The sequence below is a fragment of the Bombina bombina genome, unplaced genomic scaffold (assembly GCF_027579735.1).
Source record: "Bombina bombina isolate aBomBom1 unplaced genomic scaffold, aBomBom1.pri scaffold_723, whole genome shotgun sequence".
NCBI lineage: Eukaryota > Metazoa > Chordata > Amphibia > Anura > Bombinatoridae > Bombina > Bombina bombina.
In genome coordinates this window covers 12,926-157,104 of record NW_026512169.1, presented here as the reverse complement: position 1 = coordinate 157,104, position 144,179 = coordinate 12,926, and the positions used below count along the sequence as shown (strand labels likewise).

At 43.7% G+C, this 144,179-nt stretch overlaps 2 protein-coding genes across 4 annotated transcripts in view; one reads left to right on the top strand and one right to left on the bottom strand.

Moving 5' to 3' along the window:
- Positions 1-46,011, top strand: part of RSPH6A (radial spoke head 6 homolog A) — a gene marked incomplete at its 5' end in the record, with an annotated part of 96,940 nt that extends 50,929 nt beyond the window's left edge. Inside the window, 2 exons of the mRNA XM_053696860.1 lie at positions 9,535-9,652; positions 45,724-46,011. Coding sequence (XP_053552835.1) covers positions 9,535-9,652; positions 45,724-45,955 — 350 coding nt within the window. The remainder of the gene's footprint in view (positions 1-9,534; positions 9,653-45,723) is intronic.
- A 12,296-nt stretch (positions 46,012-58,307) lies between these two features.
- Positions 58,308-136,101, bottom strand: SYMPK (symplekin scaffold protein). 3 transcript variants are annotated; one of them, XM_053696862.1, is made up of 27 exons: positions 136,062-136,101; positions 130,751-130,827; positions 130,457-130,522; positions 129,050-129,103; positions 128,895-128,968; positions 128,086-128,212; positions 105,754-106,003; positions 105,497-105,667; positions 105,165-105,407; positions 104,834-104,979; positions 102,362-102,512; positions 101,897-102,113; positions 101,592-101,742; positions 87,056-87,282; positions 86,902-86,983; positions 86,620-86,733; positions 86,362-86,509; positions 86,087-86,247; positions 85,734-85,842; positions 85,276-85,376; positions 85,108-85,198; positions 68,780-68,881; positions 68,500-68,687; positions 59,309-59,485; positions 59,062-59,142; positions 58,814-58,981; positions 58,308-58,499 (listed from the first exon to the last, which is right to left on the bottom strand). In XM_053696862.1, the coding sequence occupies exons 2-27, from the start codon at positions 130,823-130,825 to the stop codon at positions 58,383-58,385; spliced, it is 3,591 nt and encodes a 1,196-aa protein (XP_053552837.1). In that variant the 5' UTR covers positions 130,826-130,827; positions 136,062-136,101; the 3' UTR covers positions 58,308-58,382. The 3 variants fall into 3 exon arrangements, with proteins under 3 accessions (XP_053552837.1, XP_053552838.1, XP_053552836.1); XM_053696863.1 differs by lacking the exon at positions 136,062-136,101 and adding an exon at positions 135,186-135,402 and having other exon boundaries at positions 85,120-85,198; XM_053696861.1 differs by lacking the exon at positions 136,062-136,101 and adding an exon at positions 135,186-135,401.
- Positions 136,102-144,179: the final 8,078 nt, after the last annotated feature.

The following is a 144,179-nucleotide window of genomic DNA, read 5'->3' as shown; positions in this document are numbered from 1 at the left end:
TATTAATATACTTTTTACCTCTGTGATTGTATCTAAGCCTCTGCAGACTGCACCTTAACTCAGTTATATTAATATACTTTTTACCTCTGTGATTACCTTGTATCTAAACCTCTGCAGACTGCTCCTTATCTGTTATATTAATATACTTTTTACCTCTGTGATTACCCTGTATCTAAGCCTCTGCAGACTGCTCCTTATCTCAGTTATATTAATATACTTTTTACCTCTGTGATTACTGTGTATCTAAGCCTCTGCAGACTGCTCCTTATCTCAGTTATATTAATATACTTTTTACCTCTGTGATTACCCTGTATCTAAGCTTCTGCAGACTGCTCCTTATCTCAGTTATATTAATATACTTTTTACCTCTGTGATTACCTTGTATCTAAACCTCTGCAGACTGCTCCTTATCTGTTATATTAATATACTTTTTACCTCTGTGATTACCTTGTATCTAAACCTCTGCAGACTGCTCCTTATCTGTTATATTAATATACTTTTTACCTCTGTGATTACCTTGTATCTAAACCTCTGCAGACTGCTCCTTATCTCAGTTATATTAATATACTTTTTACCTCTGTGATTACCTTGTATCTAAGCCTCTGCCGACTGCTCCTTATCTCAGTTATATTAATATACTTTTTACCAATGTGATTACCTTGTATCTAAGAGAAAAGGACTTATGGCAGACAGTCCCCAAGGTCGAGGGAGCAGTTTCTACTCTAAACAAACGCACTACTATTCCTATCGAAGATAGTTGTGCTTTCAAAGATCCTATGGATAAAAAATTGGAAGGTTTGCTTAAAAAGATTTTTGTACAGCAAGGTTACCTTCTACAACCAATTTCATGCATTGTTCCTGTCACTACGGCAGCGTGGTTCTGGTTCGAGGAACAAGAAAAGTCGCTCAGTAGAGAAACTCCATATGAGGAGGACAGAGTTCACGCACTTAAATTGGCTAACTCTTTTATTTTAGATGCCGCTTTGCAATTAGCAAAATTAGCGGCGAAAAATTCAGGGTTTGCTATTGTGGCGCGCAGAGCGTTTTGGCTAAAGTCTTGGTCAGCGGATGTGTCATCCAAGACAAAATTACTTAACATTCCTTTCAAAGGTAAAACTTTATTTGGACCTGATTTGAAAGAGATTATTTCAGACATCACTGGGGGAAAGGGCCACGCCCTTCCACAGGATAGGTCTTTTAAGGCTAAAAATAAGCCTAATTTTCGTCCCTTTCGCAGAAATGGACCAGCCTCTAATTCTGCATCCTCTAAGCAAGAGGGTAATGCCTCACAACCCAAACCAGCCTGGAAACCAATGCAAGGCTGGAACAAAGGTAAGCAGGCCAAGAAACCTGCCACTGCTAACAAGACAGCATGAAGGAGTAGCCCCCGATCCGGGACCGGATCTGGTGGGGGGCAGACTCTCTCTCTTTGCTCAGGCTTGGGCAAGAGATGTTCAGGATCCTTGGGCGCTAGAAATAGTTTCTCAAGGTTATCTCCTGGAATTCAAGGAACTACCCCCAAGGGGAAGGTTCCACAAGTCTCACTTATCCTCAAACCAAATAAAGAGACAGGCATTCTTACATTGTGTAGAAGACCTGTTAAAGATGGGAGTGATACACCCAGTTCCAATAAAGGAACAAGGAATGGGATTTTATTCCAATCTGTTTGTAGTTCTCAAAAAACAGGGAACGTTCAGACCAATTTTGGATTTGAAGATCCTAAACAAATTTCTCAGGGTACCATCGTTCAAAATGGAAACTATTCGAACGATTCTACCCACCATCCAGGAAAGTCAATTTATGACTACCGTGGATCTAAAGGATGCGTACCTACATATTCCTATCCACAAAGAACATCATCAGTTCCTAAGGTTCGCTTTTCTGGACAAACATTACCAGTTTGTGGCTCTTCCATTCGGATTAGCCACTGCTCCAAGGATTTTCACAAAGGTGCTAGGGTCCCTTCTAGCGGTTCTAAGACCAAGGGGCATTGCAGTAGTACCTTACTTGGACGACATTCTAATACAAGCATCGTCCCTGTCAAAGGCAAAGGCTCATACGGACATCGTTCTAGCCTTTCTCACATCTCACGGATGGAAGGTGAACAAAGAAAAGAGTTCTCTGTCCCCGTCAACAAGAGTTCCCTTCTTGGGAACAATAATAGATTCCTTAGAAATGAGGATTTTTCTGACAGAGGTCAGAAAATCAAAACTTCTAAGCTCTTGTCAAGTGCTTCATTCTGTTCCTCGTCCTTCCATAGCGCAGTGCATGGAAGTAATAGGATTGATGGTTGCAACAATGGACATAGTTCCTTTTGCACGAATTCATCTAAGACCATTACGACTGTGCATGCTCAAACAGTGGAATGGGGATTATACAGACTTGTCTCCAATGATTCAAGTAGATCAAAAGACCAGAGATTCACTCCGTTGGTGGCTGACCCTGGACCATCTGTCCCAGGGAATGAGCTTCCGCAGGCCAGAGTGGGTCATTGTCACGACCGACGCCAGTCTAGTGGGCTGGGGTGCGGTCTGGGAATCCCTGAAAGCTCAGGGTCTATGGTCTCGGGAAGAGTCTCTTCTCCCGATAAACATTCTGGAACTGAGAGCGATATTCAATGCTCTCAGAGCTTGGCCTCAACTAGCAAAGGCCAAATTCATAAGGTTCCAATCAGACAACATGACGACTGTTGCTTATATCAATCATCAAGGGGGAACAAAGAGTTCCCTGGCGATGAAAGAAGTGACCAAAATAATTCAATGGGCGGAGGATCACTCCTGCCACTTGTCTGCGATCCACATCCCAGGAGTGGAAAATTGGGAAGCGGATTTTCTGAGTCGTCAGACATTTCATCCGGGGGAGTGGGAACTCCATCCGGAAATCTTTGCCCAAATAACTCAATTATGGGGCATTCCAGACATGGATCTGATGGCGTCTCGTCAGAACTTCAAGGTTCCTTGCTACGGGTCCAGATCCAGGGATCCCAAGGCGACTCTAGTAGATGCACTAGTAGCACCTTGGACTTTCAACCTAGCTTACGTATTCCCACCGTTTCCTCTCATTCCCAGGCTGGTAGCCAGGATCAATCAGGAGAGGGCCTCTGTGATCTTGATAGCTCCTGCGTGGCCACGCAGGACTTGGTATGCAGACCTGGTGAATATGTCATCGGCTCCACCATGGAAGCTACCTTTGAGACAGGACCTTCTTGTTCAAGGTCCATTCGAACACCCAAATCTGGTCTCCCTCCAACTGACGGCTTGGAGATTGAACGCTTGATTCTATCAAAGCGTGGGTTTTCAGATTCGGTGATAGATACTCTGGTTCAGGCCAGAAAACCTGTAACTAGAAAAATTTACCATAAAATATGGAAAAAATTATATCTGTTGGTGTGAATCCAAAGGATTCCCATGGAATAAGATAAAAATTCCTAAGATTCTCTCCTTTCTTCAAGAAGGTTTGGAGAAAGGATTATCTGCAAGTTCCCTAAAGGGACAGATCTCTGTTTTATCTGTCTTACTACACAAAAGACTGGCAGCTGTGCCAGATGTTCAAGCATTTGTTCAGGCTCTGGTTAGGATCAAGCCTGTTTACAGACCTTTGACTCCTCCCTGGAGTCTAAATCTAGTTCTTTCAGTTCTTCAAGGGGTTCCGTTTGAACCCTTACATTCCATAGATATTAAGTTACTATCCTGGAAAGTTTTGTTTTTGGTTGCAATTTCTTCTGCTAGAAGAGTTTCAGAGTTATCTGCTCTGCAGTGTTCTCCTCCTTATCTGGTGTTCCATGCAGATAAGGTGGTTTTGCGTACTAAACCTGGTTTTCTTCCGAAAGTTGTTTCTAACAAAAACATTAACCAGGAGATAGTTGTGTCTTCTTTGTGTCCAAATCCAGTTTCAAAGAAGGAACGTTTGTTACACAATTTGGACGTTGTCCGTGCTCTAAAGTTCTATTTAGAGGCTACTAAAGATTTCAGACAAACATCTTCCTTGTTTGTTGTTTATTCTGGTAAAAGGAGAGGTCAAAAAGCGACTTCTACCTCTCTTTCCTTTTGGCTTAAAAGCATCATCCGATTGGCTTATGAGACTGCCGGACGGCAGCCTCCTGAAAGAATCACAGCTCACTCCACTAGGGCTGTGGCTTCCACATGGGCCTTCAAGAACGAGGCTTCTGTTGACCAGATATGTAAGGCAGCGACTTGGTCTTCACTGCACACTTTTGCCAAATTTTACAAATTTGATACTTTTGCTTCTTCGGAGGCTATTTTTGGGAGAAAGGTTTTGCAAGCTGTGGTTCCTTCCGTTTAGGTGACCTGATTTGCTCCCTCCCTTCATCCGTGTCCTAAAGCTTTGGTATTGGTTCCCACAAGTAAGGATGACGCCGTGGACCGGACACACCAATGTTGGAGAAAACAGAATTTATGCTTACCTGATAAATTACTTTCTCCAACGGTGTGTCCGGTCCACGGCCCGCCCTGGTTTTTTAATCAGGTCTGATGAATTATTTTCTCTAACTACAGTCACCACGGTATCATATGGTTTCTCCTATATATATTTCCTCCTGTCCGTCGGTCGAATGACTGGGGTGGGCGGAGCCTAGGAGGGATCATGTGACCAGCTTTGCTGGGACTCTTTGCCATTTCCTGTTGGGGAAGAGAATATCCCACAAGTAAGGATGACGCCGTGGACCGGACACACCGTTGGAGAAAGTAATTTATCAGGTAAGCATAAATTCTGTTTTTACCTCTGTGATTGTATCTAAGCCTCTGCAGACTGCCCTCTTATCTCAGTTCTTGTGACAGACTTGCATTTTAGCCAATCAGTGCTGACTATTAGGTAACTCTACGGGCGTGAGGACATTATCTATATGACACACATGAACTAACGCCCTGTAGTTGTGAAAAACTGTCAAATGCATTCAGATAACAGGCAGTCTTCAAGGGCTAAGAAATTAGCTTACGAGCCTACCTTGGTTTAGCTTTCAACAAAGAATACCAAAAGAATAATTCAAACTTGATTATAAAAGTAAATTGGAAAGTTGTTTAAAATGACTGCCCTATCTGAATCATGAAAGTTTATTTTTGTCTAGACTGCCCCTTTAAGTGGGTTAGTCATTTTTTCCTGTGGGCTAGTAGCTTTTAACCCCTGACTAGCAAACTATAGTGATAAATGACGGGCTTGTGGGTGACTGATAAATGACTGGCTTGTGGGTGACTGATAAATGACGGGCTTGTGGGTGACTGATAAAGGACTGGCTTGTGGGTGACTGATAAATGACGGGCTTGTGGGTGACTGATAAATGACTGGCTTGTGGGTGACTGATAAATGACAGGTTTGTGGGTGACTGATAAATGACGGGCTTGTGGGTGACTGATAAAGGACTGGCTTGTGGGTGACTGATAAATGACTGGCTTGTGGGTGACTGATAAATGACTGGCTTGTGGGTGACTGATAAATGAGGGGCTTGTGGGTGACTGATAAATGACTGGCTTGTGGGTGACTGATAAATGACAGGTTTGTGGGTGACTGATAAATGACGGGCTTGTGGGTGACTGATAAAGGACTGGCTTGTGGGTGACTGATAAATGACTGGCTTGTGGGTGACTGATAAATGACTGGCTTGTGGGTGACTGATAAATGACGGGCTTGTGGGTGACTGATAAATGACTGGCTTTTGGGTGACTGATAAATGACTGGCTTGTGGATGACTGGTAAATGACTGGCTTGTGGGTGACTGATAAATGACTGGCTTGTGGGTGACTGATAAATGACTGGCTTGTGGGTGACTGATAAATGACGGGCTTGTGGGTGACTGATAAATGACGGGCTTGTGGGTGACTGATAAATGACTGGCTTGTGGGTGACTGATAAATGACTGGCTTGTGGGTGACTGATAAATGACTGGCTTGTGGATGACTGGTAAATGACTGGCTTGTGGGTGACTGATAAATGACGGGCTTGTGGGTGACTGATAAATGACTGGCTTGTGGGTGACTGATAAATGACGGGCTTGTGGGTGACTGATAAAGGACTGGCTTGTGGGTGACTGATAAATGACTGGCTTGTGGGTGACTGGTAAATGACTGGCTTGTGGGTGACTGATAAATGACTGGCTTGTGGGCGACTGATAAATGACTGGCTTGTGGGCGACTGGTAAATGACTGGCTTGTGGGTGACTGATAAATGACGGGCTTGTGGGTGACTGATAAATGACTGGCTTGTGGGTGATTGATAAATGACGGGCTTGTGGGTGACTGATAAAGGACTGGCTTGTGGGTGACTGATAAATGACTGGCTTGTGGGTGACTGATAAATGATTGGCTTGTGGGTGACTGATAAATGACTGGCTTGTGGGTGACTGATAAATGACGGGCTTGTGGGTGACTGATAAATGACGGGCTTGTGGGTGACTGATAAATGACAGGCTTGTGGGTGACTGATAAATGACGGGCTTGTGGGTGACTGATAAATGACTGGCTTGTGGGTGACTGATAAATGACGGGCTTGTGGGTGACTGATAAATGACTGGCTTGTGGGTGACTGATAAATGACGGGCTTGTGGGTGACTGATAAATGACGGGCTTGTGGGTGACTGATAAATGACTGGCTTGTGGGTGACTGATAAATGACTGGCTTGTGGGTGACTGATAAATGACGGGTTGTGGGTGACTGATAAATGACTGGCTTGTGGGTGACTGGTAAATGACTGGCTTGTGGGTGACTGATAAATGACGGGCTTGTGGGTGACTGATAAATGACTGGCTTGTGGGTGACTGATAAATGACGGGCTTGTGGGTGACTGATAAATGACGGGCTTGTGGGTGACTGATAAATGACTGGCTTGTGGGTGACTGATAAATGACTGGCTTGTGGGTGACTGATAAATGACTGGCTTGTGGGTGACTGATAAATGACTGGCTTGTGGGTGACTGATAAATGACGGGCTTGTGGGTGACTGATAAATGACTGGCTTGTGGGTGACTGATAAATGACGGGTTTGTGGGTGACTGTTAAATGACGGGCTTGTGGGTGACTGATAAATGACGGGCTTGTGTGTGACTGATAAATGACTGGCTTGTGGGTGACTGATAAATGATTGGCTTGTGGGTGACTGATAAATGACTGGCTTGTGGGTGACTGATAAATGACGGGCTTGTGGGTGACTGATAAATGACAGGCTTGTGGGTGACTGATAAATGACGGGCTTGTGGGTGACTGATAAATGACTGGCTTGTGGGTGACTGATAAATGATTGGCTTGTGGGTGACTGATAAATGACGGGCTTGTGGGTGACTGATAAAGGACTGGCTTGTGGGTGACTGATAAATGACTGGCTTGTGGGTGACTGATAAATGACAGGCTTGTGGGTGACTGATAAATGACAGGCTTGTGGGTGACTGATAAATGACGGGCTTGTGGGTGACTGATAAATGACGAGCTTGTGGGTGACTGATAAATGACGGGCTTGTGGGTGACTGATAAATGACGGGCTTGTGGGTGACTGATAAATGACGGGCTTGTGGGTGACTGATAAGTGACGGGCTTGTGGGTGACTGATAAATGACTGGCTTGTGGGTGACTGATAAATGACTGGCTTGTGGGTGACTGATAAATGACGGGCTTGTGGGTGACTGATAAATGACAGGCTTGTGGGTGACTGATAAATGACTGGCTTGTGGGTGACTGATAAATGACAGGCTTGTGGGTGACTGATAAATGACGGGCTTGTGGGTGACTGATAAATGACGGGCTTGTGGGTGACTGATAAATGACTGGCTTGTGGGTGACTGATAAATGAGGGGCTTGTGGGTGACTGATAAATGACGGGCTTGTGGGTGACTGATAAATGAGGGGCTTGTGGGTGACTGATAAATGACGGACTTGTGGGTGACTGATAAATGACTGGCTTGTGGGTGACTGATAAATGACGGGCTTGTGGGTGATTGATAAATGACGGGCTTGTGGGTGACTGATAAATGAGGGGCTTGTGGGTGACTGGTAAATGACTGGCTTGTGGGTGACTGATAAATGACTGGCTTGTGGGTGACTGATAAATGACGGGCTTGTGGGTGATTGATAAATGACAGGCTTGTGGGTGACTGATAAATGAGGGGCTTGTGGGTGACTGGTAAATGACTGGCTTGTGGGTGACTGATAAATGACTGGCTTGTGGGTGACTGATAAATGACGGGCTTGTGGGTGACTGATAAATGACTGGCTTGTGGGTGACTGATAAATGACTGGCTTGTGGGTGACTGATAAATGACGGGCTTGTGGGTGACTGATAAATGACGGGCTTGTGGGTGACTGATAAATGACTGGCTTGTGGGTGACTGATAAATGACTGGCTTGTGGGTGACTGATAAATGACGGGCTTGTGGGTGACTGATAAATGACGGGCTTGTGGGTGACTGATAAATGACTGGCTTGTGGGTGACTGATAAATGACGGGCTTGTGGGTGACTGATAAATGACAAGCTTGTGGGTTGCAAAAAGAAAGCTAAATATCACAATGTTTTATATATATTAAAGGGACAGGAAACCCCGACATTTTCTTTCATGATTTCTATAGAACATACAATTTTAATCAGCTTTCTAAGCATCACATTTGCATCATTCTCTTGTTATCCTTTGCTGAAGGAACAGCCCTGCTTTACTGGGAGCTAGATGAACACATCAAGTTAGCCAATCACAAGAGACAACTGTGTGCAGGCAGCAATCAGCAGCTAGCTCCCACTAGTGTAGGATATGTGCGTATTCATTTTTCAACAAGCGATACCAAGAGAATGAAGCACGTTTTAAAATAGAAGTGAATTTAAGTGTCTTATGATGAGATGCTCTATATGAATTAAGTTTAATTCTGACTTTCCAATCCCTTTAAGGTTGCATTAAGCTCAGATAGTGGTAAAAGTAAAGGGACAGTATAACTCATTTAGCTATATTTTGTCATTTGAAATAGCTGTTTTCTTTTTAATGACACAATGAGTCCACGGATCATCGTAATTACTGTTTTTGCCTGTTGTTTCCTCACCTATACTGAAAATAAATGTTATTACTAAAGTACTGGGTATAGAAAAGTTTTTAAACAAATAGGTGATAAAGAGATCACACTCCCAGTGGGGTGGGAGAAAGAGGTACTAAAATGCCAATTTTAAATTAAAAATATGGCTCTTTGTGTATACAGTCAGATATAATATGAAGGCTGAGTATAGATAGATAAATAAATAGATAGATAAATAAGATCATAAAGTCTGCTTTCTCTGTAAGCTCAGCCCATTTAATTGTATTGAGATTTAAATTAGAAGAAAATAAATATTTCATATAAAAAAAAACCTTAAGAAGAAATTTCATGTACATTTTATACTAACAATTTAACTGTTCACTTCTCCTTTACCATAACTAACAAATCTTCTACAATAAAACGATATTTCTATCGATATTAATAAAAACGTAATCATTGATAAAGTCAGTGAATATTAATAATAAGTCGTTTATTCACTAAAATAAGATGTTTTACATGAAAGATCTCTCTTTCTGCAGATATTGACCAGACACCTCCTTGGACAGCGTCTCTCTCTTCCCGTCTCATCCCACAGTACGCTCTGGCTGTTCTACGCTCTAATCTGTGGCCAGGAGCTTACGCCGTCGCCAGCTCAAAGTAAATCCCTAGGGACCAACCGTTACCTCCTACAGCCAATTAGACTGTTGCTCTCACACATATTGATACAGTGTAACCAATCAGGGTGAATCTTCAGGTCACACCCATTCCCGCTATCTCCATTGTACACCACTGGGATATCCTTATTGGCTGAGGACCTTGTCTGTTATCAGCTTGTTATGACACTGCCGGGGAATGTTCCATTCAGTAGCAGAGGGCAGGGGTGTCCATAAAGTCAGGATTTAAAGTAAACTTCATAGGATTAGATCACTGCTTTTCACGCCTGTCCTCAGCCTCCCTAACAGACCAGATTGTGAGGATATCTGGAGCACAGGTGAAACAATCATCTGATTAGTAAACATAGTTATTTTTACCTCCTCTCACCCAAGGTAATCGTGAAAACCTGGCCTGTTAGGAAAGCTTGAGGTTAGGTTTGAAGACCAGTGGATTAGATTGATATGCTACAATGAATTGCTGTAGAAAGGGGAACGTATATATCCCAAATCTTAAACCACACTGCCCCTCTCATGGGATATTTATTATAGTATAACTTGTGGAACCCTCACAGATATTGCCGGCAGAAAAGAACCATAAGCCTGACAAGTCTGCCTATATTTCCTATAAAGTGTAAGCTTAATTAGTATGTAGGATAGTCTTATGCTTATCCCAGGTATTACTTAGTATGTAGGATAGCCTTATGTTTATCCCAGGCATTAATTAGTATGTAGTATAGCCTTATGCTTATCCCAGGTATTAATTAGTATGTATGATAGCCTTATGCTTATCCCAGGTATTAATTAGTATGTAGGATAGCCTTATGCTTATCCCAGGTATTAATTAGTATGTATGATAGCCTTATGCTTATCCCAGGTATTAATTAGTATGTAGGATAGCCTTATGCTTATCGCAGGTATTAATTAGTATGTAGGATAGCCTTATGCTTATCCCAGGTATTAATTAGTATGTAGGATAGTCTTATGCTTATCCCAGGTATTAATTACTATGTAGGATAGCCTTATGCTTATCCCAGGTATTAATTAGTATGTATGATAGCCTTATGCTTATCCCAGGTATTAATTAGTATGTAGGATAGCCTTATGCTTATCCCAGGTATTAATTAGTATGTAGGATAGCCGTATGCTTATCCCAGGTATTAATTAGTATGTAGGATAGCCGAATGTGTATCTCAGGGATTAATTACTATGTAGGATAGTCTTATGTGTATCCCAGGTATTAATTAGTATGTAGGATAGCCATATGCTTATCCCAGACATTAATTAGTATGTAGGATAGCCTTATGCTTATCCCAGGCATTAATTAGTATGTAGGATAGCCTTATGTTTATCTCAGGCATTAATTAGTACATAGGATAGCCTTATGCTTATCCCAGGCATTAATTAGTATGTAGGATAGCCTTATGCTTATCTCACAAATTAATTAGTATGTAGGATTGCCTTATGCTTATCTCACAAATTAATTAGTATGTAGGATAGCCTTATGCTTATACCAGGCATTAATTAGTATGAAGGCTAGCCTTATGCTTATACCAGACAGTAATTAGTATGTAGGATAGCCTTATGCTTATCCCAGGCATTAGTACATGGGATAGCCTTATGCTTACCCCAGGCATTAATTAGTATGTAGGATAGCCTTATGCTTATCCCAGGCATTAATTAGTATGTAGGATAACCTTATGCTTATCCCAGGCATTATTTAGTATGTAGACAGCCTTATGCTTATTCCAGGCATTAATTAGTAAGTAGGATAGTCTTATGCTTATCCCAGGCATTAATTAGTAAGTAGGACAGCCTTATGCTTATCCCAGGCATTAATTAGTAAGTAGGATAGTCTTATGCTTATCCCAGGCATTATTAGTAAGTAGGATACTCTTATGCTTATACCAGGCATTAATTAGTATGTAGGATAGTCTTATGCTTATCCTAGGCATTATTAGTAAGTAGGATACTCTTATGCTTATCCCAGGTTTTAATTAGTATGTAGGATAGCCTTATGCTTATCCCAGGTATTAATTAGTATGTAGGATAGCCGAATGTGTATCTCAGGGATTAATTAGCATGTAGGATAGTCTTATGTTTATTCCAGGTATTAATTAGTATGTAGGACAGTCTTATGTGTATCCCAGGTATTAATTAGTATGTAGGATAGTCTTATGTTTATCCCAGGTATTAATTAGTATGTAGGATAGTCTTATGTGTATCCCAGGTATTAATTAGTATGTAGGATAGCCGTATGCTTATCCCAGGCATTAATTAGTATGTAGGATAGCCTTATGCTTATCCCAGGTATTAATTAGTATGTGCGATAGCCTTTTGCTTATCCCAGGTATTAATTAGTATGTAGGATAGCCTTATGCTTATCCCAGGCATTAATTAGTATGTAGGATAGCCTTATGCTTATCCCAGGCATTAATTAGTATGTAGGATAGCCTTATGCTTATCCCAGGCATTAATTAGTATGTAGGATAGTCTTATGCTTATCCCAGGTATTAATTAGTATGTAGAATAGCCTTATGCTTATCCCAGGCATTAACTAGTATGTAGGATAGCCGTATGCTTATCCCAGTCATTAATTAGTATGTAGGATAGCCGTATGCTTATCACAGGAATTAATTAGTATGTAGGATAGCCTTATGCTTATCTCACAAATTAATTAGTATGTAGGATTGCCTTATGCTTATCTCACAAATTAATTAGTATGTAGGATAGCCTTATGCTTATACCAGGCATTTATTAGTATGTAGGATAGCCTTATGCTTAGCCCAGGCATTAAATAGTATGTAGGATAGCCTTATGCTTATCTCACAAATTAATTAGTATGTAGGATTGCCTTATGCTTATCTCACAAATTAATTAGTATGTAGGATAGCCTTATGCTTATACCAGGCATTAATTAGTATGTAGGCTAGCCTTATGCTTATACCAGGCAGTAATTAGTATGTAGGATAGCCTTATGCTTATCCCAGGCATTAGTACATAGGATAGCCTTATGCTTACCCCAGGCATTAATTAGTATGTAGGATAGCCTTATGCTTATCCCAGGCATTAATTAGTATGTAGACAGCCTTATGCTTATACCAGGCAGTAATTAGTATGTAGGCTAGCCTTATGCTTATACCAGGCAGTAATTAGTATGTAGGATAGCCTTATGCTTATCCCAGGCATTAATTAGTATGTAGGATAGCCTTATGCTTTTCCCAGGCATTAATTAGTATGTAGACAGCCTTATGCTTATACCAGGCAGTAATTAGTATGTAGGATAGTCTTATGCTTATCCCAGGCATTAATTAGTAAGTAGGATAGTTTTATGCTTATCCCATGCATTAATTAGTAAGTAGGATAGTCTTATGCTTATCCCAGGCATTAATTATTAAGTAGGACAGCCTTATGCTTATCCCAGGCATTAATTAGTAAGTAGGATAGTCTTATGCTTATACCAGGCATTAATTAGTATGTAGGATAGTCTTATGCTTATCCCAGGCATTAATTAGTAAGTAGGATACTCTTATGCTTATCCCAGGTATTAATTAGTATGTAGGATAGCCTTATGCTTATCCCAGGCATTAATTAGTATGTAGGATAGTCTTATGCTTATCCCAGGCATTAATTAGTATGTAGGATAGCCTTATGCTTATCCCAGGTATTAATTAGTATGTAGGATAGCCTTATGCTTATCCCATTCATTAATTAGTATGTAGGATAGCCGTATGCTTATCACAGGAATTAATTAGTATGTAGGATAGCCTTATGCTTATCTCACAAATTAATTAGTATGTAGGATTGCCTTATGCTTATCTCACAAATTAATTAGTATGTAGGATAGCCTTATGCTTATACCAGGCATTTATTAGTATGTAGGATAGCCTTATGCTTAGCCCAGGCATTAAATAGTATGTAGGATAGCCTTATGCTTATCTCACAAATTAATTAGTATGTAGGATTGCCTTATGCTTATCTCACAAATTAATTAGTATGTAGGATAGCCTTATGATTATACCAGGCATTAATTAGTATGTAGGCTAGCCTTATGCTTATACCAGGCAGTAATTAGTATGTAGGATAGCCTTATGCTTATCCCAGGCATTAGTACATAGGATAGCCTTATGCTTACCCCAGGCATTAATTAGTATGTAGGATAGCCTTATGCTTATCCCAGGCATTAATTAGTATGTAGACAGCCTTATGCTTATACCAGGCAGTAATTAGTATGTAGGCTAGCCTTATGCTTATACCAAGCAGTAATTAGTATGTAGGATAGCCTTATGCTTATCCCAGCCATTAATTAGTATGTAGGATAGCCTTATGCTTATCCCAGGCATTAATTAGTATGTAGGATAGCCTTATGCTTTTCCCAGGCATTAATTAGTATGTAGACAGCCTTATGCTTATACCAGGCAGTAATTAGTATGTAGGATAGTCTTATGCTTATCCCAGGCATTAATTAGTAAGTAGGATAGTTTTATGCTTATCCCATGCATTAATTAGTAAGTAGGATATTCTTATGCTTATCCCAGGCATTAATTAGTAAGTAGGACAGCCTTATGCTTATCCCAGGCATTAATTAGTAAGTAGGATAGTCTTATGCTTATACCAGGCATTAATTAGTATGTAGGATAGTCTTATGCTTGTCCCAGGCATTAATTAGTAAGTAGGATACTCTTATGCTTATCCCAGGTATTAATTAGTATGTAGGATAGCCTTATGCTTATCCCAGGTATTAATTAGTATGTAGGATAGCCTTATGCTTATCCCAGGTATTAATTAGTATGTAGGATAGCCGAATGTGTATCTCAGGGATTAATTAGCATGTAGGATAGTCTTATGTTTATCCCAGGTATTAATTAGTATGTAGGACAGTCTTATGTGTATCCCAGGTATTAATTAGTATGTAGGATAGTCTTATGTTTATCCCAGGTATTAATTAGTATGTAGGATAGCCGTATGCTTATCCCAGACATTAATTTGTATGTAGGATAGCCTTATGCTTATCCCAGGCATTAATTAGTATGTAGGATAGCCGTATGCTTATCCCAGGCATTAATTAGTATGTAGGATAGCCTTATGCTTATCCCAGGCATTAATTAGTATGTAGCATCGTCTTATGCTTATCCCAGGTATTAATTAGTATGTAGGATAGCCTTATGCTTATCCCAGGTATTAATTAGTATGTAGGATAGCCTTATGCTTATCCCAGGCATTAATTAGTATGTAGGATAGCCTTATGCTTATCCCAGGCATTAATTAGTATGTAAGATAGTCTTATGCTTATCCCAGGCATTAATTAGTATGTAGGATAGCCTTATGCTTATCTCACAAATTAATTAGTATGTAGGATTGCCTTATGCTTATCTCACAAATTAATTAGTATGTAGGATAGCCTTATGCTTATACCAGGCATTTATTAGTATGTAGGATAGCCTTATGCTTATCCCAGGCATTACTTAGTATGTAGGATAGCCTTATGCTTATCCCAGGCATTAATTAGTATGTAGTGTAGTCTTATGCTTATCCCAGGCATTAATTAGTAAGTAGGATACTCTTATGCTTATCCCAGGCATTAATTAGTATGTAGGATAGCCTTATGCTTATCCCAGGCATTAATTAGTATGTAGTATAGTCTTATGCTTATCCCAGGCAATAATTAGTATGTAGGATAGCCTTATGCTTATCCCAGGCATTAATTAGTATGTAGGATAGCCTTATGCTTATCCCAGGCATTATTTAGTATGTAGGATAGCCTTATGTGTATCCCAGGCATTAATTAGTATGTAGGATAGCCTTATGCTTATCCCAGGCATTAATTAGTATGTAGGATAGCCTTATGATTATCCCAGGCATTAATTAGTATGTAGGATAGCCTTATGCTTATCCCAGGCATTAATTAGTACATAGGATAGCCATATGCTTATCCCAGGCATTAATTAGTAAGTAGGATAGTTTTATGCTTATCCCATGCATTAATTAGTAAGTAGGATAGTCTTATGCTTATCCCAGGCATTAATTAGTAAGTAGGACAGCCTTATGCTTATCCCAGGCATTAATTAGTAAGTAGGATAGTCTTATGCTTATACCAGGCATTAATTAGTATGTAGGATAGTCTTATGCTTATCCCAGGCATTAATTAGTAAGTAGGATACTCTTATGCTTATCCCAGGTATTAATTAGTATGTAGGATAGCCTTATGCTTATCCCAGGTATTAATTAGTATGTAGGATAGCCTTATGCTTATCCCAGGTATTAATTAGTATGTAGGATAGCCGAATGTGTATCTCAGGGATTAATTAGCATGTAGGATAGTCTTATGTTTATCCCAGGTATTAATTAGTATGTAGGACAGTCTTATGTGTATCCCAGGTATTAATTAGTATGTAGGATAGTCTTATGTTTATCCCAGGTATTAATTAGTATGTAGGATAGTCTTATGTTTATCCCAGGTATTAATTAGTATGTAGGATAGCCGTATGCTTATCCCAGACATTAATTAGTATGTAGGATAGCCTTATGCTTATCCCAGGCATTAATTAGTATGTAGGATAGCCGTATGCTTATCCCAGGCATTAATTAGTATGTAGGATAGCCTTATGCTTATCCCAGGCATTAATTAGTATGTAGCATCGTCTTATGCTTATCCCAGGTATTAATTAGTATGTAGGATAGCCTTATGCTTATCCCAGGTATTAATTAGTATGTAGGATAGCCTTATGCTTATCCCAGGCATTAATTAGTATGTAGGATAGCCTTATGCTTATCCCAGGCATTAATTAGTATGTAGGATAGTCTTATGCTTATCCCAGGCATTAATTAGTATGTAGGATAGCCTTATGCTTATCTCACAAATTAATTAGTATGTAGGATTGCCTTATGCTTATCTCACAAATTAATTAGTATGTAGGATAGCCTTATGCTTATACCAGGCATTTATTAGTATGTAGGATAGCCTTATGCTTATCCCAGGCATTACTTAGTATGTAGGATAGCCTTATGCTTATCCCAGTCATTAATTAGTATGTAGTGTAGTCTTATGCTTATCCCAGGCATTAATTAGTAAGTAGGATACTCTTATGCTTATCCCAGGCATTAATTAGTATGTAGGATAGCCTTATGCTTATCCCAGGCATTAATTAGTATGTAGACAGCCTTATGCTTATACCAGGCATTAATTAGTATGTAGGATAGCCTTATGCTTATCCCAGGCATTAATTAGTATGTAGTATAGTCTTATGCTTATCCCAGGCAATAATTAGTACGTAGGATAGCCTTATGCTTATCCCAGGCATTAATTAGTATGTAGGATAGCCTTATGCTTATCCCATGCATTATTTAGTATGTAGGATAGCCTTATGTGTATCCCAGGCATTAATTAGTATGTAGGATAGCCTTATGCTTATCCCAGGCATTAATTAGTATGTAGGATAGCCTTATGATTATCCCAGGCATTAATTAGTATGTAGGATAGCCTTATGCTTATCCCAGGCATTAATTAGAACATAGGATAGCCATATGCTTATCCCAGGCATTAATTAGTATGTAGGATAGTCTTATGTTTATCCCAGGCAGTAATTAGTATGTAGGATATCCTTATGCTTATCCCAGGCATTAATTAGTATGTAGGATAGCCTTATGCTTATCCCAGGCATTAATTAGTATGTAGGATAGTCTTATGCTTATCCCAGGCATTAATTAATATGTAGGATAGCCGTATGCTTATCACAGGAATTAATTAGTATGTAGGATAGCCTTATGCTTATCTCACAAATTAATTAGTATGTAGGATTGCCTTATGCTTATCTCACAAATTAATTAGTATGTAGGATAGCCTTATGCTTATACCAGGCATTTATTAGTATGTAGGATAGCCTTATGCTTATCCCAGGCATTACTTAGTATGTAGGATAGCCTTATGCTTATCCCAGGCATTAATTAGTATGTAGTGTAGTCTTATGCTTATCCCAGGCATTAATTAGTAAGTAGGATACTCTTATGCTTATCCCAGGCATTAATTAGTATGTAGGATAGCCTTATGCTTATCCCAGGCATTAATTAGTATGTAGGATAGCCTTATGCTTATCCCAGGCATTAATTAGTATGTAGGATAGCCTTATGTGTATCCCAGGCATTAATTAGTATGTAGGATAGCCTTATGCTTATCCCAGGCATTAATTAGTACGTAGGATAGCCTTATGCTTATCCCAGGCATTAATTAGTATGTAGTGTAGTCTTATGCTTATCCCAGGCATTAATTAGTAAGTAGGATACTCTTATGCTTATCCCAGGCATTAATTAGTATGTAGGATAGCCTTATGCTTATCCCAGGCATTAATTAGTATGTAGTATAGTCTTATGCTTATCCCAGGCAATAATTAGTATGTAGGATAGCCTTATGCTTATCCCAGGCATTAATTAGTATGTAGGATAGCCTTATGCTTATCCCAGGCATTATTTAGTATGTAGGATAGCCTTATGTGTATCCCAGGCATTAATTAGTATGTAGGATAGCCTTATGCTTATCCCAGGCATTAATTAGTATGTAGGATAGCCTTATGATTATCCCAGGCATTAATTAGTATGTAGGATAGCCTTATGCTTATCCCAGGCATTAATTAGTACATAGGATAGCCATATGCTTATCCCAGGCATTAATTAGTAAGTAGGATAGTTTTATGCTTATCCCATGCATTAATTAGTAAGTAGGATAGTCTTATGCTTATCCCAGGCATTAATTAGTAAGTAGGACAGCCTTATGCTTATCCCAGGCATTAATTAGTAAGTAGGATAGTTTTATGCTTATACCAGGCATTAATTAGTATGTAGGATAGTCTTATGCTTATCCCAGGCATTAATTAGTAAGTAGGATACTCTTATGCTTATCCCAGGTATTAATTAGTATGTAGGATAGCCTTATGCTTATCCCAGGTATTAATTAGTATGTAGGATAGCCTTATGCTTATCCCAGGTATTACTTAGTATGTAGGATAGCCTTATGCTTATCCCAGTCATTAATTAGTATGTAGTGTAGTCTTATGCTTATCCCAGGCATTAATTAGTATGTAGTATAGTCTTATGTATATCCCAGGTATTAATTAGTATGTAGGATAGTCTTATGTTTATCCCAGGTATTAATTAGTATGTAGGATAGTCTTATGTTTATCCCAGGTATTAATTAGTATGTAGGATAGCCGTATGCTTATCCCAGACATTAATTAGTATGTAGGATAGCCTTATGCTTATCCCAGGCATTAATTAGTATGTAGGATAGTCTTATGCTTATCCTAGGCATTATTAGTAAGTAGGATACTCTTATGCTTATCCCAGGTTTTAATTAGTATGTAGGATAGCCTTATGCTTATCCCAGGTATTAATTAGTATGTAGGATAGCCGAATGTGTATCTCAGGGATTAATTAGCATGTAGGATAGTCTTATGTTTATCCCAGGTATTAATTAGTATGTAGGACAGTCTTATGTGTATCCCAGGTATTAATTAGTATGTAGGATAGTCTTATGTTTATCCCAGGTATTAATTAGTATGTAGGATAGTCTTATGTGTATCCCAGGTATTAATTAGTATGTAGGATAGCCGTATGCTTATCCCAGGCATTAATTAGTATGTAGGATAGCCTTATGCTTATCCCAGGTATTAATTAGTATGTGCGATAGCCTTATGCTTATCCCAGGTATTAATTAGTATGTAGGATAGCCTTATGCTTATCCCAGGCATTAATTAGTATGTAGGATAGCCTTATGCTTATCCCAGGCATTAATTAGTATGTAGGATAGCCTTATGCTTATCCCAGGCATTAATTAGTATGTAGGATAGTCTTATGCTTATCCCAGGTATTAATTAGTATGTAGGATAGCCTTATGCTTATCCCAGGCATTAACTAGTATGTAGGATAGCCGTATGCTTATCCCAGTCATTAATTAGTATGTAGGATAGCCGTATGCTTATCACAGGAATTAATTAGTATGTAGGATAGCCTTATGCTTATCTCACAAATTAATTAGTATGTAGGATTGCCTTATGCTTATCTCTCAAATTAATTAGTATGTAGGATAGCCTTATGCTTATACCAGGCATTTATTAGTATGTAGGATAGCCTTATGCTTAGCCCAGGCATTAAATAGTATGTAGGATAGCCTTATGCTTATCTCACAAATAAATTAGTATGTAGGATTGCCTTATGCTTATCTCACAAATTAATTAGTATGTAGGATAGCCTTATGCTTATACCAGGCATTAATTAGTATGTAGGCTAGCCTTATGCTTATACCAGGCAGTAATTAGTATGTAGGATAGCCTTATGCTTATCCCAGGCATTAGTACATAGGATAGCCTTATGCTTACCCCAGGCATTAATTAGTATGTAGGATAGCCTTATGCTTATCCCAGGCATTAATTAGTATGTAGACAGCCTTATGCTTATACCAGGCAGTAATTAGTATGTAGGCTAGCCTTATGCTTATACCAGGCAGTAATTAGTATGTAGGATAGCCTTATGCTTATCCCAGGCATTAATTAGTATGTAGGATAGCCTTATGCTTTTCCCAGGCATTAATTAGTATGTAGACAGCCTTATGCTTATACCAGGCAGTAATTAGTATGTAGGATAGTCTTATGCTTATCCCAGGCATTAATTAATAAGTAGGATAGTCTTATGCTTATCCCAGGCATTAATTATTAAGTAGGACAGCCTTATGCTTATCCCAGGCATTAATTAGTAAGTAGGATAGTCTTATGCTTATACCAGGCATTAATTAGTATGTAGGATAGTCTTATGCTTATCCCAGGCATTAATTAGTAAGTAGGATACTCTTATGCTTATCCCAGGTATTAATTAGTATGTAGGATAGCCTTATGCTTATCCCAGGCATTAATTAGTATGTAGGATAGTCTTATGCTTATCCCAGGCATTAATTAGTATGTAGGATAGCCTTATGCTTATCCCAGGTATTAATTAGTATGTAGGATAGCCTTATGCTTATCCCATTCATTAATTAGTATGTAGGATAGCCGTATGCTTATCCCAGGTATTAATTAGTATGTAGGATAGCCTTATGCTTATCCCAGGTATTAATTAGTATGTAGGATAGCTTTATGCTTATCCCAGGTATTAATTAGTATGTAGGATAGCCGAATGTGTATCTCAGGGATTAATTAGCATGTAGGATAGTCTTATGTTTATCCCAGGTATTAATTAGTATGTAGGACAGTCTTATGTGTATCCCAGGTATTAATTAGTATGTAGGATAGTCTTATGTTTATCCCAGGTATTAATTAGTATGTAGGATAGTCTTATGTTTATCCCAGGTATTAATTAGTATGTAGGATAGCCGTATGCTTATCCCAGACATTAATTAGTATGTAGGATAGCCTTATGCTTATCCCAGGCATTAATTAGTATGTAGGATAGCCGTATGCTTATCCCAGGCATTAATTAGTATGTAGGATAGCCTTATGCTTATCCCAGGCATTAATTAGTATGTAGCATCGTCTTATGCTTATCCCAGGTATTAATTAGTATGTAGGATAGCCTTATGCTTATCCCAGGTATTAATTAGTATGTAGGATAGCCTTATGCTTATCCCAGGCATTAATTAGTATGTAGGATAGCCTTATGCTTATCCCAGGCATTAATTAGTATGTAGGATAGTCTTATGCTTATCCCAGGCATTAATTAGTATGTAGGATAGCCGTATGCTTATCTCACAAATTAATTAGTATGTAGGATTGCCTTATGCTTATCTCACAAATTAATTAGTATGTAGGATAGCCTTATGCTTATACCAGGCATTTATTAGTATGTAGGATAGCCTTATGCTTATCCCAGGCATTACTTAGTATGTAGGATAGCCTTATGCTTATCCCAGTCATTAATTAGTATGTAGTGTAGTCTTATGCTTATCCCAGGCATTAATTAGTAAGTAGGATACTCTTATGCTTATCCCAGGCATTAATTAGTATGTAGGATAGCCTTATGCTTATCCCAGGCATTAATTAGTATGTAGACAGCCTTATGCTTATACCAGGCATTAATTAGTATGTAGGATAGCCTTATGCTTATTTCAGGCATTAATTAGTATGTAGTATAGTCTTATGCTTATCCCAGGCAATAATTAGTACGTAGGATAGCCTTATGCTTATCCCAGGCATTAATTAGTATGTAGGATAGCCTTATGCTTATCCCATGCATTATTTAGTATGTAGGATAGCCTTATGTGTATCCCAGGCATTAATTAGTATGTAGGATAGCCTTATGCTTATCCCAGGCATTAATTAGTATGTAGGATAGCCTTATGATTATCCCAGGCATTAATTAGTATGTAGGATAGCCTTATGCTTATCCCAGGCATTAATTAGAACATATGATAGCCATATGCTTATCCCAGGCATTAATTAGTATGTAGGATAGTCTTATGTTTATCCCAGGCAGTAATTAGTATGTAGGATATCCTTATGCTTATCCCAGGCATTAATTAGTATGTAGGATAGCCTTATGCTTATCCCAGGCATTAATTAGTATGTAGGATAGTCTTATGCTTATCCCAGGCATTAATTAGTATGTAGGATAGCCGTATGCTTATCACAGGAATTAATTAGTATGTAGGATAGCCTTATGCTTATCTCACAAATTAATTAGTATGTAGGATTGCCTTATGCTTATCTCACAAATTAATTAGTATGTAGGATAGCCTTATGCTTATACCAGGCATTTATTAGTATGTAGGATAGCCTTATGCTTATCCCAGGCATTACTTAGTATGTAGGATAGCCTTATGCTTATCCCAGGCATTAATTAGTATGTAGTGTAGTCTTATGCTTATCCCAGGCATTAATTAGTAAGTAGGATACTCTTATGCTTATCCCAGGCATTAATTAGTATGTAGGATAGCCTTATGCTTATCCCAGGCATTAATTAGTATGTAGGATAGCCTTATGCTTATCCCAGGCATTAATTAGTATGTAGGATAGCCTTATGTGTATCCCAGGCATTAATTAGTATGTAGGATAGCCTTATGCTTATCCCAGGCATTAATTAGTACGTAGGATAGCCTTATGCTTATCCCAGGCATTAATTAGTACGTAGGATAGCCTTATGCTTATCCGAGGCAGAACATAGTATGTAGGATAGCCTTATGCTTATCTCAGGTATTAATTAGTATGTAGTATAGCCTTATGCTTATCCCAGGCATTAATTAGTTTGTAGGATAGCCTTATGCTTATCCCAAGCATTAATTAGTATGAAGGATAGTCTTATGCTTATCACAGGCATTAATTAGTATGTAGGATAGCCGTATGCTTATCACAGGAATTAATTAGTATGTAGGATAGCCTTATGCTTATCTCACAAATTAATTAGTATGTAGGATTGCCTTATGCTTATCTCACAAATTAATTAGTATGTAGGATAGCCTTATGCTTATACCAGGCATTTATTAGTATGTAGGATAGCCTTATGCTTATCCCAGGCATTACTTAGTATGTAGGATAGCCTTATGCTTATCCCAGGCATTAATTAGTATGTAGTGTAGTCTTATGCTTATCCCAGGCATTAATTAGTAAGTAGGATACTCTTATGCTTATCCCAGGCATTAATTAGTATGTAGGATAGCCTTATGCTTATCCCAGGCATTAATTAGTATGTAGGATAGCCTTATGCTTATCCCAGGCATTAATTAGTATGTAGGATAGCCTTATGTGTATCCCAGGCATTAATTAGTATGTAGGATAGCCTTATGCTTATCCCAGGCATTAATTAGTACGTAGGATAGCCTTATGCTTATCCCAGGCATTAATTAGTACGTAGGATAGCCTTATGCTTATCCGAGGCAGAACATAGTATGTAGGATAGCCTTATGCTTATCTCAGGTATTAATTAGTATGTAGTATAGCCTTATGCTTATCCCAGGCATTAATTAGTTTGTAGGATAGCCTTATGCTTATCCCAAGCATTAATTAGTATGAAGGATAGTCTTATGCTTATCACAGGCAGTAATTAGTATGTAGGATAGTCTTATGCTTATCACAGGCATTAATTAGTATGTAGGATAGCCTTATGCTTATCTCAGGCATTAATTAGTATGTAGGATAGCCTTATGCTTATCACAGGCAGTAATTAGTATGTAGGATAGCCTTATGCTTATCTCAGGCATTAATTAGTATGTAGGATAGCCTTATGCTTATCCCAGGCATCAATTATTATGTAGGATAGCCTTATGCTTATCTCAGGCATTAGTATGTAGGATAGCCTTATGCTTAACTCAGGCATTAGTATGTAGGATAGCCTTATGCTTATCCCAGGCATTAATTAGTATGTAGGATAGCCTCATGTTTATCCCAGGCATTAATTAGTATGTATGATTGCCTTATGCTTATCTCACAAATTAATTAGTATGTAGGATAGCCTTATGCTTATACCAGGCATTTATTAGTATGTAGGATAGCCTTATGCTTATCCTAGGCATTACTTAGTATGTAGGATAGCCTTATGCTTATCCCAGGCATTAATTAGTATGTAGTGTAGTCTTATGCTTATCCCAGGCATTAATTAGTAAGTAGGATACTCTTATGCTTATCCCAGGCATTAATTAGTATGTAGGATAGCCTTATGCTTATCCCAGGCATTAATTAGTATGTAGACAGCCCTTATGCTTATACCAGGCATTAATTAGTATGTAGGATAGCCTTATGCTTATCCCAGGCATTAATTAGTATGTAGTATAGTCTTATGCTTATCCCAGGCAATAATTAGTATGTAGGATAGCCTTATGCTTATCCCAGGCATTAATTAGTATGTAGGATAGCCTTATGTGTATCCCAGGCATTAATTAGTATGTAGGATAGCCTTATGCTTATCCCAGGCATTAATTAGTATGTAGGATAGCCTTATGATTATCCAGGCATTAATTAGTATGTAGGATAGCCTTATGCTTATCCCAGGCATTAATTAGTACATAGGATAGCCATATGCTTATCCCAGGCATTAATTAGTAAGTAGGATAGTTTTATGCTTATCCCATGCATTAATTAGTAAGTAGGATAGTCTTATGCTTATCCCAGGCATTAATTAGTAAGTAGGACAGCCTTATGCTTATCCCAGGCATTAATTAGTAAGTAGGATAGTCTTATGCTTATACCAGGCATTAATTAGTATGTAGGATAGTCTTATGCTTATCCCAGGCATTAATTAGTAAGTAGGATAGTCTTATGCTTATCCCAGGTATTAATTAGTATGTAGGATAGCCTTATGCTTATCCCAGGTATTAATTAGTATGTAGGATAGCCTTATGCTTATCCCAGGTATTAATTAGTATGTAGGATAGCCGAATGTGTATCTCAGGGATTAATTAGCATGTAGGATAGTCTTATGTTTATCCCAGGTATTAATTAGTATGTAGGACAGTCTTATGTGTATCCCAGGTATTAATTAGTATGTAGGATAGTCTTATGTTTATCCCAGGTATTAATTAGTATGTAGGATAGTCTTATGTGTATCGCAGGTATTAATTAGTATGTAGGATAGCCGTATGCTTATCCCAGACATTAATTAGTATGTAGGATAGCCTTATGCTTATCCCAGGCATTAATTAGTATGTAGGATAGCCGTATGCTTATCCCAGGCATTAATTAGTATGTAGGATAGCCTTATGCTTATCCCAGGCATTAATTAGTATGTAGCATCGTCTTATGCTTATCCCAGGTATTAATTAGTATGTAGGATAGCCTTATGCTTATCCCAGGTATTAATTAGTATGTAGGATAGCCTTATGCTTATCCCAGGCATTAATTAGTATGTAGGATAGCCTTATGCTTATCCCAGGCATTAATTAGTATGTAGGATAGTCTTATGCTTATCCCAGGCATTAATTAGTATGTAGGATAGCCTTATGCTTATCTCACAAATTAATTAGTATGTAGGATTGCCTTATGCTTATCTCACAAATTAATTAGTATGTAGGATAGCCTTATGCTTATACCAGGCATTTATTAGTATGTAGGATAGCCTTATGCTTATCCCAGGCATTACTTAGTATGTAGGATAGCCTTATGCTTATCCCAGGCATTAATTAGTATGTAGTGTAGTCTTATGCTTATCCCAGGCATTAATTAGTATGTAGGATAGCCTTATGATTATCCCAGGCATTAATTAGTATGTAGGATAGCCTTATGCTTATCCCAGGCATTAATTAGAACATAGGATAGCCATATGCTTATCCCAGGCATTAATTAGTATGTAGGATAGTCTTATGTTTATCCCAGGCAGTAATTAGTATGTAGGATATCCTTATGCTTATCCCAGGCATTAATTAGTATGTAGGATAGCCTTATGCTTATCCCAGGCATTAATTAGTATGTAGGATAGTCTTATGCTTATCCCAGGCATTAATTAGTATGTAGGATAGCCGTATGCTTATCACAGGAATTAATTAGTATGTAGGATAGCCTTATGCTTATCTCACAAATTAATTAGTATGTAGGATTGCCTTATGCTTATCTCACAAATTAATTAGTATGTAGGATAGCCTTATGCTTATACCAGGCATTTATTAGTATGTAGGATAGCCTTATGCTTATCCCAGGCATTACTTAGTATGTAGGATAGCCTTATGCTTATCCCAGGCATTAATTAGTATGTAGTGTAGTCTTATGCTTATCCCAGGCATTAATTAGTAAGTAGGATACTCTTATGCTTATCCCAGGCATTAATTAGTATGTAGGATAGCCTTATGCTTATCCCAGGCATTAATTAGTATGTAGGATAGCCTTATGCTTATCCCAGGCATTAATTAGTATGTAGGATAGCCTTATGTGTATCCCAGGCATTAATTAGTATGTAGGATAGCCTTATGCTTATCCCAGGCATTAATTAGTACGTAGGATAGCCTTATGCTTATCCCAGGCATTAATTAGTACGTAGGATAGCCTTATGCTTATCCGAGGCAGAACATAGTATGTAGGATAGCCTTATGCTTATCTCAGGTATTAATTAGTATGTAGTATAGCCTTATGCTTATCCCAGGCATTAATTAGTTTGTAGGATAGCCTTATGCTTATCCCAAGCATTAATTAGTATGAAGGATAGTCTTATGCTTATCACAGGCAGTAATTAGTATGTAGGATAGTCTTATGCTTATCACAGGCATTAATTAGTATGTAGGATAGCCTTATGCTTATCTCAGGCATTAATTAGTATGTAGGATAGCCTTATGCTTATCACAGGCAGTAATTAGTATGTAGGATAGCCTTATGCTTATCTCAGGCATTAATTAGTATGTAGGATAGCCTTATGCTTATCCCAGGCATCAATTATTATGTAGGATAGCCTTATGCTTATCTCAGGCATTAGTATGTAGGATAGCCTTATGCTTAACTCAGGCATTAGTATGTAGGATAGCCTTATGCTTATCCCAGGCATTAATTAGTATGTAGGATAGCCTCATGTTTATCCCAGGCATTAATTAGTATGTATGATTGCCTTATGCTTATCTCACAAATTAATTAGTATGTAGGATAGCCTTATGCTTATACCAGGCATTTATTAGTATGTAGGATAGCCTTATGCTTATCCTAGGCATTACTTAGTATGTAGGATAGCCTTATGCTTATCCCAGGCATTAATTAGTATGTAGTGTAGTCTTATGCTTATCCCAGGCATTAATTAGTAAGTAGGATACTCTTATGCTTATCCCAGGCATTAATTAGTATGTAGGATAGCCTTATGCTTATCCCAGGCATTAATTAGTATGTAGACAGCCCTTATGCTTATACCAGGCATTAATTAGTATGTAGGATAGCCTTATGCTTATCCCAGGCATTAATTAGTATGTAGTATAGTCTTATGCTTATCCCAGGCAATAATTAGTATGTAGGATAGCCTTATGCTTATCCCAGGCATTAATTAGTATGTAGGATAGCCTTATGTGTATCCCAGGCATTAATTAGTATGTAGGATAGCCTTATGCTTATCCCAGGCATTAATTAGTATGTAGGATAGCCTTATGATTATCCAGGCATTAATTAGTATGTAGGATAGCCTTATGCTTATCCCAGGCATTAATTAGTACATAGGATAGCCATATGCTTATCCCAGGCATTAATTAGTAAGTAGGATAGTTTTATGCTTATCCCATGCATTAATTAGTAAGTAGGATAGTCTTATGCTTATCCCAGGCATTAATTAGTAAGTAGGACAGCCTTATGCTTATCCCAGGCATTAATTAGTAAGTAGGATAGTCTTATGCTTATACCAGGCATTAATTAGTATGTAGGATAGTCTTATGCTTATCCCAGGCATTAATTAGTAAGTAGGATAGTCTTATGCTTATCCCAGGTATTAATTAGTATGTAGGATAGCCTTATGCTTATCCCAGGTATTAATTAGTATGTAGGATAGCCTTATGCTTATCCCAGGTATTAATTAGTATGTAGGATAGCCGAATGTGTATCTCAGGGATTAATTAGCATGTAGGATAGTCTTATGTTTATCCCAGGTATTAATTAGTATGTAGGACAGTCTTATGTGTATCCCAGGTATTAATTAGTATGTAGGATAGTCTTATGTTTATCCCAGGTATTAATTAGTATGTAGGATAGTCTTATGTGTATCGCAGGTATTAATTAGTATGTAGGATAGCCGTATGCTTATCCCAGACATTAATTAGTATGTAGGATAGCCTTATGCTTATCCCAGGCATTAATTAGTATGTAGGATAGCCGTATGCTTATCCCAGGCATTAATTAGTATGTAGGATAGCCTTATGCTTATCCCAGGCATTAATTAGTATGTAGCATCGTCTTATGCTTATCCCAGGTATTAATTAGTATGTAGGATAGCCTTATGCTTATCCCAGGTATTAATTAGTATGTAGGATAGCCTTATGCTTATCCCAGGCATTAATTAGTATGTAGGATAGCCTTATGCTTATCCCAGGCATTAATTAGTATGTAGGATAGTCTTATGCTTATCACAGGCATTAATTAGTATGTAGGATAGCCTTATGCTTATCTCACAAATTAATTAGTATGTAGGATTGCCTTATGCTTATCTCACAAATTAATTAGTATGTAGGATAGCCTTATGCTTATACCAGGCATTTATTAGTATGTAGGATAGCCTTATGCTTATCCCAGGCATTACTTAGTATGTAGGATAGCCTTATGCTTATCCCAGGCATTAATTAGTATGTAGTGTAGTCTTATGCTTATCCCAGGCATTAATTAGTAAGTAGAATACTCTTATGCTTATCCCAGGCATTAATTAGTATGTAGGATAGCCTTATGCTTATCCCAGGCATTAATTAGTATGTAGACAGCCTTATGCTTATACCAGGCATTAATTAGTATGTAGGATAGCCTTATGCTTATCCCAGGCATTAATTAGTATGTAGTATAGTCTTATGCTTATCCCAGGCAATAATTAGTATGTAGGATAGCCTTATGCTTATCCCAGGCATTAATTAGTATGTAGGATAGCCTTATGCTTATCCCAGGCATTATTTAGTATGTAGGATAGCCTTATGTGTATCCCAGGCATTAATTAGTATGTAGGATAGCCTTATGCTTATCCCAGGCATTAATTAGTATGTAGGATAGCCTTATGATTATCCCAGGCATTAATTAGTATGTAGGATAGCCTTATGCTTATCCCAGGCATTAATTAGTACATAGGATAGCCATATGCTTATCCCAGGCATTAATTAGTATGTAGGATAGTCTTATGTTTATCCCAGGCAGTAATTAGTATGTAGGATATCCTTATGCTTATCCCAGGCATTAATTAGTATGTAGGATAGCCTTATGCTTATCCCAGGCATTAATTAGTATGTAGGATAGTCTTATGCTTATCCCAGGCATTAATTAGTATGTAGGATAGCCGTATGCTTATCACAGGAATTAATTAGTATGTAGGATAGCCTTATGCTTATCTCACAAATTAATTAGTATGTAGGATTGCCTTATGCTTATCTCACAAATTAATTAGTATGTAGGATAGCCTTATGCTTATCCCAGGCATTAATTAGTATGTAGGATAGCCTTATGCTTATCCCAGGCATTACTTAGTATGTAGGATAGCCTTATGCTTATCCCAGGCATTAATTAGTATGTAGTGTAGTCTTATGCTTATCCCAGGCATTAATTAGTAAGTAGGATACTCTTATGCTTATCCCAGGCATTAATTAGTATGTAGGATAGCCTTATGCTTATCCCAGGCATTAATTAGTATGTAGGATAGCCTTATGCTTATCCCAGGCATTAATTAGTATGTAGGATAGCCTTATGTGTATCCCAGGCATTAATTTGTATGTAGGATAGCCTTATGCTTATCCCAGGCATTAATTAGTACGTAGGATAGCCTTATGCTTATCCCAGGCATTAATTAGTACGTAGGATAGCCTTATGCTTATCCGAGGCAGAACATAGTATGTAGGATAGCCTTATGCTTATCTCAGGTATTAATTAGTATGTAGTATAGCCTTATGCTTATCCCAGGCATTAATTAGTTTGTAGGATAGCCTTATGCTTATCCCAAGCATTAATTAGTATGAAGGATAGTCTTATGCTTATCACAGGCAGTAATTAGTATGTAGGATAGTCTTATGCTTATCACAGGCATTAATTAGTATGTAGGATAGCCTTATGCTTATCCCAGGCATTAATTAGTATGTAGCATCGTCTTATGCTTATCCCAGGTATTAATTAGTATGTAGGATAGCCTTATGCTTATCCCAGGTATTAATTAGTATGTAGGATAGCCTTATGCTTATCCCAGGCATTAATTAGTATGTAGGATAGCATTATGCTTATCCCAGGCATTAATTAGTATGTAGGATAGTCTTATGCTTATCCCAGGCATTAATTAGTATGTAGGATAGCCTTATGCTTATCTCACAAATTAATTAGTATGTAGGATTGCCTTATGCTTCTCTCACAAATTAATTAGTATGTAGGATAGCCTTATGCTTATACCAGGCATTTATTAGTATGTAGGATAGCCTTATGCTTATCCCAGGCATTACTTAGTATGTAGGATAGCCTTATGCTTATCCCAGGCATTAATTAGTATGTAGTGTAGTCTTATGCTTATCCCAGGCATTAATTAGTAAGTAGGATACTCTTATGCTTATCCCAGGCATTAATTAGTATGTAGGATAGCCTTATGCTTATCCCAGGCATTAATTAGTATGTAGTGTAGTCTTATGCTTATCCCAGGCATTAATTAGTAAGTAGAATACTCTTATGCTTATCCCAGGCATTAATTAGTATGTAGGATAGCCTTATGCTTATCCCAGGCATTAATTAGTATGTAGACAGCCTTATGCTTATACCAGGCATTAATTAGTATGTAGGATAGCCTTATGCTTATCCCAGGCATTAATTAGTATGTAGTATAGTCTTATGCTTATCCCAGGCAATAATTAGTATGTAGGATAGCCTTATGCTTATCCCAGGCATTAATTAGTATGTAGGATAGCCTTATGCTTATCCCAGGCATTATTTAGTATGTAGGATAGCCTTATGTGTATCCCAGGCATTAATTAGTATGTAGGATAGCCTTATGCTTATCCCAGGCATTAATTAGTATGTAGGATAGCCTTATGATTATCCCAGGCATTAATTAGTATGTAGGATAGCCTTATGCTTATCCCAGGCATTAATTAGTACATAGGATAGCCATATGCTTATCCCAGGCATTAATTAGTATGTAGGATAGTCTTATGTTTATCCCAGGCAGTAATTAGTATGTAGGATATCCTTATGCTTATCCCAGGCATTAATTAGTATGTAGGATAGCCTTATGCTTATCCCAGGCATTAATTAGTATGTAGGATAGTCTTATGCTTATCCCAGGCATTAATTAGTATGTAGGATAGCCGTATGCTTATCACAGGAATTAATTAGTATGTAGGATAGCCTTATGCTTATCTCACAAATTAATTAGTATGTAGGATTGCCTTATGCTTATCTCACAAATTAATTAGTATGTAGGATAGCCTTATGCTTATACCAGGCATTTATTAGTATGTAGGATAGCCTTATGCTTATCCCAGGCATTACTTAGTATGTAGGATAGCCTTATGCTTATCCCAGGCATTAATTAGTATGTAGTGTAGTCTTATGCTTATCCCAGGCATTAATTAGTAAGTAGGATACTCTTATGCTTATCCCAGGCATTAATTAGTATGTAGGATAGCCTTATGCTTATCCCAGGCATTAATTAGTATGTAGGATAGCCTTATGCTTATCCCAGGCATTAATTAGTATGTAGGATAGCCTTATGTGTATCCCAGGCATTAATTTGTATGTAGGATAGCCTTATGCTTATCCCAGGCATTAATTAGTATGTAGGATAGCCTTATGCTTATCCCAGGCATTAATTAGTACGTAGGATAGCCTTATGCTTATCCGAGGCAGAACATAGTATGTAGGATAGCCTTATGCTTATCTCAGGTATTAATTAGTATGTAGTATAGCCTTATGCTTATCCCAGGCATTAATTAGTTTGTAGGATAGCCTTATGCTTATCCCAAGCATTAATTAGTATGAAGGATAGTCTTATGCTTATCACAGGCAGTAATTAGTATGTAGGATAGTCTTATGCTTATCACAGGCATTAATTAGTATGTAGGATAGCCTTATGCTTATCCCAGGCATTAATTAGTATGTAGCATCGTCTTATGCTTATCCCAGGTATTAATTAGTATGTAGGATAGCCTTATGCTTATCCCAGGTATTAATTAGTATGTAGGATAGCCTTATGCTTATCCCAGGCATTAATTAGTATGTAGGATAGCATTATGCTTATCCCAGGCATTAATTAGTATGTAGGATAGTCTTATGCTTATCCCAGGCATTAATTAGTATGTAGGATAGCCTTATGCTTATCTCACAAATTAATTAGTATGTAGGATTGCCTTATGCTTCTCTCACAAATTAATTAGTATGTAGGATAGCCTTATGCTTATCCCAGGCATTACTTAGTATGTAGGATAGCCTTATGCTTATCCCAGGCATTAATTAGTATGTAGTGTAGTCTTATGCTTATCCCAGGCATTAATTAGTAAGTAGGATACTCTTATGCTTATCCCAGGCATTAATTAGTATGTAGGATAGCCTTATGCTTATCCCAGGCATTAATTAGTATGTAGTGTAGTCTTATGCTTATCCCAGGCATTAATTAGTAAGTAGAATACTCTTATGCTTATCCCAGGCATTAATTAGTATGTAGGATAGCCTTATGCTTATCCCAGGCATTAATTAGTATGTAGACAGCCTTATGCTTATACCAGGCATTAATTAGTATGTAGGATAGCCTTATGCTTATCCCAGGCATTAATTAGTATGTAGTATAGTCTTATGCTTATCCCAGGCAATAATTAGTATGTAGGATAGCCTTATGCTTATCCCAGGCATTAATTAGTATGTAGGATAGCCTTATGCTTATCCCAGGCATTATTTAGTATGTAGGATAGCCTTATGTGTATCCCAGGCATTAATTAGTATGTAGGATAGCCTTATGCTTATCCCAGGCATTAATTAGTATGTAGGATAGCCTTATGATTATCCCAGGCATTAATTAGTATGTAGGATAGCCTTATGCTTATCCCAGGCATTAATTAGTACATAGGATAGCCATATGCTTATCCCAGGCATTAATTAGTATGTAGGATAGTCTTATGTTTATCCCAGGCAGTAATTAGTATGTAGGATATCCTTATGCTTATCCCAGGCATTAATTAGTATGTAGGATTGCCTTATGCTTATCCCAGGCATTAATTAGTATGTAGGATAGTCTTATGCTTATCCCAGGCATTAATTAGTATGTAGGATAGCCGTATGCTTATCACAGGAATTAATTAGTATGTAGGATAGCCTTATGCTTATCTCACAAATTAATTAGTATGTAGGATTGCCTTATGCTTATCTCACAAATTAATTAGTATGTAGGATAGCCTTATGCTTATACCAGGCATTTATTAGTATGTAGGATAGCCTTATGCTTATCCCAGGCATTACTTAGTATGTAGGATAGCCTTATGCTTATCCCAGGCATTAATTAGTATGTAGTGTAGTCTTATGCTTATCCCAGGCATTAATTAGTAAGTAGGATACTCTTATGCTTATCCCAGGCATTAATTAGTATGTAGGATAGCCTTATGCTTATCCCAGGCATTAATTAGTATGTAGGATAGCCTTATGCTTATCCCAGGCATTAATTAGTATGTAGGATAGCCTTATGTGTATCCCAGGCATTAATTTGTATGTAGGATAGCCTTATGCTTATCCCAGGCATTAATTAGTACGTAGGATAGCCTTATGCTTATCCCAGGCATTAATTAGTACGTAGGATAGCCTTATGCTTATCCGAGGCAGAACATAGTATGTAGGATAGCCTTATGCTTATCTCAGGTATTAATTAGTATGTAGTATAGCCTTATGCTTATCCCAGGCATTAATTAGTTTGTAGGATAGCCTTATGCTTATCCCAAGCATTAATTAGTATGAAGGATAGTCTTATGCTTATCACAGGCAGTAATTAGTATGTAGGATAGTCTTATGCTTATCACAGGCATTAATTAGTATGTAGGATAGCCTTATGCTTATCCCAGGCATTAATTAGTATGTAGCATCGTCTTATGCTTATCCCAGGTATTAATTAGTATGTAGGATAGCCTTATGCTTATCCCAGGTATTAATTAGTATGTAGGATAGCCTTATGCTTATCCCAGGCATTAATTAGTATGTAGGATAGCATTATGCTTATCCCAGGCATTAATTAGTATGTAGGATAGTCTTATGCTTATCACAGGCATTAATTAGTATGTAGGATAGCCTTATGCTTATCTCACAAATTAATTAGTATGTAGGATTGCCTTATGCTTCTCTCACAAATTAATTAGTATGTAGGATAGCCTTATGCTTATACCAGGCATTTATTAGTATGTAGGATAGCCTTATGCTTATCCCAGGCATTACTTAGTATGTAGGATAGCCTTATGCTTATCCCAGGCATTAATTAGTATGTAGTGTAGTCTTATGCTTATCCCAGGCATTAATTAGTAAGTAGGATACTCTTATGCTTATCCCAGGCATTAATTAGTATGTAGGATAGCCTTATGCTTATCCCAGGCATTAATTAGTATGTAGACAGCCTTATGCTTATACCAGGCATTAATTAGTATGTAGGATAGCCTTATGCTTATCCCAGGCATTAATTAGTATGTAGTATAGTCTTATGCTTATCCCAGGCAATAATTAGTATGTAGGATAGCCTTATGCTTATCCCAGGCATTAATTAGTATGTAGGATAGCCTTATGCTTATCCCAGGCATTATTTAGTATGTAGGATAGCCTTATGTGTATCCCAGGCATTAATTAGTATGTAGGATAGCCTTATGCTTATCCCAGGCATTAATTAGTATGTAGGATAGCCTTATGATTATCCCAGGCATTAATTAGTATGTAGGATAGCCTTATGATTATCCCAGGCATTAATTAGTACGTAGGATAGCCTTATGCTTATCCCAGGCATTAATTAGTATGTAGGATAGTCTTATGTTTATCCCAGGCAGTAATTAGTATGTAGGATATCCTTATGCTTATCCCAGGCATTAATTAGTATGTAGGATAGCCTTATGCTTATCCCAGGCATTAATTAGTATGTAGGATAGTCTTATGCTTATCCCAGGCATTAATTAGTATGTAGGATAGCCGTATGCTTATCACAGGAATTAATTAGTATGTAGGATAGCCTTATGCTTATCTCACAAATTAATTAGTATGTAGGATTGCCTTATGCTTATCTCACAAATTAATTAGTATGTAGGATAGCCTTATGCTTATACCAGGCATTTATTAGTATGTAGGATAGCCTTATGCTTATCCCAGGCATTACTTAGTATGTAGGATAGCCTTATGCTTATCCCAGGCATTAATTAGTATGTAGTCTTATGCTTATCCCAGGCATTAATTAGTAAGTAGGATACTCTTATGCTTATCCCAGGCATTAATTAGTATGTAGGATAGCCTTATGCTTATCCCAGGCATTAATTAGTATGTAGGATAGCCTTATGCTTATCCCAGGCATTAATTAGTATGTAGGATAGCCTTATGTGTATCCCAGGCATTAATTTGTATGTAGGATAGCCTTATGCTTATCCCAGGCATTAATTAGTACGTAGGATAGCCTTATGCTTATCCCAGGCATTAATTAGTACGTAGGATAGCCTTATGCTTATCCGAGGCAGAACATAGTATGTAGGATAGCCTTATGCTTATCTCAGGTATTAATTAGTTTGTAGTATAGCCTTATGCTTATCCCAGGCATTAATTAGTTTGTAGGATAGCCTTATGCTTATCCCAAGCATTAATTAGTATGAAGGATAGTCTTATGCTTATCACAGGCAGTAATTAGTATGTAGGATAGTCTTATGCTTATCACAGGCATTAATTAGTATGTAGGATAGCCTTATGCTTATCTCAGGCGGTAATTATTATGTAGGATAGCCTTATGCTTATCACAGGCAGTAATTAGTATGTAGGTTAGCCTTATGCTTATCCCAGGCATTAATTAGTATGTAGGATAGCCTTATGCTTGTCTCAGGCGTTAGTATGTAGGATAGCCTGATGCTTAGTATGTAGGATAGCCTTATGCTTATCCCTGGCATTAATTAGTATGTAGGCTAGCTTTATGTGTATCCCAGGCATTAATTAGTATATAGGATAGCCTTATGCTTATCCCAGGCATTAATTAGTATGTAGGATAGCCTTGTGCTTATCCCAGGCATTAATTAGTATGTAGGATAGTGTTATGCTTATCCCAGGCAGAAATTAGTATGTAGGATAGCCTTATGCTTATCCCAGGTATTAATTAGTATGTAGTATAGCCTTATGCTTATCCCAGACATTAATTAGTTTGTAGGATAGCCTTATTCTTATCCCAATCATTAATAAATATGAAGGATAGTCTTATGCTTATCACAGGCAGTAATTAGTATGTAGGATAGTCTTATGCTTATCACAGGCATTAATTAGTATGTAGGATAGCCTTATGCTTATCACAGGCATTAATTAGTATGTAGGATAGCCTTATGCTTATCACAGGCAGTAGTTAGTATGTAGGATAGCCTTATGCTTATCTCAGGCATTAATTAGTATGTAGTGTAGTCTTATGCTTATCCCAGGCATTAATTAGTAAGTAGGATACTCTTATGCTTATCCCAGGCATTAATTAGTATGTAGGATAGCCTTATGCTTATCCCAGGCATTAATTAGTATGTAGGATAGCCTTATGTTTATCCCAGGCATTAATTAGTAAGTAGGATACTCTTATGCTTATCCCAGGCATTAATTAGTATGTAGGATAGCCTTATGCTTATCCCAGGCATTAATTAGTATGTAGGATAGCCTTATGCTTATCCCAAGCATTAATTAGTATGAAGGATAGTCTTATGCTTATCACAGGCAGTTATTAGTATGTAGGATAGTCTTATGCTTATCACAGGCATTAATTAGTATGTAGGATAGCCTTATGCTTATCTCAGACGGTAATTAGTATGTAGGATAGCCTTATGCTTATCACAGGCAGTAATTAGTATGTAGGTTAGCCTTATGCTTATCCCAGGCATTAATTAGTATGTAGGATAGCCTTATGCTTATCTCAGGCGTTAGTATGTAGGATAGCCTTATGCTTATCCCTGGCATTAATTAGTATGTAGGATAGCTTTATGTGTATCCCAGGCATTAATTAGTATATAGGATAGCCTTATGCTGATCCCAGGCATTAATTAGTATGTAGGATAGCCTTATGCTTATCCCAGGCATTAATTAGTATGTAGGATAGTGTTATGCTTATCCCAGGCAGAAATTAGTATGTAGTATAGCCTTATGCTTATCCCAGGCATTAATTAGTATGTAGGATAGTCTTATGCTTATCACAGGCATTAATTAGTATGTAGGATAGCCGTATGCTTATCACAGGAATTAATTAGTATGTAGGATAGCCTTATGCTTATCTCACAAATTAATTAGTATGTAGGATTGCCTTATGCTTATCTCACAAATTAATTAGTATGTAGGATAGCCTTATGCTTATAGCAGGCATTTATTAGTATGTAGGATAGCGTTATGCTTATCCCAGGCATTACTTAGTATGTAGGATAGCCTTATGCTTATCCCAGGCATTAATTAGTATGTAGTGTAGTCTTATGCTTATCCCAGGCATTAATTAGTAAGTAGGATACTCTTATGCTTATCCCAGGCATTAATTAGTATGTAGGATAGCCTTATGCTTATCCCAGGCATTAATTAGTATGTAGGATAGCCCTTTGCTTATCCCAGGCATTAATTAGTATGTAGGATAGCCTTATGTGTATCCCAGGCATTAATTTGTATGTAGGATAGCCTTATGCTTATCCCAGGCATTAATTAGTACGTAGGATAGCCTTATGCTTATCCCAGGCATTAATTAGTACGTAGGATAGCCTTATGCTTATCCGAGGCAGAACATAGTATGTAGGATAGCCTTATGCTTATCTCAGGCATTAATTAGTATGTAGTATAGCCTTATGCTTATCCCAGGCATTAATTAGTTTGTAGGATAGCCTTATGCTTATCCCAAGCATTAATTAGTATGAAGGATAGTCTTATGCTTATCACAGGCAGTAATTAGTATGTAGGATAGTCTTATGCTTATCACAGGCATTAATTAGTATGTAGGATAGCCTTATGCTTATCTCAGGCGGTAATTAGTATGTAGGATAGCCTTATGCTTATCACAGGCAGTAATTAGTATGTAGGTTAGCCTTATGCTTATCCCAGGCATTAATTAGTATGTAGGATAGCCTTATGCTTATCTCAGGCGTTAGTATGTAGGATAGCCTTATGCTTATCCCTGGCATTAATTAGTATGTAGGATAGCTTTATGTGTATCCCAGGCATTAATTAGTATATAGGATAGCCTTATGCTTATCCCAGGCATTAATTAGTATGTAGGATAGTGTTATGCTTATCCCAGGCAGAAATTAGTATGTAGGATAGCCTTATGCTTATCCCAGGTATTAATTAGTATGTAGTATAGCCTTATGCTTATCCCAGACATTAATTAGTTTGTAGGATAGCCTTATTCTTATCCCAATCATTAATAAGTATGAAGGATAGTCTTATGCTTATCACAGGCAGTAATTAGTATGTAGGATAGTCTTATGCTTATCACAGGCATTAATTAGTATGTAGGATAGCCTTATGCTTATCTCAGGCGGTAATTAGTATGTAGGATAGCCTTATGCTTATCACAGGCAGTAATTAGTATGTAGGTTAGCCTTATGCTTATCCCAGGCATTAATTAGTATGTAGGATAGCCTTATGCTTATCTCAGGCGTTAGTATGTAGGATAGCCTTATGCTTATCCCTGGCATTAATTAGTATGTAGGATAGCTTTATGTGTATCCCAGGCATTAATTAGTATATAGGATAGCCTTATGCTTATCCCAGGCATTAATTAGTATGTAGGATAGTGTTATGCTTATCCCAGGCAGAAATTAGTATGTAGGATAGCCTTATGCTTATCCCAGGTATTAATTAGTATGTAGTATAGCCTTATGCTTATCCCAGACATTAATTAGTTTGTAGGATAGCCTTATTCTTATCCCAATCATTAATAAGTATGAAGGATAGTCTTATGCTTATCACAGGCAGTAATTAGTATGTAGGATAGTCTTATGCTTATCACAGGCATTAATTAGTATGTAGGATAGCCTTATGCTTATCACAGGCATTAATTAGTATGTAGGATAGCCTTATGCTTATCACAGGCAGTAATTAGTATGTAGGATAGCCTTATGCTTATCTCAGGCATTAATTAGTATGTAGGATAGCCTTATGCTTATCCCAGGCATCAATTATTATGTAGGATAGCCTTATGCTTATCTCAGGCATTAGTATGTAGGATAGCCTTATGCTTATCTCAGGCATTAGTATGTAGAATAGCCTTATGCTTATCCCAGGCATTAATTAGTATGTAGGATAGCCTCATGTTTATCCCAGGCATTAATTAGTATGTAGGATAGCCTTATGCTTATCCCAGACATTAATTAGTACGTAGGATAGTCTTATGCTGATCCCAGGCATTAATTAGTATGTAGAATAGCCTTATGCTTATCCCAGGCATTAATAAGTATGTAGGATAGCCTTATGATTATCCCAGGTATTAATTAGTACATAGGATAGCCTCCTGCTTATCCCAGACATTAATTAGTATGTAGGATAGCCTTATGTTTATCCAAGGCATTAATTAGTACGTAGGATAGCCTTATGCTTATCCCAGGCATTAGTATGTAGGATAGCCTTATGCTTATCCCAGGCATTAATTAGTATGTAGAATAGCCTTATGCTTATACCAGACAGTAATTAGTATGTAGGATAGCCTTATGCTTATACCAGGCAGTAATTAGTACGTAGGATAGCCTTATGCTTATACCAGGCAGTAATTAGTATGTAGGATAGCCGTATGCTTATCCCAGGCATTAATTAGTATGTAGGGTAGCCTTATGCTTATCCCAGACATTAATTAGTATGTAGGATAGCCTTATGCTTATCCCAGGCATTAATTAGTATGTAGGATAGCCTTATGTTTATCCCAGGCATTAATAAGTATATAAGATAGCCTTATACTTATCCCAGGCATTAGTTAGTATGTAGGATAGCCTTATGTTTATCCTAGGCATTAATTAGTATGTAGGATAGCCTTATGTTTATCCCAGGCGTTAGTTAGTATGTAGGATAGCCTTATGCTTATCCCAGGCATTAGTATGTAGGATAGCCTTATGCTTATCCCAGGCATTAGTATGTAGGATAGCCTTATGCTTATCCCAGGCATTAGTATGTAGGATTGCCTTATGCTTATCCCAGGCATTAGTACGTTGGATAGCCTTATGCTTATCTCAGGCATTAGTATGTAGGGTAGCCTTATGCTTATCTCAGGCATTAGTATGTAGGATAGCTTTATGCTTATCTCAGGCATTAGTATGTAGGATAGCCTTATGTTTATCCCAGGCATTAATTAGTATGTAGGATAGTCTTATGCTTATCCCAGGCATTAGTTAGTATGTAGTATAGCCTTATGCTTATCCCAGGCATTAATTAGTATGTAGGATAGTCTTATGCTTATCCCAGGCATTAATTAGTATGTAGGATAGCCTTATGCTTATCCCAGGCATTAATTAGTATGTAGGATAGTCTTATGCTTATCCCAGGCATTAGTTAGTATGTAGTATAGCCTTATGCTTATCCCAGGCATTAATTAGTATGTAGGATAGTCTTATGCTTATCCCAGGCATTAGTTAGTATGTAGTATAGCCTTATGCTTATCCCAGGCATTAATTAGTATGTAGGATAGTCTTATGCTTATCCCAGGCATTAATTAGTATGTAGGATAGCCTTATGCTTATCCCAGGCATTAATTAGTATGTAGGATAGTCTTATGCTTATCCCAGGCATTAGTTAGTATGTAGTATAGCCTTATGCTTATCCCAGGCATTAATTAGTATGTAGGATAGTCTTATGCTTATCCCAGGCATTAGTTAGTATGTAGGGTAGCCTTATGTTTATCCCAGGCATTATTTAGTATGTAGGATAGTCTTATGCTTATCCCAGGCATTAGTTAGTATGTAGGATAGTCTTATGCTTATCCCAGGCATTAGTTAGTATGTAGGGTAGCCTTATGTTTATCCCAGGCATTAATTAGTATGTAGGATAGTCTTATGCTTATCCCAGGCATTAGTTAGTATGTAGTATAGCCTTATGCTTATCCCAGGCAGTAATTAGTATGTAGGATAGCCTTATGCTTATCCCAGGCATTAATTAGTATGTAGGATAGTCTTATGCTTATCCCAGGCATTAGTTAGTATGTAGTATAGCCTTATGCTTATCCCAGGCATTAGTTAGTATGTAGGATAGCCTTATGTTTATCCTAGGCATTAATTAGTATGTAGGATAGCCTTATGTTTATCCCAGGCGTTAATAAGTATATCAGATAGCCTTATGCTTATCCCAGGCATTAGTTAGTATGTAGGATAGCCTTATGCTTATCCCAGGCATTAGTATGTAGGATAGCCTTATGCTTATCCCAGGCATTAGTATGTAGGATAGCCTTATGCTTATCCCAGGCATTAGTATGTAGGATTGCCTTATGCTTATCCCAGGCATTAGTACGTAGGATAGCCTTATGCTTATCTCAGGCATTAGTATGTAGGGTAGCCTTATGCTTATCTCAGGCATTAGTATGTAGGATAGCTTTATGCTTATCTCAGGCATTAGTATGTAGGATAGCCTTATGTTTATCCCAGGCATTAATTAGTATGTAGGATAGTCTTATGCTTATCCCAGGCATTAATTAGTATGTAGGATAGCCTTATGTGTATCCCAGGCATTAATTAGTATGTAGTATAGTCTTATGCTTATCCCAGGCAATAATTAGTATGTAGGATAGTCTTATGATTATCCCAGGCATTAATTAGTATGTAGGATAGCCTTATGCTTATCCCAGGCATTAATTAGTATGTAGGATAGCCTTATGCTTATGCCAGGCATTAGTTAGTATGTAGTATAGCCTTATGCTTATCCCAGGCATTAATTAGTATGTAGGATAGTCTTATGCTTATCCCAGGCATTAGTTAGTATGAAGGGTAGCCTTATGTTTATCCCAGGCATTAATTAGTATGTAGGATAGTCTTATGCTTATCCCAGGCATTAGTTAGTATGTAGTATAGCCTTATGCTTATCCCAGGCATTAATTAGTATGTAGGATAGTCTTATGCTTATCCCAGGCGTTAATTAGTATGTAGGATAGCCTTATGCTTATCCCAGGCATTAATTAGTATGTAGGATAGCCTTATGTTTATTCCAGGCATTAATTAGTATGTAGGATAGTCTTATGCTTATCCCAGGCATTAGTTAGTATGTAGTATAGCCTTATGCTTATCCCAGGCATTAATTAGTATGTAGGATAGCCATATGCTTATCAAAGGCATTAATTAGTACGTAGGATAGTCTTATGCTTATCTCACAAATTAATTAGTATGTAGGATAGTCTTATGCTTATCCTAGGCATTAATTAGTATGTAGCATAGCCTTATGCTTATCACAGGCATTAATTAGTATGCAGGACAGCCTTATGCTTATCTCAGGCATTAATTAGTATGTAGTATAGCCTTATGCTTATCCCAGGCATTAGTATGTAGGATAGCCTTATGCTTATCCCAGGCATTAGTATGTAGGATAGCCTTATGCTTATCCCAGGCATTAGTATGTAGGATAGCCTTATGCTTATCCCAGGCATTAGTATGTAGGATAGCCTTATGCTTATCCCAGGCATTAGTATGTAGGATAGCCTTATGCTTATCCCAGGCATTAGTATGTAGGATAGCCTTATGCTTATCCCAGGCATTAGTATGTAGGATAGCCTTATGCTTATCCCAGGCATTAGTATGTAGGATAGCCTTATGCTTATCTCAGGCATTAGTATGTAGGATAGCCTTATGCTTATCTCAGGCATTAGCATGTAGGATAGCCTTATGCTTATCTCAGGCATTAGTACGTAGGATAGCCTTATGCTTATCTCAGGTAGTATGTAAGATAGCCTTATGCTTATCTCAGGCATTAGTATGTAGGATAGCCTTATGCTTATCTCAGGCATTAGTATGTAGGATAGCCTTATGCTTATCTCAGGCATTAGTATGTAGGATAGCCTTATGCTTATCTCAAGCATTAGTATGTAGGATAGCCTTATGCTTATCTCAGGCATTAGTATGTAGGATAGCCTTATGCTTATCTCAGGCATTAGTATGTAGGATAGCTTTATGCTTATCCCAGGCATTAGTATGTGGGATAGCCTTATGCTTATCCCAGGCATTAGTATGTAGGATAGCCTTATGCTTATCCCAGGCATTAGTATGTAGGATAGCCTTATGCTTATCCCAGGCATTAATTAGTACGTAGGATAGCCTTATGCTTATCCCAGGCATTAGTATGTAGGTTAGCCTTATGCTTATCCCAGGCATTAGTATGTAGGATAGCCTTATGCTTATCCCAGGCATTAATTAGTACGTAGGATAGCCTTATGCTTATCCCAGGCATTAATTAGTATGTAGGATAGCCTTATGCTTATCCCAGGCATTAATTAGTACGTAGGATAGCCTTATGCTTATCCCCGGCATTAGTATATAGGATAGCCTTATGCTTATCCCAGGCATTAATTAGTATGTAGGATAGCCTTATGCTTATCCCAGGCATTAGTATGTAGGATAGCCTTATGCTTATCCCAGGCATTAGTATGTAGGATAGCCTTATGCTTATCCCAGGCATTAATTAGTACGTAGGATAGCCTTATGCTTATCTCAGGCATTAATTAGTATGTAGGATAGCCTTATGCTTATCCCAGGCATTATTATGTAGGATAGCCTTATGCTTATCCCAGGCATTAATTAGTACGTAGGATAGCCTTATGCTTATCCTAGGCATTAATTAGTACGTAGGATAGCCTTATGCTTATCCCAGGCATTAGTATGTAGGATAGCCATATGCTTATCCCAGGCATTAATTAGTACGTAGGATAGCCTTATGCTTATCCCAGGCATTAGTATGTAGGATAGCCTTATGCTTATCTCAGGCATTAATTAGTACGTAGGATAGCCTTATGCTTATCCCAGGCATTAATTAGTATGTAGGATAGCCTTATGCTTATCCCAGGCATTAATTAGTATGTAGGATAGAATTATGCTTATCTCAGGCATTAGTATGTAGGATAGCCTTATGCTTATCTCAGGCATTAATATGTAGGATAGCCTTATGCTTATCCCAGGCATTAGTATGTAGGATAGCCTTATGCTTATCCCAGGCATTAGTACGTAGGATTGCCTTATGCTTATCTCAGGCATTAGTATGTAGGATAGCCTTATGCTTATCCCAGGCATTAGTACGTAGGATAGCCTTATGCTTATCTCAGGCATTAGTACGTAGGATAGCCTTATGCTTATCTCAGGCATTAGTATGTAGGATAGCCTTATGCTTATCTCAGGCATTAGTATGTAGGATAGCCTTATGCTTATCTCAGGCATTAGTATGTAGGATAGCCTTATGCTTATCTCAGGCATTAGTATGTAGGATAGCCTTATGCTTATCCCAGGCATTATTATGTAGGATAGCCTTATGCTTATCTCAGGCATTAGTATGTAGGATAGCCTTATGCTTATCCCAGGCATTAGTATGTAGGATAGCCTTATGCTTATCTCAGGCATTAGTATGTAGGATAGCCTTATGCTTATCCCAGGCATTAGTATGTAGGATAGCCTTATGCTTATCCCAGGCATTAGTATGTAGGATAGCCTTATGCTTATCCCAGGCATTAGTACGTAGGATAGCCTTATGCTTATCTCAGGCATTAGTACGTAGGATAACCTTATGCTTATCTCAGGCATTAGTATGTAGGATAGCCTTATGCTTATCCCAGGCATTAGTACGTAGGATAGCCTTATGCTTATCTCAGGCATTAGTACGTAGGATAGCCTTATGCTTATCTCAGGCATTAGTATGTAGGATAGCCTTATGCTTATCCCAGGCATTAGTATGTAGGATAGCCTTATGCTTATCTCAGGCATTAGTATGTAGGATAGCCTTATGCTTATCCCAGGCATTAGTACGTAGGATAGCCTTATGCTTATCTCAGGCATTAGTATGTAGGATAGCCTTATGCTTATCTCAGGCATTAGTACGTAGGATAGCCTTATGCTTATCTCAGGCATTAGTATGTAGGATAGCCTTATGCTTATCTCAGGTAGTATGTAGGATAGCCTTATGCTTATCTCAGGCATTAGTATGTAGGATAGCCTTATGCTTATCCCAGGCATTAGTACGTAGGATAGCCTTATGCTTATCCCAGGCATTAGTATGTAGGATAGCCTTATGCTTATCCCAGGCATTAGTATGTAGGATAGCCTTATGCTTATCCCAGGCATTAGTATGTAGGATAGCCTTATGCTAATAATTTTCTCTCTGATTTCTACAGGAAATTTGAGAATATCTACATTGGCTGGGGAGTAAAATACAGCCCTGATGGCTTCAGTCCTTCTGCACCCCCTGCCCCGCAGCCAGAATACCCCAGCGGCCCTGAGATCAGTGAAGCTTCTGACCCTACGGTGGAGGAAGAACAGGCCTTAAAGGCAGCACAAGAAGAGGCCGCAGCAGCTGCAGAGGAAATGGAGGAGGAAGAGGAAGAAGATGAGGAGGAAGATGATTAACAAAATGATGTTTAATGTTCTTCACAGTCAATAAAGTTTTGTTATTTTTGTGTAAATGGCTGGTTTGTTTAATTGCTGAGACTGAGAAGTTAAAGGCTATAAATTCATAGGTAAAGAAGGAGCAGTAATAAGGATACAGAACTATTCTACAGCAATATATAAGCAGATCTCTTGCTGTGCCTGACATACACAGTAGTGCTAGATCTGTTATATTGATACCAAGCACAGAATATAGTCTATATGATTAGGCGCGTCTCTACGTATTAGAGGTGGCACAATATCTAGGTCTGTAGCAGGAGATCTACTGGTGATTTCACTACACATCTCAGACCATGGATTGGTCAAAAGCTAAATATTGTGTCCCAACCAATATATCCTCATTGAGATCAGTGTTCTAATTAACCCTCACAAAATATAACCTATTACTTAAATCTAAGGTTCCCTACTTGCTTAAAATGAAAGTCAATCCTAGCGCTGTACAAATGCTAGGATTGACTATTGAAACAAATAAAGGGGACTTTCATTAATGAAGTATAAGATACTTTGTGTAAAAAGCTCCTTTATTTGTTTCAATCGATCGCCGTTCTCAGCTGCTACAGCAGCCACGGCTAAATAAATGTTTGCTAAGAGGTTACGTTTTCACCTCTTAGCCAATAGCCGTGCAGTAAATCCGTCTCCCATGGGCGACAAGCCGGATTTAACGCACGTCTATCGGCTAAGAGGTGAAAACGTAACCTCTTAGCAAACATTTTTTTAGCTGTGGCTGCTGTAGCAGCTAAGAATAGCGATCGGTTAAAACAAATAAAAGAGCTTTCTACATGAAGTATCTTATACTTATACTTCATTAATGAAAGTCCCCATTTTTTGTTTCAATAGTAAATCCTAGCGCTTGTACAACGCTAGGATTGACTTTCACTTTAATATCCAAAACCATTTCCTTTCCTAAGATATGGAGAGTCCACAACTTCATCAATTACTAGTGCGCATATCACTCCTAGCCAGCAGGAGGAGGCAAAGAGCACCACAGCAAAGCTGTTAAGTGACACTCCCCTACCCACAATTCCCAGTCATTCTCTTTGCCTCTGTCAATGGAGGAGGTGAAGTTTTGGTGTCTGAAGAAATTTGATTTTCTTCTGTTCTAAGCAAGATTTTTGGGTATAGCTGTAGTCCACGTCAATATCTGCAGTAGAGTAGTGGTGGCTTTAAAGCAGTTAGGAACTTGTAAGGTGGGCCTTGCTGCGTTTTCCTAACATATCGCTGACCTTATATAGAAAGCCAGAGTAGGTTTACTCTGTTCTTTCTTTTTTCTACAGTTCTCTGTAAGGGCTATGTGTCCTTTCACGTCTTGTGAGCTGTCTCCCTGCCGGACAGCCAGATTGCAGGTAAGTGCATTTTGTCTTCTAGGTACTGGAGGCTTGCACTTCACATAAATTTAGCTGCAATTTTAAGTGGGACACAAAAATCCTTTATCAAGGATTTATCATTGGCAGAATGCAGGCACTGATGTGACAGAGACTTAGGGGTTAATATTTTCTTTTTGGGAAGGATTAACCTGTTTTATTGATATATTTTCATATATATTGAACATGTGGCTCATTTTATTTTTATTAGTCAATATACTTTGTGTGGCACTCGTGTTGCTTATTTTCTCTTTAGTGAGAGAGTACATTTCTATAAGTATCGTAACGCTTTTATGAGCGTTACACTTCTGTTGGTGTTGGTTCCTGTCAGCTGTGCTTGGAACGAGCGCTTTTGTGTGTGGAGCAGTTCCCTCTGGCTTACCATGTGACCTGCCTGTGCTTCCGCTCCCTGCATATCAATGGAGCAGCAGTTCGTGTCCGGTGAGTGGGAGCCGCTTCTAGTGTGCTGTGAGATCATTTAGCTGAAAACTGACTGAAATTCTATAGCGTTTTTCCTCAGAGAGGTCAGAAAGAAGAACAGACCTAAGGGACGTCAAAGTAATTTTCATTCCTTTCGTAACTTCAAAGGAAAGTCTTTCTCTCCCTCTTCCAAGCAGGAACAGTCTAAGTCTTCTTGGAAGCCCAATCAGTCTTGGAACAAGGGGAAGCAATCAAAGAAATCTGCAGCCGAGTCTAAGTCAGCATGAAGGGGTTGCCCCCGGTCCAGGACTGGATCAAGTGGGGGGAAGACTTTCTCTGTTTTATCAGGCATGGATACAAGATGTTCCAGATCCTTAGGCTGTGGACATAGTATCTCAGGGTTACAGAATAGAATTCAAGAACTTCCCTCCCAGGGGCAGATTCCACCTCACCAGATTAATTGCAGACCAGATAAAAAGAGAGGCATTCTTGAACTGTGTTCAGGACCTTTCTTCCCTGGGAATGATAGTTCCAGTTTCAGTAAGGGAACAGGGCCTAGGATTTTGTTCCAATCTGTTTGTGGTTCCCAAAAAAGAAGGAACTTTTCGCCCTATTCTAGACCTAAAGTGTCTCTACAAGTTTCGTCATTCAAAATGGAAACCATTCGTTCCATTCTTCCGTTGGTTCAAGAGGGTCAGTTCATGACGACCATAGACCTGAAGGACGTGTATCTTCATGTTCCCATCCACAGGGATCATCACATGTTCCTGAGATTTGCCTTTCTAGACAAACACTTTCACTTTGTGGCTCTTCAGTTTGGCCTTGCCACAGCTCCCAGAATTTTCTCAAAGGTTCTGGGGGCTCTCTTGGCAGTGATCAGATCTTGGGGAAATGCAGTGGCGCCCTACCTGGATGACATATTGGTTCGGGCGCCATCTTTTCAGCAAGAAAACTCTCAAACAGAGATCTTGTTGTCTTTTCTACGTTCCCATGGATGAAAAGGGAATCTGGAAAAGAGTTCCCTTGTTCCAGCTACAAGGGTAGTTTTCTTAGGGACCATAATAGATTCCCTAACTATGAAAATATTTCTGACAGAGGTCAGAAAATCAAAAATTATTTCCTCTTGCCTCTCTCTGCAGTCTACTGTTCAGCCATCAGTGGCTCAATGTATGGAGGTAATTGGTCTGATGTTCGCTTCTATGGACATCATTCCCTTTGCTCAATTCCATTTGAGAGCTCTGCAGATATGCATGCTCAGACAATGGAATGGAGACCATTCGGATCTGTCTCAGAGGATAGATCTAGATCAGTTGTGGAGTGACTCCTGTGGTGGCTTTCTCAGGAACATCTGTCTCAGCGCACATGCTTCCGAAGACCTTCCTGGGTGATTGTGACCATGGAAGCCAGCCTGCTGAGCTGGGGAGCAGTCTGGGACTCATTGAAGGCGCAGGGTCTATGGACTCGGGAGGAGTCTGCTCTCCCCATAAATATCTTGGAGTTGAGAGTGATTTACAATGCTATGATGGCTTGGCCTCAGTTGTCCTTAGCTTGGTTTATAAGGTTCCAGTCGGACAACATCACCTCAGTGGCTTACATCAACCACTAGAGAGGAATTTGGAGTTCCTTAGCAATGAAGGAGGTGGCTCGGATTATTCAGTGGGCGGAGGCTCTCAATTGTTGTCAATCTGCCATCCACATCCCAGGAGTGGACAACTGGGAAGCGGCTTTCCTGAGCAGACAGACATTTCATCCCGGAGAGTGGACTCTCCATCCGGAGGTGTTCTCCAGGTTAACCCTCAAATGGGGGGTGCCGGAGTTGGATCTGGTGGTGTCTCGGCAAAACGCCAAGCTTCCAAGGTACAGTTCAAGGTCAAGAGATCCACCGGCCACCCTGATAGATGCTCTGGCGGTTCCTTGGGGTTTCAATCTAGCATACCTATTTCCTCCGTTTGCTCTCCTTCCACGAGTCATTGCTCGCATCAAACAGGAGAGAGCATTGGTAATTCTAATAGCTCCTGCATGGCCTCGCAGGATGTGGTATGCAGGCCTAGCGAAGATGTCATCTCTTCCAACTTGGAGGTTTCCTCTGAGGAAGGACCTTCTAACTCAGGGTCCATATTCCTTCATCCAAATCTCGTTTCTCTGAAGCTGACTGCTTGGAGATTGAACACTTAGTTATGTCTAAGCGTGGTTTTTCTGAAAGGGTCATTGAGACCATGATCCAGGCTCGCAAGCCTGTTACTAGAAGACTTTACCAAAAGGTATATATATACATTTATTGGTGTAAATCCAAGGGCTACTCTTGTAGTAGAGTCAGGATTCCTAGGATTTTGTAATTTCTCCAGAAAGGTCTGGAGAAAGGTTTATCAGTCATGTGACAGACCCTTCTGTCAGTACTGGAAGGGTTAACTCTGTTCAGCTTTGAGAAGCTATTTTCTAAAGACAGGTTTGCTGGCATCAGCTATAATTAAGTTTAAGTGATAAACATTCCCATTGTTCAATCACATCTAGAGAGCAGACGCCCCAGTGATAAGAAAAGCCAAGTGTGTCTTGTGTTTAACTTGTTATCTGCCTAAGTAAAGTAATGTGATTCTATTGTGGCCTGTCAAAGGGCGTTGTCCCTCCATCTAATGTACAACATTCTTTCAACCCCCCATCTGGGGTCTGACCTGCATAAATACTGGGCATATGGCCCTTAATAAAGTTCACTTTTGTTTTACCTTGAATGTGGAGCCTGGTCTCATGTTTGAGGGGGGAACTGATTGGGGTTGTGAATTGCTGATTCCCTATTCAGGACATTGTTCATCTGGTGTTAACCCTTGGTATCCTGTTGGTACCGTAGCAATTGGTGGCAAGCGACGGAATGAACCTTATCGCCCAGAAGAGCAACTACACAAGCCAGTAACCTCAGGAAGAGGGGGATTACTACAATACTGACTTAGATGGAGGGAGACAGAGCTCGCAACGCTACGCCTCCAGCAGCCATGGAGGAGACCCTATACCAGAGGGAAATGAGGACCAGGCTGGAATTTTTACCCCAACCTGTACCACGGGATATGCAATCCGTGGTAATGGCAGATGTGCAGGAGTACGTGATGGCACACAGTCCGCGGAATGCATCCTCCCGAGCAGAATCCATTTCGGAAGCACTCAGCAACCCAGTAAGACCCAAAATCCCATACCATGCCTTTAAAATGTTTTGTGAGGAGAAGGATGAGATCGATGGGTATTTACAGGATTTTGAGAGACTGTGCGAGTTACATGATTTGGAGCAGTCCGTATGGGTGCCGGTGCTAGCAGGCAAGCTAGCCGGTAGGGCAGCGGAAGCGTATCGCGCTGTACCCAGGGAGGACAGCAAGGATTACGCTAAAGTGAAGAGAGCGATCTTGGAAAGATATGCCATTACCCCAGAGGCATACCGGCGCAAGTTTAGAGGCCTGCGCAAGCCAGAAAGAGATTCCCATGCAGAGTGGGCCCACAAGCTGGATCAAGCATCTCAGGGGTGGATACAGGCCAGCCAAGCTACCACCATGGAAGAATTGCGACAACTGATGCTGTTGGAGCAATTCTTTAACGGCTTGTCCCCAGAAGCCCAAGAATGGGTGAGAGATCGAAAACCCCTCACCTTAACCGAAGCAGCCAGATTAGCAGACCAGCATTTTGATGCCAGGAGGCACCATGGACTACTGCCTAAGACGTACGCTCAACCCACGGGACAACCCAGTCCTCTACAGCCTAACAACCCCACAGCGACACCTTTTCGCCCAGCCCCAGGGAATCCACCACCCCCCTCACGATACAACGGACGGGCGAATATACAATGCCACACCTGCAAGCAGTGGGGACATATGGCACGTGAGTGCACCCAAAATCGGAGCAGACAAGCTTGGAACCAGGTCAGACAGAACCTGGCCCCAAGGGCGGCTGCTCACCATTACCAAATGGAGCCAGCCGCTCATGAGGTGTTGAGCACCCAAGCCGAGGAACCCCTGGGAATTCTGCATGAGGTGATGTCGGTCCAGGCCACAAACTACCCTCAGAGAGCCCGGTTCAATTCGCGGGGCTACTCACAACCTATTCGGTGCTTCGGATGTAAGCAACTAGGGCACAAAAGACCAGAGTCTCCCCTAAATGCAGCGAACCAAGCACAGTCCTGGAGAAGACCCGCCGGCGGAATCCCACGTAATCCTCAGCCTGCGGCCCGCTACGTAGAGGCGCCAGAATGCTGGGGCAGCCTACATGAAGCAGACCCCGTGCAAGCTGCCCACCGGAATAACCAGCAACTGGTTAAAGTGAATGGGAAGGAGGTCAGTGGTCTACGGGATACTGGTGCTACCATGACCTTGCTTCGAAAGAACTTGGTGTCTGAGAAACAGCACACTGGAGACACTGTGGCTGTGAGGGTAGCAGGGGGCACTGTGTTCCGCCTACCTGTTGCCAGGGTACATTTGGATTGGGGAGTGGGCGCTAGACCTGTGAATGTGGGGGTCAAGAAGGACTTACCTGCTGATGTTCTCCTTGGAAATAACTTGGCCCCCCTTGTTTCTGCCTATGCTCCCATGGGTCCCGCTGACGTTAACCCTGTGACTACCCGTGCCCAGATCCGTGCAGCAGAGACTGACCCACCTGCTGCTAAGCCCCAGGACGCTGAGCTCAGTAAATCTCTATCCGCTATTGATACGTGGAAGTCCCGTTACAATGCGCTGATGAAGGAGAAGAGTCACGTAGAGGATAAAATGGTCACGTTACATAATCACGTAACAGTGCTAGCGGGAGAGAAGAGGAGTGCAGAGGAAAAAGCACGTTTAGAACGTGAATCTCTGCTAGACAAGCTGCACCGACAGACTGCAGAAAACACCAGCTGGAGAGTGGAACATGAAACATTAAAGACAAACTTAGTGACACTGGAGGAAAAGCTGACGCTGGCTCATAGTGAGGTGCAGCAACTCAAGGGCATCCTATGTCAGTATGAAGGGATTGTGGATACCTATAAAGAGCAGGTACAACAACCACGTAAAGAAGCCAATGATATTTTGAAGGACTGTTTAGCCCTAGACGGGGCACTGAAGAGGTTGAACCCTTATTTATACGGACAGGGATTCTCTCTCATAACGGGAATACAGATGGATTGTCCCGGCAAACTGACATGCCTACCACCTCCTAGTCCGGTCATCCCCAGGTTGACCCGCCAAAGGGTCAAGCCGGGTCTGCCGGAGTGTTCCACAAGGGGGGAGCTATGTGACAGACCCTTCTGTCAGTACTGGAAGGGTTAACTCTGTTCAGCTTTGAGAAGCTATTTTCTAAAGACAAGTTTGCTGGCATCAGCTATAATTAAGTTTAAGTGATAAACATTCCCATTGTTCAATCACATCTAGAGAGCAGACGCCCCAGTGATAAGAAAAGCCAAGTGTGTCTTGTGTTTAACTTGTTATCTGCCTAAGTAAAGTAATGTGATTCTATTGTGGCCTGTCAAAGGGCGTTGTCCCTCCATCTAATGTACAACATTCTTTCAACCCCCCATCTGGGGTCTGACCTGCATAAATACTGGGCATATGGCCCTTAATAAAGTTCACTTTTGTTTTACCTTGAATGTGGAGCCTGGTCTCATGTTTGAGGGGGGAACTGATTGGGGTTGTGAATTGCTGATTCCCTATTCAGGACATTGTTCATCTGGTGTTAACCCTTGGTATCCTGTTGGTACCGTAACAAGTCAGTTCTCTGAAGGGTCAGATTTCTGCATTATCTATTTGGTTCAGATGTTCAAACTTTTTGTCAGGCTCTGGTCAGAATCAGGCCTGTGTTTAAATGTGTTGCTCCTCCTTGGAGCCTTAACCCTGTTCTTAAAGTTTTGCAGCAGGCTCAATTTGAGCCATTGCATTCCACAGATATTAAAGGGACATGACACCCACATTTTTCTTTCATGATTTAGAAAGAGAATGCATTTTTAAACATCTTTCTAATTTACTTCTATTATCTAATTTGTTTTATTCTCTTGATATTCTTTGCTGAAAAGCATATCTAGATATGCTCAGTAGCTGCTGATTGGTTGCTGCACATAGAAACCTCATGTGATTGACTCACCCATGTGCATTGTTTTTTCTTCAACTAAGGATATATAAAAAATGAAGCAAAATAAATAATAGAAGTAAATTGTAATGTGGTTTAAATTTGTATGTTCTATCTGAATCATGAAAGGAAGAATTTGGGTTTAGTGGCCCTTTAAGCAGCTATCTTGGAAGGTTTTGTTTCTTATTGCTATCTCTTCTGCTTGGAGAGTCTCGGAAATCTCGGCTTTGCAGTGTGATTTGCCTTATCTTATCTTTCATGCTGATAAGACGGTTCTTCGTACTAAGTTGGGTTTTCTTCCTAAAGTTCTTTCGGATGGAAATATTAATCAGGAAATTGTTGCCCTAATCCTTCTTCTCATAAGGAATGCTTGTTGCACAACTTGGATGTTGTGCATGCTCTAAAATTCTACCTACAGGCAACTAAGGATTTTCGCCAGTCCTCTGCCCTGTTTGTTTCTCTGGAAAGCATAAAGGTCAGAAGGCTCCTACTGCTTCTCTTTCCCTCTGGTTGATAAGTATTGTTCGTTTTGCTTATGAGACTGCTGGGCAGCAGCCTCCTGAGAGAATAACAGCTCATTCTACTAGGGCTGTCTTCTCTTCTTGGGCTTTCTGTGGAACAGATTTGCAAGGCTGCAACTTGGTCCTCTCTGCATTCTTTTTCCAAATTTGATACTTTTGCCTCGGCTGAGGCCTCTTTTGGGAGAAAAGTTTTTCAAGCGGTGGTGCCCTCTGTTTAGGTCTGCCTGTCTTGTTCTCCCTCCCTAGTCATTTGTGTTCTCTAGCTTGGGTATTGGTTCCCATTAGTAATTGATGACGTCGTCGACTCTCCATATCTTAGGAAAGAAAACAAAATTTATTCTTACCTGATAAATTTCTTTCTTTCCGGATATGGAGAGTCCACGACCCCACCCTTTTATTTTAGAGTTATTTTTCACTAAACCTCAGGCACCTCTACACCTTTGTGTTACTCCTTTTTTCATTTCCCTTCGGTCGAATGACTGGGGATTGTGGGTAGGGGAATGTCACTTAACAGCTTTGCTGTGGTGCTCAGGGCCACCATGGGGGGGTGACAGGGGTGACTCCTGTCAGGGGCCCAATGGGCCAGGGGGGCCCCATGAGGCAAAAACAACTAAAAAAAATATATATATATATTTTTTTAAAATTTTGGCAGCCATCCGTTGGAACTACAGCAGAGTGCTAATTGAGCATAGGAAATGTTATTACAAGGAATAAAGTATTAGCATTTGAGAGGATTTCTGAGTGTGCACTAAACCACTATGCACAGTGTGAGACAGACTTGACACTTTGTTTGTACAGTGTGTGCCTGAGTCAGACAGCATTGCAGAGGAGGTAGGACTTACTTAGTAAATGTTTTTTATTTCTTTGTGCAATTTTGGATTGTAACTTTAGTGTGGTAATAGTTGTATGGTGGGGCCAGGGGGTCCATAAAAACACATTTTTTTAGCAGCAGTGTATTTATGATTATTTGACAATGCTGTAGAAATTCTATATTTAAAGCCATGCAGAAATGTTTCCTCCTCAATACACAAATGGTAGGTGCCCTTTTGGCAGATTTGCTTTTTTTTATTAATATATATTAATTTTAATTCCAGTTTACTGCCCCTTTATGCAAGGACTTTCCAGATGCAGGGAGGCATTTTATCTAAGATTTTTACATCTACATAAAATGTTATGCTCTCAGACTAAGATTGCTCAGTGTTTGAAATGAGAAAGGTTAACTTAAAACTGTTCAGTTTACACTACAGCTGACTTAATTTTAAAATACATACAAACAAGCCTAAATCCTACATTTACCAGATCTAATGGTATGAGTACCACAGCTTATGGTTCCACCAAGACCATATAGAGTACAGCATTTTCAAAATCCATAAGTACAGCTGACAGATGGGAACATTTGTACACTATATTTGAAGTGGTGCTCTTGGTTGGGGAAATGGGGGCACAAACATATGTCAACCTTTTAAAAGTACTTTTCTTCATCTAGCCATCTACCCAGCCAGATCATTAATGTACAATTTTGAATTCACAAAATTATTTTTGTTTGCACATTTACAAATATGATTCTTTAAAAAGTGATCTCTTCATTTCTGTATTTTTTTTTATCATGCATGTCACACACTGTTGATTTAGGGGATGCAATGTGCAGAAATGTTACCTCCTGTGAGTGTTTCTGTGGGTGTCTGTGTTTATGTCTTTGTGCTTTTGTTTGTGTCTCTGAGTGTGTATGTATTTTTTTTCTGTGGGTCTCTCTGTGAGGGTGGGTGTGTGTATGTCTGTGTTTTCTGTGGGTGTCTCTGAGAGTGTGTGTATGTCTGTGTTTTCTGTGGGTGTCTCTGTGAGGGTGTGTTTTCTGTGGGTGTCTCTGAGAGTGTGTGTATGTCTTTGTGTGTTTTCTGTGGATGTCTCAGTGAGGGTTTGTGTATGTATGTCCTGTGTTTTATGTGGTTGTCTCTCTGTGTGTGTATGTCTGTGTGTTTTCTGTGGGTGGGTGGGTGTGTCTTTGCGTGTTTTCTGAGGCTGTCTCTGTCTGTGTTTCCTTGGGTGTATGTGCAAGTTTGTGTGTGTGTCCATTTTCTGTTCCTTTTTAGGACATTTTGACCTTACTACTGATTATTCACATCTTTGTACAGACTTTGAGACTAATGAGACCTTTCCGGAAGTCACCAATCTACCATTTAACCTTTAAATTATTGTTTAGGCAGTTCAGGGCCCTTCCTTTCAGCCACTGCATGCTGTTGTCATCATTTAGTTGGCATCTTCCTTGACAAAAAGATAATCAGAACTCCATATTTTGTTTTGTAAATTTCCTTTTTTCACAAAACTGTAGTCTACCTAATTACTTGTCAGGTCAATGTAAACAAGTGCTGAGTGTCTATTTGGGTGTCTATATGTGAATCCTTATGTGTGAGTGTGTGGTTCAGTGTATGAGTGTGTCTGTGTGTTATTACCTACTTTACAACATTTCCAAGTTTGACTACACAAGAATAAAGTGCATATACGTTTTAGTCACTTGTTCAAAAATTGCACGTCAAGAGGGGGGGGGGGGGGAAGGCCTGATCAATGGTTAAGTCAGGGGCCCCAAAATTTCTAATGGCGGCCCTGGTGCCCTTTGCCTCCTCCTGCTGACCAGGAGTGATATTCCCACTAGTAATTGATGATGTCGTGCACTCTCCATATCCGGAAAGAAATTTATCAGGTAAGTATTAATATCTGGATATGAGGATTGTGAACATCAGTATGAGAATTGGGTAAAGCAATTGATGTGTGAAAGATTGGCAGTTTCATTGCTCTTGGCAGCCTTGAGGGTTTGGGGAACTACCTAGAACCATCAGCTCCTGTCGCTAGATATGAAGAACATATCCATGCTAAGGCATCAGAACAACAGTGGATCTAATTGTTGGGCACTGGTTGATCATCAGCAGTAGATTCCTGGTTTACAATGGTAGACTTGTTTACACATAAGTAAGCACGACCTGGTCTACTCATGGTAAAAACTGAGCACCTCACTTCTGTTTCCCACCAGAGCGGGATTTGGTCTCAGATAGTCACATAGGCGATAATGATCACTACACATATGGGGTATCATTACATGGGGTGTCATGGGGAGGGATCATTTTGTTGCATATAGTAATGAATATTCCCCCCCCCTATTTGGTTAAGGAATTTAGTTATGAAATCAGGTGCATTCCTTCTGGTCTTACCCATACCCTCCTCATTTACAGACTATATATCTGCTCTTTGGATGTGCAATAATCTACATATCTGCTGTTTGTATTACTGAATACATTATCTGGATGTGTGTGACTAGCTATATTCATGTCCTCTAAAAACATATGTGGTACGGCTGCTTTATTGCTTATATACTAATCATCTACACATGGGATTACTGCCTATATACCTGCCCTCTGTATGCAACAACATTACTTAATACAAGAAGCTTTGTCTGAAACAAACAGAGGTCCTGTAATCAAGGGACAGATTAAGTATAAAGGTGGAACCTGTGTTAGACGTATGAACGTGTAGGGAATTAGCAGAGGAACCATACAGCTGTTTTATTGTCTGCAAAACGTTCTCAGCCACAAAACATCTGTCGCTCATCTATCCCTTTGTGTGTGTTTTATTTGCACAAATGGTTTTTTTTTCTCTTAATATCATTTTCTTTCTTCCCATGGGCCATTTCAGATCTTTAGGGATTGTTTCTCCTCTTGAAACACAGCATAAATTGGGCTTCTTGTCAGTACTTTTGTACAACTGCAACGGGAAGTTTTTCCTCATGTTTACAGACACATTTCACCTGCACAACAATAGCACGTACAGCATATCTGCTATAAATATATTAATTAATATCAAAACGCATAGGGCTAATGTGCTTTACTGTGTGATGACATCGGTAAGTATCATGTGAGCCTCTATCTTAGACAGAAACTGAAAGATGACAGGACAACAAGTTTAATATTTATTTTAAGACAAGACTTGAAAAATATGAAATGAAAAAATAAAGAGATAGGTATCGGCCTCTCAGTCCTCTTTCTGCTCTGACCCCTCCTCCATAGGCTCCTCGACATCAGGTGAAGGTGCCGTGTTGGCAGCAACAGGAGGAGGATTCTCAGGGGTTTCTTCTTTATCCTGCACCGTCTGAGGAGAAAATGAGCAGTAGGGTAAGTGGAGGAATCAATTAAAGAAGAAAGATATAGGCGAAGAAATGGTGGATGAAAAGGAGGTTCTATGACCAAGAATGAGAAGGAAGAGGTGTGAGGGAAAGAGGAGGACAGATGAAATGTAGACAAAGCAAGAAGACTAGGGGGAAGATGAAGAGGGTGGATAAGGGGAGACTAAGGAGGAGTTGGGTGAAGGTAAAGTAGGCAAGTTATAGCTAAAATAGACAGAGGCCAAGAAGCACATAAAACTGAAAGGGGCCAAATGGGGTGAGAGGGACGTCCGATACAGACCATTGCCTCCTCTTCTTCATCTATAAAGATTGTAGGTAGGTCTGGTTCTAGTTTTTCTTCTATTTGCTGGGGGCTCCGGACCTTTTGTTCCTGAAGAATCTGTTTCTTTAAGGATTTTTCCTGAGCCAGACGTCGAGCAATAATATCCTGGGCTGGTATTTCTGGTTCCTATAAAGAGACCAGGATGGCTGTTACAAAAACACTGCATTTCCTTCCAACCCTCTACAGGATAATAAAAGATACATCACCTCTTTTACTTCTTCTAGTTCTGGGTCTATTCTGGATTCAGCCTTTAGAATATCAATGATTGACTGAGGGACGTGATTTAACTGTGGGTAAACAACAACAACATATATACAGGTACTGTACAATACTTTACTTTGGCTGTGTATTGTTCTATCTCATCCATAGAGGAGTCATTTTCTCCCATATTTACAAAAGGCAAGAACAGGATATGGTGACTCTCCCATCCATTCCCTGACAATTTATCCTCACCTGGTGAGGCGTGAACATCCGAACATGAGCTAGAAGTGGGTCCCGAAGATCGGGGCAGGTCTGCAGGACTGAGGAGAGCTGAGGAGGTGGAAGCTGGAGGAGGACACTGAAAGACTGAGGTTTGGTTCTCTGGCAGCACTTAATGAAACCTTCCCACACCTTGGGATATTTCCAGACCTGAAGAGAGTAGGGAAGATCAGACAGAAGGTGAAACATGAATACCCAATGTAAAACACTCTGTGTCCCTTTTTACATATAGAAGTCCATTCCAGGTGGTTGACTTTACACCTACTAATCTGCTCTTTCACCATAAATGGTCGATGGTCAAATGAATATAATCTATAGACTACTCATCAGAATGTTCTATGCTTGTAACATATTCACATGAAGATCTCCATAACATGACACTTTCCACTAAGCCATAAGAGTAACATATTTACACTAATATCTTCAACAGATAACCCGGTCAACCACACCATGATCAGCAGATGCTCATGTGGAGATCTTCAGTAGATAACTCAATCAACTATACTGCAACTGGGGGATTTCACATGGAGATCTTCAGTAGACAATCCCTTCAACCAACTACAAATGGCAGATATTCCTAGTTGCTCAGATATCGATCAAGGGGACCGTGTGCTGTAAAATTAGTTTCCCTTTGTTATACCAGTATGGGGAAATTGTTCCTTTAGGTATATTATTATATGAAATAGCTGGCTCTGCTAATGGAAGCCACAACCCAATCAAATAGGCCTGGTCTTGTCTTATTTTTCTCTCATAATAATATATACACATATATATATATATATATAGTTACACAGGGCCGCCACTAGAAATTTTGGGGCCCCTGAATTAACCATTGATCAGGGCCACCCCCACCCCTTGACATGTGCAATTTTTGAACAAGTGACTAAAACGTATATGCACTTTATTCTTAAGTGTAGTCAAACTTGGAAATGTTGTAAAGTAGGTAATAACACACAGACACACTCATACACTGAACCACACACTTACACATAAGGATTCACATATAGACACTCTAGCAGACACGCAAAGAAACACACTCAGACACAGACACCCAAACAGACACTGAGCACTTGTTTACATTGACCTGACAAGTAATTAGGTAGACTACAGTTTTATGAAAAAAGGAGATTTACAAAACAAAAATATGGAGTTCCGATTATCTTTTTGTCAAGGAAGATGCCAACTAAATGATGACAACAGCATGCAGTGACTGAAAGGAAGGGCCCTGAACTGTCTAAACAATAATTGAAAGGTTAAATGGTGGATTGGTGACTTCCGGAAAGATCTCATTTGTCTCAAAGTCTGTAGAAAGATGTGCATAATCAATAGTAAGGTCAAAATGTCTTAAAAAGGAACAGACAATGGACACACACACACAAACTTGCACATACACCCAAGGAAACACCGACAGAGACAGCCTCAGAAAACACGCAAAGACACAGAGACACCCACAGAAAACACACAAAGACATACACACACAGAGAGACAACCACATAAAACACAGAAGGACATACATACACACAAACCTTCACTGAGACATCCACAGAAAACACACAAAGACATACACACACTCTAACAGACACCCACAGAAAATGCACAGACATACACACACCCTCACAGAGACACCCACAGAAAACACACACCCTCACAGAGACATCCACAGAAAACACAGACATACATACATACACACCCACCCTCACAGAGGCATCCAGAGAAAATACACAAAGACATACATACACACACCCTCAAAGAGACACCCATAGAAAAAGCACAGACATACACCCTCACAGACATCCACATAAAATGCACAAAGACATACACACCCACCCTCACAGAGAGACCCACAGAAAAAAAAAACAGACACTCATAGAGACACAAACAAAAGCACAAAAACATAAACACAGACACCGACAAAAACACTCACAGGAGGTAACATTTCTGCACATTGCATCCCCTAAATCAACAGTGTGTGACATGCATGATAAAAAAAATACAGAAATGAAGAGATCACTTTTTAAAGAATCATATTTGTAAATGTGCTAACAAAAATAATTTCTTTTACAAGATATGCCGAGTCCACGGGTTTCATCCTTATTTGTGGGATATTAACCTCCTGCTAACAGGAAGTGGAAAAGAGCACCACAGCAGAGCTGTTACATAGCTCCTCCCCTAACTCCTCCCCCCAGTCATTCTCTTTGCCTATGCTAGTAATAGGAAGAGTAAAGTGATAGTGGTGATAAAATGATAGTTTTAATTTCTTCAATCAAGATGTTTTTTATTTTAAATGGTACCGGTGAGTACTATTTGACTCAGGGGGGATTTGGAAGATTTACCCCTGAAATTGATGATCTTAGCTGCAGTTACTAAGATCAATTATGGTTCCCACAGATCTGAAGGTAATATGGGAAAGATCTTCAGTGTGGAGGACTGTATCATGCAGCAAGCAGCATTTTAGGTATGTTTCAGCCTTTTTATTTCTGAGGAGAGTTAATATATCAGAACTGGCTGATTGGGTTCCTCATAGTGGGAACAGGGTAAGCAGTAGTCCTATATGCAAAAGGGTGTTACTGTACTCCTGGGTGTTTGTTTTTCTAATACTTATGCACTCAAAGTCAGCATATAATTAAAACACTGGGACATATTACTAAGTCTTTATTATATTGTTAAACAAAAGGATGGCTTTTATTGTGTTTTTGGGGACCACATGGCAGTTTGAAACCGTTTCTCATGAGGTAGTTTAAATTTTAGTGCGACATCCATTGTGGGCAGGGCCTAGTTTACACTGAAGGAGACAGCAGACATTTGCTCCGGCTGGGCCCTATCTGTGTTCTGTACTATCCGGATTGGTGTTGATTCATTTGGCAGTGTTCTGGGGGCAGGAGACAGGAGACATTTGCTCCGGTTGGGGCCTATCTGTGTTCTGTACTATCAGGATTGGTGTTGATTCATTTGGCAGTGTTCTGGGGGCAGGTAGGCGCCACAGCAGAGCTGTGGCGAGATGCAGGGGTCTTATTTAGCAAAGTGTAATTTTTATGCTTAAATGTTCCTCTAAAGTGTAAATTTCTATTCTTGCATTTGGGATGCAATAATTTTTGGCAACTCTGCATTTATATTTATAGTTTTTGAACGTTTATAGGCTACTTAAGTGTGTTTGGAAAAAAATTGTGCGCTTTTATTTCTTAAAGGCGCAGTACCCGTTTTTTACAAAATTAATTTTTTCAATAAATAAAGTGTTTACTTTGTTTAACATGTCTCACATTGAGGAAACTCATTGCTCTATGTGTTTAGAAGCCATTGTGGAACCCCCTCTTACATTGTGTACCTCTTGTACTGATAGAGCCTTACACTGTAAAGAACATATTTTAGGAAATTAAAGTATGTCTAAGGATGATTCTCAGTCTGAAGAGAATCAGGATATGCCATCCAATTCTCCCCAAGTGTCACAACCTTTAACGCCCACACAAGCGACACCTAGTACCTCTAGTGCGTCTAATTCTTTTACTCTGCAAGATACGGCTGCAGTTATGTCAACTACCCTCACTGAGGTATTATCTAAACTGCCAGGTTTGCAGGGTAAACGCAGCAGGCCAGGTATTAACGTAAATACTGAACCCTCTGATGCTTTAGTAGCCATTTCCGATGTACCCTCACAATGCTCTGAATTGGGGGTTAGGGAATTATTGTCTGAGGGAGAACTTTCAGATTCAGGGAATGTGTTACCTCAGACAGATACGGACTTAGCGTCCTTTAAATTTAAACTTGAGCACCTTCGCCTGTTGCTCAGGGAGGTCCTAGCGACTCTGGATGATTGTGAACCTATTACAATTCCTCCAGAAAAATTATGTAAAATGGATAAATATCTAGAAGTTCCTACTTACACTGATGTTTTTCCAGTTCCCAAAAGAATTTCGGAAATTATTAAAAAGGAATGGGATAGACCAGGCATACCGTTCTCTTCGCCCTCCTAATTTTAAGAAAATGTTTCCCATATCAGCCACCATCAAGGACTCCTGGCAAACGGTCCCTAAGGTGGAGGGAGCAATATCTACTCTAGCTAAGCATACAACTATACCTATTGAGGACAGTTGTGCTTTCAAAGACCCTATGGATAAAAAGTTAGAGGGTCTTCTAAAGAAATTATTTATTCACCAGGGTTTGTTGTTACAACCTACTGCCTGCATTGTTCCAGTAACTACGGCGGCGGCTTTCTGGTTTGACGCCCTTGAGGAGTCTCTGAAAGTAGAGACGCCCCTAGACGACATTTTGGACAGAATTAAAGCTCTCAAATTAGCTAATTCTTTTATCACAGATGCTGCTTTCCAGATTACTAAATTAGCAGCAAAAAATGCAGGCTTTGCCATATTGGCGTGCAGAGCGTTATGGTTAAAATCGTGGTCTGCTGATGTATCGTCAAAGTCTAAACTGTTAACTATTCCTTTCAAGGGTAAGACCCTATTCGGCCCTGAATTGAAGGAAATCATTTCAGACATTACTGGAGGTAAGGGTCACGCCCTACCTCAAGACAAACCCCTTAAGATGAGGGGTAAACAAAATAATTTTCGTTCCTTTCGAAATTTCAAAGGAGTACCCTCTGCTTTCCCTTCCTCTACTAAACAGGAAGGAAATTTTGCTCAATCCAAGTCTGTCTGGAGACCTAACCAGACCTGGAATAAGGGTAAACAAGCCAAAAAGCCCGCTGCTGCTACCAAGACAGCATGAAGGGGCAGCCCCCGATCCGGGACCGGATCTAGTAGGGGGCAGACTTTTTCTCTTTGCTCAGGCCTGGGCAAGAGATGTGCAGGATCCCTGGGCATTAGAAATTGTGACCCAGGGGTATCAACTGGAATTCAAAAATTTTCCCCCAAGAGGGAGATTTCATCTTTCACGCTTGTCTGTAGACCAGACAAAAAGAGAGGCATTCTTACACTGTGTAAAAGACCTCTATACCATGGGAGTAATTTGTCCTGTTCCAAAACTGGATCAGGGACAGGGGTTTTTACTCAAACCTTTTCGTGGAGTCCCATCGTTCAAGATGGAGACTATACGAACAATCTTACCAATGATCCAGGAGGGTCAATACATGACCACCGTGGATCTAAAGGATGCGTACCTTCACATTCCTATCCACAAGGATTATCATCAGTTTCTAAGGTTTGCTTTTCTGGACAAGCATTATCAGTTCGTGGCCCTTCCCTTCGGATTGGCCACAGCTCCCAGAATTTTCACAAAAGTGCTAGGGTCCCTTCTAGTGGTTCTCAGGCCGCGGGGCATAGCAGTGGCGCCCTATCTAGACTGTATCTTGATTCAGGCATCAAATCGTCATCTGACCAAATCTCACACGGACATTGGGCTGTCCTTCCTAAGGACTCATGGTTGGAAAGTGAATATAGAAAAGAGTTCACTTGTTCCACAAACAAGAGTTCCATTCTTGGGAACTCTGATAGACTCGGTAGACATGAAAATATTTCTGACAGAAGTCAGAAAATCAAAGATTCTAAATACTTGCCGAGCTCTTCAGTCCATTCCTTGGCCATCAGTGGCTCAGTGTATGGAGGTCATTGGATTAACGGTAGCAGCAATGGACATCGTCCCGTTTGCTCGCTTTCATCTCAGACCACTGCAGCTGTGCATGCTCAGACAGTGGAATGGGGATTATGCGAATTTATCTCCTCAGATAAATCTGGATCAAGAGACCAGAGACTCTCTTCTTTAGTGGTTGTCACAGGATCATCTGTCCCAGGGAATGTGCTTCCGCAGGCCATCATGGGTTATAGTGACAACAGACGCCAGCCTCTTGGGCTGGGGTGCAGTCTGGAATTCCCTGAAGGCTCAGGGAACTTGGACTCCGACGGAGTCTCAATTACCAATCAATATTCTGGAACTGAGAGCAATATTCAATGCGCTTCAGGCGTGGCCTCAGTTGGCACTGACCAAATTCATAAGATTCCAGTCGGACAATATCACGACTGTAGCATATATCAATCATCAGGGGGGAACAAGGAGTTCTCTTGCAATGATAGAGGTATCAAAGATAATCCGATGGGCAGAGAATCACTCTTGCCATCTATCAGCAATCTATATCCCAGGAGTAGAGAACTGGGAAGCGGATTTTCTAAGTCGTCAGACTTTTCATCCGGGGGAGTGGGAACTACATCCGGAGGTGTTTGCATCATTGACTCAACAATGGGGCACACCAGAATTGGATCTAATGGCATCTCAACATAATGCCAAACTTCTACGTTACGGGCCCAGGTCAAGGGATCCTCAGGATGTACTGATAGATGCTCTAGCAGTACCTTGGTCGTTCAACCTGGCTTATGTGTTTCCTCCTTTTCCTCTCCTACCCCGTGTGATTGCGAGAATCAAACAGGAGAGAGCTTCAGTAATTCTAATAGCGCCTGCGTGGCCACGCAGGACTTGGTATGCGGATCTAGTGGACATGTCATCTCTACCTCCGTGGAAACTACCGTTGAGGCAGGACCTTCTCATTCAAGGTCCGTTCAAACATCCAAATCTAACTTCTCTGCAGCTGACTGCCTGGAGATTGAACGCTTGATTTTATCAAAGTGGGGATTCTCTGAGTGGGTAATTGATTATCTGATTCAGGCTTGCAAGCCTGTCACTAGAAAGATTTACCATAAGATATGGCGTAAAAATCTTTATTGGTGCGAATCCAAGGGCTACTCATGGAGTAAGATTAGGATTCCTAGGATTTTGTCCTTTCTCCAAGAAGGATTGGAGAAGGGGTTATCTGCTAGTTCTTTAAAAGGACAAATTTCTGCTTTGTCAGTTTTATTACACAAGCGTCTAGCGGATGTCCCAGACGTTCAGTCTTTTTGTCAGGCTTTAATCAGAATCAAGCCTATGTTTAAACCTGTTGCTCCGCCATGGAGTCTGAATTTAGTTCTTAATGTTCTTCAAGGGGTTCCGTTTGAACCCATGCATTCCATAGATATTAAGCTGTTATCTTGGAAAGTGTTGTTTTTAGTTGCTATCTCTTCTGCTCAAAGAGTTTCTGAGCTTTCTGCATTACAATGTGATTCGCCTTATCTTATCTTTCGTTCTGATAAGGTGGTTTTGCGTACTAAACCTAGATTTCTTTCTAAGGTTGTTTCAAATAAGAAAATTATTCAGGAAATTGTTGTTCCTTCCTTGTGTCCTAATCCTTCTTCTAAGAAGGAACGTCTGTTACATAACTTGGATGTGGTTCGTGCCTTGAAGTTTTACTTACAAGCGACCAAGGATTTCTGTCAAACATCTTCTCTATTCATTGTTTATTCTGGAAAGCGTAGGGGTCAAAAAGCTACGGCTACCTCTCTTTCTTTTTGGCTGAAAAGCATCATCCGCCTGGCATATGAGACTGCTGGACAGCAGCCTCCTGAAAAGATTACGGCTCATTCTCCTAGAGCTGTGGCTTCCAAATGGGCTTTTAAAAACGATGCTTCTGTTGAACAGATTTGTAAGGCTGCGACTTGGTCCTCTATTCATACTTTTTCCAAATTTTCCAAATTTGATACTTTTGCTTCTTCTGAGGCTATTTTTGGGAGAAAGCAGTGGTGCCTTCCGTTTAGGTTCCTGTCTTGTCCCTCCCTTTCATCCGTGTCCTAAAGCTTTGGTATTGGTATCCCACAAGTAAGGATGAAACCCGTGGACTCGGCATATCTTGTAAAAGAAAAGGAAATTAATTTCTTTTACGATATGCCGAGTCCACGGCCCACCCTGTCATTTTAAGACAGGATTTATTTTATTTTTCAAAACTTCAGGTCACTTTTGCACCTTTTAGCTTTTCCTTTCTCTTCCTATATCTCCGGTCGAATGACTGGGGGGAGGAGTTAGAGGAGGAGCTATGTAACAGCTCCGCTCTGGTGCTCTTTGCCACTTTCTGTTAGCAGGAGGTTAATATCCCACAAGTAAGGATGAAACCCGTGGACTCGCCATATCGTAAAAGAAAATCATTTATCAGGTAAGCATAAAATTTCCTTTTTGTGAATTCAAAATTGTACATTAATGATCTGGCTGGGTAGATGGCTAGATGAAGAAAAGTACTTTTAAAAGGTTGACATATGTTTGTTCCCCCCCCCCAATTTCCCCAACCAATATAGTGTAAAAATGTTCCCATCTGTCAGCTGTACTTTTGAATTTTGAAAATGCTGTACTTTATATGGTCTTGGTGGAACCATAAGCTGTGGTACTCATACCATTAGATCTGGTTAAATGCAGGATTTAGGCTTGTTTGTATGTATTTTAAAATTAAGTCAGCTGTAGTGTAAACTGAACAGTTTTAAGTTAACCTGTCTCATTTCAAACACTGATCAATCTTAGTCTGAGAGCATAACATTTTATGCAGATGTAAAAATCTTAGATAAAATGCCTCCTTGCATCTGGAAAGTCCTTGCATAAAAGGGCAGTAAACTGGAATGAAAAATTATATACATTAATAAAAAAAATGCAAATCTGCCAAAAGGGCACCTACCATTTCTGTATTGAGGAGGAAACATTTCTGCATGGCTTTGAATTTCTACAGCATTGTCAAATAAACATAAATACACTGCTGCTAAAAAAATTTGTTTTTATGGACCCCTGGCCCCACCATACAACTATTACCACACTGAAGTTACAATCTGAAATTGCGGCCCTGTATATAGATATACACACACACACACATATACGCGTATGTGTGTATATGTATGTATATATGTATATATATATATATATATATATATATATTCATTCACACTTTGTACTTAAAGGGACAGTCAACACCCGGCAGAACTTAATCCCATCATTTAGATTCTCAAAATAAGATGTGCCTGCATGTTAACAACAGGAAAGTATAAAAGGTATATTAGCCATTTCTAAACAATTTAATACACTCCAGCAGGTCTACAATAATCGTGCACAGATAAAAAAGAACTGTCCCTTAAAGGGACGCAGACGTTGCTCACCCAGACATGTACCTTCTTGTCTGATCTTTGCCGAGTAGGCTATGGGTTCCCTGATTAAAGAATGAATGGGGGAGACCTCACTTATTGTGCTTTATAAACCTCTTCTCTAAACTGCCCACCCCATTCTCATCCCTTTTAGAATATTTAGCTCTTTATATTACAGGTTTCTCTTGTCTAGCGCTGTCCTTGCCCTGGTCTTCAGTGAGTGACAATAGGCACCTGTTTGTAGATGAGCCGCGCTAGAATGTTCATGATAAAACCGCCCAGTCTGGGGTACATCCCTAGCGCCTGAATGACGGTTCTCATGAGAAGCATAGGGAGAGGGGTCGTATCCATGAGCTGCTGAAGGACCACGGCCAGGACCTCCGATGTGTAAACGGATCGGGCTGAGAAGCACAGGTTTGTGGCTACAGGAACAAGGTGAGAAGATTAATATGAAGAAACAAACAGATATAACAGTCAGTGCATCAGGGGGCAGAAGAAGAGAGGACGCTCTTACCTTTAATTATCGACTTCATGTCACATTTACTGGAGTCAATGTTGTGAAGAGCAACCAGAAGATCTCCAGGAGTTAGAGGGGACATGGAGGGGCCAATGTCACCTGGGGGGAGGGAATGGTTACACAAGACCCTTTCTGTCATCACATAGAGCTCTGCATACATAGGTATCCTCACTAGTATCTCACACCTCACTCATCTGTACCCCCCCTCACTGTGTGTCACCAGCACATCACCGCACACATACAGTTCCTCTCATATAGGTATCCTCACTAGTATCTCACACACCTCACCTATCTGTACCCCACCTCACCGTATGTCACCAGCACATCACCGCACACATACAGTTCCTCTCATATAGGTATCCTCATTATCTCACACCTCAGTCATCTGTACCCCCCTCACCGTGTGTCACCAGCACATCATCGCACACATACAGTTCCTCTCATATAGGTATCCTCACTAGTATCTCACACACCTCACCTATCTGTACCCCCCTCACCGTGTGTCACCAGCACATCACCACACACGTACAGTTCCTCTCATATAGGTATCCTCACTAGTATCACACACCTCACTCATCTGTACCCCCCCTCACCGTGTGTCACCAGCACATCACCGCACACATACAGTTCCTCTCATATAGGTATCCTCACTAGTATCTCACACCTAACTCATCTGTACCACCCCTCACCGTGTGTCACCAGCACATCACCGCACACATACAGTTCCTCTCATATAGGTATCCTCACTAGTATCTCACACACCTCACTCATCTGTACCCCCCTCACCGTGTGTCACCAGCACATCACCGCACACATACAGTTCCTCTCATATAGGTATCCTCACTAGTATCTCACACCTCACTCATCTGTACCCCCCCTCACCGTGTGTCACCAGCACATCACCGCACACATACAGTTCCTCTCATATAGGCGGAATCCCACATAATCCTCAGCCTGCGGCCCGCTACGTAGAGGCGCCAGAATGCTGGGGCAGCCTACATGAAGCAGACCCCGTGCAAGCTGCCCACCGGAATAACCGGCAACGGGTTAAAGTGAATGGGAAGGAGGTCAGTGGTCTACGGGATACTGGTGTTACCATGACCTTGCTTCAAGAGAACTTGGTGTCTGAGAAACAGCACACTGGAGACACTGTGGCTGTGAGGGTAGCAGGGGGCACTGTGTTCCGCCTACCTGTTGCCAGGGTACATTTGGATTGGGGAGTGGGCGCTAGACCTGTGAATGTGGGGGTCAAGAAGGACTTACCTGCTGATGTTCTCCTTGGAAATGACTTGGCCCCCCTTGTTTCTGCCTATGCTCCCATGGGTCCCGCTGATGTTAACCCTGTGACTCCCCAAGCCCAGTCCCTCCGGGAAGAGGTACATTTTAACCGTGGTGGACTACGCCACTAGGTACCCCGAGGCCATTGCCCTCTCCAACATCCATGCAGAGACGGTAGCTGAAGCCTTAATAAAAATATTTTCCCGGGTAGGGTTCCCCCAGGAGATAATATCGGATAGGGGCACCCAGTTTACCGCAGAGGTGACCCAACAACTAAAGACTGCTCTAACTAATGCGCATGTACTTGCTGCACCCGATCCCATTAAAAGATTTCTTCGATGTTTGGAGTGGGGGCAGTGCTGAGCCAAGTTGGAGCAGATGGCGGAGAACACCCCGTAGCTTACTTGAGCCGAAAATTGTTGCCCCGTGAAGTAAGCTACGCCGCCATCGAAAAAGAATGCCTGGCCGTGGTGTGGGCCCTCAAAAAGTTGCAGCCGTACCTGTATGGACAACCTTTTTCCTTACTCACAGATCACAACCCGTTGGTGTGGCTGAACCGTGTGGCAGGGGACAATGCCAGGCGGTTCAGCCACACCAGGGAAACAAAACGGTAACGCCGACGGGTTGTCCAGACAAACTGAACTTGAAAAGTGATCTGTGAGTACTTCCCCGGACATCCCCAAGCCGATCCGTTGGGATCAGACTGTGTATGCCAGCTTGGTTCTGGGGGAGCATTGTGGCAAACCTAGCCACTTCTGGACTATAATGTAAGAAAGGTTGTCTATAGGCTGTATTGTGTGCTATGTAGATGTGACAGACCTTTTATTTATGCAAATTATGACACTTAGGGAAGTCTCCCTAAGTGTGATGCGGGAATCCAGACGTGGACCCGTTGCTCAGTGTGCCTAGAGGGATATGGCTGCACCTCACTGACGAGGCCCACAATAGGCCGAAACGTACGTCTGGGGTTTTGCTGTTTCTCTCGTTCAGAGAGGGATTGCCTGGTATTTCGGGGCTGGACTGTACTGTGAAGTCAGGATCAGACTGATATGCTACAGGAAAGTTCTTCTCTGTGAAAGGCACATATTGAGCAAAAAGAGGCTGCTTCTAGGGTGGTAACTAGCCATAGAACAAGCTATTATGCTATTGTTCGTTCCCAGGTTGAGCGCTTCTCTCTTTTTATTTCTGCATAAATACTAGGCATAGCCTTTTAATAAATGTCATTCTGTTTTAAACCTGAAAACTGGCTGGGTTGTGAATTGCTGACTCCCTATGCAGGACATTGTTCATCTGGTGTTAACCCTTGGTATCCTGTTGGTACCGTTACAGGTATCCTCACTAGTATCTCACACCTCACTCATCTGTACCCCCCCTCACCGTGTGTCACCAGCACATCACCGCACACATACAGTTCCTCTCATATAGGTATCCTCACTAGTATCTCACACACCTCACTCATCTGTACCCCCCTCACCGTGTGTCACCAGCACATCACCGCACACATACAGTTCCTCTCATATAGGTATCCTCACTAGTATCTCACACACCTCACTCATCTGCACCCCCCTCACTGTGTGTCACCAGCACATCACCGCACACATACAGTTCCTCTCATATAGGTATCCTCACTAGTATCTCACACACCTCACTCATCTGTACCCCCCCTCACTGTGTGTCACCAGCACATCACCGCACACATACAGTTCCTTTCATATAGGTATCCTCACTAGTATCTCACACCTTACTCAAATGTACCCCCCTCACCGTGTGTCACCAGCACATCACCGCACACATACAGTTCCTCTCATATAGGTATCCTCACTAGTATCTCACACCTCACTCATCTGTACCCCCCCTCACCGTGTGTCACCAGCACATCACCGCACACATACAGTTCCTCTCATATAGGTATCCTCACTAGTATCTCACACCTCACTCATCTATAGCACCCTCACCATGTGTCACCAGCACATCACCGCACACACACAGTTCCTCTCATATAGGTATCCTCACTAGTATCTCACACCTCACTCATCTGTACCACCCCCTCACCGTGTGTCACCAGCACATCACCGCACGCATACAGTTCCTCTCTTATAGGTATCCTCACTAGTATCACACACCTCACTCATCTGTACCCCCCCTCATCGTGTGTAACCAGCACATCACCGCACACATACAGTTCCTCTCATATAGGTATCCTCACTAGTATCACACACCTCACTCATCTGTACCCCCCTCACTGTGTGTCACCAGCACATCACCGCACACATACAGTTCCTCTCATATAGATATCCTCACTAGTATCTCACACCTCACTCATCTGTACCCCCCTCACTGTGTGTCACCAGCACATCACCGCACACATACAGTTCCTCTCATATAGGTATCCTCACTAGTATCTCACACCTAACTCATCTGTACCCCCCCTCACCGTGTGTCACCAGCACATCACCGCACACATACAGTTCCTCTCATATAGGTATCCTCACTAGTATCTCACACCTAACTCATCTGTACCCCCCCTCACCGTGTGTCACCAGCACATCACCGCACACGTACAGTTCCTCTCATATAGGTATCCTCACTAGTATCTCACACACCTCACTCATCTCTACCCCCCCTCACCGTGTGTCACCAGCACATCACCGCACACATACAGTTCCTCTCATATAGGTATCCTCACTAGTATCTCACACCTCACTCATCTGTACCCCCCCTCACCGTGTGTCACCAGCACATCACCGCACACATACAGTTCCTCTCGATATAGGTATCCTCACTAGTATCTCACACACCTCACTCATCTATACCCCCCTCACCGTGTGTCACCAGCACATCACCGCACACATACAGTTCCTCTCATATAGGTATCCTCACTAGTATCTCACACCTCACTCATTTGTACCCCCCCTCACCGTGTGTCACCAGCACATCACCGCACACATACAGTTCCTCTCATATAGGTATCCTCACTAGTATCTCACACACACCTCACTCATCTGTACCCCCCCTCACTGTGTGTCACCAGCACATCACCGCACACATACAGTTCCTCTCATATAGGTATCCTCACTAGTATCCTCACACACTCACTCATCTGTACCCCCCCTCACGTGTGTCACCAGCACATCACCGCACACATACAGTTCCTCTCATATAGGTATCCTCACTAGTATCTCACACACCTCACTCATCTGTACCCCCCCCTCACCGTGTGTCACCAGCACATCACCGCACACGTACAGTTCCTCTCATATAGGTATCCTCACTAGTATCTCACACACCTCACTCATCTGTACCCCCCTCACTGTGTGTCACCAGCACATCACCGCACACATACAGTTCCTCTCATATAGGTATCCTCACTAGTATCTCACACACCTCACTCATCTGTACCCCCCCTCACCGTGTGTCACCAGCACATCACCGCACACATACAGTTCCTCTCATATAGGTATCCTCACTAGTATCTCACACACCTCACTCATCTGTACCCCCCCTCACCGTGTGTCACCAGCACATCACCGCACACATACAGTTCCTCTCATATAGGTATCCTCACTAGTATCTCACACACCTCACTCATCTGTACCCCCCCTCACCGTGTGTCACCAGCACATCACCGCACACATACAGTTCCTCTCATATAGGTATCCTCACTAGTATCTCACACACCTCACTCATCTGTACCCCCCCTCACCGTGTGTCACCAGCACATCACCGCACACATACAGTTCCTCTCATATAGGTATCCTCACTAGTATCTCACACACCTCACTCATCTGTACCCCCCCTCACCGTGTGTCACCAGCACATCACCGCACACATACAGTTCCTCTCATATAGGTATCCTCACTAGTATCTCACACACCTCACTCATCTGTACCCCCCCTCACCGTGTGTCACCAGCACATCACCGCACACATACAGTTCCTCTCATATAGGTATCCTCACTAGTATCTCACACACCTCACTCATCTGTACCCCCCCTCACTGTGTGTCACCAGCACATCACCGCACACATACAGTTCCTCTCATATAGGTATCCTCACTAGTATCTCACACACCTCACTCATCTGTACCCCCCCTCACCGTGTGTCACCAGCACATCACCGCACACATACAGTTCCTCTCATATAGGTATCCTCACTAGTATCTCACACACCTCACTCATCTGTACCCCCCCTCACCGTGTGTCACCAGCACATCACCGCACACATACAGTTCCTCTCATATAGGTATCCTCACTAGTATCTCACACACCTCACTCATCTGTACCCCCCCTCACCGTGTGTCACCAGCACATCACCGCACACATACAGTTCCTCTCATATAGGTATCCTCACTAGTATCTCACACACCTCACTCATCTGTACCCCCCCTCACCGTGTGTCACCAGCACATCACCGCACACATACAGTTCCTCTCATATAGGTATCCTCACTAGTATCTCACACCACTCTCATCTGTACCCCCCCTCACCGTGTGTCACCAGCACATCACCGCACACATACAGTTCCTCTCATATAGGTATCCTCACTAGTATCTCACACACCTCACTCATCTGTACCCCCCTCACCGTGTGTCACCAGCACATCACCGCACACATACAGTTCCTCTCATATAGGTATCCTCACTAGTATCTCACACCTCACTCATCTGTACCCCCCCTCACCGTGTGTCACCAGCACATCACCGCACACGTACAGTTCCTCTCATATAGGTATCCTCACTAGTATCTCACACACCTCACTCATCTGTACCCCCCCTCACCGTGTGTCACCAGCACATCACCGCACACATACAGTTCCTCTCATATAGGTATCCTCACTAGTATCTCACACACCTCACTCATCTGTACCCCCCCTCACCGTGTGTCACCAGCACATCACCGCACACATACAGTTCCTCTCATATAGGTATCCTCACTAGTATCTCACACACCTCACTCATCTGTACCCCCCCTCACCGTGTGTCACCAGCACATCACCGCACACATACAGTTCCTCTCATATAGGTATCCTCACTAGTATCTCACACACCTCACTCATCTGTACCCCCCCTCACCGTGTGTCACCAGCACATCACCGCACACATACAGTTCCTCTCATATAGGTATCCTCACTAGTATCTCACACACCTCACTCATCTGTACCCCCCTCACCGTGTGTCACCAGCACATCACCGCACACATACAGTTCCTCTCATATAGGTATCCTCACTAGTATCTCACACACCTCACTCATCTGTACCCCCCCTCACCGTGTGTCACCAGCACATCACCGCACACATACAGTTCCTCTCATATAGGTATCCTCACTAGTATCTCACACACCTCACTCATCTGTACCCCCCCTCACCGTGTGTCACCAGCACATCACCGCACACATACAGTTCCTCTCTTATAGGTATCCTCACTAGTATCTCACACACCTCACTCATCTGTACCCCCCCTCACCGTGTGTCACCCGCACATCACCGCACACATACAGTTCCTCTCATATAGGTATCCTCACTAGTATCTCACACCTCACTCATCTGTACCCCCCCTCACCGTGTGTCACCAGCACATCACCGCACACATACAGTTCCTCTCTTATAGGTATCCTCACTAGTATCTCACACACCTCACTCATCTGTACCCCCCCTCACCGTGTGTCACCAGCACATCACCGCACACATACAGTTCCTCTCATATAGGTATCCTCACTAGTATCTCACACCTCACTCATCTGTACCCCCCCTCACCGTGTGTCACCAGCACATCACCGCACACATACAGTTCCTCTCATATAGGTATCCTCACTAGTATCTCACACACCTCACTCATCTGTACCCCCCCTCACCGTGTGTCACCAGCACATCACCGCACACATACAGTTCCTCTCATATAGGTATCCTCACTAGTATCTCACACCTCACTCATCTGTACCCCCCCTCACCGTGTGTCACCAGCACATCACCGCACACATACAGTTCCTCTCATATAGGTATCCTCACTAGTATCTCACACACCTCACTCATCTGTACCCCCCTCACTGTGTGTCACCAGCACATCACCGCACACATACAGTTCCTCTCATATAGGTATCCTCACTAGTATCTCACACACCTCACTCATCTGTACCCCCCCTCACCGTGTGTCACCAGCACATCACCGCACACATACAGTTCCTCTCATATAGGTATCCTCACTAGTATCTCACACCTCACTCATCTGTACCCCCCCTCACCGTGTGTCACCAGCACATCACCGCACACGTACAGTTCCTCTCATATAGGTATCCTCACTAGTATCTCACACACCTCACTCATCTATACCCCCCCTCACCGTGTGTCACCAGCACATCACCGCACACATACAGTTCCTCTCATATAGGTATCCTCACTAGTATCTCACACCTCACTCATCTGTACCCCCCCTCACCGTGTGTCACCAGCACATCACCGCACACATACAGTTCCTCTCATATAGGTATCCTCACTAGTATCTCACACACCTCACTCATCTGTACCCCCCCTCACCGTGTGTCACCAGCACATCACCGCACACATACAGTTCCTCTCATATAGGTATCCTCACTAGTATCTCACACCTCACTCATCTGTACCCCCCCTCACCGTGTGTCACCAGCACATCACCGCACACATACAGTTCCTCTCATATAGGTATCCTCACTAGTATCTCACACACCTCAGTCATCTGTACCCCCCTCACTGTGTCACCAGCACATCACCGCACACGTACAGTTCCTCTCATATAGGTATCCTCACTAGTATCTCACACCTAACTCATCTGTACCCCCCCTCACCATGTGTCACCAGCACATCACCGCACACATACAGTTCCTCTCATATAGGTATCCTCACTAGTATCTCACACCTAACTCATCTGTACCCCCCCTCACCGTGTGTCACCAGCACATCACCGCACACATACAGTTCCTCTCATATAGGTATCCTCACTAGTATCTCACACCTAACTCATCTGTACCCCCCCTCACCGTGTGTCACCAGCACATCACCGCACACATACAGTTCCTCTCATATAGGTATCCTCACTAGTATCTCACACACCTCACTCATCTGTACCCCCCCTCACCGTGTGTCACCAGCACATCACCGCACACATACAGTTCCTCTCATATAGGTATCCTCACTAGTATCTCACACACCTCACTCATCTGTACCCCCCTCACTGTGTGTCACCAGCACATCACCGCACACATACAGTTCCTCTCATATAGGTATCCTCACTAGTATCTCACACCTCACTCATCTGTACCCCCCCTCACCGTGTGTCACCAGCACATCACCGCACACATACAGTTCCTCTCATATAGGTATCCTCACTAGTATCTCACACCTCACTCATTTGTACCCCCCTCACCGTGTGTCACCAGCACATCACCGCACACATACAGTTCCTCTCATATAGGTATCCTCACTAGTATCTCACACACCTCACTCATCTGTACCCCCCTCACCGTGTGTCACCAGCACATCACCGCACACGTACAGTTCCTCTCATATAGGTATCCTCACTAGTATCTCACACCTAACTCATCTGTACCCCCCCTCACCGTGTGTCACCAGCACATCACCGCACACATACAGTTCCTCTCATATAGGTATCCTCACTAGTATCTCACACACCTCACTCATCTATACCCCTCCTCACCGTGTGTCACCAGCACATCACCGCACACATACAGTTCCTCTCATATAGGTATCCTCACTAGTATCTCACACACCTCACTCATCTGTACCCCCCCTCACCGTGTGTCACCAGCACATCACCGCACACATACAGTTCCTCTCATATAGGTATCCTCACTAGTATCTCACACACCTCACTCATCTGTACCCCCCTCACCGTGTGTCACCAGCACATCACCGCACACATACAGTTCCTCTCATATAGGTATCCTCACTAGTATCTCACACACCTCAGTCATCTGTACCCCCCTCACCGTGTGTCACCAGCACATCACCGCACACATACAGTTCCTCTCATATAGGTATCCTCACTAGTATCTCACACACCTCACTCATCTGTACCCCCCTCACCGTGTGTCACCAGCACATCACCGCACACGTACAGTTCCTCTCATATAGGTATCCTCACTAGTATCTCACACACCTCACTCATCTCTACCCCCCCTCACCGTGTGTCACCAGCACATCACCGCACACATACAGTTCCTCTCATATAGGTATCCTCACTAGTATCTCACACACCTCAGTCATCTGTACCCCCCCTCACCGTGTGTCACCAGCACATCACCGCACACATACAGTTCCTCTCATATAGGTATCCTCACTAGTATCTCACACCTCACCTATCTGTACCCCCCTCACCGTGTGTCACCAGCACATCACCGCACACGTACAGTTCCTCTCATATAGGTATCCTCACTAGTATCTCACACACCTCACTCATCTGTACCCCCCCTCACCGTGTGTCACCAGTACATCACCGCACACATACAGTTCCTCTCATATAGGTATCCTCACTAGTATCTCACACCTCACTCATCTGTACCCCCCCTCACCGTGTGTCACCAGCACATCACCGCACACATACAGTTCCTCTCATATAGGTATCCTCACTAGTATCTCACACACCTCACTCATCTGTACCCCCCTCACCGTGTGTCACCAGCACATCACCGCACACATACAGTTCCTCTCATATAGGTATCCTCACTAGTATCTCACACACCTCACTCATCTGTACCCCCCCTCACCGTGTGTCACCAGTACATCACCGCACACATACAGTTCCTCTCATATAGGTATCCTCACTAGTATCTCACACACCTCACTCATCTGTACCCCCCCTCACCGTGTGTCACCAGCACATCACCGCACACATACAGTTCCTCTCATATAGGTATCCTCACTAGTATCACACACCTCACTCATCTGTACCCCCCCTCACCGTGTGTCACCAGCACATCACCGCACACATACAGTTCCTCTCATATAGGTATCCTCACTAGTATCTCACACACCTCACTCATCTGTACCCCCCCTCACCGTGTGTCACCAGCACATCACCGCACACATACAGTTCCTCTCATATAGGTATCCTCACTAGTATCTCACACACCTCACTCATCTGTACCACCCCCTCACCGTGTGTCACCAGCACATCACCGCACACATACAGTTCCTCTCATATAGGTATCCTCACTAGTATCTCACACCTCACTCATCTGTACCCCCCCTCACCGTGTGTCACCAGCACATCACCGCACACATACAGTTCCTCTCATATAGGTATCCTCACTAGTATCTCACACCTCAGTCATCTGTACCCCCCCTCACCGTGTGTCACCAGCACATCACCGCACACATACAGTTCCTCTCATATAGGTATCCTCACTAGTATCTCACACCTCAGTCATCTGTACCCCCCCTCACCGTGTGTCACCAGCACATCACCGCACACATACAGTTCCTCTCATATAGGTATCCTCACTAGTATCTCACACACCTCAGTCATCTGTACCCCCCTCACTGTGTCACCAGCACACCACCGCACACATACAGTTCCTCTCATATAGGTATCCTCACTAGTATCTCACACCTCACTCATTTGTACCCCCCTCACTGTGTGTCACCAGCACATCACCGCACACATACAGTTCCTCTCATATAGGTATCCTCACTAGTATCTCACACCTAACTCATCTGTACCCCCCCTCACCGTGTGTCACCAGCACATCACCGCACACATACAGTTCCTCTCATATAGGTATCCTCACTAGTATCTCACACACCTCACTCATCTCTACCCCCCCTCACCGTGTGTCACCAGCACATCACCGCACACATACAGTTCCTCTCATATAGGTATCCTCACTAGTATCTCACACCTCACTCATCTCTACCCCCCCCTCACTGTGTGTCACCAGCACATCACCGCACACATACAGTTCCTCTCATATAGGTATCCTCACTAGTATCTCACACACCTCACTCATCTGTACCCCCCTCACTGTGTGTCACCAGCACATCACCGCACACATACAGTTCCTCTCATATAGGTATCCTCACTAGTATCTCACACACCTCGCTCATCTGTACCCCCCTCACTGTGTGTCACCAGCACATCACCGCACACATACAGTTCCTCTCATATAGGTATCCTCACTAGTATCTCACACCTCACTCATCTGTACCCCCCCTCACCGTGTGTCACCAGCACATCACCGCACACATACAGTTCCTCTCATATAGGTATCCTCACTAGTATCACACACCTCACTCATCTGTACCCCCCCTCACTGTGTGTCACCAGCACATCACCGCACACATACAGTTCCTCTCATATAGGTATCCTCACTAGTATCTCACACACCTCACTCATCTGTACCCCCCCTCACTGTGTGTCACCAGCACATCACCGCACACATACAGTTCCTCTCATATAGGTATCCTCACTAGTATCACACACACCTCACTCATCTGTACCACCCCCTCACCGCGTGTCACCAGCACATCACCGCACACATACAGTTCCTCTCATATAGGTATCCTCACTAGTATCTCACACCTAACTCATCTGTACCCCCCCTCACCGTGTGTCACCAGCACATCACCGCACACATACAGTTCCTCTCATATAGGTATCCTCACTAGTATCTCACACACCTCGCTCATCTGTACCCCCCCTCACCGTGTGTCACCAGCACATCACCGCACACATACAGTTCCTCTCATATAGGTATCCTCACTAGTATCACACACCTCGCTCATCTGTACCCCCCTCACAGTGTGTCACCAGCACATCACCGCACACATACAGTTCCTCTCATATAGGTATCCTCACTAGTATCTCACACACCTCACTCATCTGTACCCCCCCTCACTGTGTGTCACCAGCACATCACCGCACACATACAGTTCCTCTCATATAGGTATCCTCACTAGTATCTCACACCTCACTCATCTGTACCCCCCTCACCGTGTGTCACCAGCACATCACCGCACACATACAGTTCCTCTCATATAGGTATCCTCACTAGTATCTCACACACCTCACTCATCTGTACCACCCCCTCACCGTGTGTCACCAGCACATCACCGCACACATACAGTTCCTCTCATATAGGTATCCTCACTAGTATCTCACACACCTCACTCATTTGTACCCCCCCTCACCGTGTGTCACCAGCACATCACCGCACACATACAGTTCCTCTCATATAGGTATCCTCACTAGTATCTCACACACCTCAGTCATCTGTACCCCCCTCACTGTGTCACCAGCACATCACCGCACACATACAGTTCCTCTCATATAGGTATCCTCACTAGTATCTCACACACCTCACTCATCTGTACCACCCCCTCACCGTGTGTCACCAGCACATCACCGCACACATACAGTTCCTCTCATATAGGTATCCTCACTAGTATCTCACACACCTCAGTCATCTGTACCCCCCCTCACCGTGTGTCACCAGCACATCACCGCACACATACAGTTCCTCTCATATAGGTATCCTCACTAGTATCTCACACACCTCACTCATCTGTACCCCCCCTCACCGTGTGTCACCAGCACATCACCGCACACATACAGTTCCTCTCATATAGGTATCCTCACTAGTATCTCACACACCTCACTCATCTGTACCCCCCCTCACCGTGTGTCACCAGCACATCACCGCACACATACAGTTCATCTCAAATAGGTATCCTCACTAGTATCTCACACACCTCACTCATCTGTACCCCCCTCACCGTGTGTCACCAGCACATCACCGCACACATACAGTTCCTCTCATATAGGTATCCTCACTAGTATCTCACACCTCACTCATCTGTACCCCCCCTCACCGTGTGTCACCAGCACATCACCGCACACATACAGTTCCTCTCATATAGGTATCCTCACTAGTATCTCACACCTCACTCATCTGTACCCCCCTCACCGTGTGTCACCAGCACATCACCGCACACATACAGTTCCTCTCATATAGGTATCCTCACTAGTATCTCACACACCTCAGTCATCTGTACCCCCCTCACTGTGTCACCAGCACATCACCGCACACATACAGTTCCTCTCATATAGGTATCCTCACTAGTATCTCACACCTCACTCATCTGTACCCCCCCTCACCGTGTGTCACCAGCACATCACCGCACACATACAGTTCCTCTCATATAGGTATCCTCACTAGTATCTCACACACCTCACTCATCTCTACCCCCCCTCACCGTGTGTCACCAGCACATCACCGCACACATACAGTTCCTCTCATATAGGTATCCTCACTAGTATCTCACACACCTCAGTCATCTGTACCCCCCTCACCGTGTGTCACCAGCACATCACCGCACACATACAGTTCCTCTCATATAGGTATCCTCACTAGTATCTCACACCTCACTCATCTGTACCCCCCCTCACCGCGTGTCACCAGCACATCACCGCACACATACAGTTCCTCTCATATAGGTATCCTCACTAGTATCTCACACACCTCAGTCATCTGTACCCCCCTCACCGTGTGTCACCAGCACATCACCGCACACATACAGTTCCTCTCATATAGGTATCCTCACTAGTATCTCACACCTCACTCATCTGTACCCCCCCTCACCGCGTGTCACCAGCACATCACCGCACACATACAGTTCCTCTCATATAGGTATCCTCACTAGTATCTCACACACCTCACTCATCTGTACCCCCCTCACAGTGTGTCACCAGCACATCACCGCACACGTACAGTTCCTCTCATATAGGTATCCTCACTAGTATCTCACACACCTCACTCATCTATACCCCCCTCACCGTGTGTCACCAGCACATCACCGCACACATACAGTTCCTCTCATATAGGTATCCTCACTAGTATCTCACACCTCACTCATCTGTACCCCCCCTCACCGTGTGTCACCAGCACATCACCGCACACATACAGTTCCTCTCATATAGGTATCCTCACTAGTATCTCACACACCTCACTCATCTATACCCCCCTCACCGTGTGTCACCAGCACATCACCGCACACATACAGTTCCTCTCATATAGATATCCTCACTAGTATCTCACACCTCAGTCATCTGTACCCCCCCTCACTGTGTGTCACCAGCACATCACCGCACACATACAGTTCCTCTCATATAGGTATCCTCACTAGTATCTCACACACCTCAGTCATCTGTACCCCCCCTCACCGTGTGTCACCAGCACATCACCGCACACATACAGTTCCTCTCATATAGGTATCCTCACTAGTATCTCACACACCTCACTCATCTGTACCCCCCCTCACCGTGTGTCACCAGCACATCACCGCACACATACAGTTCCTCTCTTATAGGTATCCTCACTAGTATCTCACACACCTCACTCATCTGTACCCCCCCTCACCGTGTGTCACCAGCACATCACCGCACACATACAGTTCCTCTCTTATAGGTATCCTCACTAGTATCTCACACACCTCACTCATCTGTACCCCCCCTCACCATGTGTCACCAGCACATCACCGCACACATACAGTTCCTCTCATATAGGTATCCTCACTAGTATCTCTCACACACCTCACTCATCTGTACCCCCCCTCACCATGTGTCACCAGCACATCACCGCACACATACAGTTCCTCTCATATAGGTATCCTCACTAGTATCTCACACACCTCACTCATTTGTACCCCCCTCACCGTGTGTCACCAGCACATCACCGCACACGTACAGTTCCTCTCATATAGGTATCCTCACTAGTATCTCACACACCTCAGTCATCTGTACCCCCCTCACTGTGTCACCAGCACATCACCGCACACATACAGTTCCTCTCATATAGGTATCCTCACTAGTATCTCACACACCTCACTCATCTGTACCACCCCCTCACCGTGTGTCACCAGCACATCACCGCACACATACAGTTCCTCTCATATAGGTATCCTCACTAGTATCTCACACACCTCAGTCATCTGTACCCCCCTCACCGTGTGTCACCAGCACATCACCGCACACATACAGTTCCTCTCATATAGGTATCCTCACTAGTATCTCACACACCTCACTCATCTGTACCCCCCCTCACCGTGTGTCACCAGCACATCACCGCACACATACAGTTCATCTCATATAGGTATCCTCACTAGTATCTCACACACCTCACTCATCTGTACCCCCCCTCACCGTGTGTCACCAGCACATCACCGCACACATACAGTTCCTCTCATATAGGTATCCTCACTAGTATCTCACACCTCACTCATCTGTACCCCCCTCACCGTGTGTCACCAGCACATCACCGCACACATACAGTTCCTCTCATATAGGTATCCTCACTAGTATCTCACACACCTCAGTCATCTGTACCCCCCTCACTGTGTCACCAGCACATCACCGCACACATACAGTTCCTCTCATATAGGTATCCTCACTAGTATCTCACACCTCACTCATCTGTACCCCCCCTCACCGTGTGTCACCAGCACATCACCGCACACATACAGTTCCTCTCATATAGATATCCTCACTAGTATCTCACACCTCAGTCATCTGTACCCCCCTCACTGTGTGTCACCAGCACATCACCGCACACATACAGTTCCTCTCATATAGGTATCCTCACTAGTATCTCACACACCTCACTCATCTGTACCCCCCCTCACCGTGTGTCACCAGCACATCACCGCACACATACAGTTCCTCTCATATAGGTATCCTCACTAGTATCACACACCTCACTCATCTGTACCCCCCCTCACCGTGTGTCACCAGCACATCACCGCACACATACAGTTCCTCTCATATAGGTATCCTCACTAGTATCTCACACCTCACTCATTTGTACCCCCCTCACCGTGTGTCACCAGCACATCACCGCACACATACAGTTCCTCTCATATAGGTATCCTCACTAGTATCTCACACCTCAGTCATCTGTACCCCCCTCACCGTGTGTCACCAGCACATCACCGCACACGTACAGTTCCTCTCATATAGGTATCCTCACTAGTATCTCACACACCTCACTCATCTGTACCCCCCTCACCATGTTGTGTACCCAGCAGTCGGTTGAACACCTCCTTTACGACAATGGGATTTAGCTTGATAAGTTTAGGCAAAGCCTGGATGACCTCTTTCTGCAAAACAAAACAGAAGGAAGGGTTAAGTTCTGCAAGTTTCTTAGAAAATAACCGCACATGTATCCCTGACTCACCTTGTCTAGCCCGTTCAGTACAGGAATCAAGAACCGAACATCCGGGAGCCTCTTCTGGTAAAGCTCTCGTACTCGCTTGACCAGTTCAGGAGATGGAGGCACTTGAAAAAGAAAATATATAAGCTTGTCACATACTGACCCCTTGTCCATGGTAGTGTTTGTAATGGGGCGGGACATAAATGCATGAGGCGGAATTAGACACAATGGATCAATTCCTCCTCAGAACTTGCAGTGTAGTTTTCTCCCTACGTATTGTGTCAAACAGTCTTGTACTGACCTTATTCTCAGTGCCCAGGAAAATAACTGTCACAATGGCAAGAATGGTTATATATAATGCTAAACGTATATGGTTATGTTCTAGACGTGTGCTGTAGACAGAGAGGTCGTGACCGAGGCTCTTTGTCTAACAGTTCTTCCTGTATTCTCGCTGATCATCTACTGCTTTCAGGGCCTCTTACCTTTGTCAGTGAGGATGTGCAGACAGCGGGTCACCAGAGTCTCGGCGCCCTTGGGACAGTTCTCCACCAGCAGTAGCAGCTCTGGAGAATTCATCCCCATGCCTCGGATCTTAGGGACAGATGAGAAGATTGTCATTATGTCACTCACAAACCAACCACTGCTCTTTTTCAAACTCCTGTCCCCACAACTACAAATCCTCGTCATCCTCCAGAAAATCTTACGCACAGCTACCTAACCTCCTCTTTTGTCTTTGTCCCTCTTCTCCACAGACCGACTTATTCAACCCCAAACCCAATCTACTTCCCTCACTCATGGTGTTTCCCCCCTTCAGCCCCTCCTCTCATCCAGTTACCGGTGTCTCAATGACCCTTAGGACAGTTCTCTTGATGTCAGCAGTGGCCTCAGTGTATACAGATGCCAGCTCATGTATCAGCTTGTGGTTCTGTGGGAGCAAAGCCAAGTAGAGATACAGACACTGCTTCACGGTGTCCTCTGTCCAGGGGGCAGCCACCTCTGATGAAGGGAAGAGAGTGTGCATGTAACCAATTAGTCCTCCACGTAAGGCCTCAGTAACGCTCTGTGATCTACAGCTAGCATAGAATAAAGTAGTAATAGGGAGTGACCTACCTGTGTCCTTATCTGCACCAAACAGCACAGATGGTGGATTAGGGTGCACTAGCAGCTGCAGGTAGTTGAGGGCAAATTTTTCAATGTATTGGCGAAGACTTTCCTTATCATACATGCGTTTAATGAATAGAAGGGACTGTTGGCGCACCTGAAAGAATGTGAGTGGGTACATGAGATTATGTAGACTGTCAGTTGTTATAATAGAGGGTATAACGGAGTACAGTCTAATAGTGCTGACATGACAAGCTGTGGAGTCACCTTCTCTTTTTCATTAGAGCTCATGTCCAGCAAGAGATGCAGGTACTGGAATTGCCTCGCCGGTCGAGTAAGGATGAGATCTCTCAGAGTGGACATCCCTAGGTAACTGCGACCCTGTAAGAAGACATTATGCTGTTATATATCCGTGGGTTAAACATTTGCCTGTTGGCACTAGAAGGAGAAAGGACGCGTCTTTACCAGAGATGAGGACATTATTAATAAAGGGGTCTGAAGATAGTGTCAATAATAAAGAAGTGTAACAATAGGTCATGGATCACACACCTCATCTTCACAGTATTTTCGCACAACGTCCAGTGCAGCATCTGTGAGCAGCGGAGCCTCCAGAACAACTTTAGTAAAAACCCTGCAGAAGAAACCACCACTTAACCCACAGGTTCTACACAGTGAAGACACCTTGTACAAATAAGTCACTCACCCGTCCCTCTGGTCAGGCCGCTCCTGCAGCCCAGTAAGCACACCCGTCAGACAGTCATGGTAACCAGTTCCGCCACTCCCAGACTGGTACACGCAGTATTCCTGATACAGCCAGGCAAGGGCCAGGTCCAAACGCCCCCGAGGGTCCGCCAAGATGTGAGCAAGAACTTCAGCCTTTATTGTTGGGTCCAAATGTGTTACCAGGCGGGCAAGGACCTTCACCCTCATCTGTAATGGGAAAATCTATCAGTCTAACCTCCCATTAACACCCCCACATCTGTTATTGTATGAAGAAAAAATGTTATCAAGACACACAACTATAATGATTATTTTCTGGTATTTTAAAGTCTTTATAGGGATACGGCATTTCAGCTAAAGATTTCATATGTTTAAAACAAACATCTAATCATCTTACGTGTGGTTTTACTAGCGACACAGTCAGCAGCGTAAAGACCAACTTCCTAACACGAGAGCCACTCACCAGTATTTTAAAAGCCTTAAAGAGACAGTGCACACTTTTGTTTATTAAATTCCACATCCCTAATTCATTTCTTCAATCCAGATCATTTTCACAATTTGTGTATATTTTGTTTTAAATATATTTCAATTATTAAGAGTAATCTTACAAACAGACGTTCTGTTCACATACTCCATGAGCGCTCTAAGACTCCCCTGCTCGTGCCCTGTGTTTGTCTCTGTAATGTGAACACTCGGGGGAGGCGATTATCTAAGTGTGTAGAGCTGGGCCGGCTGCTGCTGAATTCCATTTTACAACGGATTAACTAGTTGAGATTGGCGCATGTCAGGGCTTTCTTCTGGCTGTACCCGTAAGTAGCAAACACCTGATGAGGAGCTGAATTCATTGTGTTGTGGCGAGTTACACGCATTTGGGAAACGCCTCTTATTATAAGGCCACACACAGAATATAAACCAAAAAAACGTACAACTAAATTAACTATAAATGGGGGCGCTCAAACTATAAGATTAAGTGTTAATAGGAATATTACAAATAATTTGGATACTTATAATTATGCCTGATGAAACGGCCAGCTTGATCAACGCTGAGAAACGCGTTGCTGATTGTTTTTATATTAGACTTTACATCGGTCATTTTATTAAATTTTGTTTTTACTAACAAACATAAGTTGGAGGCGTTGTCTATTGCCACGATCTGTCCAGTAGTGGTTAAACCCTGATATGCCACCGGTGGAAACTGGATGTACTGGCTTCACATTAGTCATATCCACAGTGGTTATATTTGGGGAGGATACCGGGTGAACTCTACATAAGCCTTACGACGACGGTGGGTTTCCCATGTGCCTACTGGATAGCTCTGAGATTCCAGTTTGCCTGTGTTCACCTCTTGAAGGTGTATATGAAATGTGAGTAGAATTTTCTACAATTACCTGAATTTCATCTAAACTTGTGATACGCTATGAGGCGCCCTTTTGTTTTCTCCTAGGCTCACACAGAATATCCCTTGAAATGACATCAATTAATACAGTAAAGCACTGCCTGTAGCTATATGTCATTTATAGAAGCGACAAACCGAACGCTTATGTGACATTATTCTTCCCCGTCTGTGTAGTCAAGTTATTCAGTGCTTATTAGATCATTTAGCTCGTGGGAGCCGGTTTGTTTTATTAAGAACTCTTTAGTTATTGGTGGTTTCATTTCTAGTGATTGCATGAAAATAAGCTACAACTAAATGATTAATTAGATGATGTAAAGTCGTTCTTTGATTTACTGTGCATACTATCACAGGCACTAGCGTAGTGTCATGGAAAGTAGTACCGTGCTTGCGCAATGTATACTTGTAGGTGTCATTGAACTACTATGCACGTGCTGCCAGATTGGTTGGGGGGCGTGATCGCAGTACATATTTGCTCTACCCCTCTAAACGAGCGCCCCAGCATTGCTTCTCAGACACACTACAGATGGAACTTCTCTGTTAAAATGAATAAACCTAATACTTTTTCTTTTTTAAGACACGATGAGTCCACTGATCATCTTAATTACTAATGGGATATTCACCTCCTGGTCAGCAGGAGGCGGCAAAGAGCACCACAGCAAAGGCTGTTAAATAGCTCCTCCCCTCCCTCCCACCCCAGTCATTCTCTTTGCCTACGCTAGTGATAGGAAGTGGTAAAGTGAGGTGTTAGAAAAGATTCTTTAATCAAAAGTTTATTATTTTTCAAGTAGTGCAAGATTGTGCTGCTTTGTTCTAGGGTGTAGCCGTAGTCCAAGTCAGTCTCTTCAGTAGAGCATTGGTGGCTTTAGAGCAATGGGAACTTGTGGGACATAATTCTCACTGCGCCTCCCATATATTGATGTTGCCCTAACTCTGGAAAACCTGATAGATTCTAACTCAGGACTTTCTCTTCATTCTCAGGTCCATGTGAGGGATAGGACCTCTCAAACCTGGAAACTGCCTTGCTGCCAGCCAGAAGATGAGGTAAGTGCTGACTTTATTAAAAAGTTTGGGCACTTTATTTTTTTACACAGACCTCATCGAATTTGGGCTCCTTATTAAAGGGGTTAACAGAGATGCATTCTCCTAGTTGTTTTAGGGGACACTTGGCAGCTTGGACGCAGGCACTGGCACTGTATAGGACATGTGACTCATCTCCCGGCGGTTTCATAACTAATACATAGCCGACCGGGAGACTTCATACTGACAGACTATTGTATACTGCAGAGAGCAAGCTCAGTGTGAGGGTGTTTAACTCTTAGAGAGGTCATACGGGCTAAGCAGCTGCCTAAGGCATAGGAAAGGAAGCTGAGCAGCCTTATTTTGCACCCGGTCGTTTAGCTTAATAATAATGGCGACCGGGAGAGGGCTATTGAAACGTCCACGAGGGGCGGAGCTTGCGTGGCGCCAATTTGGTTGCGCACCGCTTATTTAGTACTTTCGGTTATCGGAAAGAAGGAGACTAGTAGATCCTAGTGTTTGCGCTTAGGCACCTCTTCCCTTGCACTTCCGGTTAGCGGAGGGAGCGGAAAATATTATGTCAGAGTGTTGCGCTTAGAGACAGCGCTACAGCCGTCAGGTTTTTAACAGAAGGATTAACAGGCCCTTCAGCCGGGGTTATGATGAGGTCTAAAGGGGTTAGCTGCCCTAATAATTAAAAAGAGGTTTCCACTTTAAAGAAACAGTAACGGTCTTTATATGTTTATTTGGATAAAATCAGTTAAGACCTTTATGGGATTAATCATCCATACGTCAGTCTGATGGTTCAAGAAGACCCTACAATGCATGGTTATCGGCTTTAAAGTGTCTACTTCTGTTATTAAACAAAATGCTGCAGGGAGACTGTGGCTTTACATTTCCCTGTTCTTTGTTATGAGAACTTTTCTATAGAGAAAAAGGGGATTCTCATTAAGTGTCCATAAAATATTACAGTCCACCCGTGCAGTGCCCTGCGCTTCTTCACCAACTCCATCTGGAGTTACTTAGCAAGACATCGCTTCTCTAAGGTCTTTAGCGATATATGTTGCATTGTCTGTTTTTCCCATGCTGCAGGGAGAACGCTTGATGAAATTTATTTAATCACATACAAAGTAACTATTGCGAATGTTTATTCCCTAAAGTTAAAAGTGGAAGATACTTCAGTAGTATATAAGGGAAACATCTCAGACTCCGTCGGGGTAACTCCTTTCTCTGATACTGAAGTGATTCTCTGGATCACCTTCGTTTGCTACCTAAGGAGGTGTAATGTCCCTTTAACTGGAACTCCACCCCTAAAGCCTTTATAACCTCATTCTCACATCAACTCATTGCTTGATTATTTTGTTGCTTTGAGTAGTGCTAATCTTACTCATTTATTTGACAAGTCAAGTCTCTAATTCCTGAAAGGTGTAACTTTGCTCTGTGTTACTTCAAAACCTAGCTACCTAATTATTGCCTAATTTACACCTACCTGTTTGCTGATTCTGGTATTCATCTGAGTCTCCCTGTCAGCCCTGCACTACCTGTTTGGATCTACATTCCTGGCGTATTCATCCGCCTGTTTCCTTTCACACTGAGGATTTCACACGCTGCAGCAGCACGCTAAGGATCTCAGCTGCTGTTCCTGTTCTCTCCTGGAAGTCCGTCTCTCCTAGTATCTACACCGGATCATTCTCCTATTTGCCTATCTGTTCCACGCTAGAGCTACCGGTCACGCAAGTACTTTTGTTCTGAATACAAATTATTCTGCCATGCTGCTCTTTTCAATCATGCTTGCTAAATGTGCATTGTCTACACTGTCTGCAGTATACTTTGTCTAAGCAACTTAACTACAGCCTGTACTTACTACTAGCTCTCTGGGTCAATTGCTTCCATGTGTGCACAACTCTACTACCTGCTTCTCAAACCAGCCTAAGTGTATAAATCTGCTTGCTTTGACCTGCTAAGTGCTGCATATACAGACTTTACATTATTATTTGTGCATGCTACTTATCAACTACAGATAAATTAATATTCAGACTCTCCTAATGAATATTATTATTTAACTCATTCCACCTATACTTTCATATATATATATATTCCTTTATTCATATATATATATATTCCTACTGCTGGGACTCAATTACTGAAGTAACTGCTGTAATTAATTAACCCTTTTGTTACAGACTTATAACATTAGGTGTTCCACTTTACAGCTACAAATAATCTGTTTTTCATTATATGAGAATTATAAACAGGTTATTACATAATAATCAAGCCCTAAAACCAGCAGTATGGAACCTCAATCTGTGCAAAAAGAGTTAGACACTCTAAACCATAAGGTGGATTACCTTGCAAGAGCACTCACTGACCTACAAACAGAAAACACAACTCTAAGAAATGTAGTTAAAGAATTGACTGTAACAAGAGTCCCAGAACCTCCAGAACCTCAGATGAACCCGCCAGCTTTATTTTCAGGGAAAAGGAGTGATTTCAGGGATTTTAAAAATGCTTGTTTACTGCTATATGCAATGAAGCCTAAGACCTACTGTACTGAAAAAATTAAAGTTTGCACTACAATCTCATATCTCATAGGTGAGCCAAGGTCATGGGCAAATCGATTTTTTGAGTCCAATGACTCTATTTTGGATTCCTTAGATTTGTTTTTCACAGCTATGAGTGCACTTTATGAAGATTGTAACACTCAAATTCAGGCTGAAACAAAATTAAGAGCTCTCAGACAAGGAAAGAGGCCTGTTGAGGACTTTATAACTGAATTCCAGATGTGGGCTACCGACTCACTCTGGAATGATATTACATTAAAAAACCAATTCAGATTAGGCCTAAATGAAGCTTTAAAAGATGAGATCTCTAGATTGGAGATGCCTGATAACTTACACGGCTTAATAAAACTAGCCACAACACTAGACCGCAGAATAAGAGAAAGAAGGTTAGAAAGGTACACATCAGACACACCTCTCAAAAGATTGCCAGTAAGCCCTACAGAAAAGATACATAACCCACATACACCTATGGAAATAGGAGTAATTAAAGGTCCTCTGACCCCTGAGGAAAAAACCAGACGACGCCTAGCAAACCTCTGTCTTTACTGCGCTAGTAAAGAACATACTGTAATATCCTGTCCCATTTTACATCGACAGAAAAAGGGTAAACTACTAACACTTAGTTGTACTACTACACACATAAGACAAAAGTCATTGACACTCTCTCTCTCCTTACAGTGGGACCGACAGCGAATCAAGACTGAGGCGATAGTAGACTCTGGGGCTTCTGACTGCTTTATTGATGCTACATATGTTGAGCTTAATAAAATACCTTGTGTCACTAAACAAAATCCTGTGTTCATAAGATTAATTGATGGTTCTTTGATACATAAAGGTCCCATAACAAAACACACTATACCCCTATTAATCTCTACTTCTGAAGGACATACTGAACACAAGTTTTGATGTAATTCCAACTGCACTTCATACTCTGATATTGGGTTACACTTGGTTAACTAAACATAACCCTAGCATAGATTGGGTTACACCCACTGTCACATTTAATTCCTCGTATTGTTCTTCTACCTGTTTCCCGCATCAGATCTTGGGCACTGTAGACCCAGAGATACCTGTTCACTATCATGATTTATTAGATGTGTTTGATTTAAAGGAGGCTGAGGTTCTACCCCCCCATAGATTTAATCCCAGGGGCTAAGGTTCCTTTTGGGAAAGTTTATCCTCTCTCGCAGAAAGAGTTACAGTATCTGCGAGAATATTTAGACAATAACATTCGGAAAGGATTTATAGTCCCCTCTACATCGCCTGCTGCAGCAGGGTTGTTCTTTGTGACTAACAAAGATAAGACCTTAAGACCCATCATCAATTACAGGGCCCTCAATGCAGTTACTGTAAAGAATCGGTATCCATTGCCTCTCATCCCCGAACTCCTTGAACGCCTAAACGGTGCCACCATCTTCACTAAACTTGACTTAAAGGGCGCGTATAATTTAATACGTATCAAGGAGGGGGATGAGTGGAAAACTGCATTTCGAACCAGATACGGACTCTGAGTACCGAGTGATGCCTTTTGGGCTCTGTAACGCCCCTGCTACATTCCAGCATTTTATTAATGAGATTTTCAAAGATCTAACAGACGTATGCGTCATAATTTATTTGGACGACATACTAATTTACTCTAAAACAACAGAGGAACATATAAAACATGTGAGATGGGTTCTTACACGATTACGTGATCACAGACTCTTTGCAAAGGCTGAAAAATGCCAATTTCATGTACAAAGGATAACATTTTTAGGGTATATCATAACACCCGATAAGGTACAGATGGACCCAGAAAAGTTATTAGCTATTAAGAATTGGCCAGTACCCACTACTCTTAGATCTCTCCAGAGATTCTTGGGGTTCGCCAATTTTTATCGTAGATTTATTCACAATTTTTCTATGAAAGTAAAACCCCTTACTTCTTTAACTAAGAAAAGTTCTAAATTTCATTGGACACCTGAAGCAGATCAATCCTTCAATTATTTGAAGACCTGTTTTACTACAGCCCCAATATTAAGTTTGCCTGATCATTCATGTCAGTTCATTGTGGAGGTTGATGCCTCTGACACTGGTATAGGAGCAGTTCTATCCCAAAGAATTAAAGACCAACATGACACTCACCCTATAGCCTACTTTTCAAGAACCCTTTTACCAGCTGAGGTACATTACTCTGTGGGTGATAAAGAACTTCTAGCCATAAAATGTGCTTTAGAAGTATGGAGACATATATTAGAGGGAGTTGACAAACCTTTCTTAATATTCACAGACCACAAAAACCTTCAATACTTGAAACAGAACAAGACCTTATCCTCTCGTCAAGTAAGATGGTCCCTATTTCTTGACAGATTCAATTTCCATATAACATATAGACCGGGTAAGCTCAATGGTAAGGCAGATGCCCTATCATGACAAACCTATAAGTGACTGTTTCTCACAACTTATACCTAGTCACAAAATCATAGCAGCTCTAAGTACTTTGGAGCTCGACATTCTAACAGCTTTAGCAACTGATAACATACCCACTCATACTCAGTTAATAAAGGAACCAACTGGCCTGTACACTTTTCATAACAAGCTATACATCCCACAGACTCTTAGACAGAGACTCCTCTCTCATTTCCATGATAACCCCTTATCTGGACATCAAGGAGTCTTCAAAACTAAAGAACTCTTACACAGAGACTTTTGGTGGCCACACATGGGCAAGACCATTCAGAAATACGTGTCCACTTGTGATGTCTGTGCAAGATACAAAACAGAGAAAAAGAAACCCATTGGTTATCTCACTCCTTTATCTATTCCTGATACCCCATGGAGTGTTATCTCTATGGATTTCATTGTTGAGCTTCCCCCTTCACAGGATCACAATACCATCATGGTTGTTGTTGATCACCTGACTAAGCTGGCTCATTTCATCGCTATGAAATCACTACCTACTGCCAGTGACACAGCTACAGCTTTCCTTAAACATGTCGTACGATTACATGGGATACCACACTCTATCATAACGGATCGTGGATCTCAGTTCACTTCCAATTTTTGGAAAGACCTCTGTAAGTCACTCTCCATTCATCCTAGATTATCTACGTCTTATCATCCCCAGACAAATGGACTCACAGAGAGAGTAAATGGTATACTTGAACAGTATCTTAGATGCTATGTTTCTCATCTACAGGATGACTGGTTGGAACATCTTCCGTTAGCCGAATTTTCTTACAACAATTCGGTTTCTAGTTCCACCAAGATGACTCCGTTTTATGCCACCTACGGATACCACCCACAGTCTATTCGACTTACACAAACCAACACCAACACTCCTTCCGCTAAATCCTATCTCACCAACTTACAGGATAGTTTGATTCTTCTAAAAGAACATCTACAGAAAGCTAAAACCGATCAGCAGTATTATTATAATGCTAGACATAGACCTAGTCCTGAATACAAATTGGGTGACCTGGTATGGCTTTCTACCAAGAATTTGAAACTCTCTATACCATCCAGAAAGTTGGGTAGTCAGTTTGTTGGACCTTTTAAGATTAAACGTATTCTCAACCCTTCAGCTGTTGTTCTGGATCTTCCATCTAAATACGGCTTACACCCATCATTTCATGTTTCTCTTCTAAAGCCTCATAGGACGAGTAGTGAATTCACTCGTAGGACGGTTGCTCCTCCTCCAGTGATTTTGGATGAGCATGAAGAATATGAAGTTGAATCTATACTCGACTCCCGAATGCTACGAGGACGATTACAGTATCTAATCCGCTGGAAGGTTTACGGTCCGGAGGAGGATTCGTGGGTTCCTCATTCCCAGGTTCATGCCCCTATGCGGGTAGCTGCGTTCCACAAGCGCTATCCCCTCAAACCATCCCTGGCATCTTCGGAGCTGATGCCTTAAAGGGGGGGATCTGTAATGTCCCTTTAACTGGAACTCCACCCCTAAAGCCTTTATAACCTCATTCTCACATCAACTCATTGCTTGATTATTTTGTTGCTTTGAGTAGTGCTAACCTTACTCATTTATTTGACAAGTCAAGTCTCTAATTCCTGAAAGGTGTAACTTTGCTCTGTGTTACTTCAAAACCTAGCTACCCAATTATTGCCTAATTTACACCTACCTGTTTGCTGATTCTGGTATTCATCTGAGTCTCCCTGTCAGCCCTGCACTACCTGTTTGGATCTACATTCCTGGCGTATTCATCCGCCTGTTTCCTTTCACACTGAGGATTTCACACGCTGCAGCAGCACGCTAAGGATCTCAGCTGCTGTTCCTGTTCTCTCCTGGAAGTCCGTCTCTCCTAGTATCTACACCGGATCATTCTCCTATTTGCCTATCTGTTCCACGCTAGAGCTACCGGTCACGCAAGTACTTTTGTTCTGAATACAAATTATTCTGCCATGCTGCTCTTTTCAGTCATGCTTGCTAAATGTGCATTGTCTACACTGTCTGCAGTATACTTTGTCTAAGCAACTTAACTACAGCCTGTACTTACTACTAGCTCTCTGGGTCAATTGCTTCCATGTGTGCACAACTCTACTACCTGCTTCTCAAACCAGCCTAAGTGTATAAATCTGCTTGCTTTGACCTGCTAAGTGCTGCATATACAGACTTTACATTATTATTTGTGCATGCTACTTATCAACTACAGATAAATTAATATTCAGACTCTCCTAATGAATATTATTATTTAACTCATTCCACCTATTCTTTCATATATATATATATATATATATATATATATATATATATATATATATATATATATATATATATTCCTTTATTTATATATATATATATATATATATATATATATATATATATATATATATATATATATATATATATATATATATATATATATATATATATATATTCCTACTGCTGGGACTCAATTACTGAAGTAACTGCTGTAATTAATTAACCCTTTTGTTACAGACTTATAACATTAGGTGTTCCTCTTTACAGTTACAAATAATCTGTTTTTCATTATATGAGAATTATGAACAGGTTATTACAGGAGGTTCTAGTTACCCTGAAGGGCTCCGGTATGACTGGCCATTTTTCCCCATCTCCTATATTTAAAAAGATGTTTCCCATAGCTAACGCAGTGAAGGAGGCTTGGCAAACAGTCCATGAGGTGGAAGGAGCTGTTTCCACCCTAGCTAAGAGAACTACTATTCCCATAGAGGATAGTTGTGCTTTCAAATAAATTAGAGGGGTTACTCAAAAACATATATACCAGGGCTTACAATGGCAGCCAGCTGGGTGCATTGCTGCCGTCACTGGTGTGGCGGCATATTGGTTTGATGTGTTGTCTGGAATTATTAGGACAGAAACTCCTCTGCATGAAATCCAGGATAGGATAAAAGCACTTAAGTTGACTAATTCCTTTATTTCGGATGCTTCCCTTTAAGTTATCACACTGGGAGCAAGGATTTCAGGCTTCTCTGTTCTAGCTCGCAGAGCCTTATGGTTAAAACCTTGGTCTGCGGATGTGTCCTCTAAGTCTAAGCTGTTAGAGATTCCTTACAAGGGGAAAACCTTGTTTGGGACTGGCTTGTCGGAAATCATTTCTTTCATTACGGGGAGGTAAGGGTCCCCTTCTCCCTCAGGACAAGAGCTTTAAACATAAGGGACGACAGAGTCATTTTCGTTATTTTCGAAATTTCAAAGGAAATTCTCTCTCTTCCTCCTCCAAGTAGGAACAGATTAAACCTTCATGGAGACCCAGTCAGTCTTGGAATAAGGGAAAACAATCCAAGAAGCCTGCTATTGAATCGAAGACAGCATGAAGGGTCTGCCCCTGATCCGAGACTGGATCTTGTAAAGGGCAGACTTTCCTTCTTTGCTCAGGATTGGGTTCGAGATGTTCTGGATCCCTGGGCAATAAAAATAGTGTTCCAGGAATAAAGACTAGAGTTCAAAAGTTTTCCTCCCAGAGGCAGGTTTCTGTTTCAAGATTAGTTGTAGACCAGACAAAAGGAGAGGCGTTCTTACTCTGTATCAAAGACCTCTCCGACCTGGGAGTGAGCGTTCCTGTTCCGAATCAGGAACAGGGTCTAGGATTTTATTCCTATCTGTTTGTGGTTCCCAAAAAAGAGGGAACTTTCATGCCTAATTTAGATCTCAAGAGTCTAAACAAATTTCTCAGAGTACCGTCTTTCAAGATGGAAACTATTCGTTCCATTCTTTCTTCGATCCAAGAGGGTCAATTTAAGACAACAGTGGATTTAAAGGACGTGTACCTGCATGTTCCCATTCACAGGGAAAATCACACGTTCCTAAGGGCTGCCTTTCTGGACAAACACTTCCAGTTCGTGGCTCTTCCCCTTAGTCTTGCCACAGCTCCCAGAATTTTCACAAAGGTTCTGGGTTCGCTGGTGGCGGTGCTTCCTATATGGATGACATCTTAGTCCAGGCGCCATCCTTACAACAAGCCAGATCCCACACGGACTTGGCGTTAGCCTTCCTGCGATCTCACGGGTGGAAGGTAAATTTGGAAAAGAGTTCCTTGGTCCCAAATACAAAGGTAACTTTCTTGGGAACCATTTTAGATTCCCTATCAATGAAGTTTTTTTTTTTCTGACAGAAGTCAGGAAGTCAAAGATTTTCGATACTTGTCTAGCCCTTCAGTCCACTCCTCGGCCATCAGTGGCTCAGTGTATGGAGGTAATCGGGCTGATGGTGGCGGCAATGGACATCATCCCGTTTGCTCGGTTTCTCCTCAGACCTCTGCAGTTAAACATGCTCAGGTAATGGAACAGAGATTATGCGGACTTGTCTCTTCAAATACTTTGGGAGCAGGAGACAAGGGATTTTCTGCAATGGTGGTTGTCTCTAGATCATCTTTCCCAGGGATCCTGCTTTCGCAGACCATCTTGGGTGATAATGATTACAGACATCATCCTTCTAGGTTGAGGGGGCAGTCTGGGACTCCCTAAAGGGTCAGGGAGTTTGGACTCAGTCAGGGTCTGTTCTTCCTATAAATATTCTGGAGCTAAGGGCGATCTTCGATGCTCTTTTGGCCTGGCCTCAGTTAACCTTGGCCCAGTTTATCAGGTTCCAGTCGGAACATAACTTACATCAATCATCAGGGAGGAACGAGAAGTTCCCTAGCGATGACAGAGGTAACCAAATTATTCAGTGGGCGGAAACCCACTCTTGCTATCTGTCGGTGATCCACATCCCTGGGGTGAACAACTGGGAGGCGGATTTCCTGAGCAGGCAGACCTTTCATCCGGGGGAGTGGGATCTCCATCCGGAAGTGTTTTTGAGCCTGATCCTCAAATGGGGTCAGCCGGAAATTGGATCTCATGGCTTCTCGTCAGAATGCCAAGCTCCCGAGATACGGGTTGAGGTCCAGGGACCCCCAGGCGGAGCCGATAGATGCCCTGGGAGTACCTTGGACTTTCAGTCTAGCATACCTTTTTCCTCCATTTGCTCTTCTTCCTCGGGTCATTGCTCGAATCAAGCGGGAGAGGGCAGTGGGTATTCTCATAGCTCTGGCTTGGCTTTGCAGAATTTGGTAGGCAGATCTGGAGGACATGTCTTCTCTGCCACCTTGGAGACTTCCGTTGAGGAAGGACCCTCTGATTCAGGGGCTCTTTCTTTACCCAAATCTAGTTTCTCTGAAGCTGACTGCTTGGAGATGGAATGCTTATTTTTATCCAAGCGGGGTTTTTCTGACTTGGTCATAGAGACCATGATTCAGGCTCTTAAGCCTGTATCTAGAAGGATTTTCCATAGGATATGGCGTAAATATTTCTATTGGTGTGAATCTAAAGGCTACTCCTGGAGTAGAGTTAGGATTCCTAGAAATTTGTCCTTTCTCTAAGAGGTTTGGAGAAAGGAATATCGATAAGTTCCCTAAAGGGTCATATTTCTGCCTTATCTTTTTTGTTACACAAACGTCTGGCTGATGTTCCAGATGTGCATTCTTTTTGTCAGGCCTTGGTCAGGATTACGCCTGTGTTCAAGACAGTTACTCCTCCATGGAGGCTTAATTTGGTTCTCAAAGTTCTTTAAGGGGCTCCGTTTGAGCCTATGCATTCCTTAGATATTAAGTTATCTTGGACATTTTTATTTCTTGTTGCTATTTCTTCTGCTCACAGAGTGTCTGAGTTCTCGGCATTGCAGTATGAGTTCCCTTACCTTATTTTTCATTCTGACAAGTTAGTTCTACGTACTAAATTAGGATTTCTTCCTAAAGTAGTTTCTGATCAGAACATTAATCAGGAGATTGTAGTTCCTTCTTTGTGTCCTAATCCTCCTTCTCAGAAAGAACGACTTCTGCACAATTTGGACGTGGTCCATGCTTTAAAGTTTTACTTACAGGCGACTAAGGACTTTCGTCAGTCTTCTTCTTTGTTTGTGATTTTCTCAGGAAAACGTAAGGGACAGAAAGCTACGGCTACTTCTCTTTCTTTTTGACTAAAGAGTATTATACGTGTTGCATTGTTTCTCTAAGACAGGTTGTGGGATATGTAAACTTCAGACACCTCTGCACCTTGGCTTTTCCTTTCTCTTCCTAACTTTGGTCGAATGACTGGAGTGGGAGGGAAGGGAGGAGCTATATATGCAGCTCTGCTGTGGTGCTCTTTGCCTCCTCCTGCTGACCAGGAGGTGAATATCTCATTAGTAATTAAGATAATCCGTGGACTCATCGTGTCAAAAAAGAAAAATTTATCAGGTAAGCATAAATTTTCTTTTTTCTGTTCATGATAAATCTAATTTACAGTTTATGTTTTAGCTCACTATTGTCTTCATGCATGCACAATGTTCCTTTAAGCGCCGCATACACATTATTTAGATTCTAAGTTCCCACGGGAATAGGGCTGTTGTCCTGTGTCTTAAAAATATTGTATCATTGTTGTACTTTTATCTTCTGTACCCATGGACAGCGCTGTGGAATTTGTTGGTGCTTTACAAATAACTAATAATAATAATATACACTATGTAACAAAAATTATTCATAAATATATATTTAAAAAAAAATTAAGTGTTAAAAGGTATTTGAATAGAAAGGACTGTAAATAAATATATATATTCCTGTGTCTAAATATATACTGTATATACATACACACACATACATACATACCAATGTTATACATTAGCAAGAGCACTAGATGGCAACACTATTTCCTGTCATGTAGTGCTCCAGATATGTGCATGCTACCTATCTAGATATCTCTTCAACAAAGAACAACATGAGATCAAAGCTAATTTGATAATAGAAGTAAATTGGAAACTTTTTTAAAATTGTATTCTTTATCTGAATAATGAAAGAAACATTTTGAGTTCCATTTCCCTTTAACTTTTTGAGTGGCTGTTTACTTTATATATGTAGTGTTCTACCCACGTACAATTACTTACAAGGGCGAAAAACAATTTCCTAACTTCAAAAATACATTTCTTACTATTTTCTGAATTATTAGCCGAAAGTCTTTTCTGAAACTGTATTAACAGAAGAAGGAACAATATTAAACATCATTACAGTAAACGTTACGTAAAATATGCTACACTGATGAAACGGCACTAGACGTACCTGTGCTCCACCACTGTTCCCCACGCTTTTCTCTGCCTGGAGGATGCGTCGTACGGATCCCAACTTTAAAAATTTCATCTGAGCTTCTGACAGCGGCTCAGACACCTCCTTCAGTCGGAACATCTTCTTACGGCCAATGGCTCCAGCCGACCTGGAGAAGGTAAATTAATGGAAGCCAAGGGTAAGTGGAGAGATTCGCTCTATGGGTACAGTTTGGTTGCCACCCAAAAGGGGCTATTTTTTAAGTCTAGGATATTACTCCAGTCCCAAAAGCAAGGAGTACTTCTCACCAAACAGGCACTCACCTCAACTGAGAGCCTGGTATAATGGGCTCTGGACGTCTCTTGGCAAGAGGGGCTTCATCTTCTGCTTTCTCTTCCTTGATCCCTATGTTCTCAGCCCCCAATACAGAGATGGCTTGACCCTTTGAGATGGCTGATACTCGACGCTTAATAATCAACCCCTCTGGTTTGGAGACCACCTCCTCAATGGTTTCTGGGCTTTCTTTAGCCTGTTCCATACCTACAGGAGTGAATAATCTAATTTACAACATATTCAGAAATCTTCATATTTTCCCATATAAACAAAACCCTCTGACTAATTAAAGAAAAAAAGAATCAAACTCTGTAAACCCAATCCTGCATAGATTGCATAATGAGGCAGTCTGCTCCTGAGCTTAAGTTTTGTAATCCCCATCTATTAACATCACATTCTGTCCCCCTTATATACCAGCCTTTCCTCACCCCCTTGTCTACCACATGCTTTCTTACCAGGTCCGATGCCAGCTGCTGTCATTTGCGTGGCCATTAGTCGAGAAAGATGTCGAATCTGGTCATCTGTTCCTGCAGATTCTACAGGGGTGTAAGTGGCTTGGAATGATGTGGGCATCGTATCCGGGAGGTAAACCATACTGATGAGGACCTGTGCAGAACACACCAGAAAAAGCATCAGGAGACTAGTACCAAACACACCAGGGGCAGTATCGGGGACAGAACACACCAGCGGCAGTATCAGGTACAGAACACACCAGCGGCAGTATCAGGAGACTAGCACCGAACACACCAGCGGCAGTATCAGGAGACTAGCACCGAACACACCAGCGGCAGTATCAGGTACAGAACACACCAGCGGCAGTATCAGGTACAGAACACACCAGCGGCAGTATCAGGTACAGAACACACCAGCGGCAGTATCAGGTACAGAACACACCAGCGGCAGTATCAGGTACAGAACACACCAGCGACAGTATCAGGTACAGAACACAACAGCGACAGTATCAGGTACAGAACACAACAGCGACAGTATCAAGAGACTAGCACTGAACACACCAGCGGCAGTATCAGGTACAGAACACACCAGGGGCAGTATCAGGAGACTAGCACCGAACACACCAGCGGCAGTATCATGTACAGAACACACCAGGGGCAGTATCAGGTACAGAGCACACCAGCGGCAATATCAGGAGACTATTCCCGAACACACCAGGGGCAGTATCAGGTACAGAACACACCAGGGGCAGTATCAGTAGACTAGCACCAAACACACAAGGGGCAGTATCAGGTACAGAACACACCAAGGGCAGTATCATGTACAGAACACACCAGCGGCAATATCAGGAGACTATTCCCGAACACACCAGGGGCATTATCAGGTACAGAACACACCAACGGCAGTATCAGGTACAGAACACACCAACGGCAGTATCAGGTACAGAACACACCAACGGCAGTATCAGGTACAGAACACACCAGCGGCAATATCAGGAGACTATTCCCGAACACACCAGGGGCATTATCACGTACAGTACACACCAACGGCAGTATCAGGTACAGAACACACCAGCGGCAATATCAGGAGACTATTCCCGAACACACCAGGGGCAGTATCAGGTACAGAACACACCAACGGCAATATCAGGAGACTATTCCCGAACACACCAGGGGCATTATCAGGTACAGAACACACCAGGGGGATTATCAGGTACAGAACACACCAACGGCAGTATCAGGACACATCCCGCATCTTCTATACCTTGAAGTGAAATTATTAGGAGTTTATGGACTAACACGTGGTCTGGCATATACAGTTGTGCTCATAAGTTTATATGCCCTGGCAGAATTTATGATTTCTTGGCCATTTTTCAGAGAAACCTTTTCTTTCACACAAGGTCAAGTCGACCTTTGTGTTATCATTCATACTCTCTGAAAAATGGCCAAGAAATCATAAATTCTGCCAGGGTGTGTAAACTTATGAGCACAACTGTAGTCTCTCTGCTAAAGTAATACTATAATGTGACCATGTCCCTGTCCCTACAGCCCGTTACCCTATAGTCATATCAGACCTCAAGGCTTAGTCCCCTGACGTTCCTCTGTCAGCCCCTAACCTCCCCCAGTTCCAGGCTGTTGCTTTGGGTGGTGGAACCTAGGTACGTGCATTATTATACATATATGGCTGCAGGGAGCGGAATTTGGCACAATTAGCGATTAGCATAGATATCTGTGTGTTGTACTTTATCACTAATCTGGCTCCGGATACAGCTACTCATGGTCATCTCAGTATAACGCACGTCTATTTGAACCAAAGTCCGTGTGACACGCCAAGTGCACGGCGCACGTGGTCTAACACTTCAGCAAGCTCAGACTTCTATTTCTATATTTAAGTTCACAAAGGAATGTTAGAGAACCTTTTAATGCCGTTCTATTCCGTCATAATTACACTGGGCTTTAGAGCCGTTATGACGGAATAGAACGTCATAGCCAACGGCTGTCCTGAAGCCTTCTGTGCTTACAGGATTTGATCGCGGTCTGGAGGGCGTTCCTAGGGTTGTAGGGACGCCCCCCAGATGCAATCTAATAATTGAAATCTCGCCATCGTGTGCACGATCGCGTGGTTTCAATTTGTCTACATCGGAACAGTTGTTCCGATGTAGACATTTTAACCCAGTCCCGAAAGGGTTAAAGCATAACATAGAATTGCTAGAATAAGATAACCCTAAGCCATCTATATCTGTGCCTAGGGCAGCAGAATTAAGAGTTGCCGCACATTTTGAGGGATATTTCTATGTTATGATGCCTCTCATTCCTCTACTGTTTACATTTGTACAAATCCCTGGATGTCTAGAGACCCCTCATGAGTCACTGGCCCCCACTGGGAAACTATACAATACAAGTGTGATAGGGAGATCGGTTGCCACTACACAAACATAAGTGCCAATAACAGACCAGTCAGCAAGTCACACTGACCAGGTTAGCCACGCTCTCTGGGGTAAGCAGAGGACGAAGGAACTCAGCAGTGATATCTGTGGCTGATAGCGTGACGGTCGCAGGGGGAGGTGCAGGCGGCATCGGTACCATGTCCTTCTCGTCGTCGTCATCAGCCAGCGGGGTATCTGCAGTAAAACAGATGCTGCTATTTAACACAAGACTCATATACACCACACTACTCCCTGGTACAGCACCACCATGTTCATCAGATCCCTCCTGGTTCTTCACCACATGCTCGGGGACTGCACTTTTCGCTATATATAAATACTGTGAATTCCTCAGAGGTTGTTACATTTTCTTTTCTACTCACCCGTGCGGCTCTTCTTTGGGGCCCCATCACCCCCTTCTCTGGTCCTTTTGCGGCTATTATCTCTGGGAGGGGGAAGATTTCTGGTGATCTCGCTCTGGCTGGTTCCCAGGTCCAGCAGGAGGGTGCTGATGGGACCCTGGTAGTCGCAGGATAATGGGTGCCGTAGGACACTCAACAAATGCAGCTTTAAGTTCTTCCTCACACTGCTCACCTGAGATTTTGCCAGAGTAGGGGGCAGGTTGGCTGTAGGGGAACAGGGACATTACTGAGGGGGAAACTGCCGGGAAAGAAGACGCTCTGATACAGAAGATACTAGGAGATAAAGGACTCACCATGGAGAGACTCATATGCCTGGATCACTTCTCCCATGAACATAGGCCTCTGACGGGCGATAGAGGCCAAAGATCCCAGAGCTGCAGTCAGATTTATGCTGGAGATGGCAGGATGCGCCATGAACTTCAGCAGCTCCTTAAAAGCATGCTTCCCAACATCACACAGATCATCTGCAGTGACAGAGTATGACCTTGACTGGAAGTCCTCACAGTTCTGGCAAAAATGAGATGTTTAATTTAATGGAACAGTTACTTACTGTATTTAAGGTATGGGTGATCTGTTGGGATCTGGTCAAGGCTAATGTCCCCCTCTTGTCTCTTAGGGACCTCACTGTCTGAAGTACGAGGGGAGAGGGTGACTGAAAGACTCTCTACAAATTTGACTGCATGAGTGCGGATCCCATCATTATCAGACTCTAGCAAAAGGAGAATGTCACCAGCCATCTCGGTTATTAAATCCCAGCAGGACTCCTGTCGCTCTGAACGTGATCGGGAGCGAATAACCCACTGCAAGGGAGAAGAAAAGGAGGGGAACAAAAATATTAATAAGGAATATAGAAGGAATATAATGAGAAACCCAGGGGTGGAGGTAAGAGGCAGCGGATGAGGGGTCCATAAGATGAAACTGAAAGCGTAGGAGGACACAAAACTCATGAAGCAGAGGTAGGAGAAGAGAAGGAACAGAGACTTATGGGAGGAAGCTGGAAGAGCTGGAGGACAAGGGGTTCAAGAAAGGAAGATAGGCGATGAAAAAAATGAAAAAGCATGAGAGAAAACTAGGGGAGGAAGGTAGGGAAAAAAAAAACAAGAGTACAACGAGAGACTAAGGAGAGGAAGGTAGGAGAAGAGGACATTGGGGGACACAGAAGGTAGGAGGACAAGAGGCCTAGGAGAGAAAGGTAGGAGAAGAGGACAACAACAACAAGAGGCTTAGGAGAAGGAAGGAAGGACAGAAGGAGAAAAAAAAAACAACAACAAAAAAACAAGGGTCCCAGGAGAGGACAACGACGAGAATCCCAGGAGAGAAAGGTAGCAGAAGAGGATGACGAGAGGAAGGTAGGAGAAGAGGACAACGACGAAAGGCTCAGGAGAGGAAGGTAGGAGAAGAGGACAATGACGAGAGGCTCAGGAGAGGAAGGTAGGAGAAGAGGACGACGGCAAGAGGCTCAGGAGAGGAAGGTAGGAGAAGAGGAACGACGACGAGAGGAAGGTAGGAGAAGAGGACAACGACTACGAGAGACTCCGGAGAGGAAGGTAGAAGAGGACGACGACGTGAGGCTCAGGAGAGGAAGGTAGAAGAAGAGGAGGACGACGACAGGCTCAGGAGAGGAAGGTAGGAGAGGACTACGACGAGAGGCTCAGGAGAGGAAGGTAGTAGAAGAGGACAACGACAACGAGAGGCTCAGGAGCGGAAGGTAGTAGAAGAGGACAACGACGATGAGAGGCTCAGGAGCGGAAGGTAGGAGAAGAGGACGACGACGAGAGGCTCAGGAGAGGAAGGTAGGAGAAGAGGACGACGACGAGAGGCTCAGGAGAGGAAGGTAGGAGAAGAGGACGACGACGAGAGGCTCAGGAGAGGAAGGTAGTAGAACAGGACGATGGCGAGAGGCTCAGGAGAGGAAGGTAGGAGAAGAGGACGACGACGAGAGGAAGGTAGGAGAAGAGGAACGACGACGAGAGGAAGGTAGGTGTAAGGAATCCACTTCGCATTTTCCACTTGTTCCATGTTTTCACAAGTCAGCTGACTTAGCCTATTTAGGTGTTCACCTGTGTGCAAACAGGTGCTTAGTTATTTTCCTTGTAGCAGTTTACAGCTCTCCTGCTCAATGCAGCTACTCGCCTAAATACCAAGCTCTCTCTTTTGGATTACAATTTGTTCATTCAAAATAGAACCAGTTTTTCCTACTGCAAGTTTCTACAATGTTACCTCTCTAAGAAACCAGCTACAAATTATCTGCTGCTTGTTGCTTTATATCAATCTGTGCTACACACATCCAAGCCTCTCTCACTAAATGGCAGTCTCACTGTAACTGAACAAACAAGATTGGTGTAACATTCTAACTTGTCACATTGCTGAACTGATTTCAACGATCTATAGTAAGTTGGGACTGTTTTCCTCTCACAACCTTACCTGCAAGCACAAGATTTGTTTCTTTCTCAGCGTCTGATACTATTGTCAGATCTCTCCGCTTTTGCCGCTGTCACTCAGCACATTGACTCCTTCCACACATTATAAATATACTAAAGTTTCTTATGCATCCAGTACTTATATCTCACATTTGGGACTTCCTTTACTTTATGTACTGAACGATACAGTACACCTGAAGCCTAAGTTTTGTTCTGCTTCCTGTTATTTACCAAATTTGATAACAGAGACTGCTATTGAATTTATCCATTACTTTATTTACAAATATTAATTTCCTTTCACTTTCAGGCATACAGTCTATGCTATTTAATAGCCTGTTTAAGAAAGTGATACAAATACATATTTTCTCAAGTCTGCAGTTGTGATCTTTTGCTCCTTCTTCATCAGGCATTACAGTAGGAGAAGAGGACGACGACGAGAGGCTCAGGAGAGGAAGGTAGGAGACGAGGACGACGCCGAGAAGCTCAGGAAAGAAAGGTAGGAGAAGAGGACGACGACGAGAGGAAGGTAGGAGAAGAGGAACGACGACGAGAGGAAGGTAGGAGAAGAGGACAACGACGATGAGAGACTCAGGAGAGAAAGGTAGAAGAGGACGACGACGTGAGGCTCAGGAGAGGAAGGTAGGAGAAAAGGAGGACGACAGGCTCAGGAGAGGAAGGTAGGAGAGGTATACGACGAGAGGCTCAGGAGAGGAAGGTAGTAGAAGAGGACGACGACGAGAGGCTCAGGAGAGGAAGGTAGGAGAAGAGGACAACGAGAGGCTCAGGAGAGGAAGGTAGGAGAAGAGGACAACGACGACGAGAGGTTTAGGAGAGGAAGGTAGGAGAAGAGGACAACGACGACGAGAGGTTTAGGAGAGGAAGGTAGGAGAAGAGGACGACGACGACGAGAGGTTTAGAAGAGGAAGGTAGGAGAAGAGGAGGACGACGAGAGGCTCAGGAGAGGAAGGTAGGAGAAGAGGACAACGACGACGAGAGGCTCAAGAGAGGAAGGTAGGAGAAGAGGACGACGACGAGAGGCTCAGAAGAGGAAGGTAGGAGAAGAGGAGGATGACAACAGGCTCAGGAGAGGAAGGTAGGAGAGGATGATGACGACGAGAGGCTCAGGAGAGGAAGGTAGGAGAAGAGGACAACAACGACAAGAGGACAACGACGATGACAAGAGGCTCAGGAGAGGAAGGTAGGAGAAGAGGACGACGACAGGTGGCTCAGGACAGGACGACGAGAGTAGTAGAAGAGGACGACGACAAGAGGCTCAGGAGAGGAAGGTAGGAGAAGAGGACAACGACGACAAGAGGACAACGACGATGGCAAGAGGCTCAGGAGAGGAAGGAAGTAAAAGAGGACAACAACGACGAGAGGCTCAGGAGAGGAAGGTAGGAGAAGAGGACAACGACGACGGCAAGAGGCTCAGGAGAGGAAGGAAGTAAAAGAGGACAACAACGACGAGAGGCTCAGGAGAGGAAGGTAGGAGAAGAGGACAACGACGACGAGAGGCTCAGGAGAGGAAGGTAGGAGAAGAGGACGACGACGACGACAAGGCTCAGGAGAGGAAGGTAGGAGAGGACGACGAGAGGCTCAGGAGAGGAAGGTAGGAGAAGAGGAGGACGACGACAGGTGGCTCAGGAGCGGAAGGTAGGAGAAGAGGACAACGACGAGAGGCTCAGGAGAGGAAGGTAGGAGAAGAGGACGACGGCGAGAGGCTCAGGAGGGGAAGGTAGAAGAGGACGACAACGTGAGGCTCAGGAGAGGAAGGTAGGAGAAGAGGAGGACGATGACGACAGGCTCAGGAGAGGAAGGTAGGAGAGGACTACGACGAGAGGCTCAGGAAAGGAAGGTAGGAGAAGAGGACAACGACGACGAGAGGCTCAGGAGAGGAAGGTAGGAGAAGAGGACAACGACGACGAGAGGCTCAGGAGAGGAAGGTAGGAGAAGAGGACAACGGCGACGACGTCGAGAGGCTCAGGAGAGGAAGGTAGGAGAAGAGGACGACGACAGGCTCAGGAGAGGAAGGTAGGAGAAGAGGACGACGAGAGGAAGGTATGAGAAGAGGACGACGACAAAAGAGGCTCAGGAGAGGAAGGTAGGAGAAGAGGACAACGACGACGACGAGAGGGATCAGGAGAGGAAGGTAGGAGAAGAGGACAACGACGACGACGAGAGTGATCAGGAGAGGAAGGTAGGAGAAGAGGACAACGACGAGAGGCTCAGGAGAGGAAGGTAGGAGAAGAGGACGACGACGAGAGGCTCAGGAGAGGAAGGTAGTAGAACAGGACGATGGCGAGAGGCTCAGGAGAGGAAGGTAGGAGAAGAGGACGACGACGAGAGGAAGGTAGGAGAAGAGGAACGACGACGAGAGGAAGGTAGGTGTAAGGAATCCACTTCGCATTTTCCACTTGTTCCATGTTTTCACAAGTCAGCTGACTTAGCCTATTTAGGTGTTCACCTGTGTGCAAACAGGTGCTTAGTTATTTTCCTTGTAGCAGTTTACAGCTCTCCTGCTCAATGCAGCTACTCGCCTAAATACCAAGCTCTCTCTTTTGGATTACAATTTGTTCATTCAAAATAGAACCAGTTTTTCCTACTGCAAGTTTCTACAATGTTACCTCTCTAAGAAACCAGCTACAAATTATCTGCTGCTTGTTGCTTTATATCAATCTGTGCTACACACATCCAAGCCTCTCTCACTAAATGGCAGTCTCACTGTAACTGAACAAACAAGATTGGTGTAACATTCTAACTTGTCACATTGCTGAACTGATTTCAACGATCTATAGTAAGTTGGGACTGTTTTCCTCTAACAACCTTACCTGCAAGCACAAGATTTGTTTCTTTCTCAGCGTCTGATACTATTGTCAGATCTCTCCGCTTTTGCCGCTGTCACTCAGCACATTGACTCCTTCCACACATTATAAATATACTAAAGTTTCTTATGCATCCAGTACTTATATCTCACATTTGGGACTTCCTTTACTTTATGTACTGAACGATACAGTACACCTGAAGCCTAAGTTTTGTTCTGCTTCCTGTTATTTACCAAATTTGATAACATAGACTGCTATTGAATTTATCCATTACTTTATTTACAAATATTAATTTCCTTTCACTTTCAGGCATACAGTCTATGCTATTTAATAGCCTGTTTAAGAAAGTGATACAAATACATATTTTCTCAAGTCTGCAGTTGTGATCTTTTGCTCCTTCTTCATCAGGCATTACAGTAGGAGAAGAGGACGACGACGAGAGGCTCAGGAGAGGAAGGTAGGAGACGAGGACGACGCCGAGAAGCTCAGGAAAGAAAGGTAGGAGAAGAGGACGACGACGAGAGGAAGGTAGGAGAAGAGGAACGACGACGAGAGGAAGGTAGGAGAAGAGGACAACGACGATGAGAGACTCAGGAGAGAAAGGTAGAAGAGGACGACGACGTGAGGCTCAGGAGAGGAAGGTAGGAGAAAAGGAGGACGACAGGCTCAGGAGAGGAAGGTAGGAGAGGTATACGACGAGAGGCTCAGGAGAGGAAGGTAGTAGAAGAGGACGACGACGAGAGGCTCAGGAGAGGAAGGTAGGAGAAGAGGACAACGAGAGGCTCAGGAGAGGAAGGTAGGAGAAGAGGACAACGACGACGAGAGGTTTAGGAGAGGAAGGTAGGAGAAGAGGACAACGACGACGAGAGGTTTAGGAGAGGAAGGTAGGAGAAGAGGACGACGACGAGAGGTTTAGAAGAGGAAGGTAGGAGAAGAGGAGGACGACGAGAGGCTCAGGAGAGGAAGGTAGGAGAAGAGGACAACGACGACGAGAGGCTCAAGAGAGGAAGGTAGGAGAAGAGGACGACGACGAGAGGCTCAGAAGAGGAAGGTAGGAGAAGAGGAGGATGACAACAGGCTCAGGAGAGGAAGGTAGGAGAGGATGATGACGACGAGAGGCTCAGGAGAGGAAGGTAGGAGAAGAGGACAACAACGACAAGAGGACAACGACGATGACAAGAGGCTCAGGAGAGGAAGGTAGGAGAAGAGGACGACGACAGGTGGCTCAGGACAGGACGACGAGAGTAGTAGAAGAGGACGACGACAAGAGGCTCAGGAGAGGAAGGTAGGAGAAGAGGACAACGACGACAAGAGGACAACGACGATGGCAAGAGGCTCAGGAGAGGAAGGAAGTAAGAGGACAACAACGACGAGAGGCTCAGGAGAGGAAGGTAGGAGAAGAGGACAACGACGACGGCAAGAGGCTCAGGAGAGGAAGGAAGTAAAAGAGGACAACAACGACGAGAGGCTCAGGAGAGGAAGGTAGGAGAAGAGGACAACGACGACGAGAGGCTCAGGAGAGGAAGGTAGGAGAAGAGGACGACGACGACGACAAGGCTCAGGAGAGGAAGGTAGGAGAGGACGACGAGAGGCTCAGGAGAGGAAGGTAGGAGAAGAGGAGGACGACGACAGGTGGCTCAGGAGCGGAAGGTAGGAGAAGAGGACAACGACGAGAGGCTCAGGAGAGGAAGGTAGGAGAAGAGGACGACGGCGAGAGGCTCAGGAGGGGAAGGTAGAAGAGGACGACAACGTGAGGCTCAGGAGAGGAAGGTAGGAGAAGAGGAGGACGATGACGACAGGCTCAGGAGAGGAAGGTAGGAGAGGACTACGACGAGAGGCTCAGGAAAGGAAGGTAGGAGAAGAGGACAACGACGACGAGAGGCTCAGGAGAGGAAGGTAGGAGAAGAGGACAACGACGACGAGAGGCTCAGGAGAGGAAGGTAGGAGAAGAGGACAACGGCGACGACGTCGAGAGGCTCAGGAGAGGAAGGTAGGAGAAGAGGACAACGGCGACGAGAGGCTCAGAAGAGGAAGGTAGGAGAAGAGGACAACGACGACGAGAGTCTCAGGAAAGGAAGGTAGGAGAAGAGGACGACAACGATGAGAGTCTCAGGAGAGGAAGGTAGGAGAAGAGGACGACGAGAGCCTCAGGAGAGGAAGGTAGAAGAGGACGACGACGAGAGGCTCAGGAGAGGAAGGTAGGAGAAGAGGACAACGATGACGAGAGGCTCAGGAGAGGAAGGTAGGAGAAGAGGACGACGGCAAGAGGCTCAGGAGAGGAAGGTAGGAGAAGAGGAACGACGACGAGAGGAAGGTAGGAGAAGAGGACAACGACTATGAGAGACTCAGGAGAGGAAGGTAGAAGAGGACGACGAGAGCCTCAGGAGAGGAAGGTAGAAGAGGACGACGACGTGAGGCTCAGGAGAGGAAGGTAGGAGAAGAGGACGACGACAACGACAGGCTCAGGAGAGGAAGGTAGGAGAGGACTACGACGAGAGGCTCAGGAGAGGAAGGTAGTAGAAGAGGACAACGACGTCGAGAGGCTCAGGAGCGGAAGGTAGGAGAAGAGGACGACGACGAGAGGCTCAGGAGAGGAAGGTAGGAGAAGAGGACGACGACAAGAGGCTCAGGAGAGGAAGGTAGGAGAAGAGGACAACGACGACAAGAGGACAACGACGATTACAAGAGGCTCAGGAGAGGAAGGTAGGAGAGGACGACGAGAGGCTCAGGAGAGGAAGGTAGGAGAAGAGGAGGACGACGACAGGTGGCTCAGGAGCGGAAGGTAGGAGAAGAGGACAACAACGACGAGAGGCTCAGGAGCAGAAGGTAGGAGAAGAGGACAACGACGAGAGGCTCAGGAGAGGAAGGTAGGAGAAGAGGACGACGGCAAGAGGCTCAGGAGAGGAAGGTAGGAGAAGAGGAACGACGACAAGAGGCTCAGGAGAGGAAGGTAGGAGAAGAGGGACGACGACGAGAGGAAGGTAGGAGAAGAGGACAACGACTACGAGAGACTCAGGAGAGGAAGGTAGAAGAGGACGACGACGTGAGGCTCAGGAGAGGAAGGTAGGAGAAGAGGAGGACGACGACAGGCTCAGGAGAGGAAGGTAGGAGAAGAGGACGACGGCAAGAGGCTCAGGAGAGGAAGGTAGGAGAAGAGGAACGACGACGAGAGGAAGGTAGGAGAAGAGGACAACGACTACGAGAGACTCAGGAGAGGAAGGTAGGAGAAGAGGAGGACGACGACAGGCTCAGGAGAGGAAGGTAGGAGAGGACTACGACGAGAGGCTCAGGAGAGGAAGGTAGTAGAAGAGGACAACGACGACAGGCTCAGGAGCGGAAGGTAGTAGAAGAGGACAACGACGATGAGAGGCTCAGGAGCGGAAGGTAGGAGAAGAGGACGACGACGAGAGGCTCAGGAGAGGAAGGTAGGAGAAGAGGACGACGACGAGAGGCTCAGGAGAGGAAGGTAGTAGAAGAGGACGACGGCGAGAGGCTCAGGAGAGGAACGTAGGAGAAGAGGACGACGACAACGACAGGCTCAGGAGAGGAAGGTAGGAGAGGACTACGACGAGAGGCTCAGGAGAGGAAGGTAGTAGAAGAGGACGACGACGAGAGGCTCAGGAGAGGAAGGTAGTAGAACAGGACGATGGCGAGAGGCTCAGGAGAGGAAGGTAGGAGAAGAGGACGACGACGAGAGGAAGGTAGGAGAAGAGGAACGACGATGAGAGGAAGGTAGGTGTAAGGAATCCACTTCGCATTTTCCACTTGTTCCATGTTTTCACAAGTCAGCTGACTTAGCCTATTTAGGTGTTCACCTGTGTGCAAACAGGTGCTTAGTTATTTTCCTTGTAGCAGTTTACAGCTCTCCTGCTCAATGCAGCTACTCGCCTAAATACCAAGCTCTCTCTTTTAGATTACAATTTGTTCATTCAAAATAGAACCAGTTTTTCCTACTGCAAGTTTCTACAATGTTACCTCTCTAAGAAACCAGCTACAAATTATCTGCTGCTTGTTGCTTTATATCAATCTGTGCTACACACATCCAAGCCTCTCTCACTAAATGGCAGTCTCACTGTAACTGAACAAACAAGATTGGTGTAACATTCTAACTTGTCACATTGCTGAACTGATTTCAACGATCTATAGTAAGTTGGGACTGTTTTCCTCTCACAACCTTACCTGCAAGCACAAGATTTGTTTCTTTCTCAGCGTCTGATACTTTTGTCAGATCTCTCCGCTTGTGCCGCTGTCACTCAGCACATTGACTCCTTCCACACATTATAAATATACTAAAGTTTCTTATGCATCCAGTACTTATATCTCACATTTGGGACTTCCTTTACTTTATGTACTGAACGATACAGTACACCTGAAGCCTAAGTTTTGTTCTGCTTCCTGTTATTTACCAAATTTGATAACAGAGACTGCTATTGAATTTATCCATTACTTTATTTACAAATATTAATTTCCTTTCACTTTCAGGCATACAGTCTATGCTATTTAATAGCCTGTTTAAGAAAGTGATACAAATACATATTTTTTCAAGTCTGCAGTTGTGATCTTTTGCTCCTTCTTCATCAGGCATTACAGTAGGAGAAGAGGACAACGACGACGAGAGGCTCAGGAGAGGAAGGTAGGAGAAGAGGACAACAACGACGACGAGAGGCTCAGGAGAGGAAGGTAGGAGAAGAGGACGACGATGACGAGAGGCTCAGGAGAGGAAGGTAGGAGAAGAGGACGACGACGACGAGAAGCTCAGGAGAGGAAGGTAGGAGAGGACGACGACGAGAGGCTCAGGAGAGGAAGGTAGGAGAAGAGGACAACAACAACGAGAGGCTCAGGAGCGGAAGGTAGGAGAAGAGGACGACGACGAGAGGCTCAGGAGAGGAAGGTAGGAGACGAGGACGACGCCGAGAGGCTCAGGAGAGGAAGGTAGGAGAAGAGGACGACGACGACGAGAGGAAGGTAGGAGAAGAGGACGACGACGACGACGAGAGGAAGGTAGGAGAAGAGGACAACGACGAGAGACTCAGGAGAGAAAGGTAGAAGAGGACGACGACGTGAGGCTCAGGAGAGGAAGGTAGGAGAAGAGGAGGACGACAGGCTCAGAAGAGGAAGGTAGGAGAGGACTACGACGAGAGGCTCAGGAGAGGAAGGTAGGAGAAGAGGACGACGACGAGAGGCTCAGGAGAGGAAGGTAGGAGAAGAGGACGACGACGAGAGGCTCAGGAGAGGAAGGTAGGAGAAGAGGACAACGAGAGGCTCAGGAGAGGAAGGTAGGAGAAGAGGACAACGACGACGAGAGGTTTAGGAGAGGAAGGTAGGAGAAGAGGACAACGACGACGAGAGGTTTAGGAGAGGAAGGTAGGAGAAGAGGACAACGACGACGAGAGGTTTAGGAGAGGAAGGTAGGAGAAGAGGACGACGACGAGAGGCTCAGGAGAGGAAGGTAGGAGAAGAGTACGACGACGACGAGAGGCTCAGGAGAGGAATGTAGGAGAAGAGGACGACGACGAGAGGCTCAGGAGAGGAAGGTAGGAGAAGAGGAGGATGACAACAGGCTCAGGAGAGGAAGGTAGGAGAAGAGGACAACAAAGACGAGAGGCTCAGGAGCGGAAGGTAGGAGAAGAGGACAACGACGAGAGGCTCAGGAGAGGAAGGTAGGAGAAGAGGACGACGGCGAGAGGCTCAGGAGAGGAAGGTAGGAGAAGAGGAACGACGACGAGAGGAAGGTAGGAGAAGAGGACAACGACGACGAGAGACTCAGGAGAGGAAGGTAGAAGAGGACGACGACGTGAGGCTCAGGAGAGGAAGGTAGGAGAAGAGGAGGACGACGACAGGCTCAGGAGAGGAAGGTAGGAGAGGACTACGACGAGAGGCTCAGGAGAGGAAGGTAGGAGAAGAGGACAACGACGACGAGAGGCTCAGGAGCGGAAGGTAGTAGAAGAGGACGACGACGATGAGAGGAAGGTAGGAGAAGAGGACGGTAGGAGAAGAGGACAACGACGAGAGGCTCAGGAGAGGAAGGTAGGAGAAGAGGATGACGGCGAGAGGCTCAGGAGAGGAAGGTAGGAGAAGAGGACGACGGCGAGAGGCTCAGGAGAGGAAGGTAGGAGAAGAGGAACGACGACAAGAGGAAGGTAGGAGAAGAGGACAACGACGACGAGAGACTCAGGAGAGGAAGGTAGAAGAGGACGACGACGTGAGGCTCAGGAGAGGAAGGTAGGAGAAGAGGAGGACGACGACGAGAGGCTCAGGAGAGGAAGGTAGGAGAAGAGGAAAACGACGACGAGAGGCTCAGGAGAGGAAGGTAGGAGAAGAGGACAACAACGACGAGAGGCTCAGGAGAGGAAGGTAGGAGAAGAGGAGGACGACGACGAGACGCTCAGGAGAGGAAGGTAGGAGAAGAGGACGACGAGAGGCTCAGGAGAGGAAGGTAGGAGAAGAGGACAACGACGACGACGAGAGGCTCAGGAGAGGAAGGTAGGAGAAAAGGACAACGACGAGGAGAGGAAGGTAGGAGAAGAGGACAACAACGACGACGACAAAAGATGCTCAGGAGAGGAAGGTAGGAGAAGAGGACGACGATGACAGGAAGGTAGGAGAAGAGGACAACGACGACGAGAGGCTCAGGAGAGGAAGGTAGGAGAAGAGGACGAGAGGCTCAGGAGAGGAAGGTAGGAGAAGAGGACGAGAGGCTCAGGAGAGGAAGGTAGGAGAAGAGGACGACGACGAGAGGCTCAGGAGAGGAAGGTAGGAGAAGAGGACGACGACGACGAGAGGCGAAGGAGAGGAAGGTAGGAGAAGAGGACAACAACGACGAGAGGCTCAGGAGAGGAAGGTAGGAGAAGAGGACAACGATGAGAGGAAGGTAGGAGAAGAGGACGACGATGAGAGGAAGGTAGGAGAAGAGGACAACGACAACGAGAGGCTAAGGAGAGGAAGGAAGAAGAGGACAACGAGGACGAGAGGCTAAGGAGAGGAAGGTAGAAGAGGACAACGACGACGAGAGGCTAAGGTGAGGAAGGTAGAAGAGGACAACGACGACGAGAGGCTAAGGAGAGGAAGGTAGAAGAGGACAACGACGACGAGAGGCTAAGGAGAGGAAGGTAGGAGAAGAGGACGACGAGAGGCTCAGGAGAGGAAGGTAGGAGAAGAGGACGACGACGACGAGAGGCTCAGGAGAGGAAGGTAGGAGAAGAGGACGACGAGAGGCTCAGGAGAGGAAGGTAGGAGAAGAAGAGGACGACGACAACGACGACAAGAGGCTCAGGAGAGGAAGGTAGGAGAAGAGGACGACGACAAAAGAAGCTCAGGAGAGGAAGGTAGGAGAAGAGGACGACGTCAGGAAGGTAGAAGAGGACAACAACGATGACGACAAAAGAGGCTCAGGAGAGGAAGGTAGGAGAAGAGGACAACAACGACAAGAGGCTCTGGAGAGGAAGACAACGACAAGAGGCTGAGGAGAGGAAGGTAGGAGAAGAGGACGACGACAAGAGGCTCAGGAGAGGAAGGTAGGAGAAGAGGACGACGACGACGAGAGGCTCAGGAGAGGAAGGTAGGAGAAGAGGACAACAACGACAAGAGGCTCAGGAGAGGAAGGTAGGAGAAAAGGACAACGACGACGAGAGGCTCAGGAGAGGAAGGTAGGAGAAGAGGACGACGACGAGAGGCACAGGAGAGGAAGGTAGGAGAAGAGGACGACGATGAGAGGCACAGGAGAGGAAGGTAGGAGAAGAGGACAACGATGACGAGAGGCTCAGGAGAGGAAGGTAGGAGAAGAGGACAACGATGACGAGAGGCTCAGGAGAGGAAGGTAGGAGAAGAAGACGACGACGACGACGAGAGGCTCAGGAGAGGAAGGTAGGAGAAGAGGATAACAACGACGACAAAAGATGCTCAGGAGAGGAAGGTAGGAGAAGAGGACGACGATGAGAGGAAGGTAGGAGAAGAGGACGATGACAGGAAGGTAGAAGAGGACGACAACGACGACAAAAGAGGCTCAGGAGAGGAAGGTAGGAGAAGAGGACAACGACGACGAGAGGCTCAGGAGAGGAAGGTAGGAGAAGAGGACGAGAGGCTCAGGAGAGGAAGGTAGGAGAAGAGGACGACGAGAGGCTCAGGAGAGGAAGGTAGGAGAAGAGGACGATGACGAGAGGCTCAGGAGAGGAAGGTAGGAGAAGAGGACGACGACGACGAGAGGCGCAGGAGAGGAAGGTAGGAGAAGAGGACAACAACGACGACGACGAGAGGCTCAGGAGAGGAAGGTAGGAGAAGAGGACAACAACAAGAGGGATCAGGAGAGGAAGGTAGGAGAAGAGGACAACGACGACAACGAGAGGGATCAGGAGAGGAAGGTAGGAGAAGACGACAACAATGACGACAAAAGAGGCTCAGGAGAGGAAGGTAGGAGAAGAGGACAACAATGACGACAAGAGGCTCAGGAGAGGAAGGTAGGAGAAGAGGACAATGACAACGAGAGGGATCAGGAGAGGAAGGTAGGAGAAGAGGACAACGACGACGAGAGGCTGAGGAGAGGAAGGTAGGAGAAGAGGACGACGACGAGAGGGTCAGGAGAGGAAGGTAGGAGAAGAGGACAACAATGACGACAAGAGGCTCAGGAGAGGAAGGTAGGAGAAGAGGACAATGACAACGAGAGGCTCAGGAGAGGAAGGTAGGAGAAGTGGACAACGAGAGGAAGGTAGGAGAAGAGGACAACGATGACGAGAGGCTAAGGAGAGGAAGGTAGAAGAGGACAACGACGACGAGAGGCTAAGGAGAGGAAGGTAGGAGAAGAGGACGACGACGACGAGAGGCTCAGGAGAGGAAGGTAGGAGAAGAGGACGACGACGACGACGAGAGGCTCAGGAGAGGAAGGTAGGAGAAGAGGACGACGACGACGACGACAAGAGGCTCAGGAGAGGAAGGTAGGAGAAGAGGACGACGACAAAAGAAGCTCAGGAGAGGAAGGTAGGAGAAGAGGACGACGTCAGGAAGGTAGAAGAGGACAACAACGATGACGACAAAAGAGGCTCAGGAGAGGAAGGTAGGAGAAGAGGACAACAACGACAAGAGGCTCTGGAGAGGAAGACAACGACAAGAGGCTGAGGAGAGGAAGGTAGGAGAAGAGGACGACGACAAGAGGCTCAGGAGAGGAAGGTAGGAGAAGAGGACGACGACGACGAGAGGCTCAGGAGAGGAAGGTAGGAGAAGAGGACAACGACGACAAGAGGCTCAGGAGAGGAAGGTAGGAGAAAAGGACAACGACGACGAGAGGCTCAGGAGAGGAAGGTAGGAGAAGAGGACGACGACGAGAGGCACAGGAGAGGAAGGTAGGAGAAGAGGACGACGATGAGAGGCACAGGAGAGGAAGGTAGGAGAAGAGGACAACGATGACGAGAGGCTCAGGAGAGGAAGGTAGGAGAAGAAGACGACGACGACGAGAGGCTCAGGAGAGGAAGGTAGGAGAAGAGGACAACAACGACGACGACAAAAGATGCTCAGGAGAGGAAGGTAGGAGAAGAGGACAACGACGACGAGAGGCTCAGGAGAGGAAGGTAGGAGAAGAGGACGATGACAGGAAGGTAGAAGAGGACGACAACGACGACAAAAGAGGCTCAGGAGAGGAAGGTAGGAGAAGAGGACAACGACGACGAGAGGCTCAGGAGAGGAAGGTAGGAGAAGAGGACGAGAGGCTCAGGAGAGGAAGGTAGGAGAAGAGGACGACGAGAGGCTCAGGAGAGGAAGGTAGGAGAAGAGGACGACGAGAGGCTCAGGAGAGGAAGGTAGGAGAAGAGGACGACGACGACGAGAGGCGCAGGAGAGGAAGGTAGGAGAAGAGGACAACAACGACGACGAGAGGCTCAGGAGAGGAAGGTAGGAGAAGAGGACAACAACGACAACAAGAGGGATCAGGAGAGGAAGGTAGGAGAAGAGGACAACGACGACGACGAGAGGGATCAGGAGAGGAAGGTAGGAGAAGACGACAACAATGACGACAAGAGGCTCAGGAGAGGAAGGTAGGAGAAGAGGACAATGACAACGAGAGGGATCAGGAGAGGAAGGTAGGAGAAGAGGACAACGACGACGAGAGGCTGAGGAGAGGAAGGTAGGAGAAGAGGACGACGACGAGAGGCTCAGGAGAGGAAGGTAGGAGAAGAGGACAACAATGACGACAAGAGGCTCAGGAGAGGAAGGTAGGAGAAGAGGACAATGACAACGAGAGGGATCAGGAGAGGAAGGTAGGAGAAGAGGACAACGACGACGAGAGGCTCAGGAGAGGAAGGTAGGAGAAGTGGACGACGAGAGGAAGGTAGGAGAAGAGGACAACAACAACGACAACAAGAGGGATCAGGAGACGAAGGTAGGAGAAGAGGACAACGACGACGACGAGAGGGATCAGGAGAGGAAGGTAGGAGAAGAGGACAACGACGACGACGAGAGGGATCAGGAGAGGAAGGTAGGAGTAGAGGACAATGACGAACGAGAGGCTCAGGAGAGGAAGGTAGGAGAAGAGGAGAACGACGACGAGAGGCTCAGGAAAGGAAGGTAGGAGAAGAGGACAACGACGATGAGAGGCTCAGGAGAGGAAGGTAGGAGAAGAGGACAACAATGACGAGAGGCTCAGGAGAGGAAGGTAGGAGGAGAGGAAGGTAGGAGAAGAGGACGACGAGAGGCTCAGGAGAGGAAGGTAGGAGAAGAGGACGACGACAGGCTCAGAAGAGGAAGGTAGGAGAAGAGGACGACGACAAGAGGCTCAGGAGAGGAAGGTAGGAAAAGAGGACAACGATGACGAGAGGCTCAGGAGAGGAAGGTAGGAGAAGAAGACGACGACGAGAGGCTCAGGAGAGGAAGGTAGGAGAAGAGGACGACGAGAGGCTCAGGAGAGGAAGGTAGGAGAAGAGGACGACGACGAGAGGCTCAGGAGAGGAAGGTAGGAAAAGAGGACAACGATGACGAGAGGCTCAGGAGAGGAAGGTAGGAGAAGAAGACGACGACGAGAGGCTCAGGAGAGGAAGGTAGGAGAAGAGGACAACGATGACGAGAGGCTCAGGAGAGGAAGGTAGGAGAAGAGGACAACAACAACAACGACAAAAGATGCTCAGGAGAGGAAGGTAGGAGAAGAGGACGACGATGAGAGGAAGGTAGGAGAAGAGGACGATGACAGGAAGGTAGAAGAGGACGACAACGACAAAAGAGGCTCAGGAGAGGAAGGTAGGAGAAGAGGACAACGACGACGAGAGGCTCAGGAGAGGAAGGTAGGAGAAGAGGACGAGAGGCTCAGGAGAGGAAGGTAGGAGAAGAGGACGACGAGAGGCTCAGGAGAGGAAGGTAGGAGAAGAGGACGACGACGACGAGAGGCGCAGGAGAGGAAGGTAGGAGAAGAGGACAACGACGACGAGAGGCTCAGGAGAGGAAGGTAGGAGAAGAGGACAACAACGACAACAAGAGGGATCAGGAGAGGAAGGTAGGAGAAGAGGACAACGATGACGACGAGAGGGATCAGGAGAGGAAGGTAGGAGAAGAGGACAACGACGACGACGAGAGGGATCAGGAGAGGAAGGTAGGAGAAGAGGACAACGACGACGACGAGAGGGATCAGGAGAGGAAGGTAGGAGAAGAGGACAACGACGACGACAAAAGAGGCTCAGGAGAGGAAGGTAGGAGAAGAGGACAACAATGACGACGACAAAAGAGGCTCAGGAGAGGAAGGTAGGAGAAGAGAACAACAACGACAAGAGGCTCTGGAGAGGAAGACAACGACAAGAGGCTGAGGAGAGGAAGGTAGGAGAAGAAGACGACGACGACGAGAGGGATCAGGAGAGGAAGGTAGGAGAAGAGGACAACGACGACGACGAGAGGGATCAGGAGAGGAAGGTAGGAGAAGAGGACAACGACGACGACAAAAGAGGCTCAGGAGAGGAAGGTAGAAGAGGACAACGACGACGAGAGGCTAAGGAGAGGAAGGTAGGAGAAGAGGACGACGAGAGGCTCAGGAGAGGAAGGTAGGAGAAGAGGACGACGAGAGGCTCAGGAGAGGAAGGTAGGAGAAGAGGACGACGACGACGACGAGAGGGATCAGGAGAGGAAGGTAGGAGAAGAGGACAACGACGATGACGAGAGGGATCAGGAGAGGAAGGTAGGAGAAGAGGACAACGACGACGACGAGAGGGATCAGGAGAGGAAGGTAGGAGAAGAGGACAACGACGACGACGAGAGGGATCAGGAGAGGAAGGTAGGAGAAGAGGACAACGACGACGACAAAAGAGGCTCAGGAGAGGAAGGTAGGAGAAGAGGACAACAATGACGACGACAAAAGAGGCTCAGGAGAGGAAGGTAGAAGAAGAGGACAATAAAAACGAGAGGGATCAGGAGAGGAAGGTAGGAGAAGAGGACAACGACGACGAGAGGCTCAGGAGAGGAAGGTAGGAGAAGAGGACGACGACGAGAGGCTCAGGAGAGGAAGGTAGGAGAAGAGGACGACGACGAGAGGCTCAGGAGAGGAAGGTAGGAGAAGGACGACGAGAGGAAGGTAGGAGAAGAGGACGACAACAACGACGACGACAAAAGAGGCTCAGGAGAGGAAGGTAGGAGAAGAGGACGACGACGACGAGAGGGATCAGGAGAGGAAGGTAGGAGAAGAGGACAACGACGACGACGAGAGTGATCAGGAGAGGAAGGTAGGAGAAGAGGACAACGACGACGACGAGAGGGATCAGGAGAGGAAGGTAGGAGTAGAGGACAACGACGACGAGAGGCTCAGGAGAGGAAGGTAGGAGAAGAGGACGACGACAGGCTCAGGAGAGGAAGGTAGGAGAAGAGGACGACGAGAGGAAGGTATGAGAAGAGGACGACGACAAAAGAGGCTCAGGAGAGGAAGGTAGGAGAAGAGGACAACGACGACGACGAGAGGGATCAGGAGAGGAAGGTAGGAGAAGAGGACAACGACGACGACGAGAGTGATCAGGAGAGGAAGGTAGGAGAAGAGGACAACGACGACGACGAGAGGGATCAGGAGAGGAAGGTAGGAGAAGAGGACAACGACGACGACGAGAGTGATCAGGAGAGGAAGGTAGGAGAAGAGGACAACGACGACGACGAGAGGGATCAGGAGAGGAAGGTAGGAGTAGAGGACAACGACGACGAGAGGCTCAGGAGAGGAAGGTAGGAGAAGACGACGATGACGACAGGCTCAGGAGAGGAAGGTAGGAGAAGAGGACGACAACAACGACGACAAAAGAGGCTCAGGAGAGGAAGGTAGGAGAAGAGGACAACGACGAGAGGGATCAGGAGAGGAAGGTAGGAGAAGAGGACGACGACGAGAGGGATCAGGAGAGGAAGGTAGGAGAAGAGGACGACGACGAGAGGGATCAGGAGAGGAAGGTAGGAGAAGAGGACGACGACGAGAGGGATCAGGAGAGGAAGGTAGGAGAAGAGGACAACGACGACGACGAGAGGGATCAGGAGAGGAAGGTAGGAGAAGAGGACAACGACGACAACGAGAGGGATCAGGAGAGGAAGGTAGGAGAAGAGGACAACGACGACGACGAGAGGGATCAGGAGAGGAAGGTAGGAGAAGAGGACAACGACGACGACGAGAGGGATCAGGAGAGGAAGGTAGGAGTAGAGGACAACGACGACGACGAGAGGGATCAGGAGAGGAAGGTAGGAGTAGAGGACAACGACGACGACGAGAGGGATCAGGAGAGGAAGGTAGGAGTAGAGGACAACGACGACGAGAGGCTCAGGAAAGGAAGGTAGGAGAAGAGGACAACGACGACGAGAGGCTCAGGAGAGGAAGGTAGGAGAAGAGGACAACAATGACGAGAGGCTCAGGAGAGGAAGGTAGGAGAAGAGGACGACGACGAGAGGCTCAGAAGAGGAAGGTAGGAGAAGAGGACGACGACGAGAGGCTCAGGAGAGGAAGGTAGGAGGAGAGGACGACGAGAGGCTCAGGAGAGGAAGGTAGGAGGAGAGGACGACGAGAGGCTCAGGAGAGGAAGGTAGGAGAAGAGGACAATGACGACGAGAGGCTCAGGAGAGGAAGGTAGGAGAAGAGGACAATGATGCCGAGAGGCTCAGGAGAGGAAGGTAGGAGAAGAGGACGACGACAAGAGGCTCAGGAGAGGAAGGTAGGAGAAGAGGACGACGAGAGGCTCAGGAGAGGAAGGTAGGAGAAGAGGACGACGACGAGAGGGTCAGGAGAGGAAGGTAGAAGAGGACGACGACGAGAGGGTCAGGAGAGGAAGGTAGAAGAGGACGACGACGAGAGGCTCAGGAGAGGAAGGTAGGAGAAGAGGACGACGACGAGAGGGTCAGGAGAGGAAGGTAGAAGAGGACGACGACGAGAGGGTCAGGAGAGGAAGGTAGAAGAGGACGACAACGAGAGGCTCAGTAGAGGAAGGTAGGAGAAGAGGACGACGAGAGGCTCAGGAGAGGAAGGTAGGAGAAGAGGACGACGACGAGAGGGTCAGGAGAGGAAGGTAGAAGAGGACGACGACGAGAGGCTCAGGAGAGGAAGGTAGGAGAAGAGGACGACGAGAGGCTCAGGAGAGGAAGGTAGGAGAAGAGGACGACGACGAGAGGCTCAGGAGAGAAAGGCGACGACAACGAGAGGCTCAGGAGAGGAAGGTAGGAGAAGAGGATGACGACGGCGAGAGGCTTAGGAGAGGAAGGTAGGAGAAGAGGACAACAATGACGAGAGGCTCAGGAGAGGAAGGTAGGAGAAGAGGCCAACGATGACGAGAGGCTCAGGAGAGGAAGGTAGGAGAAGAGGACGACGACGAGAGGGTCAGGAGAGGAAGGTAGGAGAAGAGGACGACGACGAGAGGCTCAGGAGAGGAAGGCGACGACAACGAGAGGCTCAGGAGAGGAAGGTAGGAGAAGAGGACAACGACGAGAGGGTCAGGAGAGGAAGGTAGAAGAGGACGACGACGAGAGGGTCAGGAGAGGAAGGTAGAAGAGGACGACAACGAGAGGCTCAGTAGAGGAAGGTAGGAGAAGAGGACGACGAGAGGCTCAGGAGAGGAAGGTAGGAGAAGAGGACGACGACGAGAGGCTCAGGAGAGGAAGGTAGGAGAAGAGGACAACGACGAGAGGCTCAGGAGAGGAAGGTAGGAGAAGAGGACGACGAGAGGCTCAGGAGAGGAAGGTAGGAGAAGAGGACGACGAGAGGCTCAGGAGAGGAAGGTAGGAGAAGAGGACAACGACGAGAGGCTCAGGAGAGGAAGGTAGGAGAAGAGGACAACGACGAGAGGCTCAGGAGAGGAAGGTAGGAGAAGAGGACAACGACGAGAGGCTCAGGAGAGGAAGGTAGGAGAAGAGGACAACGACGAGAGGCTCAGGAGAGGAAGGTAGGAGAAGAGGACAACGACGAGAGGCTCAGGAGAGGAAGGTAGGAGAAGAGGACGACGACGAGAGGCTCAGGAGAGGAAGGTAGGAGAAGAGGACAACGACGAGAGGCTCAGGAGAGGAAGGTAGGAGAAGAGGACAACGACGAGAGGCTCAGGAGAGGAAGGTAGGAGAAGAGGACAACAATGATGACGAGAGGCTCAGGAGAGGAAGGTAGGAGAAGAGGACAACAATGATGACGAGAGGCTCAGGAGAGGAAGGTAGGAGAAGAGGACAACAATGATGACGAGAGGCTCAGGAGAGGAAGGCAGTAGAAGAGGACGACGACGAGAGGCTCAGGAGAGGAAGGCAGGAGAAGAGGACGACGACGAGAGACTCAGGAGAGGAAGGTAGTAGAAGAGGACGACGACAAGAGGCTCAGGAGAGGAAGGCGACGACAACGAGAGGCTCAGGAGAGGAAGGTAGGAGAAGAGGACAACGACGACGAGAGGCTCAGGAGAGGAAGGTAGGAGAAGAGGACGACAATGAGAGGAAGGTAGGAGAAGAGGACAACGATGACGAGCGGCTCAGGAGAGGAAGGTAGCAGAAGAGGACAACGACGACGAGAGGCTCAGGAGAGGAAGAGGACAACGACGACGAGAGGTTCAGGAGAGGAAGGTAGGAGAAGAGGACAACGACGACGACGAGAGGCTCAGGAGAGGAAGGTAGGAGAAGGAGGACGACAACAAGAGGCTCAAGAGAGGAAGGTAGGAGAAGAAGACGACGAGAGGCTCAGGAGAGGAAGGTAGGAGAAGAAGACGACGAGAGGCTCAGGAGAGGAAGGTAGGAGAAGAGGACGACGAGAGGCTCAGGAGAGGAAGGTAGGAGAAGAGGACGACAAGAGGCTCAGGAGAGGAAGGTAGGAGAAGAGGACGACGAGAGGCTCAGGAGAGAAAGGTAGGAGAAGAGGACAACGACGAGAGGCTCAGGAGAGGAAGGTAGGAGAAGAGGACAACGACGAGAAGCTCAGGAAAGGAAGGTAGGAGAAGAGGACAACGACGAGAGGCTCAGGAGAGGAAGGTAGGAGAAGAGGACAACGACGAGAGGCTCAGGAGAGGAAGGTAGGAGAGGAAGGTAGGAGAAGAGGACAACGACGAGAGGCTCAGGAGAGGAAGGTAGGAGAAGAGGACAACGACGAGAGGCTCAGGAGAGGAAGGTAGGAGAAGAGGACAACGACGAGAGGCTCAGGAGAGGAAGGTAGGAGAAGAGGACAACGACGAGAGGCTCAGGAGAGGAAGGTAGGAGAAGAGGACAACGACGAGAGGCTCAGGAGAGGAAGGTAGGAGAAGAGGACAACAATGATGACGAGAGGCTCAGGAGAGGAAGGTAGGAGAAGAGGACAACAATGATGACGAGAGGCTCAGGAGAGGAAGGTAGGAGAAGAGGACAACAATGATGACGAGAGGCTCAGGAGAGGAAGGTAGGAGAAGAGGACAACGAGAGGCTCAGGAGAGGAAGGTAGGAGAAGAGGACAACGACGAGAGGCTCAGGAGGGAGAGGAAGGTAGGAGAAGAGGACGACGAGAGGCTCAGGAGAGGAAGGTAGGAGAAGAGGACAACGACGACGAGAGGCTCAGGAGAGGAAGGCGACGACAACGAGAGGCTCAGGAGAGGAAGGTAGGAGAAGGAGGACAACAACGACGACGAGAGGCTCAGGAGAGAAAGGTAGGAGAAGAGGAGGACGACGACGAGAGGCTCAGGAGAGGAAGGTAGGAGAAGAGGACAACGACGACGAGAGGAAGGTAGGAGAAGAGGACAACGACGACGAGAGGCTCAGGAGAGGAAGGTAGGAGAAGAGGAAGGTAGGAGAAGGAGGACAACTACGTCGACGAGAGGCTCAGGAGAGGACGGTAGGAGAAGATGACAACGACGACGAGAGGCTCAGGAGAAGAGGACAACGATGAAAGGCTCAGGAGAGGAAGGTAGGAGAAGAGGACGACGACAACGATGAGAGGCTCTGGACAGGAAGGTAGGAGAAGAGGACAACGACGAGAGGTTTAGGAGAGGAAGGTAGGAGAAGAGGACAATGACGACAAGAGGAAGGTAGAAGAGGACATTGAGGGACGCAGCAGAAGAAGGTAGGAGGGACAAGGGGTCTAGGAGAGAAAGGAAGGAGAAGAAGAGTAAAAGGAGTTAAAGACTGGAAGGGAATGAGGAAGTGGGGTCAGGACAGGAGGAGGGGCAAGGAGCCCTTGAAGAGGAAGCGTTTAATACTCAATGAACAAAGGATCAAGGTGATGTTTAGGGTCACCTGAAGGGCCACTTTATAAAGCTGTGTCATGGTCAGGATAGACTTCTTCACAACGTTTACGTTCTCGTCCTTCAGGAGCATGTGCAGGTTGGCGATAAGCTTCATCAGGAGCTCATTATCCAATTTACTGGGAAAGAAAACAAAATGAAGAATTAAATAAGAGAACATGATTCACAAAATGGGGTCACTCAAACCAACAATATCCAGGAGGCTCATTAAGGGACCTTTCAATAAAGTAGAAATATATCATCAGCACATGCCTAATTATTATCATCAATTATTTGTACCGCGCTGAGTTTTAAATGAGCTGTAGATAATTTTTCTGACAAATTTCAAAATGTCTTATATTTCTTTACTCTGTGTCATCTGACAGCTATCAGTGAATTAGACTCATCTGTAAAGTATACACTGAAATCTTGCACATGCTCAGTAGTAACTGGTGCCTCAGACGGTATGCATATAATTATATCATGTGACAGCCATCAGCCAATCGTAGACTAATATACATATACACAGTGAGTTCTTGCACATGTTCAGTAGTAGCAGGCACCTCAGATAGTGTGCGTATAACTATATCATGTGACAGCCACCAGCCAATACCAGACTAATATTCATATACTCAGTGAATTCTTGCACATGCTCAGTAGTAGCTGGTACCTCAGATAGGGTGCATATAAAAAGATTGTGCAATATTTGATAAAGGAAGTGTATTAGAAAGTAATTTTTTTAAACTGCTGCTTCAGATTTTGTACTATATAAAAGGTTACTTCTGACTTCCTTTAAGCATAAGATAAAAATGTTATACTAACCAAGCTTCCTCTATAAAATTCACCACGAATTTCCGCACCTCCACAGATTTATCTGCTTGAAAAGCAATAATCTCCTACGTGCGGAGATAAAAAACACATTAGTGTAAAATAATAACAGTATCACACTCTGCGCCAGTCGCTACGTGACCACTTACGTCTAAAAAGTTGTCAAGAAGTGTTGGATCCTTGTTTATTATTAGTTCTTGCACCTATAATATAAATGGATCATTACACGCACTAGACATACCATAGATATATATAGATAGATACCGATAGAAGATAGATACCAATAGATGATATATAGATATATATAGATATAGATAGATACCAATAGATGATAGATATATATAGATAGATAGATACCGATAGATGATAGATACCAATAGATGATAGATACATGATAGATAGATAGATATATATAGATAGATACCAATAGATAGATACCGATAGATGATATATAGATATAGATAGATACCGATAGATGATAGATACATGATAGATATATATAGATAGATACCGATAGATGATAGATACAGGATAGATATATATAGATAGATACCGATAGATGATAGATACATGATAGATATATATAGATAGATACCGATAGATGATAGATACATGATAGATATATATAGATAGATACCGATAGATGATAGATACATGATAGATATATATAGATAGATACCGATAGATGATAGATACATGATAGATATATATAGATAGATACCGATAGATGATAGATACATGATAGATATATATAGATAGATACCGATAGATGATAGATACATGATAGATATATATAGATAGATACCGATAGATGATAGATACATGATAGATATATATATATAGATAGATACCGATAGATGATAGATACATGATAGATATATATATAGATACCGATAGATGATAGATACATGATAGATAGATATAGATAGATACCGATAGATGATAGATAGATGATAGATAGATGATTATATATATATATATATATATATATATATATATATATATATATATATATATATATATATAGAGATAGATACCGATAGATGATAGATATATATAGATAGATACCGATAGATGATAGATACATGATATATATATATATATAGATACCGATAGATGATAGATACATGATAGATATATTTAGATAGATACCGATAGATGAAAGATACATGATAGATATATATATAGATACCGATAGATGATAGATACATGATAGATAGATATAGATAGATACCGATAGATGATAGATAGATGATAGATATATATATATATATATATATATATATAGAGATAGATACCGATAGATGATAGATATATATAGATAGATACTGATAGATACATGATAGATATATATATATATATAGATAGATACCGATAGATGATAGATACATGATAGATATATATAGATAGATACCAATAGATGATAGATAGATATAGATAGATACCGATAGATGATAGATACATGATATATATGATAGATAGATAGATACCGATAGATGATAGATACATGATAGATAGATATAGTCTCACTGCGTCACTATAGGGGGCAGACTCACCTGTTTTAACATCGTTATTTTTGAATCGTTAGTAGCGAGGGCAGCCGTATTTAATAATTCCACAACCTAAAAGAAAATAACGGATATAATTTTTTGGAATCCCAACTTGCAAGTTCCTATCCCACATAACAGCAATTCCCATTGTACCTAAATATTTTTAATGTCAGCGTATATTTGTCTGGAACATTATGACTCGGACACATAAAACGCGTAGGTTTGATACAAGAACACTTTCAGTACTATCACCTATAAAGTAAATGACAATTTAACCAGATGTTACCAATGGCGTCTTACCCTCTCGGAGGTTGTCAAAATCTCAGCCGCGCCCTCATCCTGAGAGAAGAACTGGGATGCCATAGAGACCGCCATGTCTGCAAGACGGGGAATTAATGGTTAATGTGCACACATCAGATATGTTACGTAATTAGCTATAGAGAGAACAATTTTTATATAACCCTAAACATGATCTACACTAGCTATACGTGTACCAGCTGTGCCTAGGGGTACCACACTAGTTATAAGTGTACCAGCTGTGCCTAGGGGTACCACACTAGTTATAAGTGTACCAGCTGTGCCTAGGGGTACCACACTAGCTATACGTGTACCAGCTGTGCCTAGGGGTACCACACTAGCTATAAGTCTAACAGCTGTGCCTAGGGGTACCACACTAGCTATAAGTGTACCAGCTGTGCCTAGGGGTACCACACTAGCTATAAGTGTACCAGCTGTGCCTAGGGGTACCACACTAGCTATACGTGTACCAGCTGTGCCTAGGGGTACCACACTAGTTATAAGTGTACCAGCTGTGCCTAGGGGTACCACACTAGCTATAAGTGTACCAGCTGTGCCTAGGGGTACCACACTAGCTATAAGTGTACCAGCTGTGCCTAGGGGTACCACACTAGCTATAAGTGTACCAGCTGTGCCTAGGGGTACCACACTAGCTATAAGTGTACCAGCTGTGCCTAGGGGTACCACACTAGTTATAAGTGTACCAGCTGTGCCTAGGGGTACCACACTAGCTATAAGTGTACCAGCTGTGCCTAGGGGTGCCACACTAGCTATAAGTCTACAAGCTGTGCCTAGGGGTACCACACTAGTTATAAGTGTACCAGCTGTGCCTAGGGGTACCACACTAGCTATAAGTGTACCAGCTGTGCCTAGGGGTGCCACACTAGCTATAAGTGTACCAGCTGTGCCTAGGGGTACCACACTAGTTATAAGTGTACCAGCTGTGCCTAGGGGTACCACACTAGCTATAAGTGTACCAGCTGTGCCTAGGGGTACCACACTAGCTATAAGTCTACCAGCTGTGCCTAGGGGTGCCACACTAGCTATAAGTCTACCAGCTGTGCCTAGGGGTACCACACTAGCTATAAGTGTACCAGCTGTGCCTAGGGGTACCACACTAGCTATAAGTGTACCAGCTGTGCCTAGGGGTGCCACACTAGCTATAAGTGTACCAGCTGTGCCTAGGGGTACCACACTAGCTATAAGTGTACCAGCTGTGCCTAGGGGTACCACACTAGCTATAAGTGTACCAGCTGTGCCTAGGGGTGCCACACTAGCTATAAGTCTACCAGCTGTGCCTAGGGGTACCACACTAGCTATAAGTGTACCAACTGTGCCTAGGGGTACCACACTAGCTATAAGTGTACCAGCTGTGCCTAGGGGTGCCACACTAGCTATAAGTCTACCAGCTGTGCCTAGGGGTACCACACTAGTTATAAGTGTACCAGCTGTGCCTAGGGGTACCACACTAGCTATAAGTGTACCAGCTGTGCCTAGGGGTACCACACTAGCTATAAGTCTACCAGCTGTGCCTAGGGGTACCACACTAGCTATAAGTCTACCAGCTGTGCCTAGGGGTACCACACTAGTTATAAGTCTACCAGCTGTGCCTAGGGGTACCACACTAGTTATAAGTGTACCAGCTGTGCCTAGGGGTACCACACTAGCTATAAGTGTACCAGCTGTGCCTAGGGGTGCCACACTAGCTATAAGTGTACCAGCTGTGCCTAGGGGTACCACACTAGTTATAAGTGTACCAGCTGTGCCTAGGGGTACCACACTAGCTATAAGTGTACCAGCTGTGCCTAGGGGTACCACACTAGCTATAAGTCTACCAGCTGTGCCTAGGGGTGCCACACTAGCTATAAGTCTACCAGCTGTGCCTAGGGGTACCACACTAGTTATAAGTGTACCAGCTGTGCCTAGGGGTACCACACTAGCTATAAGTGTACCAGCTGTGCCTAGGGGTGCCACACTAGCTATAAGTGTACCAGCTGTGCCTAGGGGTGCCACACTAGTTATAAGTGTACCAGCTGTGCCTAGGGGTACCACACTAGCTATAAGTGTACCAGCTGTGCCTAGGGGTACCACACTAGCTATAAGTGTACCAGCTGTGCCTAGGGGTGCCACACTAGCTATAAGTCTACCAGCTGTGCCTAGGGGTGCCACACTAGTTATAAGTGTACCAGCTGTGCCTAGGGGTACCACACTAGCTATAAGTGTACCAGCTGTGCCTAGGGGTACCACACTAGTTATAAGTGTACCAGCTGTGCCTAGGGGTACCACACTAGCTATAAGTGTACCAGCTGTGCCTAGGGGTACCACACTAGCTATAAGTGTACCAGCTGTGCCTAGGGGTACCACACTAGCTATAAGTGTACCAGCTGTGCCTAGGGGTACCACACTAGCTATAAGTGTACCAGCTATGCCTAGGGGTACCACACTAGTTATAAGTGTACCAGCTGTGCCTAGGGGTACCACACTAGCTATAAGTGTACCAGCTGTGCCTAGGGGTACCACACTAGCTATAAGTGTACCAGCTGTGCCTAGGGGTACCACACTAGCTATAAGTGTACCAGCTGTGCCTAGGGGTACCACACTAGCTATAAGTGTACCAGCTGTGCCTAGGGGTACCACACTAGCTATAAGTGTACCAGCTGTGCCTAGGGGTACCACACTAGCTATAAGTGTACCAGCTGTGCCTAGGGGTACCACACTAGTTATAAGTGTACCAGCTGTGCCTAGGGGTACCACACTAGCTATAAGTGTACCAGCTGTGCCTAGGGGTACCACACTAGCTATAAGGGTACCAGCTGTGCCTAGGGGTACCACACTAGCTATAAGTGTACCAGCTGTGCCTAGGGGTACCACACTAGCTATAAGTGTACCAGCTGTGCCTAGGGGTACCAAACTAGTTATAAGTGTACCAGCTGTGCCTAGGGGTGCCACACTAGCTATAAGTGTACCAGCTGTGTCTAGGAGTACCACACTAGCTATAAGTGTACCAGCTGTGCCTAGGGGTACCACACTAGCTATAAGTGTACCAGCTGTGCCTAGGGGTACCACACTAGCTATAAGTGTACCAGCTGTGCCTAGGGGTACCACACTAGCTATAAGTGTACCAGCTGTGCCTAGGGGTACCACACTAGTTATAAGTGTACCAGCTGTGCCTAGGGGTACCAAACTAGTTATAAGTGTACCAGCTGTGCCTAGGGGTGCCACACTAGCTATAAGTGTACCAGCTGTGCCTAGGGGTACCACACTAGTTATAAGTGTACCAGCTGTGCCTAGGGGTACCACACTAGCTATAAGTGTACCAGCTGTGCCTAGGGGTGCCACACTAGCTATAAGTGTACCAGCTGTGTCTAGGGGTACCACACTAGCTATAAGTGTACCAGCTGTGCCTAGGGGTACCACACTAGCTATAAGTGTACCAGCTGTGTCTAGGGGTACCAAACTAGTTATAAGTGTACCAGCTGTGCCTAGGGGTACCACACTAGCTATAAGTGTACCAGCTGTGCCTAGGGGTACCACACTAGCTATAAGTGTACCAGCTGTGCCTAGGGGTACCACACTAGCTATAAGTGTACCAGCTGTGTCTAGGGGTACCACACTAGCTATAAGTGTACCAGCTGTGCCTAGGGGTACCACACTAGCTATAAGTGTACCAGCTGTGCCTAGGGGTACCACACTAGTTATAAGTGTACCAGCTGTGTCTAGGGGTACCACACTAGCTAAAAGTGTACCAACTGTGCCTAGGGGTACCACACTAGCTATAAGTGTACCAGCTGTGTCTAGGGGTGCCACACTAGCTATAAGTGTACCAGCTGTGCCTAGGGGTACCACACTAGCTAAAAGTGTACCAGCTGTGCCTAGGGGTACCACACTAGCTATACGTGTAACAGCTGTGCCTAGGGGTACCACACTAGCTATAAGTGTACCAGCTGTGCCTAGGGGTACCACACTAGCTATAAGTGTACCAGCTGTGCCTAGGGGTACCACACTAGCTATAAGTGTACCAGCTGTGCCTAGGGGTGCCACACTAGCTATAAGTGTACCAGCTGTGCCTAGGGGTACCACACTAGTTATAAGTGTACCAGCTGTGCCTAGGGGTACCACACTAGCTATAAGTCTACCAGCTGTGCCTAGGGGTGCCACACTAGTTATAAGTGTACCAGCTGTGCCTAGGGGTACCACACTAGCTATAAGTGTACCAGCTGTGCCTAGGGGTACCACACTAGCTATAAGTGTACCAGCTGTGCCTAGGGGTACCACACTAGCTATAAGTGTACCAGCTGTGCCTAGGGGTACCACACTAGTTATAAGTGTACCAGCTGTGCCTAGGGGTACCACACTAGCTATAAGTCTACCAGCTGTGCCTAGGGGTGCCACACTAGCTATAAGTGTAACAGCTGTGCATATGGCGGGTCACACTAACCTGGGCACTTATGTTACTGCTATATCATTCACTTTATAAGGCTCAGTCTCTTCCCCCTGAATCCTCTCCTCTGCATCACAGCGCAGCCATCTTCCCCAGACACCGGTAAAGGCTTCAAAACACAACTTCCGCCCAAACACCCCCTGTTGTCACAATCTTTAAAGTTCCAATTGGCTAAATGAATGTGTTCTATCGAAAACTCCAAGGAAATGAAAACTACGAGAAAACATCATTTCCGGTTATTCTATACATCTGATTAGTTGAACCTCCTGTCACTCACTAAGATACGGACCAATCAGATGGGCACTGTAGTGACAACTTCCTACACATTTGAGGTCCTCAGTGACATATTTGAGAAGGGTCTAGCTGCAGACTGGAGCTCCACTCTAGACAGGAAACATGTGACCTCCACTCTAGACAGGAAACATGTGACCTCCCCTCAAAGCTTTTTTTTTTTATATATATAATCAACTTTAATGTAACAAACAACCTATAGACAATTATTCTGAAAACGAAACATTTTGCAGCTTTCTTGTTCTTCTTAATTGTGCACTCACAGTGGTTACCTTATAAATGACAGTCAGCATAAACCACTGTGAGTGCACATTAAGAAGAACAAGGAAGCTGCAAAATGTTTCGTTTTCAGAATGATTGTCTATAGGTTGTTTGTTACATTAAAGTTGATGAGAAAAAAAAGCTTTGAGTGTAGGTCACATGTTTCCTGTCTAGAGTCAATGGAAGTCACATGTTTCCTGTCTAGAGTCAGTGGAGGTCACATGTTTCCTGTCTAGAGTGGAGCTCCAGTCTGCAGCTAGACTACTTTGACATATTTTAAAATCCTCCTAGCTCTGATGGACAGAGTCGCTTCCGGTGTACCTGCGCCATTTTGGGACTCCTCTGGTAATATTTCTGTTTGATTACCATTTAGAATTATTCAGTGTTGTTAGGTTTATTTACATATGTTTCTTCTTTTGTTTTTACAGGCGCTAGATAGACGGTGTATAGTTTTGTTGTAGACACATGACAGACTGAGAACTTCCGGCGAAGCCATCTTGGTACACCCAGTTGATTTGCAGGGATCGTTCACACCGCGCCATACTAGTACTCCCAGTGTTGTTGGCTGGACAATGATCAAGGTTGCTACCTGTCGTCCACAAAAAAAGTAAATGGGGTCAAACATTGTCCCCCAAATGCTCTAACTCAGCCCCCAGTCTTGAACCCATAACTAAGCAGTCATGTTACCCCTTGTTTGCCAGTAACATACAGATCAATAATAAATATTACCTCTTTGGCTGCTAATATTACACAAACACATGATATTTCTACCTCTTGACTTCCCCTTATTTATGCTCCATGTTTGTAATTAGGTCGTTTATATTTATCTAACACTCATGGACTGATATTTTTGTGAAGATTTTAATGGACAGCCAAAAAAAATACTGGCCTGTCCAGTTGAATCCTGTACACCTAGCAGCCCTGCCAGTGGAATTGATTCCTTTTACTGCAATAGCTTTAAGATCTGTTTATATAAAGCACAATTGTCTTTAAACAAAAACTCAGTCACAGATGTATGTGAGTGAAGTCATTCAGGTTAATGTAGTGTCACCTATGCTGTGAGTACTGGGTATATTTAGTGTGTGCTAGACATACGTACATATGCTCCGTGCACCTGCATGTAATCACTACACCTGCTCAGTATACTACGTATGTGACATTGCAGATAAATACGTCACTGTCAGCGCTCTGTATAGTCTGTGTTATATTTAGTGTGTGCTAGACATACGTACATATGCTCCGTGCACCTGCATGTAATCACTACACCTGCTCAGTATACTACGTATGTGACATTGCAGATAAATACGTCACTGCCAGCGCTCTGTACAGTCTGTTATATTTAGTGTGTGCTAGACATACGTACATATGCTCCGTGCACCTGCATGTAATCACTACACCTGCTCAGTATACTACGTATGTGACATTGCAGATAAATACGTCACTGCCAGCGCTCTGTACAGTCAGTGTTATATTTAGTGTGTGCTAGACATACGTACATATGCTCCGTGCACCTGCATGTAATCACTACACCTGCTCAGTATACTACGTATGTGACATTGCAGATAAATACGTCACTGCCAGCTGCTCTGTACAGTCAGTGTTATATTTAGTGTGTGCTAGACATACGTACATATGCTCCGTGCACCTGCATGTAATCACTACACCTGCTCAGTATACTACGTATGTGACATTGCAGATAAATACGTCACTGCCTAGCGCTCTGTACAGTCAGTGTTATATTTAGTGTGTGCTAGACATACGTACATATGCTCCGTGCACCTGCATGTAATCACTACACCTGCTCAGTATACTACGTATGTGACATTGCAGATAAATACGTCACTGCCAGTGCTCTGTACAGTCAGTGTTATATTTAGTGTGTGCTAGACATACGTACATATGCTCCGTGCACCTGCATGTAATCACTACACCTGCTCAGTATACTACGTATGTGACATTGCAGATAAATATGTCACTGCCAGCGCTCTGTACAGTCAGTGTTATATTTAGTGTGTGCTAGACATACGTACATATGCTCCGTGCACCTGCATGTAATCACTACACCTGCTCAGTATACTACGTATGTGACATTGCAGATAAATACGTCACTGCCAGCGCTCTGTACAGTCTGTGTTATATTTAGTGTGTGCTAGACATACGTACATATGCTCCGTGCACCTGCATGTAATCACTACACCTGCTCAGTATACTACGTATGTGACATTGCAGATAAATACGTCACTGCCAGCGCTCTGTACAGTCTCAGTGTTATATTTAGTGTGTGCTAGACATACGTACATATGCTCCGTGCACCTGCATGTAATCACTACACCCTGCTCAGTATACTACGTATGTGACATTGCAGATAAATACGTCACTGCTAGCGCTCTGTACAGTCCTGCGTTATATTTAGTGTGTGCTAGACATACGTACATATGCTCCGTGCACCTGCATGTAATCACTACACCTGCTCAGTATACTACGTATGTGACATTGCAGATAAATACGTCACTGCCAGCGCTCTGTACAGTCTGTGTTATATTTAGTGTGTGCTAGACATACGTACATATGCTCCGTGCACCTGCATGTAATCACTACACCTGCTCAGTATACTACGTATGTGACATTGCAGATAAATACGTCACTGCCAGCGCTCTGTACAGTCAGTGTTATATTTAGTGTGTGCTAGACATACGTACATATGCTCCGTGCACCTGCATGTAATCACTACACCTGCTCAGTATACTACGTATGTGGACATTGCAGATAAATACGTCACTGCCAGCGCTCTGTACAGTCAGTGTTATATTTAGTGTGTGCTAGACATACGTACATATGCTCCGTGCACCTGCATGTAATCACTACACCTGCTCAGTATACTACGTATGTGACATTGCAGATAAATACGTCACTGCCTAGCGCTCTGTACAGTCTGTGTTATATTTAGTGTGTGCTAGACATACGTACATATGCTCCGTGCACCTGCATGTAATCACTACACCTGCTCAGTATACTACGTATGTGACATTGCAGATAAATACGTCACTGCTAGCGCTCTGTACAGTCTCAGTGTTATATTTAGTGTGTGCTAGACATACGTACATATGCTCCGTGCACCTGCATGTAATCACTACACCTGCTCAGTATACTACGTATGTGACATTGCAGATAAATACGTCACTGCCAGCGCTCTGTACAGTCAGTGTTATATTTAGTGTGTGCTAGACATACGTACATATGCTCCGTGCACCTGCATGTAATCACTACACCTGCTCAGTATACTACGTATGTGACATTGCAGATAAATACGTCACTGCCAGCGCTCTGTACAGTCTGTGTTATATTTAGTGTGTGCTAGACATACGTACATATGCTCCGTGCACCTGCATGTAATCACTACACCTGCTCAGTATACTACGTATGTGACATTGCAGATAAATACGTCACTGTCAGCGCTCTGTACAGTCTGTGTTATATTTAGTGTGTGCTAGACATACGTACATATGCTCCGTGCACCTGCATGTAATCACTACACCTGCTCAGTATACTACGTATGTGACATTGCAGATAAATACGTCACTGCCAGCGCTCTGTACAGTCAGTGTTATATTTAGTGTGTGCTAGACATACGTACATATGCTCCGTGCACCTGCATGTAATCACTACACCTGCTCAGTATACTACGTATGTGACATTGCAGATAAATACGTCACTGCCAGCGCTCTGTACAGTCAGTGTTATATTTAGTGTGTGCTAGACATACGTACATATGCTCCGTGCACCTGCATGTAATCACTACACCTGCTCAGTATACTACGTATGTGACATTGCAGATAAATACGTCACTGCTAGCGCTCTGTACAGTCTGTGTTATATTTAGTGTGTGCTAGACATACGTACATATGCTCCGTGCACCTGCATGTAATCACTACACCTGCTCAGTATACTACGTATGTGACATTGCAGATAAATACGTCACTGCTAGCGCTCTGTACAGTCAGTGTTATATTTAGTGTGTGCTAGACATACGTACATATGCTCCGTGCACCTGCATGTAATCACTACACCTGCTCAGTATACTACGTATGTGACATTGCAGATAAATACGTCACTGCCAGCGCTCTGTACAGTCTGTGTTATATTTAGTGTGTGCTAGACATACGTACATATGCTCCGTGCACCTGCATGTAATCACTACACCTGCTCAGTATACTACGTATGTGACATTGCAGATAAATACGTCACTGCCAGCGCTCTGTACAGTCAGTGTTATATTTAGTGTGTGCTAGACATACGTACATATGCTCCGTGCACCTGCATGTAATCACTACACCTGCTCAGTATACTACGTATGTGACATTGCAGATAAATACGTCACTGCCAGCGCTCTGTACAGTCTGTGTTATATTTAGTGTGTGCTAGACATACGTACATATGCTCCGTGCACCTGCATGTAATCACTACACCTGCTCAGTATACTACGTATGTGACATTGCAGATAAATACGTCACTGCCAGCGCTCTGTACAGTCTGTGTTATATTTAGTGTGTGCTAGACATACGTACATATGCTCCGTGCACCTGCATGTAATCACTACACCTGCTCAGTATACTACGTATGTGACATTGCAGATAAATACGTCACTGCCAGCGCTCTGTACAGTCAGTGTTATATTTAGTGTGTGCTAGACATACGTACATATGCTCCGTGCACCTGCATGTAATCACTACACCTGCTCAGTATACTACGTATGTGACATTGCAGATAAATACGTCACTGCCAGCGCTCTGTACAGTCAGTGTTATATTTAGTGTGTGCTAGACATACGTACATATGCTCCGTGCACCTGCATGTAATCACTACACCTGCTCAGTATACTACGTATGTGACATTGCAGATAAATACGTCACTGCCAGCGCTCTGTACAGTCTGTGTTATATTTAGTGTGTGCTAGACATACGTACATATGCTCCGTGCACCTGCATGTAATCACTACACCTGCTCAGTATACTACGTATGTGACATTGCAGATAAATACGTCACTGCCAGCGCTCTGTACAGTCAGTGTTATATTTAGTGTGTGCTAGACATACGTACATATGCTCCGTGCACCTGCATGTAATCACTACACCTGCTCAGTATACTACGTATGTGACATTGCAGATAAATACGTCACTGCCAGCGCTCTGTACAGTCTGTGTTATATTTAGTGTGTGCTAGACATACGTACATATGCTCCGTGCACCTGCATGTAATCACTACACCTGCTCAGTATACTACGTATGTGACATTGCAGATAAATACGTCACTGCCAGCGCTCTGTACAGTCAGTGTTATATTTAGTGTGTGCTAGACATACGTACATATGCTCCGTGCACCTGCATGTAATCACTACACCTGCTCAGTATACTACGTATGTGACATTGCAGATAAATACGTCACTGCCAGCGCTCTGTACAGTCAGTGTTATATTTAGTGTGTGCTAGACATACGTACATATGCTCCGTGCACCTGCATGTAATCACTACACCTGCTCAGTATACTACGTATGTGACATTGCAGATAAATACGTCACTGCCAGCGCTCTGTACAGTCAGTGTTATATTTAGTGTGTGCTAGACATACGTACATATGCTCCGTGCACCTGCATGTAATCACTACACCTGCTCAGTATACTACGTATGTGACATTGCAGATAAATACGTCACTGCCAGCGCTCTGTACAGTCAGTGTTATATTTAGTGTGTGCTAGACATACGTACATATGCTCCGTGCACCTGCATGTAATCACTACACCTGCTCAGTATACTACGTATGTGACATTGCAGATAAATACGTCACTGCCAGCGCTCTGTACAGTCAGTGTTATATTTAGTGTGTGCTAGACATACGTACATATGCTCCGTGCACCTGCATGTAATCACTACACCTGCTCAGTATACTACGTATGTGACATTGCAGATAAATACGTCACTGCCAGCGCTCTGTACAGTCAGTGTTATATTTAGTGTGTGCTAGACATACGTACATATGCTCCGTGCACCTGCATGTAATCACTACACCTGCTCAGTATACTACGTATGTGACATTGCAGATAAATACGTCACTGCCAGCGCTCTGTACAGTCAGTGTTATATTTAGTGTGTGCTAGACATACGTACATATGCTCCGTGCACCTGCATGTAATCACTACACCTGCTCAGTATACTACGTATGTGACATTGCAGATAAATACGTCACTGCCAGCGCTCTGTACAGTCAGTGTTATATTTAGTGTGTGCTAGACATACGTACATATGCTCCGTGCACCTGCATGTAATCACTACACCTGCTCAGTATACTACGTATGTGACATTGCAGATAAATACGTCACTGCCAGCGCTCTGTACAGTCAGTGTTATATTTAGTGTGTGCTAGACATACGTACATATGCTCCGTGCACCTGCATGTAATCACTACACCTGCTCAGTATACTACGTATGTGACATTGCAGATAAATACGTCACTGCCAGCGCTCTGTACAGTCTGTGTTATATTTAGTGTGTGCTAGACATACGTACATATGCTCCATGCACCTGCATGTAATCACTACACCTGCTCAGTATACTACGTATGTGACATTGCAGATAAATACGTCACTGCCAGCGCTCTGTACAGTCAGTGTTATATTTAGTGTGTGCTAGACATACGTACATATGCTCCGTGCACCTGCATGTAATCACTACACCTGCTCAGTATACTACGTATGTGACATTGCAGATAAATACGTCACTGCCAGCGCTCTGTACAGTCAGTGTTATATTTAGTGTGTGCTAGACATACGTACATATGCTCCGTGCACCTGCATGTAATCACTACACCTGCTCAGTATACTACGTATGTGACATTGCAGATAAATACGTCACTGTCAGCGCTCTGTACAGTCTGTGTTATATTTAGTGTGTGCTAGACATACGTACATATGCTCCGTGCACCTGCATGTAATCACTACACCTGCTCAGTATACTACGTATGTGACATTGCAGATAAATACGTCACTGCCAGCGCTCTGTACAGTCAGTGTTATATTTAGTGTGTGCTAGACATACGTACATATGCTCCGTGCACCTGCATGTAATCACTACACCTGCTCAGTATACTACGTATGTGACATTGCAGATAAATACGTCACTGCCAGCGCTCTGTACAGTCAGTGTTATATTTAGTGTGTGCTAGACATACGTACATATGCTCCGTGCACCTGCATGTAATCACTACACCTGCTCAGTATACTACGTATGTGACATTGCAGATAAATACGTCACTGCCAGCGCTCTGTACAGTCTGTGTTATATTTAGTGTGTGCTAGACATACGTACATATGCTCCGTGCACCTGCATGTAATCACTACACCTGCTCAGTATACTACGTATGTGACATTGCAGATAAATACGTCACTGCCAGCGCTCTGTACAGTCAGTGTTATATTTAGTGTGTGCTAGACATACGTACATATGCTCCGTGCACCTGCATGTAATCACTACACCTGCTCAGTATACTACGTATGTGACATTGCAGATAAATACGTCACTGCCAGCGCTCTGTACAGTCAGTGTTATATTTAGTGTGTGCTAGACATACGTACGTATGCTCCGTGCACCTGCATGTAATCACTACACCTGCTCAGTATACTACGTATGTGACATTGCAGATAAATACGTCACTGTCAGCGCTCTGTACAGTCAGTGTTATATTTAGTGTGTGCTAGACATACGTACATATGCTCCGTGCACCTGCATGTAATCACTACACCTGCTCAGTATACTACGTATGTGACATAGCAGATAAATACGTCACTGCCAGCGCTCTGTACAGTCAGTGTTATATTTAGTGTGTGCTAGACATACGTACATATGCTCCGTGCACCTGCATGTAATCACTACACCTGCTCAGTATACTACGTATGTGACATTGCAGATAAATACGTCACTGCCAGCGCTCTGTACAGTCTGTGTTATATTTAGTGTGTGCTAGACATACGTACATATGCTCCGTGCACCTGCATGTAATCACTACACCTGCTCAGTATACTACGTATGTGACATTGCAGATAAATACGTCACTGCCAGCGCTCTGTACAGTCAGTGTTATATTTAGTGTGTGCTAGACATACGTACATATGCTCCGTGCACCTGCATGTAATCACTACACCTGCTCAGTATACTACGTATGTGACATTGCAGATAAATACGTCACTGCCAGCGCTCTGTACAGTCAGTGTTATATTTAGTGTGTGCTAGACATACGTACATATGCTCCGTGCACCTGCATGTAATCACTACACCTGCTCAGTATACTACGTATGTGACATTGCAGATAAATACGTCACTGCCAGCGCTCTGTACAGTCAGTGTTATATTTAGTGTGTGCTAGACATACGTACATATGCTCCGTGCACCT

Coding starts and splice junctions, on each gene's coding strand:
- SYMPK (XM_053696862.1), bottom strand. CDS start 130,825: ATGGCGGTCTCTATGGCATCCCAGTTCTTCTCTCAGGATGAGGGCGCG. Junction 59,486..68,499: donor CGCGGCTCATCTACAAACAG/GTGCCTATTGTC, acceptor TACTCTCTTCAG/GTCTGGAAATATCCCAAGGT. Junction 59,143..59,308: donor GGATGTTCACGCCTCACCAG/GTGAGGATAAAT, acceptor GTTTACCCACAG/TTAAATCACGTCCCTCAGTC.